Source organism: Giraffa tippelskirchi, chromosome 1 (assembly GCF_054371585.1).
Source record: "Giraffa tippelskirchi isolate mGirTip1 chromosome 1, T2T-mGirTip1v1.2.pri, whole genome shotgun sequence".
NCBI lineage: Eukaryota > Metazoa > Chordata > Mammalia > Artiodactyla > Giraffidae > Giraffa > Giraffa tippelskirchi.
Window position 1 is genome coordinate 45,323,561 of NC_137275.1, and position 125,392 is coordinate 45,448,952.

The window sequence follows — 125,392 nt, forward strand, 5'->3', positions numbered from 1 at the left end:
TGTTCAGTCTCTAAGTTGTGTCCCACTCTTTGCAACCCCATGGGCTGCAGCACACCAGACCCCTCTATCATTCACTATGATAGAGTGAATGATAAAGTTTGTTCAAATTCATACCCATTGAACCAGTGATGCTATCTAACCATCTCATACTCTGCCGCCCCCTTCTCCTTTTGCCTTCAATCTTTCCCAGTATCAGGATCTTTTTCAAGGAGTTGGCTCTTTGCATCAGGTGGCCAAAGTGTTGGAGCTTCAGATTCAGCAACAACCTTCTAATGAATATTCAGTGTTGATTTGATCTCCTTGCTGTACAAGCAAAGGCAGAGCACCCACTAAAGCAGCAGGGGGCGCTCCAGATCCCTGCCCCAACACTCAGCCAGCATCCATTCCACTGATTAATGCTTGTCCTTAAAATAGTTGACTGTTACCCCATGGTAAGGGGAATAAATAAGATTACACATTTCCAGAGTTAGATTCCTCATCTGAAGTTGAGTGGCCAGAGACCGGCAGGCTCCCACTGCCTAGAGGACATAGCCAAGCTTCTCCTAGAACCCTGCCCTCTCCCAGGTAAACTCCCTGTTGGTTGAGGCCAAGAACATTTCACTGTTCCTTCTGTTTCTCGCCTAGAACCTGGGCTGCCTCCTAGAAGCATGAGGCCTCCTGGCCCAGTGATCCCCAAACAGCCACTGAGGATCAGTGTCCAACTGTGATTAGGTTTTACCAGCCTGCTGAGACGTGAGTGAAGCAAGAGACACACCCATATACAGTAGGGTTTGTTTTGTTTTGGTCTATTTTTTCACTTTTAACAGTTATGAAATACATAACATATCAAATTTTCCATCTTTAACATTTTTAAGTCTACAGCTCAGTAGTGTTAAGTATATTCACATTATTAGGCAGAACTTTTTCAATGTGCAAAATTGCCACTCTGTACCTATCAAACATTAACTCCCATATCCCCCTCTGCTTCATCCCTGGCAACCACCACCATTCTATTTTCCCTAAAAGTTTGATTACTCTAGATCCCTAACGTAAGTGGAATACAGTATTTGTCTTTTTGTGACTGGCTTATTTCACTTAGCATAATGTCCTCAAGTTTCATTTATGTTGTTGCATATGTCAGAATTTCATTCTTTCTTGATTTGTACATTATTTGGCATCTATATACCACTTTTTGTTCATCCATTGATCTGTCAGTGAACAATTTGGTTGCCTCCACCTTTTGGCTATTGTGAATAGTGCTGCTATGAATATGGGTGTACAAACATCTCTTCAAGACCTTGCTTTCAATTCTTACCAGTATATATATCCAAAAGTAGAAGAGTTGGAGCGTATGAAAATTTTAATTTTTTAAATTGTTTTCTAGAGCACCACTTTACATTCCCATCAACAGGGAACATGGATTACAGTATCTCCACATTCTTACCTACACTTGTTATTTTCATTTCAAGAATGGGTGTGATCATATATGGTGTGAAGAGAAATTTTTATTTCATCATCTTTTATTCTAGGATTGTCTTTTTTTTTTCACATTTTTAAAGATTAAAATCACCTTTCATCAAATGGCAGCAATCACAGATGGTATTTTTTTAAAACAAACAGACAAATGTGTTCTCATTTGAAATATTTATACAATAAATATTCCTGTTTTGGTCCAGAATAACCAATAAAGTTTAGTATAAAAGGCAAACTATGCTACTCTCTGCCACTATAATTATACATAATTCCCATTCTAGGGAATATAGAGCACATACTAATTTGCATGGCTTGTCCTGTTTTGAAGTACCCTGGCATTGTTTCAGTATCAGGTACATCTATACTCTACATATTTGAACACATTTTAGTAGGCTTTTTCATATTAAAAAAAATTCTTTTACATTATGGTTTATTATAGGCCATTGTTCCCTGTGCTATACATTAGTAGCCTGTTGTTTATTCATTCTAAAAGAAGGTATTCTTTTTAATATCCTTACATGGAAAATTTTAAAATTGACATTGCTATGTTAATTCCAGCCATTAAAAGAAAAACTTCAGATCAAAACATCCAAGTCTAGAAACTACTGGGCAGAAAGAACAGTAAATGCACTAATACTTGCTTAGGGTAAGAAGATGATAGGTTTAAAATACAAAAAAAAAGAAAGAAAATAAGTGGATTGTAAAATATATGCAATAGAGACAGAATAATGTTGCTTAGCTGGAAGCCAGTCCTATTCCTGCTAATCTAGGAGGGGGAGCAGATGGTTTTGGGGTAGTGCCCAGCCTCCCCACCCTATTTCGGGAAGACTGTGAGTTGAGAATGGATGCAACAGAAACAGGATGATCTGTCCAACTGGCCACCATTGATATTCTTAATTCATATTCCTCTTTAGTTTTTTTCCCCATTTAAATTACTTGTGGAAAACTGCACTCTTTATGTGGCTGGTAACTACATTGGAATTTATTTCACTTCCCAGGGACTAAAGGAAAACTGCAGGTGTGTTTAGAAAGGCTATGCTACACAGAGCCACCTTCATACACAGCAAAAAGTCTAGAAAAAGTAATCTAGTGCACACTGATCAGCTTTACAAGACCTCAGGTATTATCCTATTGTAGACTTAAACTATCTAAATTTCTGTACCTTGTCATAATTTTTAGCACCAAAGAGAGAGAGAAAGAAAGAGATGATTGATTTTGTATGGCAGAATTTATAAGGGATAATACCACATCATTGCCCAGAATATCAACCCAGCTAATATAAATGAGATGAAGCCTGATATCAGAGGCTGGGTTTTTTTTTAACCAATAAGAACATGAAGAGATGAATTGGTGTGTCTGTTTAAAGGTCGTTACCTTGAAGACTATAAAGGTATTTTAATGATTTCTGAAATACATTCTTTTGAATGATTCCCCAGGCAGTAAATTGCCATGCACTCAGAATGGATGTGATTTCTGGAAATAACTAGAAGTGATTCAAAGCCACATCTGGTGAAGATGATTGGAATCATGCAGGGAAATGCTAGTTTCATCTAAAAAGGAGATATGGTTACAAAATAATATAGCTGGTTTGTAAACCTTTGTGAAGGCAATTTCAAAAGAAGAATTCTGGAAATGTGTGGAGCAATGAAAAACATTATTGGTAAAAGTGTAGGTGCCCAGCTTGACTGCTCTGTAGAAAAACCAAGTTTAAACTCCGCCATGAATATCTGGGGAAAAAAACACAAAAACTTTGCTTTCCAAGGATACTGCCTAACTTCTGCTCATGGAACGCAGACACAGGCTGGCAACCCACAGGCCATGTCTTGGCCTACACTTCCGTTTTCTTTGGCTTGGAGAGTATTTTTAAACTCTGAATATTTAAATTAGGATATTTAAATTTTTTTATTAATTAAAAAATTTTATTTTATGTTGTAGTTGATTTACAATGTTGTATGATTTTCAAGTGTACAGCAAAGTGATTCAGTTATATACATGTCTATTCTTTTTCAGATTCTTTTCCAATTTAGGTTATTACAGAATATTTAAGTAGAGTTCCCTGTGCTGTACAGTAGGACCTTGTTGATTATCTGTTTTATATATGATAGTGTGTACATGTTAATCCGAAACTCCTAATTTATCCCTCTCCCTCTCTAAACCTTTCTCCTTTGGTAACCATAAGTTTGTTTTCTAAGTCTGTGAGTCTGTTTCTATTATGTAAATAAGTTCATTTGATCATTTTCTGAAAGTTTTAAAATCTCAGTTTCTGGCTAATCATGGGAAATCAGCAGAATTGTGCTATCATTACCAGGCATGTTCTGGCACCAGACTGCTTGTGTTTGAAGCTCAGCTCAGCCACTTTCCTACTTGTTTGGCCTTCAAATTGCTTAACCTCTCTGTGCCTCAGGACTTGAAGCAACTCAAGTTATCATCTTCATCTGAAATATAGGGGTAGTAACAGTAGCTCCATGCAGGGTTACTGTGAGCTTAAAATGAGATCATCTATTTGCCTCCATAAATGTAAGTTATTCCCTGGGAACACCACACCCTCTTTTCTGCAGAGGCTGCCTGTTCATATGGAGCAAACATTCTCCAGTTTACACAGTTCCCGTAAGGAACTTCACCCACTCCAGTAACTCCCTGGCCCTTGTGGGCACCTGCAGTTTGCAACCTCTGCCTTAGAAACATGGATCTGGCCAAGCAGCTGGATTTCAAGATAAAGAAAGAACTACCTCCCAATCACAAAGTTAGCTAACGGCTGTGCTGGCCAGCTATCTGCCAGTCCATGGCCACTTCTGGTGCTCCTCAGTCCTGTAATCTTGGTTCTCACCGAGTCCTCCAGTGAGTTATAGGTGGCCCACAAAACTGCTCAAAAGCCACGTAGACTTGCAGAATAAATGGGATTTTTTTCTTTCATGTGTAACTGATATTCTTCCTAGGCTAGGAGAAACCACTTAGACTTGCCAATAAAAAATATTTATATCTTTCCCAAATCAAAATTGTCTCCTTCCTGAATAAAATTTTAATCTGTTGAAAAGTAATGGAACTCTGTCTGGACTGGTTTGAGCAGCCTCACTAGAACAACTTCATCTTTGATTTTTATCTCCTTTCTTTTCCTCTGGTCAGTGTCTGGGTACATGAGGAACACACTCCGTTTTGGGGGCTTTGGGGAGAAAATGTTCTCAAATTAGGCTTTGCAAGGGGACGTCCCTGGTGGTCCAGTGGCTAAGACTCTGCACTCCCAATGGTGGGGACCCAGGTTCGATTCCTGGTCGGGGAAATAGATCCCACATGCTGCAACTAAGACTTGGTGCAGTCAAATAATTAAATGCTAAAATAAATAAATAAATAAAAGACTAGGCTTTGCAGAAGGTGTCACTGGACAGCCCAAGGGCTGCACATCTTATTGTCATTCTCTGGCTGTCCCTCACCGGCCAGACCCTGCCCAGGCTCTCACAAAAACTGAGGTTAGCCTGATTTCCCTGCACTTCTAGCCCTAAAGCCCTTCATCAAGGGCCACCCGGCCACATAGTCTGCTTTGGGGCAAGATCCCCAGAAGAAAACCTTAACCACCCTCCACACTTGCTGCCTGATCCTGGAGTCCCTAGAAAAAAGATCCTGTAGTAAAACTTAAAAGCCAGTGTATTATTAGCAAGGAGACCTGTGTGTGCGTGCTAAGTCACTTCAGGCATGTCTGACTCTTTGCGACCTTATGGACCATAGCCTGCCAAGCTCCTCTGTCCATGGGATTCTCCAGGCATGAATACTGGAGTGGGTTGCCATGCCCTCCTCCAGGGGATCTTCCCAACCCAGAAATTGAACCTGCATCTCTTGTCTCCTGCATTGACAGGCAGGTTCTTTACCACTAGCCACCTGGGAAGCCTAGGGGGACCTGGGGATGGGGAACAATCCCTGGGAAGCCAGAGTGAGAGGAAAAGGTCACTGAACAAGGACAAGGGGATGCAAATACAAGACGATGCTCAAGGAAACATAGCTGGCTGCCCAGGGTCGTGGATGTCTCTAGAATGACTGCATGGATCTTGGAGTCATTAAATAGTCAAGAATAGGGGAGGAAGAGGAGAGGAGGAAGGGCAAGGAATGCATTTGTGGGCTCCTTCCACTTCCTGTCTCCCTGTTCCAACTTGACCCCACAAACCAAAACTTTCCTGCACGTCTGGGTTGTATTCCCCAGACCCCCTGTGCAACACTCAGAGAAGCCAAACCCCTGTGAAAGCGTGCTGTGCCTGAACTTGAAAATGGTGGTGCTCTGGCTTCAGCTGCAATGGCTCCCATGGGACCCACATTTCACCGTTACATGGTGAGGTCCACAGTAGGCCCAGGGCAGTTGCTCGCTCGGGCCGGGCATTGCTGGCCCAGGCTGGCTACCATGAGAGAAGAGCTGCAGAGGGTGGACAGGGTCCAGCACGGCTGGCCGCAGCCCCATGACCAGGCCCAGGAGTGCGTGGCCAAGGCAGTCCAAGGAGGCACGTAGGTTAGGTCCAGTGCGCCCCCTTCTGGGCTTTTGTGGTACTGCCCGGTCTGAGCCACACCACAGCCTACAGACAGCCGCTAACTTCCAGCCCCTATCTCCTGGCCTTGCTGCATGGCTGAGGTGCCTGGGCTCTGGCAGCCCCAGGTGTGTGGGAGGGGGTAGGATCTGAGGGACCCCCCTCCCTGAGTCCTCACTGATGCCCTCAGCATCCGCTCATCTCATCCCCAACTCCCTTCCTCTTTATCTCACGCTTCCCCTCCTGTTTCCTCTCTTATCACCGCCTACAATCCCTCAGGGCCAGAGGGGCAGTTCTGACCTTTCACTTCCACTACTTCACATCCTCCTGCTCACAGCAGGCCCGTGGCCTAGGCCTGGTTCCGTGGAAGAACCCTCTGGGCGGGGCCCTCAGGACTGGTTCCTAACCTTGTTGGGAGAGGTGATCCACCACGCGGGTGCCGGCACATTCCCACTGGGAGTGCCAGGAGCCCCAGCTCTCAGCCCCTTTCCCAGGCCATGTCTCAGGAGCAGCCCAAGGGACAAGGCAGCCTCTCCCTGAAGATAAAGAGCAGGTGATCCCGAAGCTCAGTGTTCCTTGCTCATGACCCCAATCATTGTCACCATCCCGCCCCCAGCCTTTCTGTGAGCACCTGGTAAGCTCCAGTGAAGAACTTGTGGGCATGTTAAGTTGCATCAGCCATGTCCGACTCTTTGCGATTATATGAACCATAGCCTGCCAGGCTCTTCTGTCCTTGGGATTCTCCAGGCCAGAATATAAGAGTGGGTTGCCATGCCCTCCTCCAGAGGATCTTCCCAACCCAAGAATTGAACCCCTGTCTCCTATGTCTCCTGAATTGTCATGTGGGTTCTTTATCACTAGCGCCACCTGGAAAGCCCCAAAGAACCTGCTGCTGCTAAGTCGCTTCAGTCGTGTCCGACTCTGGGCGACTCCATGGACAGCAGCCCACCAGGTTCCTCTGTCCATGGGATTCTCCAGCCAAGAATACTGGAGTGGGTTGCCATTTCCTTCTCCAAAAGAACCTGCAAATTGGTACAAATTCTGTAGCTCCAAGGAGTTTTGTATTTTTATTCTAGTCACATTCAGCCCTTAGCAACTCATTAAAAACCTTAGTTGAATTCTTACCAACTTGTATCTAGAAGCATCTGCCCTGGTCAAGCAAGTGCTCACAGCCCATTCCTTCTCGGAGATGTCTGTTTTCCCTTAGATTCTCTCTCTCTCTCTCTTTTTTTTAAGCCAAGCAGCTTGGCTTCAATCCCCAACCAAGGATTGAACCCAGGCCACGGCAGTGAAGCGTGAAGCCCTAATCACTGGACCACCAGGGAATTCCTTAGATTTCAAGTTAGTTGGTTGACACAACCTCAATTCTCTGACAGATTCAAGAGAAACGAATTTGCAGATTTTCTGCCCGATCATCATATATTTGATTAAGGTCTAAAACACTAGAGAAAAAGATATGATAAACCAATTGAATAACATGACTCAGTAGTAAATGGAGAAACTGGAGAACAAATCATCAAACAGCAAGAGAAAACCCTCGTTTTTGTTTTCTTAAAACCCATATTAACTCTTGTATGTTAAGCTGTTAAGAAAATTCTATCATCTGCAAAATTTCACAGTTCAGCTTGAATTCAGCTGGGAATGAGTGAGTGATGTGGATGATGTTTGAATCCTCTCTGAATTATATAACTTATAACCATGCTCATTTATCATTTAAAAATATTTTAAAATTAGAGAAGGAACACATTTTATCACTAAATCATGAGCAATAAGCAAAGCATCCCAGCCACGTGTTGTTGATTGCTGCTACGATCTGGGGACACAACATGAAAACAACGGAACTGAAATCTGTCTCATTGAGAACACTGGAGTCATTTCTTCTCCAAGAAACAGAAATTAGAAGTCTGGGAAGGGCTGGCTCCTTGTAAACTTGGAATTTCTATGCCTCTTTTTAACCTACTTGATGACTAAAAATATTTGAATTGTTTGTGGCACCAAGTAGGCATTTAAAGGAATCCATAAAATTAGTATTCATATAATTAAGCTGTATGAGATGAGACAGGCTAGCAGGTCTCACACATTGAGATCGCTGCCCAGACAAGCAGAAACACCACAACGGTTACCATTCACACTGGCTTCAGTCAGACTTCATTCCAGCAAACACTTTGCCATCTGCTGACACCCAACAGTTACCTGGGCTGGAATCAGAGTTCCCAGACAGTGTGGCACCCCTCAACAATCCGAGCCGTGTCAGGGTTGACTTATCTTCTCTGAAGTCACCTTCTTTAATCAGCCATTTCCAGAAACACATTTACAGAATGAAATGAGACATAAGTACATATGTGTAATATCTTAGCTGGTAGTATATTCCTTGGACATGTAGTTGCTTAGAACTTAATCTGAAGAAGGAACTAGCTTTCAGTCACTACAAAATTAAGTCAGATTAAGCCAAAATGTGAAACTTTGGAAATGCAGAATGTTCTTAACAGCTTAAAGGAGGTGGTAGAGTGTCAAAAGCTGGATTTCTGGTTCACACACTGGCCCAGGTTGCTCATCAGTTCAGTTCAGTTCAGTCGTTCAGTCGTGTCCGACTCTTTGAGACCCCATGAACCGCAGCACACCAGGCCTCCTTGTCCATCACCAACTCCCGGAGTCCACCCAAACCCATGTCCATTGTGTCAGTGATGCCATCCAACCATCTCATCCTCTGTCATCCCTTCTCCTCCTGCCCTCAATCTTTCCCAGCATCAAGGTCTTCTCAAATGAATCGGCTCTTTGCACAAGGTGACCAAAGTATTGGAGTTTCAGCTTCAACATCAGTCCTTCCAGTGAACACCCAGGACTGATCTCCTTTAGGATGGACTGGTTGGATCTCCTTGCAGTCCAAGGGACTCTCAAGAGTCTTCTCCAACACCACAGTTGCTCATCAGAGAGACAAAAAACAAATTCATGGAATTTCATGTATTTTCAAATAAAGAGATAAATAAAAACCAAGAAGCCCTGACCAAAAAACAAACAAAAAACTGAATGGTGTCCCACTGAGGAAAGTCTGATGCTACAAAATGATGTGTGCTGTGCTTAGTCGTTCAGTCATGCCCAACTCATTGCGATCCCATGGACTAGAGCCCGCCAGGCTCCTCTGTCCATGGGGATTCTCCAGGTTAAGAATATTGGGGTGAGTTGCCATGCTCTCCTCCAGGGGAATCTTCCCAACCCAGAGATCAAACCCAGTTCTCCCTCTTGGCAGGTGGATTCTTCACAGTCTCTAATCTCCCCTTTTCCTGAATAATTAGGATTGGAAACAGATGGTGTCCTGAACAGAACAGGATTTGTAAAGGGAGAGCTTCTATTGCTTCTAGAAACAGGTAGTTACTTGCTGTCACAGCCAAGCTCTCCTAAGGTCAGAACTTTCTAGCTGCCTCCCCTAATTCTAAGCCTCCCCCTCGACTAGGCAGGAGGAAGAATTTTCTATTGTAAAGCTGCCAAAGGAAGGGCTTTTCACACAGATGAGTTTCTAACCACAGCCAATGGAGAAAACAAAAATATTTCCTTTGGGCGGGAAAAACATTCTACCAGAGCAAAAAAAAAAAAATTGTATTCCTTCCGTCACATTACTGAGATGTGTGCAAGACCAGTTTGTAAAGTTGCTAATTAGCCTGGAGCAGCTGTGTGGACAGACGTTAGGAGTTTGGGCCCTGCAGCCAGATTGCATGGGTTCACATCTTGCCTCTTTACTCCCACACTGTGGGAAATTGCTACAGCAGTCTGTGCCTCTGATATTTTCGTCTGTATAATGAGAAAAAGGTTATCGTGAGGACAAAATAAGTGATTGCTTACAAAGTGGGCCTGGGTCATAAAAAGAGCTCAGTAGGTATTATATACAATTATTTTTTTAAAAAAGATTTATTTATTTACTTATTTTATTTTTTTGGCTGCTCTGGGTCTTCGTTGCTGCACGTGGGCTTTCCCTAGTCATGGCGAGCAGGGGCTACTCTTCGCTGGGGTTCATGGACTTCTCGTTGTGGTGATTTCTCTTGTTGCAGATCATGGGCTCTAGGGCTCTCAGGCTTCAGTAGGTGCAGTGCATGGGCTCAGTAGTTGCAGCTTGCAGGCTCCAGAGCATTAGTTGTGGCGCACTGGCTTAGTTGCTCTGCAGCATGTGGGATCCTCCAGACCAGGGATCAAACCTGTGTCCCTTGCATTGCAAGGTGGATTCTTAACCACTGGACCACCAGGGAAGCCCCACATACAATTACTTTGGTGGCAAACTTTATATGCCTCGATTGCTTGTGATCCATGACTACCAGTTAGCAAAGGAGGAGAGTTCCCATTGGATATTTGTTAACCACAGGCTTCTTCAAAGCCCTTGCCCCATAAAGGATTTTCTTTAATTGTCTTCTCGTCCTTGAGACTCCTGGCAGCCCCATGGCTCAGCTGTGACAGCCTAGGGATCTATCTGGATGCTCCACATACCACATATATTGCACCCACTTGCCTGATTCTTGAGTTGTGTTGGGGTTTATACATTCATAGGATGAACTGCTGCTGCCTTTCAGAAAAAGAAACCAGAGCGGTATTTGTATGGCAATGCAAAAATTTTACAACTTCAGTAAAATGGACAATTTCCTATGCTATCATGTTAATATAAATTCTTTTACTGAAGTAGAATATATATAACTAAAAAGGGCGCAAATATTGGAGAGCTCCAGGAGCAATTCCAAAGTGAAAAAACCTGTACAACCATCATCCTAAGACAAACAAGTCACTACCAGAACCTTGGAACTTCATCCCTGCCCCCACCTACTCTGGCTCCAAATGATGACTCTTCTCTTCCTCAGAGGAAACCTCCTCATTAGTGTTCCTGGTTTTGAACCTTATGTAAAGGGAATTACAGAGAATGAACTGCTTCTTGTCTCTTTCATTTGGTAGTAGAACTGTAATAATCACATAGCACGTAGGGGTGGTTTGCTTCCATTTCAGTATCATTTGGCACACAGACTCAAGCATTTCTGATGAGTTATACCTAGGGGGGAATGTGATGAATCACAGGGATTATGTATGTTCAAATTTAGTTTGTATGTTCAGGTGACAAACGATTTTCCATAGTATGGGTAGCTAAGTGTACTCACACCAACCATGGATAAGAGTTTCAGTCATTCAATCTCCTCACTAAACTGGGGGTAGTCAGGCATTTTATTTTTCATTGTAGCCCCTCTAGAGGTTCTAATTTATATTTCCCAGATGATTAACTGTATGGACCATCAGATACTTAATTAATTAATATCAGATGCTTTTGTGAAATCTTTTTTCAACTATTGAGATTATGTGATTTTCCCCTTCATGTTGTAAATACAGTAGATTGCATTGAATGGTTTTCAAAAGTTTAACTTTTCACTCTTGGAATAAATACAGTTTGATCATCTTTATCAACTTCAATTTAATATTTTGTTTAAGATTTTGCATATATGACACAAAAGAAACTGATCTAAAGGATTCTTTCTTGTGAAGTCCTTATGTTGCACTGACATTATAAAACAAGATTCAAAATGTTAATGTTATCTCGTCCTCAAATGTTGGGATGAATTCATTGATGGGGTTCTCCAGGCTTGAAGTTTTGCTTCATTTTGTTTTGTAGGAAGGTTTTTCTGTTGAGAAACAGATGAATCAGCATCCCAAACGCCCATTTCTTTTCCTCTTTCTGTTATTATCCCCCTTCTCAAGAGTAATCCCCATCCTGACTTCTAAGATCGTTATTTAGTTTTGCTGTTGGTACTGTATTGGAATCTGTTAAGCAAATCTGAGACTTGTTTTTTGAACCAGTACATGATTACTTTTGGTATTGTTTACATACACCTGAAAAAATGCCTATTCTGAAGCTGTTGAAAGCTGTGTGCTACGTAAGTCAATGAAGTTTGACCATTTTGCTCTTCAAATGTTGAATATCCTTAATGTCTATTTATCTGCTTATTCTATCAGTGAGAGATGTGATAAAACCTCCAACTATGTGGATCTAATTTTCCTTTTGGTTCTGTCCCTTTTTGTTATTTTTTCTTGATATAATAAATTGAATATATCAATAGATTGATACAGCAAGCTGAATAGATTGAATATACCAATAGATAAATATAACAAATTGATAGACTGAATATTTTACTGTTTTGAAATCTCTCTCCTTACTTCAGTAACATCAAAGTAGATTTCAAAGCAACGGCTATTACTAAAGATAAGGAGGGATATTTCATAATAGTAAAATATCCAGTCTATCAATCTAGCATGAACTGCTTAAAGTACTGCAAAACCGCTGGGAACATATTCTTTATCTGAAATTGTCTTTATTTTGCCTTTATTCTTAGAGGATATTTTCAATGGAGTAAATATTCTGGGTTAACAAATTTATTTTTCACTTTAGCACATTGAAAGTGTGGTCGTCTTCTCAGCTTCATTATGTTTGATGAGAAGAGGTGGTTCTCCAAATGGCTGCAGCCATTGTTATTGCCATTGAAGCTGTTGGTGCCAAACAAATGCATTCCTTTTTATCCTTACTGCCTTTGCAAATTTTTCCTCATCTTTTTTTTAAATAGCAGTATAGTTGATTTACAATGTGTGTTAGTTTCTGGTGTATAGCAAAATGATTCAGTCATATATATACATATATGTTTGTTTTTAATTTGTTGATAATATTTTACTGTTGTTACCTATAGGTCTGGCCATTTTTAAAGACTTTCTTTTTTTTTTTCCGGAAGTTCTACTTATATGTACTTAAGTCTTGTTCCTTTATATTTGTCCTGCTTGGGTGTTTGTAGGACTCTAACTGGGGCTTGTCTTCTTTCATTACTTTTTGGAAATTATTGAACATTACAGTCCATGGGGGTCACAAAAGAGTTGGACATGATTTAATGACTAAACAAAAACATTTCTTTAAATACTGCTTCTTCTACTTTCTCTCTCCTCTTTTCCCAGGACTCAAGTTATGTGTATTTTACAGCTTTTCACTGTGCCATACATCTCTTGACTTTTCTTCATATTTTCTACATTTTAAAAGTTTCTCTGTGCTTTCATCTGGATTTTCTCTGACATATCTTCTCAACACTAATTCTGTCTACATAGCGTTTAATCTTCTGTTAAATCCAATCCACTGAGTTAATTTCATCTAATTGGGTTTTCCAGTTCCAGAATTTCCATTTTAATTCTTTTTTATAGTTTTCAGTTCTCTGCTGAATTTCCTGTCTTACAAATATTCATTTAATTTAAATTCCGTGTCAGATAATCCTAATATCTGAATCTCTTACGGGTCTTTTTTCTACTGATGTTTCCCCTTAAAAAAATCTTGTTCTTTTTATAGGCCTGTTTTTTTTTAAATGATTGCTAACACTGCGAACAAGAAATTATAGACATCACATGAGGTTCTGTATGATATTTTTTAATAAAGGAAAGCTTATGTCAAGGCTTCAATAGTCTTACAGATATGTAAAAATAGACATCAAAAAGCTGAGCAAAGACCTGGGGGAATGGGTTATGGACCTGAAACTGGGGACCAAGCTGTCCCATTCATCTCTCAGGGAACTGCATGTCCCATATCTGCTTCTTGCTCCTGCTCTTTGCTAATCAGCTTTTATTTCTGACTTATTAGCATATTGTTGTTGTTGTTCAGTTGCTCAGTCATGTCCGACTCTTTGTGACCCCACGGACTGCAGCACGCCAGGCTTCCCTGTCCTTCACCATCTCTTGGAGTTTGCTCAAACTCATGTCCATTAAGTCAATGATGCCATCCAATATAAACAATGTAAAATGTCAACCTACCCCAAATCTTCATGACATTATAGATCTCATACGCACCTATATCTTCCTGACTGACTCCGTATATCTTAGTTCAAATTTCTGAGGGAGAGAATATAAAAGACTTAGCCAAGTCTGTGGCTGATTGGCACCTGTTGGAACAGGTGTGTACCTCAGGTCCAGTCATCATAGGTGGAAGTGTGAACTCACATGCTGCAAAAAGGCAACAAGATCAAGCTTAGAAGTAAGTCTCAGCAGGGGCTTGCTTAGATGGTCCAGTGGTTAAGAATGTGCCTTCCAATGCAGGGGACGTGGGTTCAATCTCTGGTCAGGGAACTAAGATGCCACATGCCATGAAGCAACTAATCCCATGTGCCCACGCACCACAACAAAAGATCCCACATGCCACAAACAAGACCTCAGGCAGCCAAATTAATAAATAAATTTAAAAAGAAGTCTCAGTAGAAACCAAAGATATTCATATCTAGTATGAAAACATTAATGTCAGCATCACTAGATTTTGTGTTGTCTTCTTCATTTGGGCTTCCCAGGTGGTTCTAGTGGTAAAGACCCCACCTGCCAATGCAGGAGATATTAGAGATGTAGGTTCAATCCCTGAGTCAGGAAGGTCCCCTAGAGGAGGGCATGGCAAATCCACTCCAGTAGTCTTGCCTGGAGAATCCTACGGACAAAGCAGCTTGACAGCTACAGTCCACAGGGTGGCAAAGAGTTGGACACAACTGAAGCAACTTAGCACGCATGCACACACTTCATCTGTTAGCTTTTCTGAAGATTAATTACATCTCTGCTTGTAATTTGACTTCTCTTTTCACAAGTGAGTAGAATATGACTGCATGTATGTATCCCTTGTAGATGACCTATTTTTCCAGAGAGAATTTACTCCTTGTTCTGTCAGGCTGTTAGAGGCTATTACCTTAATTCCATGAGGGACTGAACTGATGTGGAACTGAGTTTTAGTCCTGTGAGTACTGGTCTATTTCTAGCTCATCCTTATTCATAGACAGCCTTGACTCTCACAGCTTCTCAGGGTCCTAACCTTATATCTGGTGACCAGAGCCCATCCTCCTTGGCACACTCTGAACTCTGGGAATTTTGTCATCCCCCTCCCCATGAGACCTTCAGAAGGTCTGAGCCCCTCAGCCTCTGCTTTCACTTTCATACTTGAAAACTGCCTGGAGGGAAAAAGATGAGCCTTGAATACCAGGCTCATTTCTCTTGGTTTCTTTCTTCTTCTAGATCTTTGCCTAACAAATGTTCACTTCCTTAGTAGCTTTTCAACTCCTTCAAATAGACCTTTAATATTTTGCCTAACTTCTCTAGTTATTCTTAGGTTGCAGGAGGTTGTCCAAGACAACTTAGCCACTGCGGGAAGCCAAACTTCGTATGTCATCCATGTACTTCCCAAGAATGTTATCATTTTAGAATAAGAATTGGTCTTATTCCCGGGATCTTTGGTCACTCCATTATGGAAGATCTTATAGCTAACTTTTATATTAATTGTCTCACCTGATGCTTTTTCTCAACAGCTTTCTAAAAATATAAGCCCATATGGCACATTTTCTGCTCTTGCCCCTTGCCTCAGAGATCCCAAGCTCAGTGTGAGCCACCTGTGAATATGGAACAGTGTTATCTAAGCCTCATCCAGCTTGGGTGTGGCATGGGATAATGACAATGCTTCTTTCTCTGCTTCTTAAATGTTTTGTCGTGCCTATCACAACGTCATAGTCCTGGGGTCAGGCCACAGATCCATTCTTCCATTTTCTTCCACTCACCATCAGTTCTATTTCTAGATTTCTCCCCACTGGAGGGACTGTCTCCTACCGAAAGTCTTAGTCTTCTACACTTCCTTCCTCCAGGACACCCTTCAACATCTCCTGTATGCCAGGCAGGAATCTAGCCCTGGGTTGGACCACTGGAGCACCCCTGGGTAAGTCCTCTTTACATAAGTGGTCATTAATTGCCCTTCTACCTTCAGTTCAGTTCAGTCGCTCAGTCGTGTCTGACTCTTTGCGACCCCGTGAATTGCAGCATGCCGGGCCTCTCTGTCCATCACCAACTCCCGGAGTCTACCCAAACCCATGTCCATAGAGTCAGTGATGCCACCCAACCATCTCATCCTCTGTCGTCCCTTTCTCCTCCTGCCCCCAATCCTACCCAGCATTAGGGTCTTTTCCAATGAGTCAACTCTTCGCATGAGGTGGACAAAGTATTGGAGTTTCAGCTTCAACATCAGTCCTTCCAATGAACACCCAGGACTGATCTCCTTTAGGATGGATTGATTGGATCTCCTTGCAGTCCAAGGGACTCTCAAGAGTCTTCTCCAACACCACAGTTCAAAAGCATCAATTCTTCGGCACTCAGCTTTCTTCACCGTCCAACTCTCACATCTATACATGACCACTGGAAAAACCATAGCCTTGACTAGACGAACTTTTGTTGGCAAAGTAATGTCTCTGCTTTTCAGTATGCTATCTAGGTTGGCCATAACCTTCCTTCCAAGGAGTAAGCGTCTTTTAATTTCATGGCTGCAATCACCATCAACAGTGATTTTGGAGCCCAAAAAAATAGTCTGATACTGTTTCCACTGTTTCCCCATCTATTTCCCATGAAGTGATGGGACCAGATGCCATGATCTTAGTTTTCTGAACGTTGAGCTTTAAGCCAACTTTTTCACTCTCTTTCACTTTCATCAAGAGGCTCTTTAGTTCTTCTTCACTTTCTGCCATAAGGGTGCTGTCATCCGCATATCTGAGGTTATTGATATTTCTCCCGGCAATCTTGATTCCAGCTTGTGTTGCTTCCAGCCCAGCGTTTCTCATGATGTACTCTGCATATAAGTTAAATAAGCAGGGTGACAATATACAGCCTTGACGTACTCCTTTTCCTATTTGGAACCAGTCTGTTGTTCCATGTCCAGTTCTAACTGTTGCTCTGCCTTGAAAAATTTGACCTCTTCTGATGCTTGTTCCAAACTAGTAAGAAGTCATCTAGTATTCCTAGTGTTCTGATTCTGAGGCACAGCTGCCCCCTTGTCCCACTTTTCCTTTTTATTCCACCAGCTGATCCCTTCCAGTGCCCCCAAATAATCTTACAGATGCCATCCTCTATGGTGCCTACAGCTCAAAAGCCATAGAAAGCCCTGGCTGATTACATCACTCCAGGAACTTATGAAGTTTCTCATGCCTGCTTCAGTCTTCCCCTGCTACCTTATCAGTCAGTTCAGTTGCTCAGTCATGTCTGACTCTTTGCCACCCCCATGGACTGCAGCACACCAGGCCTCCCTGTCCACCACCAACTCCCAGAGCTTACTCAAACTCATGTCCATTGAGTTGGTGATGCCATCCAATCACCTTATCGTCTGTAATCCCCTTCTCTTCCTGCCTTCAATCTTTCCCAGCATCAGGGTCTTTTCAAAGGAATCAGTTTTTCACATCAGGTGGCCAAAGTATTAGAGCTTCAGCTTCAGCATCAGTCCTTCCAATGAATATTCAGGACTGATTTCCTTTAGGATTGGCTGCTTGGATCTCCTTGCAGTCCAAGAGACTCTCAAGAGTCTTCTCCAACACCATAGTTCAAAAGCATCAGTTCTTCTGTGCTCAGCTTTCTTTATGGTCCAGCTCTCACATCCATACGTGACTACTGGAAAAACCATAGCTTGACTAGACGGACCTTTGCTGGCAAAGGAATGTCTCTGCTTTTTAATACGCTGTCTAGGTTTGTCATAGTTTTTCTTCCAAGGAGCAAGCGTCTTTTAGTTTCATGGCTGCAGTCACCATCTGCAGTGATTTTGGAGCCCAAGAAAATAAAGTCTGTCATTGTTTCCATTGTTTCTCCATCTATTTGCCATGAAGTGATAGGACTGGATGTCACGATCTTAGCTTTTGAATGTTTGAGTTTTAAATCAGCTTTTTCATTCTCTTCTTTCACTTTTATCAAGAGGCTCTTTAGTTCCTCTTTGCTTTTTGCCCTAAGGGTGGTGCCATCTGCATATCTGAGGTTACTGATATTTCTCCCAGCAATCTTGATTGTGGCTTGTACTTCATCCAGCCTGGCATTTCACATGATGTACTCTGCATGTAAGTTAAATAAGCTGGGCGACAATATACAGCCTTGATGTACTCTTTTCCCAATTTGTAACCAGTTTTGTATCTCAAGTATAACCTTCTTATACTGGAGGTCATTTCGCCCCAGCCTGGTGACTGTTACACAGGGACGGGGCTGACTGCAGGACTGGTCTGGATTTGAAGGCTGGTAGGAATGGCAACTCAGCTCAGCTACAGAAACTTCCCACTTTGTTTTTTTATCATCTCTTCACCTGGAAAACAATGCAAAGTATGTGCAAGCCTTTGGGGATGTACAATAGTTCAAGCTTGGGGAACTGGGTTCACTGGGTCTCCCTTATTTTTCAGAAGGCATGTCCAGAGATGGGTGGTCTCAGCCGTCTGCAAAGAGAGTGGAGTTTCCCAGGTCAGAGGAAGGTGACTTCCAAATCTTACTGCTTTTCATATGAGTCGGGGGCTGGAGCCTGCCAGCCATGTCACCTAAACTGAATGTCCTAGACCCATCACTTCTTGCTGTGCCAGTTACACAGCCTAGTCTCATTTTTACTTTTCATTTCTCTCAGGGCAGTGAGACCTATTCCTTAATCATCTGTTCTCATTCTGTCCAGGGGCTCTTCCAAACTTTCATCTCTCTACCTCTTCTCTCCCTCTCATTAGAAATCTTTGAATCAGTCCCCAAGAAAATAAAAACCACAAGGCGAGAACCCTTCACGACCTCCTACCCATTTACAAGCATCTTTTGTCTTCTGCTCGTTTGGGGAAAATTGGTCCAATTTGTCCCTCTTACTAAATCTCCACCATGCTTTGGAATCCTTTCCCCTTATTCCTTCAGTCCTTCACTCCAACATCATCTCTTGTCTCTCCTTTATCTTGTTGACTTAAAAAAGTCACAACCTAGAAATTGAGAGTTATGTTTTATTTGGTGGGAATTTTTAGGATTTCAAGCCCGGAAGACAGAATCTCAAGTAACTCTGAAAGAACTGTTCCAAGCAGGCAGGGGAAGGATTCAGGTTATATAGAAGTGTGCAACAAACCTCAAAGATCATTGTGAATTAAGGAAAAGCAGGTATCTCAAATTAAGGACTTGAGCGCTCTTCTATGTAGGGGAAGATGCAAATGTCTGGGCACACTGAAATCATTCCTTTCATATGCATCTCAGCTATTTGGGGCCAGCATCCTGCTTTTGGTTTTTTACATCCTTAGTTCCTCATTCACCAGTCACTGTAGAGTGGCAACAGTCAACAGCTGCTGGATCCCAAGCATTGTTCTCCCTTTTTGAGCACACTGGGGCTCAGAAATTCACATTTGGAGGCCCCAAATTACCAATGGCTGTGACATCCTTGTTTACTGATATGGCAGGAAATACTCCATTTCACATCTTGAGAGTATTCCAAATTCAAAAAATGGATTGGTTCATTGATCTTAGGAACATGTAACTGCTAGAACTCATTTTTAAACTTGCCTCTATTGATCAATGACAGTTTTGTATCGGGACCCACATGTGGTATTTCGACTTATAAGAAATGTATGTTTGGTCTTTGTCCCAGTTTCTGACACAAAGCTCCTAAAATCCTTGGGACTTCTCTACGTGAATAGAAATTATGGTGTCTTTTGTTATGTCAATGAGATGCCTTTTAGAAAGCCCCTAGTAACCTAAGGATAGGGCTGCTTGCCAGGGGAACCAGCCCTGTGATTAGAGGGTTGGAATTTCCAGTCCAAACCCCTCATCTCCAGAGAAGAGCTGGAGGTTGCGTTCAATCAACAACAGCCAATGATTTAACCAATCAGGGCTGTTATGAAGCCTATTTAAAAACTCAAAAGGACAGACTTCAGAGAGCTTTCATGAACACGTGAAGATCTGGGGACAGTGGTGCACTTAGGAAGCACGGGAGCTCCATGCTCCGCATACCTTGCCCTTTGCGTCTCTTCCATTTGGCTGTTTCTGACTTACATTCTTTCATAATAAACTGGTAATGGAAGAAAGGGGCTTCCCAGGTGATGCAGTGGTAAAGAATCCCCCTGCCAATGCCAAAGAATCCCAGGTGATGCAGGTTCAATTCCTGGGTCAGAATATCCCCTAGAGAAGAAAATGGCAACCCACTCCAGTATTCTTGCCTGGGAAAATCCATGGACAGAGGAGCCTGTGGGGGCTACAGCCCATGGGGTCCCAAAAGAGTCCGACACAACTTAGTGACTAAACGACGACATTGGAAGCGACTATTTATCTGAGTTCTATGAATCACTATAGCAAATTAATTGAACCTAGTGAAGAGTTGTGGGAGATTTAGCAAATTATAGCCCGTTGGTTAGAAACATAGGTGACGACCTGGACTAGGAATTGGTATCTGAAGCGGGGTAGGGGTGCAGTCTTGCAGGACTGAGCCCTTAACCTGTGGGATCTAACATTCTCTCTGGATAGATCACGTCAGAACTGAATTGCTTGGTACTGTTGGAAAACCCACACACCAGACCATGCCTTTGGAAGCCAGCCCCAAACTTCTGAAATTGGCTAATTAGCAATAAATAGCCTTACTCCAGTGACCTCAATTCCTTGACTGATGCTCAACAAATCCCTAAAATGCTCACTTCTGGAAAACTGGCCAATCCTGAACTCCAGTTTCCTCCAAACTCTTAATAAAACTAGCAAGAGAGGGGCAGTAAGTCCATCAGAGAACCCAGCAGTGCACAGAGGGTTTACACGCCTCCATCCTCCTCCAGGCCAACTCTCTCCACACTGTGTGGGCCCCCCAGCAAATTCTGGGTAGAGACATCCACCTGAGTTTACACCTTGGCTCCCCCACCTTCCAGCTATATGACTTAGGATGAGTTACTCAAAAGCTCTGAACTTCAGTTTCCTCTACGTATTTCCAGGAGATCAGGATACAGCACGTGGTCTGACCGGCCACCTTCTCTTCCAAAAGGAGCTACATGTCGTTAAGTCAACAACTGGCCTTCTCGACTGCATCCCTCGAATCCATTACAGCCTGCTGGTAACCAGATCTCAAAACAAAAATCCACGCATAAACACTTGACAATGGTGTGCTAAAGTAATGACAATCATCGCAATGGACTAGAAAGATTCTGCCACCTCCACTGGTATCTTTGTGTACACTGCTGCACCTCCTTAGGGACAGTCCTTGGATGAGTCCCCATCCATGAGAGCCCAACTCTCCAAAAGGAACTCTCAGCTCCAACTGAGTCAGTGTCTTTCTGGCCTACCATGTATAATTGGTAAGGTGCCACTTATACCCAATCGGCATAAGACCTTCCATCCAGAAGTCCTCCCTAATTCTTCAGTCTGTTGATTTTCTATTTATCGCAGTACCCTCTCTGCACACTTATAAAATTTAATTCTTATGTTCTCAATTTCACATAGGAATTCTGCCTCAACATACAATTCAAGTTAATAAAGACAATGATTAAACTGAGAATCTGAAAATCAACCTTGATGGGGGAGTAATAAGGTTTGGAAGGATTTATGAGCACTTTAAGACATGCAAAATAGGTTATTCAAAGGCATCTATTATTTTATGGAGTGATTCTGGGAACTTATGCGATGAAGTATTAGTTGCTCAGTCATGCCCAACTCTTTGTGACCCCACGAACTGTAGCCCACCAGGCTCCTCTATCAATGGAATTCTCCAGGCAAGAATACTGGAGTGGATTGCCATTCCCTTTTCCAGAGGATCTTCCCGACCCAGGGATCAAACCTGGGTCTCCTGCATTGCAGGCAGATTTTTTTTACCATTTTGAGCTACAGGGAAGTACTATAGGATAACCGTTGTCCAAATCCTACTCTTGAGGAGCCAACAAGTAATGAAGCCAAAATAAGTAAGAGGCCATCAAGAGGAAAAAAAAACAGTGGCTTTCAATATATTAGAAGTTAGACCAAAACTCTTTGGTGAGTTAGTTCACTGGTAACAAGTACAGCTGCAGCTCTCTTTAATCATCATACATTTATCCTAAGACTTCTAAAGAACACTAGTTTGAATTTCAGATATTCAAATTAGGCAGTTTTGAGATGTCTCTGCTGGAAAGTGTCAGAGAGAAAACCAAACCTCTTCAGCATACTTTCTCAAGGCCAGAGTTCTTCATAATCCACTCTCCAGGGAGTGACTGCAAAAGAATTTCCTTCAGAGGACTGAATACATTTCTTTGGAAGAAGAGATTTACATTTTAAATGATGTTTTAAAGAAATTTCCATTTAATTACTACAATTTTTTTCAGTTTCCAATTATTACTCTCAGCACAGGCTACTTACCATAATTTCTCAGCAAGTACACTTCTATACATGGCATGAGTTCATTTTTTGTTAAGGCAATTGAAGATAAATGTTAGGAACCGATTGGGGGGAGGGGCGGGGAGGGAAACCCAAAGTATTTTCTGTTGAATGTGCCAGAAGTGGTGAACATGCCTTATTTTGGAATACCTTCTGCACCACAAGCTTAGCTTAGGTATACAGGGCCAGAAAGCTTGATGTATTGTTTGCTCACATGATAGGTTTCTTTTTTCTTTCCTTTCTAGCTATAACAATGTTCCAAGGGCAATTCTTTTCTAAAGAAATCACAAAAGCTTTTCTCTAAGCTTCTGCCTAAAAGTTATTCTTCCTACCAGAATTTGGGGAGAACATTCAAATGAGTCATTTCAGTATAATATAACCAAGTCACAGCATCATGGGAACTAGGTCCTGCCTTCCTATAGGTTCAAACAAATGAAGAAAGTTCAGAAGGAGCTGTTTCTCGCCTCACTTTTGTAGCCTTGGGGCTGACTCAATGATACATGAAATACTTTAAAACTACCTTGTGTGCTGTGCTTAGTCGCTCAGTTGTGTCTGTCTCTTTGTGACCCCATGGACTGTAGCCCATCAGGCTCCTCTGTCCATAGGGATTCTCCAGGCAAGGATACTGAAGTGGGTTGCCATGCCCTTCTCCAGGGGATCTTCCCAACCCAGGGAGAGAACCCAGGTCTCCCACACTGCAAGCGGATTCTTTACCATCTGAGCCACCCAGGGAAGCTTAAAACTACCTTAAGGGGTTTTTTAAGAGAAAGTCAGAAAAGAGAAAAATAAATCAGTTCTGAAACCAAACACAAATAACTTTTTTATTTATGGGGTATCATTTTACATCAATTCCATTAAAACCTAAAACCAGTTTGCTGTACTCAAGTTAGGTGGCATAACAATATTTCAGTTAAGCTGGGAGTCACAGGACTTGCACACATTTATGAAGGTGATGCAAATACTGACGACACGAAGCATTCACAGTTACAGGTTAGCTGCAGTTCACTGACAGTAACCCCAGAGAGAAATGACTTCATGAAAAGAAGCAACCCACATTTTGGTCTCATTTACAGACACCCAACAATTTAGTTGGTCAATGGATTCTATACATTTATTATACAACATGTGAAAGAATAAAAGATAAGGCTTACAGAGGTATTTTAGCAGTTGTAAGAATAAAAACCAAGGGCACAAACTAACTTTTAAAGCTTTCTGTATAAACTTCAAAAGCACTGTTAAGATGGAGACTGAGAGGCAACAGAAGTCTGTTGTTAATCCAGATCCTAGAAGTCTGTCTAATCAGCTTTATAAAAACTTAGTTCAGAGGTCATGCTCCAAATAAGTTGCACGTAACGTTATAGAGGGTGATTACGGCAAATCAAATAATGCAATTTCCGACCTACCGCAATAGTAAACATCTAAAAGTTGGATTCCATTATCACAGAGTATTGCAACGTGGAGGCCAAAACACGACAGAAAGAGAGAAAGGGTGGAGATGTAGGTGATAAGGAAAAACCAGAAAAAGGCACCCTCATTTACTTAGCATTTGCCCATAAATAAGTGCTTGCTGACTGCTCAACTTATGTAACTTAGGGAGATTTTTATGAAAAAATATCTTATTACTTCTGGCTCTTCTTCCCCATAAAAATAACTGCATAAAATCACAGAAACCAAGGGCAAGCACGCTGCAGTCACAAAGATTTATTTTTCAAGGGAATTCAGAGATTATTTGGCCTTTTCTAAATAGGCAAGATCATCCTTTTGGAATACTTACTTCCATGTTACACATCATGAAATACTTTTTGCTTGGGTTTTCCAAAACCTCTGTCATCAAAATGTTCATTGTGTGTTAAAATGTAACATTTTCCCTGTAGCTATCCTCTTATTTGGGGATTAACTGTGCTTACTGTTAAAAAATTCTCCAGTTTCTTACAAGTACCTTTGAAAATAATTTCACTGATGATTTCTATTTGCTTTAAACAAAACTAGAGTTGATCAAATTTAAGAACTGCTGCCTTTCAAGTGTGATTTGTTAACTTCATGGGATCCTTTTGAAAATGAATCAAGTTCTCCACAGACTGGAATCTGCCTATAGCCAATCACCAATGGAGTGAACAGGCACCCGTCGGAACGGAAGCCCTTTCAACATGCTGGTCTCTGGAGCTGTGCTTGCTGTCAACGTCTTCTGTTCTTTTCAGGGATAAATTTGTGCAAACTGGTGTGAATGTGTAAGGTAGAAGGGGAGTCTACAGCTTCTAAACAAGGAATGATTAAGTATGCTTAATCACTACAGAGTTTTTCAAACTTCTGGTTTATTTCACAGCAAACCAAACCTTTCTATTTGGTAGAAAAAGGAAGTGAATTTCATTCTACCAGATCATGATTTTGTATATGCACACACACTGTATATACATACAAAATTCCTGTCTTTGGTGGTTCAGTTAGGGAAAAAAAAATATGAAAATCTGAACACTGTCTGCAAAGAAACTGTGAAATCATGGTCAAACAGTAGCACTGTCTGTGTGCTTTACTCATATAATGCCATTTAAAGGTTCACATTTGACCCAAAAGGTTTTGGGGCCAGGTTTTGAAATAATCTGAACCTCTTCCAACCGTCACATGTTTAGTCATGGATTCTGCTCACAACTATGCATTCACTTGCCCAAATGCACCAGTAGCTTTCACTTGGTTTAAGTCATTTGACTATTGTGTTCTTACAAAACTTTAGGGACTAAATTAAGTCATTCAATAGCACCAGAGAGTTGAGGGAGAAGCATGTTTTTTATACATTTCCTTGAGAAGGATTAAGACAAGAAAAGAAGAAAAAAAAACACCATAAAATACAAATCTAAAAATACCGTCCCATTTACTCCTATTTCCTCACCCACATAAATAAAGGCTATCACCTCTCTGTACATATTACTCAGGTAATGACGAGCGGCCCCTCCAGGAAAGGTCCTACCATGTAATAGAGTTTTTAGCTCAATGCTGGTGGTGTCGTGTCCACTGCCTGCAATGGACATTCTGCCAGGAAAAGCCTAGCATGAAAGAAACAAAAAAAGGAAAACAAAACAAAACACCTCTCACTTACAATATAGTTCTTCCCCCCGACCCCCGCAAAACTAGAAAATCAGACGCCATGAAAGCTTAACTAAAAATTCAAGCCACAACTAAAAGTGCCCTGCAGTTATAAATTGCCAGCAAACCATTAGGTTTTCATGGGGGCGGCAAAATAAATTTTACTTAGAATGGCATAGAAAGCATCAGCAGATCAAACACTGACTAGAAGAATGCAAAAGGGGGGGAAAAAGCACTAAAAAAGTGTACAAGGGTTTAAAACCAATGGGAAAAAAAGGTGCAATTGTAATTTGTTCATCTGTACCTATGTTCAAACTATGACAGCTTTAACATTAGAAAATCAAAACCTATATCCTGCATGGTGGAAATGATTTGTGGCATGGTATGGGTCTGTATGTTCAATTATTCTAACTTTCATCATTTCAAAATGCTAATATTTAAGTAAACCACATCAGATTTGGCATAACGCCTCTGAAAAGTTACAACTCCCACCTCCTTCCAAAGTTGGCCTCTTAAATAATAAGGTTAATTCTGGCAACATTTGCATATGGTAACAGCTGTTCTGTCTTGTGTTCTGAAATGCTACATTTTGAGACCAAAGAAAAGTGTAATTGGGTCATTTGAAAAAAGGGACTAGAAATATGCCACAAAAATTATTTTACAATACATTTTTGCAGAAATAATCTCTAGGTGAAGCTTTGTTTTTTTATACACATATACAAAATTTAAACAGCAATATACACATAGTCACAGTGAGGACGTTGGCAAATTCACCAATCTGTAGTGTAAATACAAACTGCAAAGCAGCCTTCCAAGAGAACAATGCTACACAGCAAGCAGAGCTGGCCCATTCAATAGCAAACACCAACACGTCCCTGCCAAAGGGAGACAGTGCAAGAAAAGCAGCATGCGCTTGGATACAAACAGCAATTTATGGCTAATGGTTGACATAACTGTGGTAACAGTGACTCTCTCGCTGCTATGCATAAAGTCCTAGGACATCTGTTTGTCTTTATACCACTCCACAAACTCGTCCAACAAAACTGGCCCTGAAGAGAGAGAGAGAAGAGAGGGAGGGAACAACACAGCTATGAGACTTCTCATGACGAGCTGAGGAGCAAATGTGTGGGCGGCGGAGGGAAAACGACACCCACCCAGTACTTACATGCTCCATCTTCATCGTAGTTGCTGAGGTCAAGGTTAATTGTTCTGCTAAACTCTAGCACATTGCACCACTGGTCTTTATTAATAACTTTATATTTTGATTGCTGGTGGAGGAAAAATAATATGAATTACTGACACAACAAATCAGACCGTTTCAACTGCTGTGACAATCAACTTGATAAAAGCTCACGAAGGTTAACACTGTCCATTTGGGGTGTGTCAGGCACCATTCTAGGAGAAAGGTGAGAGATAGCGAGAGGGGAACTTTGGATGATAATTTTCATTACAAAAATATTATGGGGGCTCAACATAAAACAACAAATGCATCAAAGAAACACAACTTTACATACCTAGAAGTGAAATTTCTAGACGGCAAAAGCCCTTTTATGTAAAAGAGGGATAATGTCCATTTCACAGAGATTTGGTAAGGATTAAGACAGACAAGTTCTATAATTTGTGAAAAGCACTTTATTGAGTGTGTGGCACACAGTAAGTGCTAAATAAAGAGTTGCTCCCATTAACAGGCCCTGACGTGAACATCATGCTTCCTGTCAAGCTGTCAGCTAACAGCACACGCCGCTGTGGGTTTACTCAACGAGACCTTGCTAACTGCTGCAAGCAGTCTCAGGACTAGGAGGTCCAGCCACTGAAGAGTTACTGTTCTAATAATCAAACACTTGAGTCTCATCATAAAAGGTCTAAGAACAGCCATGAAATAGTTTTTCTCTTCCTCCCAGACCAGAAAAAGGCCACATGCATATTTCAAAATACAATATTTCTGTATCAAGATCTAAAAATAAAAACCAGTCCAATAATTCTTAAATCTTTGCCACTAAAATCGGGAACACTGGAAAACAAGTACATAAAAAGCAAAGAGAGTTGAGCCAATGGTTTGGAGGATGCAGACACAAGAAAAGCTCAAATGAAAGGATTACTGGGTCCTTTTAATAGAAAAATGCAAACTGGTGTGAGAGAGAACAAAGCACAGACTACAAGTGCAACTTTCTAAGCAACTAAAAGCAAAACCCAGTCAGTGAAACAGCTGATGGTGCTCCTGGAACTGTGTGAAGTCAAATCTGCTGGCAGCAAGGTCTTTCAGCTACAGAAGGACCTTCACACCGGGCCTTAAATTCTGCCCAGCCTCCTGAGATCAGGAGCCCATTGCTACTCACTTTCCAAATAAAGCTAACATTTCTGAGGGTTGTCAGAGAAACTGGAAGAGATCACTGGTAAATATGGGCTGTCATGTAAACAAGTGCTTCTTATGTTAAAACTAGTTTTCATACCTTTCTTCAGGAATCCCAGTTAGTAATGTTAAAAGCAAATTTTGATAACAGTTCTCAAAGAATCCTGTCAGTTGGAAGTTTTTCTGGACCATTACACCAACAAGTTGCAAGGAAGATTATTTCAAGAGTGAAGGTGGAGTCATGGTAAAGTCCAGGATTTTCTCCAAGATCCAACACCCTCATCCTTTCAAGCAAAAAGCAATTTTTAAAGGGGTTTGGGGACTGGAAGGCAAGAAGGAGGCTATATATGACAACCCAAGTAACTCAGACTTCCATCTCAGGTTCGTCCAGGCCTTAACAGTATTATTACATTGCCATCAGAGCAAGTTCCTAATAACCAGCAGCTCAGAATTTCTCTCATTAATACTTAGAGCAAACAAACGATAACAATGGAGGGAAGTGCTGGGTTATTTCGAACACAAACATGAAGAAAATTTAAACTGCAGGAGATACCAACCGAAGGAATTGGCCACTGAGATTGATCTAGGTCCCCAAGTTGCTTGGAGGTAAGAGTAGGTAAGGACATATTACAGGCTGAATTTAGTGAGAGAGTGGATGGCTGTTCTCTAACCTTCACTTCATAAAAGTGGAACTTCATCTAAAGCCACAAAATAACGTAAATCTTGTTTTACTCTTGTTATAAAAAGTAGGATATCTAAACACAAACAAAACTTTTAAAAGGTGGACGAGAGAGGAAAGGCCAGAGCTGCGCTGTCTGGAGCATTTGCAGGGGGGCCAGGGGGCGTGTGCAGTGTACACAGGGGGACGCTCAGGACTCGGGAATGTGCTCAGTGGCAGTAAGTATGTCGCCACAGTTCCCACAGGCAGAGAAGTGTGACAAGCAGAAAAGTACAGAAAAGGATCAAGTGAAGTATACTTGGTAGTTCTAAGCAAGCAAACACACATTCCACAAAATAACAATTTAGTACCTCTAAGAATTGGTGAAAAACTGGAAAAAGGGGCCAGATTTTTCCTAGTAACAGTCCCAACATGCACTTGGCAGTGTTTATGTCTAGGCTTCGCTGGTCCTTTTCCTGTTTAACAAACAAAAACAAGGATGAGCCAGGTGCCCCCAAATCATCAGTTTCAACAATCCAAATTCCTATTTCACTTCAGCGAGGAATTAGTAAACAGCTCCTGTATCATACACCATAAAAACCCTGAATCAAGACTAAAGTAGTGGGAGGGGAGGTGGTCAGACATAATGGAAGGATTAAACAGTTTTGTACTATAGAATTTTACTGTGAGAAAGATTCATATCAATTGAATGATCATCCTAATCTATGACTATTTCATGGGATATGATTGTTATCTATGATTATTTCTTGGGATAAATAAAAATCCATAATTCAATCACTAGCTGTTTAACATTTATGATTATTATCAACATCATAATTACTGATCCCCAAAACCTATAACTTAACTAAATAAGAGTTTAAAGGTTTCAAATTTCATGCTTAGGAATCAGGCTTCCTTGAAAAAAAATCTTTCTTCCACCAATTTTATTTCACTGGTAAATTTTTTTTTGTACCTAAAAATGATGGAATTCAATGGTGCTCATAATGAACACTGGGGCTCTGGGGAATCTCCCATCCCCCACCCTGGGGGCAAGCAGTATGTCCACCTGCCTACCTGCTACAGTGCTTCTTACCTTAAATTTGCTGCATGTGACATCTCTCAGCAGAACACCCCTAACTAACAGCCAAGTGAAAGACAACATTGCATGGGGAATCCAGAAAAGACATTTACATAAACCTGAATGTAGGCAGATTAAGCTCCTTCTACTTATATTTACAATTAAGAATGTTAATTTCTCACTGATCTTTCTTACAAGATTCCATTTGGGAACTAAAAAGTGGGCAGTTTCTATGTAAAAGGACAGAGGACCTGGGACCTTGAATGGTAACCTTAGACATCAAATGCTAGCTAGCCTCCGCGTGCTATCTTAGTTTTAAAGAAAGTTTGCAAAAGTATCTTTCTACAAAGGGAGAAAGTGCCTGGTTGTTTCATGTGGAGTGCAATCTAAATGTTTACCAGATTAAGGGGGATGCATGACCCCGTGCCGGCCACATATGCAGCCACACATACCTCCTGATAAAACTGCTACCTCAAGGATTCTAACAGTGAAGTGCTCTTGAGAACAAGGAGAATTTCTCGCCCTGACACTGATTTTCAAGGAAAGGACTTAAAGAATACAGCAAACGTAAGCGCCTCACTCAATAGCCAACAATGGAGATGTGCGACGGGTCTGCCTTTCGGCGCCAGTTGTGTGGCACAACGACCATGCCACCACAGGCTGAGTCAGATGGCTCTCAGTTACCCGGTCCTGTCCTGGCCACACAGCTTAAGTCTGAGGAGGGCTCCACAGTTCAGTGCAAGGAGGGGCCTGCCCTCCACAGCCTGTCCTGCCCTCCCCTGGCCACATACATCGCCCTGCTCAGGGGTGCAGGGCTCACTCCGAGGGGAGGACGACAGTGGGAAGGGCGCCCCCGTGGGAGCCCCCGTTCTGCCCCTGAGCCTCATGGTGTGTTGCACTGCATGGCTCATGCTTCTGCAATGCACTATGCAAGGAAACAGAAAACTTCCTCTTGTCCTGTCACGTGGGTGCAGCAGCAGCAGCATACTCCGCTATGGAGCACCCTCCATAGTCTCATGGAGGAAAAGCAGGGACCTGTTGAAAACGCACGCGGCACCATGGGACCAGGCCCCAGCTGAACAACAGCTCAGGCAACGCTGGGCTGAGGGCATGGACACTCTGGAAATGCTCTCCCTTGGAGGAGCCTGTAGTCATTCACTAGACCTAAAGTCGCCAGTCTTGCCCTGATATACACTGTGCCTTCTTCCAACACCATCCACGTCCCCATCACAATGGACATACACTAAGGTGACAGAAAAGAAGATACAGACGACCTGGACAGACTCTTGGTAACAGTGCAACCATCTGACAAACTGGTGATCATGAAGGATTGCAATGCATGTGTTTGGCAGCGATGCCAAAACATGGAGGGAAGGCATCAGACTCACAGGGCCGGAAAGCTGAACAGCACTCACTCACTCCTGCTCTGCCAGGGTGCCAGCCAGCAGCTCGCAATCACTAACACCATCTTCTGCCTAGCAAACAAGAGAGAGATATTATGGAGGCACTCGCGATCTGAACAGTGGCATCTCGCTGATCACCAGTGTTGCCTGTGGGGGGATGTGAGGCTACATTCAAATGACCATGACTGCAAACACTGCGGATTCCTGGGGACAGCACAACTGAGAGATCCCAGAGCAAACGTCTACAAAACAGCAAAGTGGAGACACGCCCAGGGAGTTCTCTGACAGTGATCCTAATGGCATTCTCAAAGGTGTTCCCAACTAAGTGAACTGAATCTCCCAGGATGCTATGAAGCAGCCATCAACACTGAGTGTTTTCTTTTTTTTTTTTAAATCACCTTAACAAATCCAAGGAATATAGCTAAAAACATCTAGAAGCCCTTCGAAGGAAATCCAAATAGTACGCTGTCAACACTGACCCTGTGACTCTGCTTGTGGAGCATCAGGGTGCAAGAGGCAGACTTCGGCATCTCAGGGTCAGAATCTAAGCAGCAAGTCCCTTGAGACAGACTGTCCAGAGCCAACCAGCACCCCCCAAAGGCCCATCAAAGCTCAGGGAAAAGCAGCAGAACTGCTTTCCCTGTCTACCTCTTGACACAAAACGTGCAGGTATGTATTTCACGAACTTTCATTTTTCTAAGACAACAAAACAAACAACTTTCATTGTAAGGAAGGAACCAAGCAGGTTCCACATACACACACCAAAGATCTATTAAACCCCTAAAATACACAACTAGATTCTGCTTTGTGGTTTTCCTTAAACACATATTTTTAGAAGCAGTTACACATGTTATTTGCAGCTGTAAAACCAAAGGATCCTACTCTGAATATTCTAAAAGGCTATGTTTCATATATGGAATGAATGCACTCCTCAAGCTAAAGACTACTAACCACTAATGTAGTGAACAATGAAGTTTTATCAAGCTCTGATTTGACGTTCAAATATGAAAACAAATAGTGCTTTTGTTTATGTAAGACTGTTCAAATACAGGTCTTCCTGTAAGATGTGAAAGTTAAGCGTTTTTTTCTCTTAAATGGCACAAGTGACACGAACTAAAACAAAATAATTAATCAATTGTAAATATGTAAATATAAATATAATATTACAAAAATGATTCTCCAAACATCTAGATGTTCAGATACGCTGTATCACAGACCTCTGTCAGATGACCAGTTTCCAATTTTCACAGTTTTAATAGCTTAAAGACTTGCACTTGAAAAAAGGGGAACGCTGAATTACTAAAATTATAGAGAAGAAAATCTTCAACATTAAAAAAGACATCTATAAGATTTTTCAAGAGAGGCTAGAATATATAAGAAACAATATATAAGTGCCCATGATCACAAACATGTTACATGGTGACAATCAAGAAATTGGTGACAATCTATGTGAAATCAAAAGACTGTCACTGAAGACCTGTAATACAGGTCACAGAATTTTTATTTGAAACCATGGGGATTACATAATAAAAAGAGACAATGCAGTCTTCTTCCTCATCACAGTTCAACAAACATAAGGCAAAACAGAATGCTAAAGAACTTGAATCAATGTGGTTGTTTACAAAGCTGAAAACACAGCAAATCAGTTTTCTGAATGGGAGTTGTTTGTTTTTTTTTTAATTACACATTAGAAACAAGCAAAAAGGTCTTAAAACTCATGAGTGCCCTCTCACTGGGAAAAGTGAAACTAAAACAAGATGCTTAGAGAATTTACCCAGCATAGTTCTCAAATAACAATGTTTGTGAGGCAATTACTTAATTAAGCTCAACTACTGACACTTCCTTTAAAACATAAAGAAAAACAAAAAAGATCTGTCAACTGGCACAGCTTTTCCACAGTCATTTTATTTGGTATAGATTCTATTACTGTACTCTTGGAAGATAAGGTATTATTTGAAACCTAAGGTTTGTTTGTGTTAGTCGCTTAGTCACACCCAACTCTTTGCGACCCCATGGACTGTCTGCCAGGGCCCTCTGTCCATGGAATTCTCCAGGCAAGAATACTAGAGTGGGCTGCCATTTCCTTCTCCAGGGGATCTTCCCGACCCAGGGATTGAACCTGTGTCTCCTGTGTTGCAGGCAGATTCTTTACTGTCTGAGCCACCAGGGGGTTACAAGCACCTAAGTAATGCCAATGAAGAAAAATTCAACCACTATTCCTAATTTTATGGCTAACTTTTATTGAGAACTGAACCAGAAACTGTTTTAAGTGCCTTATACTCAATACTCGTGTAATACGAGAGACTATTATATGCCTATTACGAGAGGCATTATTATAATCTCCAATTTATAAATAAGGAAACTGAGGCACAAGAGTTAAATGACTGTCGATAAGAGCTGGGTCTGAACCAGGAGTCTGATTCCAAACCTGAGCATTTCATCATGTACCCATTTGCCTTCCTCTCAGCTCTTCAGAGTTCAATTCACTTTACAAACAATTGCTGAGCAAATTCAGGCAATAACCAAAGGGTAACCTTAAAGGTAAAGCCAACAAGATGGCCACAGTAACGAACCTGGAATTAAATGACCATATATTCTTCCTACTTTTGTCCTCACCCATGCCCACCTTCTGTTTTCCTCATAATTTACAATAAAAGTATAAGGAAGAAGTAGCGAGGAGTGTGTGTCCGTGTGTGTCTGGTGTGTTGCGGGTTGTGTGGAGAGGGAAATCAGACAAACACATCGGTTAAGAAATAAGAACTGACTCAAGTTGGAAGAGGAAATGAATCAAATGGTCACAGCAGATCTCAGGTTAAAGTTGGACAGAGTTCTCTAGTAACAGGGTGTTGAACCTAAGAGCCAACAAAATTTTCCTCAGCAAATCCTATGAGAAACATCCACAACCATTCCACTAAACGGAAGTGACTTAGACATTAGCTCTAACATGTGACCTCTTAGCACCTTCCTGAAACACCTCAAAAACTAAATAAAACCACTGGCAGTTGGAAAAGTTGGGTGCATCACGGGACAGGCTGTGAGGACTAACTTCTAACAACAGACTAACCATCTCAGGATCCCCTCTCAAGAAGGGGGGGATTCCTACTAGTACCTTCTGCCTCCACAAAACCCTGTGATACAACTTCTTAAAGTTTCACTGCAAGGGCTGAAAATCCAGGACTTGCCCCTAAAGAAACCTCCCCTTTTCTTGCTCACTGCCCTTCTTCTCTCTCACCCTCCAAAACTCCCCTTCTACCCATCCAGAAGCCTCTCTGCCTGAGTCACTCAGAAGGGCTCCACTCAGCTCCCGTCTCCCCACCGAGCCTAGAAACTTCCCTAGTCCTCCCCGTCATTCTCGCCTTCCTGCACCTAGGCTGTGGGATGCACTGCTGGAAGACCTCCTAGAGTGGGTCATCAATTCATGGTGTCAACTCTCAGCCAGGCTGAGATGATGTTGTTCTCAGCGCCTCACTCAGCTCAACATTCACCCTTTCTCAGAACCCCAAGAGGCAACTCCCTCTGTGGCTTTCAGCATAGTACCTTGTCTTCGCCCCAGAGAATATAGAAAAAGCAAATTTAACTGATATTTAATAACCAGCATCAGAACAACCAAAAATACCACTCTATTTAGTCTTTTATCTCATTCTCTTTGCCCCATCTTATTCTCACTAGGTCCTTTTAAAGGAATCAAGCCAAAACTGACTGTTTTACTTATAGGAATCCATACATTTGTTTATATAATAATATGTATATTAGGGGAAAAACACGAAGCATAAAAATATTCAAGACAAAATTCCACTTGCAGAAGGAACTGGCCATTTCAGCCCAAGTCTCTATCCCAGCACCTTCCCGGAACAGGACACCACAGGATGGTGACAGTTTGAGTCAGGAAGGTGGTGTGGCTCAGGGACAGAGCTCAGGCCCTCGTGTTGTCCCCTCCCCTCTGGCCCTCAGTCTCATCATCTGCACAGTGACAAGACTGAACCCAGTGTCCTCAACAGTGTCTTTCAATTCTAAAGTGTCGCGATTCTCTGACATCTGTACGAGTATACATAAGTTCAAATCAAAGTAAACTTAGGAGAAAAATAATAAAACTTTACAATCAAGGGTTATTTTTAATTGGCCACAAGGTTCTAAGGTGAGGGGGAAAACAAGCATAACCTTAGGACTTTAATTTTGGTGGAGAGATGTTAAAAATGGGCATTTTATCTTTTCCTGGTATTGTACTATAGTTTCTTTGCAGGTATATTAAAGGGTGAAGTCAAAGTGTTAAGTTGCTCAGCTGTGTCTGAGTCTTTGTGACCCCATGGATTGTAGCCCACCAGGCTCCTTTGTCCATGGGGATTCTCCAAGCAAGAATACTGGAGTGGGTTGCCATAGCCTCCCCTCCAGGGGATCTTCCCAACCCAAGGATTGTACCAGGGTCTCCTGCACTGCAGGCCGATTCTTTACCATCTGAGCCACCAGGGAAGCCTCAAGAATACTGCAATGCGTTAAAGGATAATTCAGAAAATTTAACAAATGCTACTGTGTGGTCTTTGAGAAAAAGAAATGAGCCCCCAGTGACACTAGCATACTGTGTGGAGTGGTTTCCAGGCTACAGCACAAGAAGGGGGAACCCAAACCCAGCCCAGTGGAACTCCAACTCACTAAACTGGAAAAGACAGTCTGTGGATTTCAAGGAGGCATATAATTTGTGGGGCAAAACACCAGTGAGGTAGAACTGCACAGAGACACCCGGGGACCCACACTGTCTCCCCAGTTGCTGGCTGAGGACTTGTCTGTGCACATGTGAGAGGAAACCGCCTGAGTCTAGGGAAAGAAACACTGCAGAAGAACATGCAGAAATTCCCAGAGCTCACACAGGGCTGGGAACAGTCTGGATTCCCACCAGCCACAGTCAAAAATTCTCAAAATACACAGGGCCTTGGGTGGAATCCTCAGGAGGGTGTTGTCTTCCTGGTGGGGCTATGTCATCCCTAGACTGAGGCTGCTCTGGACCAATCCTTTCAAAGGAACAACATGATTCCAAGTAACTTAAATACACACCAGGAAAAAAATTTAAATCCAACATTAGTTAAAGGAATACAACAAACCCAAGCAACCAACAACCTAAAACACAATACTCAACATCCAATTAAAAACAAAAAAAAACCTATCAGGAATGCAAAGAAGCGGTAAAATATGACCCATAACTAAAATAAAAATTTTAACCAGAGAAAGAGATAAAGACATGACAGATATGACAGAACCACAACATAATGCTGTTAAAACACCTGTCATAAACACATCTGAGAAGTTTAAGATGGCAGAAGAAAATATTATCATGATGAGAGAAATGGATATAAAAAGTCACAAACAGAATTTCTGGAGATGAAAAATATAGCATCTGAAATGAAAATATACCAGCTGGGGTAAGCAGAAGAAAATATTAGTACTAGAAGATACAGTAATAAATATTACCCAGAGGGAAACAGAAAGAAAAAACAAAAACAAAAACAAAACTGAACATAGCACCCGGAGAAGGCAATGGCACCCCACTCCAGTACTCTTGCTTGGAAAATCCCATGGATGGAGGAGCCTGGTAGGCTACAGTCCATAGGGTCGCTAAGAGTCGGACACGACTGAGCGACTTCCCTTTTACTTTTCACTTTCATGCATTGGAGAAGGAAATGGCAACCCACTCCAGTATTCTTGCCTGGAGAATCCCAGGGAAGGCGGAGCCTGGTGGGCTGCCATCTATGGGGTCGCACAGAGTCGGACACGACTGAAGCAACTTAACGGCAGCAGCAGTAGCAGCAGCAGCAGCATCAGTAACTTGTGTGACAGTACCAAGCATCTAACACAAGTATAACTGTAGTCACACAAGGAAGAGAGAGGGAGAACAGGAGAACTATTTGAAGAAATAACAGGTGAGAAATTTCCCAATTTAATACAAACTGTTTAAGTCCAAAGACCTAAAAACTCAGCAAATCCTAATCAGAATAAACATAAGGGAATTATGTTGAGGCACACCATAGTCAACTTGCCGAAAATCAGTGAAAAGAGAATAAAAGAAACCAGAGAACAAAACAAGACACTATGTTCAAAGGAATTGTGAATGACATCAGACTTATCATCAGAAACTGCACAAGACAGAAGACAATGAGAGCTAGCATTAAAGCGCTAAAAGAAAAAACGGTCAATCTAGAAATCTTTTATCTAGATAAGTACCTTCTAAACTGAAGGCAAAGTAAAAGCTTAGCAACTCATCACCAGAAAATCTGTACTATGAGCAATGCTGAAGGAAATTCTTTAGGCAGAAAATAAATGATACCAGATAGAAATCTGGATCCACACAAAGGGAAGGAAGCACAGACAAGTGGTAGATATCTGGGTAAATATAAAAGACATCTTTGGGACTTCCCTGGTGGTCCAGTGGCTAAGACTCTGTACTCCCCAATGCAGGGGCTCAGGTCCAACCCCTGATCAGGGAACTAGATCCCATATGCTACAGCTAAAAGCCCGTATGCTGCAACTAAAGATCCTGCATGCTGCAACTAACACCCAGTGCCATCAAATAATTTTTTTAAGTTGCTTTTTTAAAAAAGACATTTTTGCTTATTTAAAGCAAAAACAATATCAATATATGCTATGAACTGAATGTTTGTGTTCCCCTCTTCCAAGTGATGGTAATAAGAGGTGGGGCCCTCATGACTGTGGAGGAACTCCCCTAAAACAAAGACTGCAGGGAGCTCCCTCCTCCCTTCCACCATGTGAGGTTACAGCAGAGACACACCTACCCTACCAGCACTATGAGCTTGGACTTTGCAGCCTCCTAAACTGTGAGAAATAAATTTCTGTTATTTATAAGCTTCTGAGTCTCTGGGATTTTGTTAAGCAGCCTGAAGAGACTAAAACAATATATTGTGAGATGTGTAACACACGTATAAGTAAAATGTGTGACACAGCAGCCAAAAGTATAGAAGGGCAAAATGAAAGTGTACTGCTATAAAGGCTCTTACATTATACACGAAGTGGTATAATATTATTGGAAGATAGACTGAGAATTTAAAGATGTGTGCTGTAAAGCCTGATTAATCACAAAAAATAACACAGAGATACAGATAATAAGACAATAGTGGAATGGAATGATAAAAATGGAGTCTAAAAAAATCCAAAAGAAGTCATGAAAAGAGGAAAAAAGAAATAAACATGGATGGGACAAAAAGGGAAATGAATAGCAATACAGGAGATGTAAACTTAACCATATCAATAAATACATTAAATGTAAATGGTTTAAGCATCTCAAGACATATACTGGCAGCCCCAACTATGCATATGCTATCTAAAAGAAACCCACTTTAAATATAAAGACACAAATAGGTTTAAAGAGGATGAAAAAAGACATATCACATAGACTTTACTTAAAAGCAGAAATGGCTATATGTCTATCAGACAAAGTAGACGTCAGAACAAAGAATATTATCAGAAATAAAGAGAGACATTTCATAATGCTAAAAGGTCAATTCTTCAAGAGGACATAACAATACTACATATATCTACATCTAGTCTGAAGCCTCAAAATATGGTGAAACGAGAAATGACAAAAACAACAGAAGTAATTACAGTCCAATATTTGTCTCTCAGCAAATAACAGAACGGTAGGCAGGAATCAATTAGGATACAGAAGACCTGCCAATACTACCAATCAACTTGACCTAATTGACATTTATACAACATTCCACTGAACAGCAACAGAACAGTCATTCTTTGCAGGTATACATAAAACATTCATCACAGCAGATCGCATTTCAGACCATAAATCAAGCCTCCATACCTGTTAGTGGACTGAGACTATACACAGCATGTTCTCTGACCATGGCAGAATTAATGATAGATTATTTGGAAAAATCCTAGTAGTTGGCAAATAACACAACACACTTCTACATCATCACAAGGGGAACAGGAAAATATTTTGAACTGAATGCAAATGAATATTTAACACCTCAAAACTTGTGGGATACAGCTAAATAAAACAAATTCAGTAACAAACTCATCTTAGGGTATATTTTAGCTGAACTGAATCTATTTGGTAATGATTAAATATGGGTGGCTGTTATTCAGCATTATATAACATGGCTTTACATAATGGGGCTTAATTCACTGATATTTATTGATACTCTCTTTAAAAGGCAAAGATTTCTGCAGGCTGCTACCAGAGATAGGAAGAAAGAAAACATGCAGTCCCTTAAACTGTCAGAAAAAATGCAGGCCTGGACCCAAACTCCCAGGCCAAGCTAGAGGGGACATGAGGGCCATGTAAGTGATGATCCTGTGTGACGGTGGAGCCAGGCGGCTTGGCCCAGAAGCTGGTGCTGGAGCGAGCAGCGGGGATACAGACGAGGCTCAGACAGTGCTTGGCATGGCAAAAGGCAGGGGCAGGAGACAGGTTCAGCAAACAGCTAGTTCACCGTCAGCAGAGCACAGGCATCTTGTGGAAGGGGATGCCTGGATGGGACTGGACTGCAATGGCCTGGAGGAACCCAGAGATGGGACCTGGAGCCAGAACCTGAGTGTGGTCCTGGACCTACTGCTGAGCAACCAGAGGGCCCCAGTTCACCCCACTCCTTGGTGAAAGAGAACGAAACCATCCCATTTATCACTCAGCTGCTAGGGAAGCAACTGTGACGTCCACATGGTGATTGAAGTGCTATATTCACATGAAGGTGATGGTGCTCATGGCTGAAGGTGGACAAGTGGCCCAAGGCTGCGGGAAGATGGACCAAGCCCTGCTGGTGTGAGTACCTGGTGAGAAGGGAGAGGGCGTGGACAAGAGGCCACGGGAGCAGTGCAGGCAACGAGCACGGCCTCAACCCCAAGGATGTAGCAGAAGCACAAGAGAGAGGAAGCAGCCTCTGTGACCGACTGAGAAGGGGACAGACAGCCAGGATGAAGGAAAACTGAACCCAGTTCTAAAGCAGTGGATATGTGGGGAAATTTCACTCCCAAACAAGGAAGTTAGAAAATACAGTTGTTCTGGTGAAAAGGCATGATGCTTCTAAACAAAACTTCACCCATGTGATAGGACAATGCTGACTCAGGGAGGAAAAAAATCTTGAGAAGGAAAATATTTAATCCTGGAAACTACGCATCTACTCTAAAAGCATCTGACCAACAACTTTTAGATACAATTATACAAATGCCATTGAGTGAAACACTGCATCTGAGTTTGACCGTATCACTTCTAACATCTATACATTTTCATGCGTGTCCTAATTTTATTTGAGGCTGCAAAAATTCACACGTGAGGACACCACAGTGAACTTACTGCTGTGCTGTAGGTGCACCAGATCTCAACAGCAAATAAATTTTTGGCTAAACTAACAGAGCCAAAGCGAAGAAAAGTGAAAAGATCCACATGGTGGTTAGAAAAAAAAAGAACTGTTACTGAGTTCTCTGCTTAAAAAAAAGAAATCATTAAAAAAAATCATCAGTCAGGAAAGCCTAATCACCTGAACCCACCTAACACAAAAACAGAACAGAAAACTACCATCCTGCAATACAGTATAAGCGTTATGTACGGGCTGTGGACAGTGAATGAACACAATGCCAACTGGTGCCTCAGGATTCACTCACTACCTGTGGTGACCAGGCTGAAAAATACAGCTTTATTTCACTCTGGTAGAACCACCATCACAAACTTGGCCTGGCTCACTGTGTGACAAACAAGATGATCATTTTTCAAAATGATGACCAGAAACTACATTTGAATCCTGTCCATTGAAATTAGCTTACATTTGCAATTCAAATGATTTCCAGGTATGATCCAGCACCCAAAGTGAAACTGGCTTCGACCTGACTACCTTATTCCAGGCAATTCAATGGGTGAAGGTTTGCTGTTTCGTGAGAAGGAAAAGCTTTTCCAAGCTTACCTAAGAGCTGCTTAGAACAATGTCTATGATGTGTCCATTTATAATTACTTCTAAGCCAATCACACGAGCTATTAAAGGCCTGTCACTAGAGCTTTTTGTTGACATACTACATTCTTGCCCAGACTCAGCACATGTAGAAAGTGTATGTGTAGAGAGAAATTCTAACTAGCATCCTGGGAGTAGTTTACTCAACTTCCTTGCTGTAGTATATAAAACAAACCTCAAAAGGCAGTGAAAAAGGGGAGGGGAGAGAGAGAGAGAAACATCTGGATAGGATCCAGAGGACTCACCCGTGCAAAGTCAAACGCATATCTGTAAATAAGTTTAAAGTTTGTAGAATCATTTAATAATGATCTTAAGTAATCCAAAGTATTTCTGAGTTTTTCTGTTGTATCACATCTAGAAAAACAGAATAAAGGCAAATTATAACCTGAGTTTTTTCTGATGTGGGGCAGTAATATAAAACACAATCCCAAAAGACAATAAAAACCCTGGAGTTGGAACACGTCCTCAATGAGCTTTTTTTCCTATGCTTTTTAAGAAATTTCCAATGTACGGAAAAGCTGAAGGTCCTGTAAATAAGTACCCACGTGCCCATTCCCTGGGTCCACCATGAACACTGTCACATCTGTGCTCTCACATACAAGCGCTTTTTTCTGTGCTTTTTCAAAGTAAGTTGCCAACATAATGCTTTACTCCTAAATGCCTCAATGCCATCATCACTCTTAGTATCCTAGAAATGATAACTTTCTTAACTAATATATGACTCACGTGCAGATTTCCCAATTTTCCCCCAGCTCCTGTTTTCCATGTGAGATCCAATCAAGGCTTATGCACAGCTCTCAGGTGTCTACTCCTTAGTCTCTAGAAGGTACAATCTCATTTTTGAAGGGACCAGACTAGTTGTTTTGGAGAATCTCAGATAATTTTCCTATGATTACACTTAGATTAAGCACTCATGATAAGAACACTCCACGCTATGTGCTTCTCCTCCCATGAGGACAGTCCATTCCACTACTGGTGATACTAAGATGACTCATGTGGTGAAGGTAGTACCTGCCCATCTCCACTTAAAAAGGTACTCTTGGCCCCTCTAAATGGTGTGTAACCTCGAGGATGATACCTTGAGACTGACAATCCTGTTCCTCAACAACCTATCACCAGGTGGGTTCAGCATCTGTTATGATCCCTGCCTAAATCAGTTTTACATTTGAGGATGCAAAATGGTGATTTTTCTAATTCTATCATGCTTTTACACTTATAGGTTGGAATTTTTCTATAAAGAGAGTTCCACTCACCACCTTTCTAAGTTTTGGACTAAAGGACTTTTGCCTTTTACTCAGGGTTATTATCTGTTACTGTCCTCGTTCTTTATGGTGGACAGCTGTCCCTCCAGTGTCCTTCTGACACGTCCCCACCATCCGTCTCTGAGCGTATCCTCACTTTCTGACACAAGATATTCTAGTTCACTTTGTACTACTCTCTCTACCCTAGATTTGAAATCAGTTATTTCTCCAGGAAGCCCTGGTGATGACAACCTGTTTTCACAGGTAAGTGACACACTGTTTATTTTTCTCGTTCAGTCACTCTGTCGTGTTCGACTCTTTGCAACCCCATGGACTGAAGCACGCCAGGCTTCCCTATCCTTTACCATCTCCCGGAGCTTGCTCAAACTCATGTCCATTGAGTCGGTGATGCCATCCAACCACCTCGGCCTCTGTCATCCCCTTCTCCTTCTACATTCAATCTTTCCTAGCATCAGGGTCTTTTTCTTAAGTAGCATCACAGTCTTTTTCTTAGTAGACTATTTGGCTATTTTTACAAGCTAACTTTCTTTTTTTTTTTTTTTTTTTTTAATTTATAAATTTATTTATTTTAGTTGGGGGCCAATCACTTCACAACATTGCAATAGTTTTTGCCATACATTGACATGAATCAGCCATGGGTTTACATGTGTTCCCCCTCCTGGACCCCCCACCCACCTAAGCTAACTTTCTGTTCCTAATAGTTAGTCCTTAAAATTGAGAACCAAGAGTCATCATTTTCACTGGCAATATTAAAGATTTTCAATGCTGGATGTGTTTCTTTAGGTTTCCCTATAGAGCTTTTACCTCCTACCAAGTATAGATAATACATATTACAAGTATTAACAATATAAATACTTTACATACTTTATTAAACCACAACCTAGTTCATTACAGAACACACTGATTTATTTTCACCACTAAAATTGTGAAATTTTTGCAATTTTTTTGTAGCTATCTACAAAAAGCTTCCCATGATCTATTGAGATGATAAAATATCTAAAAGTCAAACGTTACAGTAAATGTTTCACGTCTATGAGTTTACAAGAATTTAGACTATCCTTCTTGATTTCTTTGAAAACTTAAAAAGATTAAAATTAGGCTAACTTTAGAAGTCAGAAAAGGCTTCTTTAACGGACTGACTTGTAAGTTGAGAGCTGAAAGATAAGTGGAAACTAGATGTTTTTGGAGAGGAGGTCTTTCTAGATTAAAGGAATAGTATGCATAACGGTCTAGCAGCATGCCAAGCCTAAAGACTAGAAGAAAATCATGTGACTAGACTGGGTACAGTAAAAGGGAACGTGGTCCAAAAAGAAGCTGCAAGAGAAGTACAGCCAGACCATAAAGTTTTTGTGGTCCACAGTGGGGTTTTTTGTTTGTTTGGGTTTTTTTTTTAATACCTAGAAACAATGGAAGCCACCTCCTATCATGAGAGTTACCATGATCAGGCTTCCATCTTGAAAAGCCCACTCTGGATCTCTGTGGGAAAAGGTTAGGAATGGGGGGGGAAAGACACTGATTGATAGCCTGGTTAGACAGTTAGTGCCAGAACCCATAGGGTTCATGGAGGCTAGAAGGATGCATGAGAAAGCAGTACGTGGGAACCTGCGAGGCAGGAGTAGGAGCAGAGCTTACTGTGTATTGGGCTCTCTACTCTACGGTTTGATTTTCTTATCACAGATATATGAGTAATATCTTATTAGGAGTAATATGGGGGAGGAGTAAAGAGAAGAAAAACAGCTAACCCCAAAACACCTAAGGCTGGAATTCCCCTCTTCATTTGGAAAAAAGGTTAAGGACCAAAACCACAGGAAAATGACCAGATTTGGGCCAGCTGGTTTAGTTTAGTTCTGCCCAATGAAAGGAAGAAGAGTAGTTGCTTGTTTCAACAGATTCTAGAGCAGGAACCACTGCATAGCTGAAAGAAAATAATGCAGCTGCAAGGTGAATGTGAAGTTCTACAGCAAGCTGGGGAGTAACTCCAACCAACACCGGCAAAGATGTCCTGACACTGCAAGACACACAGAGCTGGTCTGGAGAGTCACACATAAAATGCCCAAAGTAAACTTTCACTTCATGTGTCTATTAAAGAGAGATTAGAGATGATGCTGTCAATAAAGAGTTTAGTGTTAGTGTTAGTTGTTCAGTTGTGTCCAACTCGTTGCGACCCCACGGACTGTAGCTCACCAAGATCCTTTGTCCATGGGATTCTCCAGGCAAGAATACCTGAGTGGGTTGCCATTTCCTTCTCCAAATAAAGAGTTTAATTTGCTTTAAAAGAGACCTGGTCCCGTAGAGCCCATGGACTAACCCCCACCAGGGATCCAGGCCGCTGAGTCACCCTGTCCGAGCCGTACATTGCCATCTAGTGGCCACTCAACAAGGTCATCTGCAGACGGCTCCGTTCCAACAAAGATGGAAGAAACAGGCTTGGCCCGAGACTTCGGAAAGCAGCCATATCATTCAGCCCATTTCCCCCAGCTTTCCTGTGTACCACATACAAGAATGAGGTAGTCACAGAGTGACAGTGCCATGCTGCTAAGGGGCATCATTTGCCACAAGAAAACATGCACATATTGTGGAATCACTGCTTATTTGAACTATGCTGCTGAAACACAGTCAGAAGTAACAAGAATGAGGATAATCTTCAAAGGTTATAAACTCAAAGGTAGTTCTCTTCTATCACCCAGGGAGAGCCTTCACCCCTTCACTCAGTCAGCCCAAAGGTATTTTTCCAGCCCATCATCAGTTCTATGCAAAGTTAGCTACAAGGCTAACATACTTTTTTGGTTTTGTTTTGTTTAGCTTAAATGCTCTATAAGCTTAATTCATCAGAGGTCTTAAACCCACATGCTGGAACAAGACAAAAAATAAAATAGTCAATTAAAACAAGAGCTGGGAATTTCCTGGCAGTCCAGTGGTTAGTACTCTGTACTTTCACTGCCCAGGGTATGGGTTCAATCCCTGGTCAGGGAACTAAGACCCCACAAGTCACATGGCAGGGCCAAAATAAATAAGAGCTGTGCCTTCTCTAAGAACCATCGCAGGAGCCTGGAGATCAATGTTCCCTTCCCTACCAGCTGCTGTCGCTTCTTCCAAGAATCACGAAACACAGCCCTAGAGAGGCCAAGCACAGAGCTCCTCCAGACAGCATCCAGGAAACTGATTTCTGGGTGCCCCACATTCCATCACTTCAACCTTCTTGGTTTTAGGGACACTACCAGAGACATCCAGGAAGTGGCAGATTCAAAACTCCCTGGTTCTAAAACCCCTGGGCTTCCTACTTCAAGCATGCACCCACAGTACAGTAACTTAAAAAAAAAAAAAAATGTCTTTTTTTACACTTTAATTTCCACTTGAGTCCAAAAAAGTTCACTTGACAGGTTTAATAAACCCAAAAATGAGAAAAAAGGAAAAACTTCCAAATAGAAGACAAAATAGATCATTCAAAAGATGGACTATTTTCCATCTTTAGAAGCAATAAAAGACTGGCCTCTGAGTTTTCTTATTTATTGGGTGCAAATACCTTATAAATACAAGTAGCATAAACAGAAGTGACCTTATTACTTTTGGATGTTTTGGCTGAACATTGCTTCCAAGCTCCTGCCTCAAATGGACTTTGTCTTGTTCCTGGCTTTTGTTTCCCCAGGACCTAGAATTCCGTGCTTGGCACATCACTGCCACTCAAATATTTGCTGAACAAATGACGGATCTAGGGAGGCAGGAGGCAGAGGGGGGTGGAAATTCATAAAATTTGAAATTGCACTATTTTCGAACTACAAAGAACCTTAGAGGTTATTGTGAGTAATCATCTTCACCTCATTTTTTTTTTTGCAGTGGATCAGGTTTGTTACTACACAGTGAAACACGAGGACCGAGCGGCAGCATTCTCTGGGAATCCACCTGCCACCACTTGTGTCACACAAAGTGTCAAGCAGAGTTCCCGACAAAGAGCTTGTGGCACCCCCTACCCCGAGAGCATACGTGCAAGGCCTCTTTCAGGAAACTGCACAGTTCAGTTCCCAGACAGTGTGATCCTCAAAACATGAGCAAGGCCTTGCACTGGGTAATATTCTTCTGTAAAGGCAAATGTAAAAACACATCTATAACTATACAAAAATGGGATATTATACCCTCTTAAGACAAATGAAAATGTGCCTGAAAAAATGTTGATGGTACCTCCTCTAAAGCCTTGAATAAAATCTTGATTTAACCTTGCATTCATCATTACAAGGATACTTAAAAACGAGCAGCCATCCTGTGTTCTATCCGGAAAGCAACAGAGAGAGGCAGCGAAGAAAATGATGCAAGAGTTAGTAGGCTTAACATCATGAGGGGATGTTTCCCAACAGGACGAACACAATCCTATAAGATCCCAGAGACTTAACCCCAAAATTCTAGAGCGTGCTGAGGAAAGTGTATTTGCAAAAGGGTGATTTGGCTTTTACCTAAAATGCATGTGTCATCAGATAATAGTTGTTAGAGGAAGAATGTGACTGAAGAATCAGAAGCCTTAGGTTTTCTTCCTATCCCTAATCCCATCACAAATCACATACCCCTTGGAAGCCTCTGTCTCCTCACTTGTAAAATGGGCAGGATAAAGTCTGATCTGTCAAGGTAGGTGTGAGGATCAAATAAGAGAACAGTGAAAAGGCCTCATAAAAGTGTACTAAAGCACAGTGAAAATAAAGCATTGTTACCAACGACCAAGGGACAATGATATTAAAAGTTGACAAATTTCTAAATTATTTAAATAAAACCATTAAGCCATCTCAATTCCAATTTTAATACAAGTCTATTATTCCTACTTAAAGTAAAGAGAAAAAGCCATTCCAAGTACTTTAGATCAGTTATTCAATACTATCCTAAGAATTAGCACTTCCTCTTTTAATATCATTTGAAATGTTTCATCATTCACCTCATTTGTACCTTTCAGTGGATAAAAGAATGACAATTTATGTTTTCCTGAGTGAAACTCTTAGCAAACACACACACGTAAACACACACAGAGACACACATGCATGTAAGCACAAAGTGAATACATAAAACCACTGATTTTTTCCTCAACTCTGTACCAAGTAACATGAACAGAATCTTTATTATTATTAATTTTTAATCACTAGAGTAATGAAATTTTAAATTTTCACAAAGCTAATGTGAGAATATATCGAATAAAAGAAAAATATCTTCACTTCTAAGTTATACTTTACTCAACTGTTCTCAGTAACTACAAACCAGATGCTAACACTATGATTTTAAACCTATGCTGTCGATAGTAGCCACTAAACATACACAGCAACTGGGCACCTGAAAGGCAGCTAATGAAGACTGAGATGTATCATACATGTAAAATATACACCAGATTTCGAAGATTCAATACGAAAAAAAAAAGTAAAATAGCTCATTGATTTTTTTTTTTTTAAATATTGATTAATGTTAGAATGATAGGATTTTGGATATTCTGGGTTAAGTAAAATACATTAAAACAAATTTTACCTGTTTCTTTTTTCTTTTTTTAATGTGGCTATTAGAAAATTTTAAATTATATATGTGGCTCACATATATGAGAAAAGGATGACCCATTTCTATTGAGATGCTCTAGAAGAATACTAAAATAAACAGTGTACATTATATAAAAACCTCAATTGCTAAAATTTATCCATAATAGCCCTCCTCCTCATATGAAAACGGGGCTTGGTCTTCACACCTGTGACCACAGGTGAAGCCTGCCCAGACCCCCAGGCTTTCCTCCAGTCACCCAACCCAGATGAGGTCCCAGAGGGAGGCAGTCAGCCAGGGGAGAGCAAGGACCCCCACTCCCACCCCCACCTCAGGGCAGCCTCGGGACTTACTGTAGAGAAGTCATTCCTTTTAACCATTCCTGTAGAGTAAAATAACCCATATTTTGTGCATCCAATTTCCAAGCTAGGACAAGCATAACTACCTGTTTAAAACAAAACAAGCAGGAAGACCAATCAAATCAGGAGAATAGATCTCAGCAATTAAATACATTAATATCACACCAAATGTTCACAGTAGTTTAGTCACTGAACTATGAACAGGGTAACTCCAAAATGAGTTTTAGTTTGGCAAACATCTAGAAGTTTGATAATTCAGTCCGCTGACAAGGGTTTGGGCAAACGTGACTTCTGTTGATGCCTGATGGTGAAAGTATAAAGGGATTAACCTCTCCAAAGGGTGGCTCTGCAGTATCAAGACTGGAACCAGCAGTTCCACCTATGGAAGTTATCTCATAGATACACCTACACATGTACACAAAGCTGAACAGGCATCAAGACTTACTACAGGACCATTTGTAGTAGTAAAAGACTGAGAACAACCAAATACCTACTAATAAGGGACAACTTAACACACCTTTGCTAAACACATTCTATACAAAGGAAAACGATGTTACTATTGAGACAAATGAAGTGGAGCCATCAACACAAATATGGAACAGGTTCCAAGATTTAAGTGAAAATGAAGAGAGACGTGCAGAACAGAGTGTTAAAACCCAAAAGGTAGGTGGTGGGACAGACAGTGGATATCATATTTGTAAATTCAACTCTAAAAGGGGGGAGGTGATTTTAATGTAGCCCAACATTACACGTCTATGGCACTGTGCCTGCAGCGAGCACAGGCTGAATAGACTGCCACTCAGTCACTTCTCAGTGGGCACCATCCTTGCTTTTAGTGGATCTTCTGAAATTCTGCTGATATGAACAACTGTGACAACTGGTTTGTGGCACTACTCATCACTTTTTCACTTAGATGTTTTAGAGAAAAGAGTGGCACCAAGATAGTTATGGTGAGTTTAATAAATACCTGAAGGTATAAAAGACAAAACTGCATTTCGAAGACGCCTCCAGCTGCAAGCTCTCCGGGGTTCTTACACAAGGACAGAGCTGAGGCCGTCTGGACTGGGGAGAGAGGAGGAAGCCCTCCCACCTCATCTACCTCAAGACCCAAGACAAGATGGGGAGTAACTTAAAAACAAAGCATGCCATTCCTAGAGAGGTGAAGAAGTGGGACAGGGCCTTCCTAGGACCAGCCTGCCACTCTGCAAGGCTGGCAATCTCTGGACAGTCACTCATACAGAAGGGAACTCGAGTTCTCAACTGGAGATCACACATACCCGGAACGGCTATATGTCTACTTGTTGTAATAAAAAAAGGGCAATGGGAAGAAAATACATGTTTCTATAATACAGTTGGCTGGGGACAAGCAAACATGGCATTTGGCAGGTAATCTCATTTCTTTACACCAGAAGAACTGCCCCACACTGTTAAAACTACAATCTGGGTCAGATGGTGCCCAACTGAGTCAGATGATGGTGACAGTGAGAAGAAATCAGGGTGATATAAAAAAATGAGGCAAGCCAAGACCTGGAAGCAACCTAAATGTCCACAAACAAGGGAATGGACAAAGAAGATATGGTACATACGCTGCTGCTACTGCTGCTAAGTCGCTTCAGTCGTGTCCGACTCTGTGTGACCCCAGAGACGGCAGCCCACCAGGCTCCGCCATCCCTGGGATTCTCCAGGCAAGAATACTGGAGTGGGTTGCCATTTCCTTCTCCAGTGCATGAACAGGAAAAGTGAAAGTGAAGTCGCTCAGTCATGTCTGACTCTTAGCGACCCCATGGACTACAGCCTACCAGGCTCCTCCGTCCATGGGATTTTCCAGGCAAGAGTACTGGAGTGGGGTGCCATTGCCTTCTCCGATGGTACATATACACTTTCTAATTCAAATTTGATATGTTCTAAAACAGTATCTATACTCAATCCTCTATTAGAAAGATTAAATATTCCACATAAACACTTGTTAAGTTAAAAAAAAAAACAAACAAAAAGTTATGGCAAAGGAACACACACATACAGTATGCATGTAATGTGGCCAAACAGCCAAAGCAGGTATCACAATGGGAATTTCTTTACACAAAACAGACCTTTCCCTAGGACAGCCAATAAGAAGCTAACTAAAGAACTTCATTGTTACCTTAGTAAATGAAAGCTGACCTGAATTTTACAAGCCTGCTTAAATTTCATAAGCTATAAATATCAGGCAAGGCAAGGGTTTTAAATACTTTAAAGTGCTCACTTATCAATACAGATAAGCCTTTAAAAAACTACTTCAGTGTTTGTTTTTCAAACAATTTCTAAAACTGGGATGTACCCATAGCTGATGGCTTATCAGATTTACTTAACATTTTTCCCTTTAAGTGATGAATAAAATAATAAAATTTCTATTAGTGGCATCTTAAATTGAAATACAATAATAAATACTTTGGAATAATAGTCTGAATTGGGTCTTTTAGACTTCTATGTGATTCAACATTTCAAGATTATTTCTATTCCTACAGAAATGGAAAACCAAAGACTCATAATTACCAAAAAAGATAACAATAGCAACTATTTTTTATTGAGTACTGGTATTTGGGGGCTTCCCTGGTGGCACTAGTGGTAAAAGAATCCACCTGCTAACGCAGGAGATGAGGGTTTGACACCTGGGTTGGGAAGATCCTCTAGAGTAGGAAAAGGCAACCCACTCCAGTATTCTTGCCTGGAAAATTCTATGGACACAGGAGCCTGGCGGGCTACAGTCTAATGGGGCCACAAAGAGTCAGACATGACTGAGCAACTGACACACACACACTGGTATTTGGGGGTGAGGAACTTTAACGAGCTGGGCCTTGCTAGTTTTTTTGCTTAGAAACAGCTGCAGCACTCCTCCCACCCAACAGGCCTTTCTCCCCTGAGAGCAGAGGCCCACTTACTCCCTCTGACACCTGCAGCCTGACACTTCCCAATCTCCCCACCATCAGGCCCTGCTGCCCACCCCCTGATTACATGCTGACTGCTGTTCCCTGGGTAGAAACTTGGCACTCCTCTCAGAGCCAGCTCACTCTTGCCCCTCTTATACTACTCTCCAGAAAACACTTGTCAACCTTAGCCCATTCCCTGTCAGAAAACTTCCTTCTTAAAGTCAGTGAAATGTTCTTTTCTGGCTATGGACGAGATTAAGCAAAACACTACTGACCCAGCTGTCCCCAAACCTTTGCACCAATCTGGATAATGTATCAAGACATCTGAACTAGAAAGATGGCTTAAAACTCAACATTCAAAAAATTAAGATCATGGTATCCATCCCATCACTCTATGGCAAACAGATGAGGGAAAAGTGAAAGCAATGACAGATTTTACTTCCTTAGACTCCAAAATCACTGTGGATGGTGACTGTAGCCATGAAATTAAGACACTTACTCACAGGATGGAAAGCTAGGACAAACCTAGACAGCACATTAAAAAGCAAAGACATCACTTTGCTAACACAGTTCTGAATAGACAAAGCTATGGTTTTTCCAGTAGTCATGTATGGATATGAGTTGGACCATAAAGGTTGAGCACCAAAGAATTGATACCTTCGAATTGTGGTGTTGGAGAAGACTCTTGAGAGTCCCTTGGACTACAAGATCAAACCAGTCAATCCTAGAGGAAATCAACCCTGAATATTCATTGGAAGGACTGAAGTTCCAAAACTGGCCACCTGATGCAAAGAGCTGACTCACTGGAAAAGACCCTGATGCCAGGAAGACTGACAGCAAAAGGAGAAGAGGGCAGCAGAGGATGTGATGGTTAGATAGCATCACCGACCCGACAGACATAAATCTGAGCAAACTCCAGGCGATAGTGAAGGACAGGGAAGCCTGGCATGCTGCAGTCCATGGTGTCGCAAAGAGTTAGACATGACGTAGCAACTGAACCACAACAAACTGAACTCGATCACATTAAAATTAAAAATACAAGGCAAAAATCAGTCCAAAGGCTCTTTAGAAAATTTAAAGTGTTACTGGGAGGAAGTGGGGAAGATGTAGGCATAGAAATGGTAACAAAAGAATTCTAATAAAATTTCTTTGTGAAATCTCCAGGAGCATGACATATCGGCATGGGCACCATGTTATCTCACCAATACTCTGATGAAAGGGATGATCCCTTGGGAGCTCTACCAGAGTATAAATTCATTGAGGATGTAAGAAGTATTTGTTAAACTGGGGGCTGTAATATTAAACTGTATAGCTAACGAGCCAGGGTATCTGTATAATTTTTCATTTTACACTAAGACAGATGTGGGAATAGGAAAAATATTCAATAATAACATGATGATAAGAATTAGGCAAAAATAATTAAGTATGTAAAAAACTTCTAATTGAATTTTTTAAGGGAAATACTTAGGGCTTTTACACTAAAAACAATCACTTTCCAAGCTAAATTCAACTGGAAGTGAAGGAGCTGTGAAAAATCCTTGATAATTACAGTCTATTTAAAACTCTTATAAATAATTAATTATTCAAAGTCCTGGACAAACTCTACATTAGGCTGGAACAACTACAGAGGACAAAGATACACAATGCCATCAGTCCCCTAGTTATCTGTCATCGAAGGTACACACGCATACACCACTTTTTAAATGTCTAGTTTAGTTACTTGATTAGTGAAATTAAAGAAATTAAGAAATTAAATGAGAAAAAAAAATTACTAACTGTAGTTACACCACATCAACTGCAAAAAAAAGTTCTGCTTTACAAACCAATTCAGAATGGAACTTATTTCTTAGATTGCCTCATAAAAACTAACATATCCTTACTTCTTTACTGTTGCTTTATTTGTTGAGAGACAAAATCAGATCAACTGATTTGTCCAAATTAGTAAGTTAGACTTACATTTTCTGGCTCGACACCAATGTCTTCACAGAATTTCTCCATGCCTTCAGGACCTACAACATCATCAGTACCTGTGATGAAATGCAATTTATATAAAGTAAATCTAACCATGTACAGATACTATTACTACTACTGTAGCATTATACTGTTAAAATACGTATTATTAAGATCAAATAACACCTAAAGACCATAAACCCTTTCTGAAGGAAGAAATTACCAAGTATAAGTTGAAAAATATTCTGGAATTTAAGTTCTATCTTTAAAGGATTCTGCTTTGCACAATCATTTACATCAATTTATGGCCAAGTCCTTCAACCTACAAATAGATGTACATATAATTGATATCTAAAGATAAGGTTACAGGTATTCAATTTCTATTCTTTAAAGTAGCTTAAAAATCTCTATTCTTATTTTGATAATAATTTCAACACATAAAAAAAATTTTGGAAACACAGTAAAAAACCACATAATATTCTTTATAAACTTAACTGGGAAGTAATATAATTGTTTCTTTTATACAGAAAAAAAAAAATCAAGCAGTCTTCTTGTTCTACACAAGGCGATAATAGCCCTTTCTTCACATTCCATGTTAGCTCTCTCTCTTCCCGAAGGAAATGTCCACACATCCCAGCTCTATTGCATTCCCACTCATTCTTCAACCATGGCAACTGTTTTCTGTTCCGCTCCCTCCATGGAAACTCCCCTTACCAAGGCCACTAATCAGCTCTAATCACCACATCCAATAGACACAGTCCGTCTCTTGTTTTATGTGGCTTCCCTGGAGTAGCTGAGATTATCCTTCTGTAGTGTCTTGGGTTACCACCTGAAATGGAAGGCCTCATCCCTCAGTTCCCCCTTCTCCTACATTCTCAAGAGCCAATCAATGATCCAGTATGCTGCCAATTTTATTTTCCAAATATTTCTTAATTGCTGACTTATTATTCAGACATCATTCTCTCACTTAGATGACCACAGCAGTACCCTCAGGGTCTCCCTATTTCCAGAGCCTCGTCCTGCTCTGACTCACCCTGCACAAGCCACCTGGAAGGTCCACCTCAAACATAAACTCCATCCTGGCTTAAAATCCTTTGATTTTAAGCTCCCTACTATCTCTGGATGAAGTCCAAAGTCTCTGGGATATCAAATAAGGTTCTTTATGATCTACTGCCACCCTGCTTCTTCAGCCTCATAACTTTCCACCTTCAAATCAAGTTTCCTGGAAATAAAAGAATCAAATAAATATTGCTGAATGAATAAAAATTAGGATCCAGAAATACCTGCCCATGGTTTGCTCCGCACACACACCCTAACATGTGGTACTACTACATGGTACTTGTGGTACTACTCTTGTGGCCTCAGTCCATCTCCCTCTCCCCTCTTCTCGTGTGAGCTCCTTCCATCTTGAAGATGGGAACCATACAGGCAGTCCTCCCAATTCCCCACCCCCACCAATGGAGGCAGGTCAGGTAGTCCCCATGCAATGCTAGGAATACTTTTCCCACATTTGCATCAAGTCCCAGTTCATCTACCTCTCCTTCTAAATTCCAATAGAGTAAGAGCTATTTATTCTTCTTATAACCTCAACCTACTACCTTGGCATGAAGTAGTTGCTCAATAAATTTTACTGAATGAATGGATGGATATCAGAATACAAAAATCACTCTACAATCTTTCACAGCCTTCAGGTGTACCAAGCTGCCAAGACAGCAGAATCCATCTAAATGCCTGTTTTATTCAAATATTATCAACTGGGCACATCCTAGAGCTATTCACTGTAGAAGTAGCTGACAAGGAAGAATACATGGTCCCTGCCCACCAAGATTGGAAATAAAGCACAAAGTAATAACTAGATCACAAAGTATAATAAGGTGGTTGTTCTCAACAAAGGGTGACAATTAAAACCACCTTGCACACTTACTGGTCAGTCCCGTGTCACTTCTCTCTTCTAGTCCTTGGCTTCTCTTAAGATCCACACTCAGGCTCTTCCACATAATCTAGCCAGAGCAAATACTTTTCCTGCCTGCTTTATTTGCCTTTTAATCACAAATGTGCTATTTCATCACAAATAATTTCGTTTCACATAATTCAAATCTGTTACCTTTTTTGGGACTTTCTTTTTTTTTCTCCTTTTATTTTACATGTTTTTCAATGTATCCTTAATTTTGTCTAATTACAGGAAAATCAAATAAAACTTTACTTAATTTTTAACTTAGTTTTTTGGGCAACATTAATCCATACAATGATATGAAATTTCAATTAAAATTAAAACTGAAAATAAAAGTGCTAAAAAGCAAAAGTTTTCCTTCTAACCTTCTAACCTTTCCCTACACCCCAGAAGAATTTCTCTAAAAATCCTTCCTCAAATAAGTTATTTTATAGAATTTTAGCTACAGTACATATATACATATTTATTTCTATAAGCTTTTCAGGCAATTCTCTTTGGCTTCTGGTACACAACAATCATTTCATCTTCAATGAATGATTGTTTTTGCCTCCTCCTTTCCTGTGTTTATGCCCCTTCTTTCTTTCTCTTATCTAACAGGATTAGCTAATAACCTCCCAAAACAATGGCAAATAAGAAAGAGTGAGAATGGGCACCCTTATCTCATTCTTAACGCAAACGGGAATACAGTTAGCATTTTATCATTTGGGTCTGTGTGTGCTTCCCAGGTGTCTCTGTGGTAAAGAATCTGCCTGCCAAAGCAGAAGACCCGGGTTCAATCCCTGGGTCAGGAAAGGAAGATCCCCTGGAGGAGGAAATGGCAACCCACTCCAGTATCTTTGCCTGGAAAATTCCATGGACAGAGGAGCCTGGGGGGCAACAGTCCATGGGATCACAAAGAGTCAGACACAACTGAGTGACTAAGCACACACATGTGTGCAGATACCTACTTGTGCACACTCGTGTATATTACACAAATGATATATGAATACATTCATATGGTGAAACGTTCAAATAGAGAAGTCCAAGTGAAGTAAAGAGAAAGCTTGCCTTCCTCTTTTCCTTACCAGGCAGGCATGTATTCTCTTGAACCATTTTGCTATGTATTTATGTATGTGCAAATATATAGTGAGATGCAGTTCTGAACTTGTTTATCTACACACATGGTTCAGACCGTATCCTGCTTTATTTTACCATCTGGTAATCTTCTTGTGAAAACACCCAGCTGATATTCTGTACACTACTCCACTGTAGGTCACTGTGTGTGTGAATTCCATGTTTCGCAGTCCTTATCCTCATTCCACTACCATAAAGTATTTGGGGTACGAGATTAAAGAGCAATGATATCCGATGGAAGTATCCATCTATTTCTAGCCTAAGAGGTTCCGTTTGTAGGAACAGATGAGTTTTTATATCTACTGAAAGGACTCATTGGGAGGTGGTTACACAAAGCTGAGGGAAAAAAAGGCACTTTACAATCTTGAAAAATTTTTGTCTTTGGTTTCTATACTTCGTGATCTAAAAAAAAACCCCTCTGTCTCTGCTACCTACTCCTGAGCCTAGCAAGCCACCTGCCCTTCCCCGGCCTGGGCACAGGGCCTGGGGGTCTCCCAGCTGGCTGTCCCACTCACACCCCCTCCAACCCCACCTCCCCTCCCTGTCAATGCTCATCACAGCAATGGCACGTCTCCATTTGTCTGTTTACCACACAACAAAATGAGCTCCAAGCACAGCACTTCGGCTGTCCACATGCACCCCGCAGCCTGGCATGCATCAAGCCCACAGAGGTTTGCTGAGGTACACTGGGCAGCGGTAACATTAAGTTTCCCATGCTTTTTTCTTTTTTTTTCACATTTTATGCAATGCCATTGTCATATTACTTATATACACTTGCATCTGTGTATTTTATAAAAAGCAAAGTTTTAGCAGCATGTTTGCAATGGCATGGCTCATATTACTTTAATATTTTATCCTAAAAAAAATTAAAATAGAGCTTATCAGTTAACAGTACTTAAAAGCTACTCATAATCCTGTTATCTACAATAACTTTTCCTTTTTTCTCATTATCATTCCCATGCACACATTTAGATCTATTTGTAATCACATTGTTCATTGGGCTTATGGGTGTACTGACACTAGACTTATCATTTATCTGTAGAATTGAGCAACCTTAATCTAACAAAAGGGCTTCCCAGGTGGCTCAGCGGTAAAGAATCCTCCTGCAATGCAGCAGACACAGGTTCAGTCCCTGGGTCGTGAAGATCCCCTGGAGAAGGATATGGCAACACACTCCAGTATTCTTGCCTGGGAGATCCCATGGACAGAGGAGCCTAGCGGGGTACAGTTCGTGGGATCACAAAAGAATCAGACATGACTTAGCGACTAAACAACAATCTAACAAACAGGCCACTGGCCGACACAAAGTGGATTAAAAGTAGGTTTGAGGGAGATGGTTTAAAAGCTATGGAATGCCCTAGTGATATGATACTAGAGGTACATTTAGAAGGTAGATATACTGACGATAATCTAGAAAATAGCGGTCCTCCCACTTTCACTGCTATTTTAAGCAGGGGCTCCTAACTAAATATATTTAACTTTTTCATGAGGGCCCAAGACCATCATGGTACAGTTTCCATGCTGCATCACTGGGGCAAAAGGGGCCACACCGTCTCCTTCACCGACAGCCCACTGCTCCTGATCCCTAACCTCACTTTGGTAAACCAAAACACAGCTCTGCTAAAGGACCTAATTCAAAGCAGAGATGAAGAGCCTACAATCAGGACTTGCAGAACTTCTACAACTCACATGTGTGAGCGTCAGTGTGACTTAAATGTTGGCACTTGGGTACTTGCTCTCACCTCTTATTCTCAGATATATTTCAGAAGGTGAAAGCTATTATATAAATTATTTATGTATAGCTGGTTATTTTAATGAAAAAGAAATGAGATTCCAGCTTCAGACAGAGGTCTAAACAAAACACTCCCCCAATCTTGCCCTCAGCTGCTGCTGCTAAGTCACTTCAGTCATGTCTGACTCTGTGCGATCCCACAGACGGCAGTCCACCGGCTCCCCTGTCCCTGGGATTCTCCAGGCAAGAACACTGGAGTGGGTTGCCATTTCCTTCTCCACTTGCCCTCAGCAACCCTTTTTAAAGTCAGAGGACTAGAGTACCACAGCACCAAAGTGAGTCAACCTATAACCACAGAAAACAGGACAAGAGCCCCAGTCGAGGGAGTTTCATTTATCAAATCTCTGAGAATCAGAAACTGAGTTGACAGGGATTTTAAAAGGCAAGAGGCTGTATCCTAAGAGGTGCAAAGGAGGGCTAGTCTCAGGCTAAGGGAGGGCAGAGGGCGGAGGGCAGGGCAGGAGATGGAACTGAGAGCTCTGGGAAGAACAAAGGTCCATCCGTGTCCTGGGACCGCACCGCCACGGCCCCCTCCCGCCCTGCACTCCACTCTGCTCCGTGTAGGGAGTCGACCCAAGGCAGGTGGCCCTCTCCCAGGGAACACAACCACCCACAGGGGAGGGCCCGCATCCGGGCACCAGGGCCTGCAGCCTCGCTCTCTGCTCCCAGACCAGCCCAAAGCACAGCCTGTCAACCTTCCCGGGGCCCCTCCCTATGTTTTTCCCGAATAATACTGATCTACAGTTTTTATTCATGTGGTTGGGATATTAAAAAATGAAAGAAGGTGCCAAGTGGGGCTTTTAGTTACTCCCAATTTCAAGCCAGCAATCAAGGAGGAAAAACTGTACTGTGTTTCCTTTTAAAGGAAAACAGAAGTGTGGCTTCTACTATGGAAAAATTTATATTTGCTTATAAAGGAAGACACAACAGTATCAAAATGGCTGTGCGATGGTGGTGGGATTAAGTGTACTTTTTCTGTTTAAACTTTCCTTCTTATAATACATGTCATAACAATAAATGTGAACCAATATAAGAAAGCAAGAAATTTTCATAATCAAAGTGACAGGAACACGAGAAAATGCTCCATCACTCAGATCCAAGTACTGAACACCTGGAAATGTGCCAACTACTTTCACTAGGAACAAAGTGTCTTCAAGAGAGTCATGTTTCAAGATGTAAACATGAAAAACAGATAAATTCTAATACTATGTAAGTGTTTACACTATGTGTCCGTCCCTGCAAATAAAACCCAGCTCAAATTAGTTCAAGTGATGAAAGAGAATTCACTAGAAAGATACTGGGGTAGCTCACAAAAATCAAAAAGGCTACAGGAAATCAGGATCACATCCTTTCAAGTCTACCACCAGAAGAGAAAGAGCCTCTTCTTCCAGTTTCAATCTGAAAACCCCAGGACATTTTATCTGATGGTCCTGACCTGGGTTACCTGCCAGCCCCAGGAACAATCTCTGTGGCTAAAGGGGGCATAACTTTTATCAGAAAAGGGTGGGGTAGGAGGAAAACACTGGCCTCAGGAAGAATTCTCATTCTGATACCCAAGAAAAGGGCATCAAAACCAGTTATGAGCAATGTCCTTCCTGTAAGGGTACAAAGAAGGCTATTAAGCTAATTAAGCTAAGAGATGTACCATTTGCTTATCAAATGGAAAAATGGAGAAAAACACTCCAGGCAAAGGGACCACTGTGAGTTAGCTGTCTTTTCTCCCGCAGGTAGTAGGGGTTTTTAAGTGGGGGTAAGGGTGTAGTGGATTGTTAGGGAATGACATGTGTGATCTGCTCTTTTTTTTTCAAATTAGACAATAGGCAACACATAGACCCTGATTAGGAGTAGAGACTGATATTGAGAAAATCGGTTTGAAGGTCACTGGAACTGTTAAGTGGATATGTTATGATAGAAATTTGGTGGGGAAGAGGAAAGGTAAAATAGCCTTCAGTTCAAACTATTCTGACAGTTTTTCTTTTCCCCTTTTTTTACACCATACACAGCCACAAAAACAAACAAACCTTTTATTTTAATATTATTCAACCAGTTATAATAAACTGCAAAAATGGGATTGGTTTTAAGATATTTTAAATGACAAAACCAACACTGTCTGCCAAATGATCTTTCAAAATAGAGACACAATATAAGAAATTCCACTGCACTACATAAAGGTTCAAAGCAACAAAGCTTATTTTAACTTGGACGCATGAACCAAGCAGCCACCCATTACCAGCATTCTCAACAGGTTTCCTAGCAATCCAGAGTATTTCTCCCAAGTACGTTTCATCTTTTCAGTTCCCTTCTAGTGTTCTGAATTCTTTGGCTTAGCTGCTGGCTATAAATAGAATCTTTGGTGATTTGTTTCAACTGTGCTCCCTCTCGAAAACAGGAAGACACACATACACACAGACACACACACACCAAATTCGAAAAGAATTCTTTTAATTCTTTAGTTTCCTCTAAAGTACTCTGTATTTTTATGAGGCTCAGCCTTAGGTGATATGATTACCTACCTGCATATTCATAGAACCATTCTAAGCACCTCTTACTTGAAAAGGCTTCTTCTTCAGTCTTTATTCTAGTTGAATCATATTTTCTATACATGCTAGAAATTGAGAAAGGAGTTTTAGAAGTTATTTGAAGATACTGAGTGTTTTTAAGTAACAAATAGTTTCTATTATTTTACCCGATCAGATACCTAGTTAATAGGTATTTCACATACATTTAGAATATTCCAATTCTTGCATCTGGAAGCGTCACCTTTAATAACTATAGTTTTAAACACAGTAATACCTAGTATAGAATTAAATGGGCTCTTAATACAGGTTCTTCTCTGATGAACAAATAGCTAGTAAAAGCTGAACAGAACAAGTATCTGACATACACTTTTCAATAGTGAGATGCAGCAAGAAATGTCGCTCGTGTTTTCTTCAACTGAAGACCCTAGAATTCAATCATGTTCCTGAATTAAGTTCTCCTGATGCCCATGTCATCTGAGTCAAGCTGGGCACAGAGCACAGTATAAGGAAGAACCTGGCAATAGTAGAGACCTCCAAGGAACTTGTTAAGCAAATGAAAAGAAACATCAAATTATGAACAAGCCTCCAGAGGTAAAAACCTCAGGAAAAAGAAATAGAGAGAAATCCTGGCTCCTGCCCTTCTCCTGGCATGTCCCAGCCTGTGGAACCAGTGCTTAAGCTAGAGAACTGAGTCAGCAAGCACAGGGCCTCCTCCTGCACTACTGTGACCCTCGTCAGGAATTCCTTATCTCATGATGTCATGGGGCTGAGGAGCAAGACATTCCCTACTTGGGGAGGGGAAAAGAAGCAGTATTATTACAAATAGTGATTTCAATAGAAAAGTTGTAAGTTTTATCCCTTATTTATATATGAACATTTATGAATACAGCTTTTATTTACATAACGTATAATATCATACATAATTCTTTTGAAGGGAGCATTTATTCACGATCAAGACTTTCACCAGGATATCTGTATATACTGCTAATTAGAGATTCTGGGTTTTCGTACCCAAAAATCCCCAAAATATGTTATAGGGTATTAAGATACTGAAACCACAAACCACTAGTTTTGTATTTCCTCTATAAAAAGCAGCCATACCACCTGGAAACAAAGGTGGATACCGGCCAGGGGTTCAAACAGATTTGCTCTAGTCCTGAGTTTGGACATTTCTATCTCAGCTCAAAGTCTGTAACTGGTCAATTAACTAGACATCTATGTAAGACACTGTAATGTCTGAATTACTTGACAATATTCTACCTAAAAAAATGGACACTGGAATAACACTCAGAAAAAAATAAATAATGCATGCTACTACATGGAAGAATCTCAAACTATGCTAAATTAAAAAAAAAAGGCATTTCACATAAAGGTTCACTTAATGTGAAATGTTCAGAAAAGGCAAATATGAAGACACAGAAAGTAAATTTGTGGTTCCCTGGGGCTGGGAATAAGGACAGAAGTGGGCATCAAGGATCTAACTGGGGTGAGAGAAATCTTTTAAAACTGGTTTGTAGTGATGGTTGCAAAACTCTAACTTAGTAAAAATGACTGAGTTGTACACTTAAAACTGTACACATTGTGGTATGTAAATAAAGTTTTTCCAAAAAAGACCAAGAATGAAACTCAACCAATCATCCAGCTATAGAATTAGCTCCCCATGCCCTGGGTGACCAATGAAATGCTATCAATGAGAGTACCTCACACCTTTCTGCAACTCAACTACCAGTTTTTTTGTGTGTCTTAAAACACGGTATTTTTATGAAAAATAATTCTAGTTTTAAAAATAGTAAGTGAGAAGAGGGGCATTATTTTACATTTTTGCAAATGCTTTAAAAATATGGCTTTATATTAAGACTGTTCCGTTCTCATTATCTGTTTCTACATTCAGACTGTTGAGATATACTGTTCTGGTTGAATCAGTGAAGAAAATTCAGCCTTGTACAGACTGTAAACTGGCTTTATCACGCTAAAAAGAATTTAGACTCCACTGAAAAAATACTAAGTGCTACATACAGTCATGCTATGTGATAACTAGAATTTAACAATTCCTTGATAATCATATCTGTACCACCAAATGGTCAAGGAGCTTGGTTTCATAAAGCTGAATCACTGATCTAAACTGTGTTGGTGATTATCTTCTAAATCACAGCTACAGTTTTTTCAGATAATACTTTCCACTCATTTGAGATAGGAATAGTGACACGATTTTCATGTTCTCAGTTCATCTCTCTAACCCTCTAAGAGTTGTAGTATATGAAACATCACAACGAGAAAGTAGCAGAAAGATCTCATCTGATCCCTCTGATTATCAATATGGCAATTCAGGCCACATCAGTGAAGTGAAATAACCTACAGAGCTAGAATGGAGGAAGATAGAAACAGGCAGAAAAACATAAAACTACGATGTTTGTTCATTGTTTAAAAATGAGAGAGAGAACAAAAGTGGCCATTGAAATCTGGCTGAAACAGTAAAAATGTCTAAAATAAGCAAACCTAATGGACCTTGGGAGTTACCAAAATTAGCAGGTCACTTGTCTGAAAGAGAAGTGGTTTCAACAGTCTTGTTTTTCATGGTTCCTAACAAAATCCTCACTCTTCAGAGAAGGAACGTCAGCTCAGCTAATACTCCAGGCAGGCTCAGAGCACTGGGGACACGCAGCTCCCTTCAGCCACGTGGCCCAGGTCCTTGCAAGAGCAGCTACCGGAATCCTGCTCCTGTTGCAGGTAGTGAAACCTTCTTAAAGAACAGATACATACCAATCCTGAGGTCCTCAACGGGCACAGACAGCAAGCCCTTAAAAGGAAAGAAAGAAACTCTACACCAGTTTTGGTGGATCAATGGACTAAGATAAAACCTGAAATATCTAAGAACCCAGATTACCTGATTCGTTTTTATTCATGAACCCACACATTAAGTATCACAAAATAATTACACTTTGAAAGTTTGCCTGGCAGAACCAAAACAACATTCCAGTTGGTATTCATGTGCTTGGAAGGCCCACACTGGGCTCATGGACCAATGTGCCTCTTTGGCACGTATGCCATCAACGTGGATCCGCTGTCTCTGCAACGTACCTATCGTGTCTACTTTTCTTGGCAGATAGATCATCTCCAGAAGCAGGTCTTCTCTTTTTCCTCGGCGGCATCACTTTACTAAAGCAGTCTGAAGAACTGCAAGACCGCAGACTTCCTACAAGACACAGTGAAGAGCACAAAAGTAAGGACTGCCACATCGAAACCCTTCTGAAGAACACCACCACCGAACGAAGAGCTTTCATGGTTTATGCTACAAAGGTTTTATATGTTACCTGTAAATGCTATAAGGTGAAAATATGGTTTTTAGTTCCTCTTTGAGAAAATGTTACACACACAATTTGGATTTGGGGCAAAAGCCTGACATGATCTTCAGCAAAAACTTCCGTAGAACTTTTTAGCTTGTTTCGCCACTTAAAGAAGATTCTGGTCTTTTGGTCAGGGTTTTCTGAGACATAACTTCAATTTGGTAAAAGATATTAAAAATGTAACACCATCACAGAACACCTGTTGAGACCTTACCGTGCGCCAGGCCCTACTCTTAACACTTACATGTATGAACTCACTTAACCTCATGACAAGTTTATGAAAACAGAATAATAAGGCCTACATAGATAAGAAAATGGAAGCAGAAAGAGTTCAGGTAAGTGGCAAAACTGGAATTCAAACCCAGACAGTCTCACTTCCGACTGTTTTAAGCCTTTGTAAATTAAAAGACAATCACAACCCCATCCTGGCACAAGTACTAGCAGAGATATTATGTCATTGGTTCCCACAATAACCCTGAATGACACGCAGGGCAGAGATAATGATCTCTACTGACAGATGGGAAAAGCTAAGGATCAGGCGTTCAAGAGACGTCCCAAGGTCTTGGAAATGCTAAGCGGTGAACTCTGGACGGCATCCTGCTCATCCGCCAGGGCCTTGGTGAAAGGCCTGGCCCTCAGAGAGCCGGGCACTAAGGCCGAGTGCTCTGCACTCTGGGCATGAGCTCCAGCTCCTCAGCTGGTCATGGGCTTGGGCAGCCAATGACCTATCCTGGGTCTCTGGTTCACCATCTGAAAATGAGACTTTCTCAGGAGTGTTCTGAGGGAAAAACATCCATTCAGCAAGGGCTCAGGTGCCAAGACAGATATTGGGAACTGAGTTTCACAAGAGAGGTGTGTGCTCAGGCCACAGCTCCACGTTTATTTGATCCTTACAACCACCCTACGATGAAGGGCATCCTTAGCATCCCCATTCTTACAAATAAGGAAACTCAGACAGAGAGATGAAGCAGTGGCTGGAAAACAGCAGGGGGGATCAAGGATGGAGCCCAGGCAGCCCAGGAGCAAGGCCCTGGCTCCCGGCCATCACTCACTGTCACTCCCACACGGCCACAGCAGCAGAGGCTGAGAAGCAGGGGACTGAGGCCAGAGTCTGGGAAAAGTGAAAGTAGCTCAGTCATGTCCAACTCTCTGCAACCCCGTGGACTGTAGTCTGCCAGGCTCCTCTGTCCATGGAATTCCCCAGGCCAGAACACTGGAGTGGGTACCTGTTCCCTTCTCCAAGGGATCTTCCCAACCCAGGGATCAAACCCAGGTCTCCTGCATTACAGGCAGATTCTTTACCATCTGAGACACCAAGGAAGCCCAAGAATACTGGAGGGGGTAGTCTATCCCTTCTCCAGGAGACCTTTCTGACCCAGGAATCGAACTGGGGTCACCTGCATTGCAGGCAGAGTCTTCACCAGCTGAGCTACCAGGGAAGCCCTTAGAGCCTGGGGGAGTGTGGATGTTGGGGCCTGGGAAAAGAAGATGAGGACCCGGGTGGGGAGAAAACCTGGGTGAGGGTACTGTCCTCCCGGAGGCTTACGGAGGAGGAGTGCGCTAGGCAGTGGGTGGGGGCGGGGGAGGCAGCAGTAAAGTGCAGCAGCAAGGGGTGGAGGCGGAGGGGCTAAGGCTGGGGAAGGAACCCAGTCATCTACAAAGCATGGACAGCTCTTTGCAGAAAGCTGTTCGGAAGGCAGGGAGAGAGATGTCAGTAGCTAACGGTTCCAACCTGAAAAGAACAAGGGCAGGGACTGGAACCTAAATCCTGGACACCCTCAGGCTTCCACCTCCAGGCGATGTACTTTAGGATGAGGCCAGCCGAAAGCACCTCTCCTGAAACAAACCAGGACAATGGTGCCAGCGAGGCGGGGGTCCAGCACTGGCTATTGGACCAGGCTGGCTCCTCAGCGCACAGGTAGAGCCCACCAGGCTGGAAAGATGACCCTCGGCCACCCTCCCCAGAGCTCAACCAGGGTGGGGGTAGAAGGTTCTTCAGAGACACCAGACACCCTCACATCTCTCTCACAACAGCAGCAAGAATAGGAAGCGGAAGAGCCAGAGCAAGTGCTGCCACCATACATACCCGTCCGTCCTCCCTGCGAAACCCAGTCCTGTTTACACTGATGCACAAAGAGGAGGTCTGAGAGGGGCAGAGATCCGAGCTTTTGCAGACTGCCAACAGGCAAGATTTATTCTTGTCCAGTAATGCCTGGGGGTGGGGCTCGCAGAACAAAAAAGTGTGACCCAACTTGCCAGAAAGCCTGCCACGCTTCTTGGAAAGGAGTAACCTTGAGGCTTGCTTCTCCCTTTTGGATGTGCACGTGTGAAGGAGAGACACTGTCTCCCAGCACTGGTCACAGTTAGGTTCTGAGCATCTAGTCTGGTAGTGACCTCTCCCTCCCACCAGTTTGCAGAACACAGAGGAAATGTACACCTCTCCCCAGCCCTCCCCAGCCCGTGGGAAGATGAACATCATTTAAAACAATGTTTCCACCAATATTCACTAGTAAGATCTGATCCACCACCAGCTCCTCTACTGTTGCCTCTTCGTGGAAACACTGCCGTCATAAGTTAATTAACTTTTTCAACTTTCTTTTTTTTTTTCTTACTAATGAATGCTTTCTGTTAAAGTTTCACAGATCACTTTTCCTGGCATAAAACATATTCATATTTTAGCCCCAAAGCATCTCAAATTTGGCATTTTGTTCTTTTACTTATTCACTTGGCCCCCGTTCAGATGTCTCTGCTCTAATCACTGGCATAAGTAAGTGACTGTCGGGGGCGTCCTTCACGATGAAACAGTGTCTGTTCATTCCCGACACCTGCTACAGTTCAGGCACCCACTGGCTCCTCGACCCTCTCACCCCCACCTCGCAGGAAGAATGTGTCCAACTCACATCCCAGAGAAATCACAGAGGAGGACTCAGCACAGCTCCACAGGCAGAATCCTGGAACTCATGATGCCTCTTAAGTTTCAGGCTAACTCAAAAGCAAGTGTTTAATGCTGAAGAAAACAAGTTGACCTAAAATAATTTGGTGACGTGAACCAAGTCAACAAAAACTTATAGAGAGCATACAACTCAAGGTGTGATAGCCTCAAATCCCCAGTAAGGCTTCAGGGATCCTACCTGAGCAAAAGCAACAACTCAAGATTTTTAAGTCCATGCACAAAAGTACACCTTGGTTTGCAGGGTTTTGTCTGGTTCACCTGTGCAGACACAGCAGCTAATACAGTATCATTATACAGTAATAAGGTATATATATATCTTATAGTAGACTCTCAAGAAACATGTTGAATAAATGTGTTCCTAAAACATTTGTAAATCAAATTCTGCTAAGAAGTCAGTACATTTCCAGAGATGTGAAACACCTATGAATAAGTAATACACCACCATTTCAGATTTTTTTCCCGTCATTTAACAGTTAAGACAAGCACTTGACTCAAGTATCCTGGCAGGTAGGATTTTTTTTTTTAACACAAATATTTGAGAATGTTTGCTTCTTAAAATAACTCTGTGGTGTCTTTTTATAATCAAGACACTTAAATCCAAATGAATGTTTCACAAATTTGTATTTATCTGTTATCATCAAATTTAGACTTTACTGCCTCAGAACTTGAATCACTTAATCTACCTGAATTACACTTATTTTTACACGGAAAATTTAGTAAACAAATAATATAAACAAGAATCTTATGGAATGTTTATCTATTTCAAAGAAGCTTTAGCTATTTTAACCTGCTACATGTATCCACTTAGGTACAAATAATCTGCCATTATAGGTAAACAGGAAAAATATTAAGCCTGATGTTTTCAATTAATAACTACAAAGTACTTTCAAAGTTATCGTCACAAATCTGAGAGGTATTATTACCACCCCAATTCAACCTATAAGAAAACTGGCAGGTAAGTTGAGCTCCTAAAAGTTCCTATTCAATAAATAATTAACAAATAAAAGCTAACTAACCCACAAATTTATTTGAAATGATCAGAGTTAATACTCTGGTTTCTCTTCCAATCATATTATAGCCTTTCTGGGGGGAAATTATCCGAGTTACAAGTTTCCAATGTTTGCTATCACGCATCATTGACTCAATGGACATGAATTTGAGCAAACTCCAGAGCATGAAGGACAGGGAAGCCTGGCATGCTGCAGTCCATGGAATAACAACGAGTCGGACACGACTGAGCAACTGAACAACAACAACAACAAAGAAAAAACAGGACAGAAAAAGATTTTAGGAATCCATCTTAAAACTCATCAGAAACATTTGACAGGTACTTATGAAAAAGGAAAGGCCTTTTTATTACAATAATAAAGAAGTAGGAAGACGAAGGGATGAATAATCTCAAGTAGTAATCCCAAACTATGATTTAGGCTCCTTCACATTACACTGATAGACATTCTGGTGTTCAGTCTGCAATATCTCTCCATTAGATAGACAGTGACTCTGAAACCCTCCCCTCATTAGAAACACTTTTGATGCTGAAGTATTTGTATGATCCTTAGGAAGGCAACAGAAACTGTTTCTATTTTTTAACCAAAGGTTATGATTGAGTTCAGGTTCATTTCTTTCTGGTTCAGTGTTTAAGGAGAACAAATAAATTAGTCCATTAACTGACCATATTTTCAAATAAATCAGTCAATGAATGTAGCTCTTCTTCTTACATTAAACAATTAGAAATACTGCAACATTTTAAACATATCTAATAGTTGGCCCCAGAAAAATCAATTTTAAACAGCAAATTGAGTTTACCTGGATCAAACCACAAAGCCTTTAAATGCCTATGCAGCTGGCTGTTTTCATAATAATTTAACTAAGTATGTTATTCCTAATAAATGTTATCTAAGTAGCTGCTCCGCAACTTTTTTTAATTTAATAATTTTGCTTGTGGGCCTCAAGTAAAAAAAACTCCTGTTCTGGAATTAATTCTCCTATGACATATTAATTTGTGTGCCCAGTTTCACCCTCAAATAAGAGCGCTATACAATTAGAGATCTTTTTCTGACTTTTCCAAACTTAGTATAAATGCATGTTCCAATACAAAAATCTCACTATCGAATTTTCATTATGAGTTTGCTGTATCATATAGCCTTGACTCACTTAATAACATTTTATATGATCATTCTGCCACTTCAATAATTTTTATATAGCTTTTTCACAGAACAATTTCAGTTCAGTCACTCAGTCGTGTCTGACTCTTTGCGACCCCATGAATCGCAGCACACCGGGCTTCCCTGTCCATCACCAACTCCTGGAGTCCACCCAAACCCATGTCCATCGAGTCAGTGATGCCATCCAGCCATCTCATCCTCTGTCGTCCCCTTCTCCTCCTGCCCTCAATCTTTCCCAGCATCAGGGTCTTTTCCAATGAGTCAGCTCTTCACATCAGGTGGCCAAAGTATTGGAGTTTCAGCTTCAACATCAGTCCTTCCAATGAACACCCAGGACTGATCTCCTTTAGGATGGACATGTTCGATCTCCTTGCAGTCCAAGGGACTCTCAAGAGTCTTCTCCAACACCACAGTTCAAAAGCATCAATTCTTCGGCACTCAGCTTTCTTTATAGTCCAACTTTCACATCCATACATGTCCACTGGAAAAACCATAGCCTTGACTAGATGGACCTTTTCTGGCAAAGTAATGTCTCTATTTTTCAATATGCTATCGAGGTTGGTCATAACTTTCCTTCCAAGGAGTAAGCGTCTTTTAATTTCATGGCTGCAATCACCATCAGCAGTGATTTTGGAGCCCAAAAAAATAAAGTCTGACACTGTTTCCACTGTTTCCCCATCTATTTCCCATGGAGTGATGGGACCAGATGCCATGATCTTAGTTTTCTGAATGTTGAGCTTTAAGCCAACTTTTTCACTCTCCTCTTTCACCTTCATCAAGAGGCTCTTTAGTTCTTCTTCACTTTCTGCCATAAGGGTGCTGTCATCCGCATATCTGAGGTTATTGATATTTCTCCCGGCAATCTTGATTCCAGCTTGTGTTTCTTCCAGCCCAGCGTTTCTCATGATGTACTCTGCATAGTAGTTAAATAAGCAGGGTGACAATATACAGCCTTGTCGTACTCCTTTTCCTATTTGGAAGCAGTCTGTTGTTCCATGTCCAGTTCTAACTGTTGCTTCCTGACCTGCATACAGGTTTCTCAAGAGGCAGGTCAGGTGGTCTGGTATTCCCATCTCTTTCAGAATTTTCCACAGTTTATTGTGATCCACACAGTCAAAGGCTTTGGCATAGTCAATAAAGCAGAAATAGATGTTTTTCTGGAACTCTCTTGCTTTTTCGATGATCCAGCGGATATTGGCAATTTGATCTCTGGTTCCTCTGCCTTTTCTAAAACCAGCTTGAACATCTGGAATTTCATAGTTCACGTATTGCTGAAGCCTGGCTTGGAGAATTTTGAGCATTACTTTACTAGCATGTGAGATGAGTGCAATTGTACGGTAGTTTGAGCATTCTTTGGCATTGCCTTTCTTTGGGATTGGAACAAAAGCTGACCTTTTCCAGTCCTGTGGCCACTGTTGAGTTTTCCAAATTTGCTGGCATATCGAGTGCAGCACTTTAACAGAATCACCTTTCAGGATTTGAAATAGCTCACTATTAGTGTCCAAATGTGCAATTTTTATCCTACTATTAGAGACCAAAAAATTTCCTTTCCTTTCTCTCTAAACAATACGACTTACAACATCTATCATCCTCCTTCACTATTATTATTACTATTAGTGCTCTCTGGCTTTTTAAATTCACACCCACTATTTTGGGCTATTTCTCCAATATTAATGTACACGCTCTCTCCCCTTTTTCTTTTTAGGATGGTAGGAAGACTGAAAGAACCAAATAAAAGTATTAAAAGAAAGAGAGGAGAAAGAGACTGGCCTCTTGCACTTGGTTTCACTACTCCATATACAGTAGATATAGAAATTGCTCAGTCTACTGTTGAACGAAGAGATTCAAAGAAGCACTACAGTGATTAACTTTCTCAGATTTCCAAACATTACAGATTTTATGTTGTTTAATTTTTCAAGTAGGCTCTGTCAGATATGATAACCACAAGTGATGCTATAACCAGATGGGGAAATGTTAATGAAATGGACTACTCTAAGGAATTACTAATGCTAATTGACGTTGACTGGCACTGCACCAGCAAGTCATATACCAAACATCAGACAAATCCACTGTCCCCAAGGGCAAAAGAGGAGGTATGAGGCCAAACACACTCTCCACTTTAGTATTCCTGAATTATAGCTCCCAGTTATTAAACTGACACATTCAGGTTGAATATTTAAATGTGACATTACTATAGTAACAATACTCACTTAAATCCAAAGTTCAACATTAACTAAATAATGTACAAGATGCAAAATTTAGATGTTTCATTACCGTAGCCAAGGGAAAGACAGCCGAAAGACTCTACAAACAAAAAATTCAGTTTTAAAAAAATCAAACGACTAACTAGCAAGTTTAAAAAATCTCCAGTGCCTACCAATGTATTTTTCCAGAATAAGAAGACAGAAATGTGCTTTTTCTTAACTATTAGAACTGGCCCTGAAAATTATATTCAGCCTTATTAGTAGTAGCTAAAAGTTACAACACACTTAAGTGTGCATCAGCAGAAACACATTATGATATATTCTCAAGATAGAAAATCATGCAGTCATTAAAAATAAAGCTTCATAAATGTGCTATGAAAAGATCTCCAAGATATAGTGAGTGACAAAAACAAGAGGCATATATAAATGTATACTTGTATTTGGGGGAAAATATATCATCGTCATCATTTGGGAAACAAATAGAAGAATATAAGAGTTGTCTCTGCAGAGTCAAGGGTGTAGTACTAGCGGGGGATGGGAGCTGGGGCTCATAAAACTGGACGGCAACCTTTGCTTTTTTACACCTTTTGACACTTCTTTTAAAATCATGTGCATACACTGCTTTTAAAATTATTAAAGGAAACTGTTTTTGACTGTCCTGACCTATGTTTACTAAAACAGAAAGATCAGGTGTAGGGACTCTCTGTGGCCTGGCCTTCTAAAACACACCTCCCCTTCTCTCACTCCTTTCCCTGAAAGGAGGAATGTCTGATCTAATTGGTGATGGGGGGTGGAGGGAACTGAGCAGAGGGGCCCAGCCCCTTCTGAACTCCCTTTCAGCTCAGCCTGCCAGCAGCAGCTGCTACCCTTCCACTGCCATAAGTGGGGGGCTAGAGGTGGGCCAGGTGTGCTCTACTGGCTATGGCAGTGATTGGGTGTCAGGCTGTCTAATTAAGGTGAAATACTAAAAAGCTTCTGCATTTCTGCTGTTCATCTAAGCTGTGTTTTCCAACACAACTGTTAGTTCAATATCCATCTTATTATGCCTAATTTTCAATTGATCCTGAACCAATCTGGTGGGGAAGGGTAGGGAGTTCTAAATCCCAATAACCTCCAAGGTAATTTTTTTAACAAAAAAATTAAATGAAAAAAAGACTGATGCTATATAGTATATACAGTATGAGTTCACCAATGCTAAAAAACAACAACAACAACAACACACTACTCTACTACTATAAAGATATATGCAGGTACAAAAATATCTGAAAGAATAAGTATTAAAACAGCATACTAAAGGAGGGCTATGGCTTTTTCTTTCATTTGTTTTTGTGCTATTCTCTAACAAGCTAACAATTCTCTAACAATTCTCTAACAAGCACGTGTTTATATATTGCTGTGGTAACTTTCAAAAACTTTAAAATATAGTTTAGTAACTTTCACTGGAAGTTATAACTATAGATCAAGTGCAAGTCTCTGAACTTTGTGATCATCATGGTTTAGAGAAGTGGTTCTCAAAGTGTGATCTCCAGACCAGCTCCATCAGGATCACCTGGGAGCTGGTTAGAAATGCACCTCCAAAGCTCTGGAGGTAGAGCCGAGCAACCTGTGGAAACTGGCCCCTCCCTCCACCAGGATTATAATGCCAGCTAGAGTTTGAGAACCAGAGGGCTAGAGAACTGTTTACAATAATCCACTTTCAATGTTCCCAGTCATAAATCCTCAAAGTGAAAGAAAGTGTTAGTTGCTCAGCTGTGTCCGACTCTTTTGCAACCCCATGGACTGTACCCCACCAGGCTCCTCTATCCATGGGATTTTCCAGGCAAGAATACTGGAGTGGGTAGCCATTCCCTTCTCCAGGAGATCCTCCCGACCCAGGGATCGAAACCAGGTCCCCCACACTGCAGGAGGATTCTTTACTGTCTGAGCTACCAGGGAAGCCCATAAATCCTCAGGACCAATACAAAACACACAGATATACTCCTATCTCCCTATTAACTCATTTTATATCTCAAGTCAACAAGCATTTATGGAAAACCTTTCAAACTGCACTACTTTTTAGTATAAGCTAAAATACTTTAGTAAAGGAATGATTATCTTCAAACCACTGGGGAGAACCCCCAACCCCGTTAAAGGAACTGAAGTACTCCGTTATAAACCAGAGCCCTAGAACAGATTTCCTCCCGGCAAAGAGCTGTGGCATGGATGCCTCTATACACCCTGAGAAAGATCCTCAACCAAGAACAGCTTGCTAATAGGATGTATTATAATAACATGGAGCGTTCTCAGCTCGTATTTCTCCTTTATAACTATTAGGAAGTTTATTGAAAATTAAGTAGTGATAGCATTTATAGATACCTGTTTGGTGATCGTCTTGGCCAACGTCTTCTGTTAGATTCTGCAAGAAATATGTTCATTATTACCAAGAAATCACATGCCATACAGCAAGTTTTAAAATTCAGTATTTTCATAAACAGTTGATATCTTAATACCTGTAATCTAAATTCTTATCAAATACACTTAAAACAACTGAACAGCTGGTAGTTTTGTCTTTAAAAAATTGACTTACTAGCTTATTAAGGGTGTGGTAGATCTTATGAATATTTGCCAGTGTTGAGAGATGAGAGTTCAGCTGAAAGTCTTTAAAAGAAAAAGGGGAAAATTTAGTGTCATTTATTTCCCATACTGCAAAAAGACTATTAAAAAATAAAGCTCAAAAGTGGAAACAAATGTTTTGATACAATTGAATACTATCGCCATTAAATTCGATACTTATTAAATAAGATACAACATGCAACTACCAACCTATCTGCTAGAAACAGTCTGACAACAAAGTTAAATTCCCAACCAAATGTTAAAATACAGTTCATGAAATTTTCATGTGAACTGTAAGGCAAAACAAAAATACTTCAGTAGTTATAACATCCTATCAGCAATGAACTTAAGCTCAATAGAAAAATATCACTGATGCTGGCAAATTAAGTAACACTAATAGAAGACAGATCTCAAATGAACCATATTCACTTTCTCTTTCTCCTCCCCAGAATCACTAGTACAATACAAGCTCCTGGCAAGAAAGTAAACAGGAAAGCATCTCAATCACTTGACATTTCTTACAATATACGTATTTTGTTGACTCTTACACAACATAGAACAGAAATGGAATCTAAGCCCCTCCCCCTCCTGTTTAACAAATACAGATAAATCAAAGGGCTGGCCTGAAAGTGGCCTGTCTGAGAGGCCAGGGCCCTGGGATGGAGTCTATAGTTCCTGGCACTGCAACAGTAAAATGTGCCACAGAGCCAGTAACACAGAGGCAGAACTTGCACTCACAGAGAAACGGCCAAATCAAAGACTGTCTCCACCCGCCATCTCGAACAACTTCAGGACTGCACACTAAATCATACACAAAAGACAAAGTCAAGCTGCTCTACCACACGATACCGCCCAACATAAAACTTTATGTTCGGCTTTTGAATTTCCAATTTCAAATGTTTTTCGTAAAAAGTATGCTTGCCTACATAAGGTTATATGAATATGAGTTAAAAGTCGATGGCTATTTTCATATTTGAATAAGCACCAATAAAAGCAGTTTCATAAAATATCAAGATTTATATTAGTTCCTCTTCTTTACTATCATAACGATTAGTAAACGTTAGTCTGAAAGGAACCTTGAAAAGATACTGTAACTTTCCAAGTTACGCCATTCTGATAAAAAAGAGGAAAAAAAATCACCCTTTCCTGGAATATTTATTTAGGATGCATGTCAGATGCAAGGAGCCAACACTACAACACAAATTGTCTCTGCTGAGCTGGACTCTTGGGGTTGGAAAGCAAGCTGACCTGCCTGCCAGTATTTAGAAAGCTTCACTTTTCTTTTCTAAATCGTGCCAGGAATCCAGGTCTGGGCTGGCCTGGAGGGCAGAGGGGCCAGCAGGCAGCAGAGTCCCTGACATACACACACCACTGTCAGGAGCAGCAGGCTACAAGTGTACATGTACACGTGCAGAGCGCTGGCCCAACCGATGGCAGCCCCCGGCCTGACACCACAGGCACAGCCGTTGAGAGTGGTCCAAAGAATCAGAGTGCTTGGCTGAGAGACAACCAGAGAAGGACCTCAAATACAGACAAGTGTTAATTATTTAGCATCTGAGTGGTTGAGCCATATTTAAGGTAAATGATGACATAAATATGCACAGACCTTGATTTTCCATCTTAATTAGGGAACTGCACAGAAAAGGATTTTAAAACATTTGAGGTGTTTGAATATATATATATATATAAGTGTGTGTATTTATGTACTTACACTTCTATTTCATAAACCTAGGTAGGGGGCTCTAAAGCTAGGAGCAGTAGCAAAGGCTTTGGGGAACTTAATCTTACCCCAACCCTCTCCCCTGGCATCTACGACCAAGCCATAAACTCCCTTTTTGTACTCTCTCAATTTAAAATTTGGAAGATAAATGACAGACTACAGTAATATCTTGATATATAAATTAAACTTCTGGACTCGCAAAAAAAAAAAAAACAGAAAACTTAAGGATCTAGATTCTCTCTTCACTGAGGATACACAGGAATCTGCCAAAGATCATCAAAGCAATGAGGTCTCCAGACCTGCTGATTCAACTGCCAAAATTCACACAGGAGAATCTAAACAAATTAAAATAGCTAAATCGGTCTTTACATACACACACACAGTTTCTGCCAAAATAACACTCTTGAGCTTTACAACCTGACTCTGGAATCTAACAATTAGTTTGAATCTCAGATCCACCAGTTACTTAACCTAAATTTCAATGTCCTCATTTGTGAATGAGACTACAATGCCTGGATGTGGCAGAGTCAGAGTAATGTGTGGATCACACTGAGTGCCCAATAAAAGATATTATCACTGTTAGATTATACCATTTTCCACACCAACCACCTACAATGGTTTCTACTTCTGTAGATCCCAGTCAAGCCTCACATCAAAGATCTCAAAGCTGCAGCTGCCTCTGTGACAGAGGCATTCAGCCTGATACATCTCTACGGCCTATGATGGTATGTCTACATTCATATACCACCAACTGATTTCATAATGTTGGTGGAAGAATATCTCAGCAGTAGAAAAAAATATACAAGAGCATTTAAGGTTCTATACATGAAGTTTCACTTTACAGACAATGCAAGTAACTAGGTTCATTTCACAAGTCACATAATATATGTCAGCAAGTCTCTATTTCCATATCCAGTGTCTACTATCATAACCACCTCATCATCACCTCATCGAAAAAGAAAAGGAACCAGCAGCATGAATAGAACACTTTTTCTTTAGTTTCATCAAGGTAAAAAGCTAAGGAGTAGACACAAATTCAGGAAAAAAAAAAAAAAAAAGACCAAAATGGCATTAAAAGATAAATCCACAAAGGTTAACACATATTGAATTCATGGTTCATCTGTTCACTGCTCAGGGCAAGTAATAGACCTTGAAATCTAAAATAGATTTCAGATCCATAAGGAATAGATGTTAAGGGTAAAGATCACATGCTTTACAGAAACACATTTAGGAAAGTACTAACTGATTCATAAAATCTCCTTTGGCTCCTACTTCAATTCTAAAGGCTAAATGCTCAGTTAAGTCAACTTTAGTCCATGATTAAAAGGCTCTCCACCATAGTCACTGGGTTAGAATCTCATGTGTGACATGCAAACCTAACATTCTGTATTAAAAGTGACAAATGGCTCTGCAGAAAGACACAGCATGCTTGATAAATGGCTTGCCTAAATTATCTTCTGAGTATTCTTTAAAATGATCAACAAATGCTGATGTGGCATAAAGTTTTCTGGGAGTTTTTGGGGTTTGTTTTGGGTTTTTTTATAATTATCATTTGTTGTGACCTATATAACAGAAAAAAGTGAATGCCATTGAGAGGGTCAAAATTCACTTCCTCCAAACTACCCTTTGTATATAGAATCCCACAATACAGAGAGACGTAAGTATTAGGAATAAAACAAAAACTGGTAAGTTCAGACAATGACCGTCAACCAGAAGAATCAACTTTGAGAATTAACAGTCCTAACAGGAGTTTACTTCCATAAGAGGGTCAGAAACAACTGAAATACATAAAAATTCAAACCCTTCTTTTATGCCATAAATAATCACTTGTTAAATATACCTGGGAGGTGATCTCAATTATAATAGCAATGAAAAGCAATAGTACACATAGGAATAAACTTAAATGTGCAACATTCAAGTGAAGAAAACAATAAAAGTTTACAGATGCAGAGATATATTCCTGGAATGGAAAGACCCAGTATCGTAAGATGATCACTTCACCCTGTACTGAACTACAAAATTAAATGCAATCAAATTCCTATTCTCCCTGCTTCCCACTTCCCCACCCCAAAAAAGAGGTGAGGGAAAGGGAAGGGAGTCAGGCAAGCTTAGCAGATTGATTCTAAAGTTCACCTGAAAAGAACAAACACACTTGACTTGCCAAGAAATTGTTGAAAATGAAGAAAGAAGAACAGGCCCTATCAGACCATACATAATATAAAGCAGAGGTTGGTAAACTCTCTCCAAGAGTGCCAGATCTTAAATATTTTAGGCTTTGTGGACCATCCGATCTCTGCTGCAACTACTTTGCCACTGCAGCCCAAAAGCAGCCATAAACAACACACAAGCAAATGACTGTGGCAGTGCTCCAGTAAAACTTTATTTCTGGAAACTAGGTGGTGGGCCTGATTTGGACCATGAGCTGTAGTTTGCCAAGGCCTGGTATAGAGGCACAGTACTATAAAATACGGTACACGTGCAGTAAGACAAATCATTGAAAGAGAGCTAATAAACATGTCTGCGCATGTCTGTATGGTTGCGTGTATGTGTAAGCACATAGAATTAATATGATTAAATGGTATTTCAAATCAACAGGGAAGAGAAAGCAGAGGGCAACTAGCTACCATGTGGAACAGATTAAAATTAATTCCAACTTCAGAAGTTACAGACGGAAGGGAAAGGCACTCAAGGCTAAAGAGAAGTTATGGCCTCAGGGCCCCGCACGATGTCTGCCTCTTCTACCCCATCTCATCTCTTACCTATCTTCCCCTCACTCACTCTTCTCGGTCACAGAGAGCTTCCTGCTATCTTGTGAATACTCCAACCAAGCTCTTACCTCAGGGCCTTTGAACACCCTGTTCTCTCTGCACTGAGCCCTCTTTCCTCTAATAATAACATGGCTTGCTCTCACACTTCATCAGGTTGCCACTGAAATATCACCTTCTTATAGAACCTTGCCAAACGCAACAAACAGGACCCATTCTTCACTATCTCATTACCATGCTTTATGTCTCTTTATGGCATTAGTGCCACCAGACTTTATGTCATATTTGGGTGCCATCTTCCTCTAGCATTAGAATATAAGCTTCACGAAGGCCAGAACCTGCTCTTGTCCACTGCTGTATCCCTAGTACCAAAAGCAATACCTGGCACACATCAGGTGCTCAATAATTACTCAAGGAATAAATGAATGTAGGGACAAAGGCATCAAGACTTAAATTTAGTATCTTTGGTATTTCAGGGCATTCACATCACTAGCTCTTCACATGTGAGAAGCAGCATGGTAACAGAAGAGACTCAAAGACAGGGTAGGACAGAAAAAGGGCAGCTCTGAACCCTGTTTAAGAGGTTAATCTAAGGACAAGTATTTCCACTGCACCATCGGAGGGTATGCAAATGTAACAGATAGACATGGCACACTCCAGCATTCGTACTCAAAGGTAACTAACTCATGTACAGCTGTTTCACGTGAAAATGACAAAATGACTATGGCACGAGATCTGAACGAAATTTCACCAGATCAAGTTACACTCCCAGAATCCAGAGAGAGTACTTAATTCTGCAGAGCAGAATGCTGGAAGCACTGCTGTGAGCCTGGGGGCCATAGGAGTGTTTAAATCAGCCTTTTTTAGAAAGACTGACCAATGGCAAGTGTGGCCTGGATTTCAGAATAGTGTTTCATGAAGGGTACTTGTAGTGACCAAGGTGGGAAATGATTAGGGCCTTCAGGTGGTCTGTGGCAGCACAAGCGGAGAGTACAACGGGACCGCAGGACATCCACATTTAACTCACATCAATTCATGGCACCCGCCTGGCAAAAACAAGAGGGAGAAAGAAAAGTCAATTGTCCCACTAACTGCCCTGAGGCCTCTACTTAATGAGAGGGAGACGGGCAACAGGAATCTGACAGTCGCTGGGTCCGCTCAGTCTCCACACGCATCTCACAACACTGTATGAGCCAAGTATTTAGAAGATGTATTTTTCATAAAACACAGTCCCTAAACATAAGCCAGCTGCTTCAACTGGTGCTCAGCTGAAGAAGAGTTGGTGACCTGTCCTAACACTGGAGGAAACAACTGCTATGCTAAGAGACAATCTGCAATGAGGGGGTACCTTCTGAAAGTATTTCCAGTGATTTTTTTTTATTTTTATTTATTTATTTGACTGCTCAAGGTCTTAGTTGTGGCATGCAGGATCTAGTTTCCTGACCAGGGATCGAACCCAGGCCTCCTGTATTGGGAGTGTTGAGTCCCAGCCGCTGGACCACCAGGGAAATCCCTCCAGTGATATTTTTAATACTGGTGATTTTCACCTTAGATATGGACTTTAGAACTCACCTCTATATAAAACGTGATTGCACTAGGAGGAAAACCAACAAGACTGCTTTCAGAAGCTGTGAGGGAAGCTCATGTCCTTTTGTTCAAGTCCCCAAAATTCTCCTTGAGCTATGAAAATTAGCACAAGCAGAGTCAGGTAACTAGTTGTGGCCAAGCTGGGGAGAATTCACATTCCAAAGCCCCCTCCTCTGTTCTAACTCATTTCTGATGGGAGCATCAGGGAGTAAAAAGCAGCAGTATGTCCCACCAAGGTTGTCAATTAGTAAACACACAAAGTTAGAGAAACTTAATATTAAATAAAAAGATAATAAAACTGGTGAAATCAAAACAATCTACTAGCTTAAAAAAAAAAAAAGATGGTGCAGAAAAGACATAATACCCATGTTATTTCTATTTCAAATACACGTCTTTCTTCTTGTCACTAAGAATTCACAAAAGTATTTTATTATTAGCTAAACTCCAGCTGGTCAATCAGTAAGCAATGCTCTCAGGTACAAAATTTTTAATATAGCATTATATGCAGATATGTATGATACATGCATTCTGAGGACAATGAAAATGACGAACTAAACCACTATTGGCTTTTGGGGTGGAGGTAGAGGACAGAACATGGGGTTGTTACCATGTCATTGCCAAAAAAGTGAAACAAAATTAAAAGTTATCAAAATCAGCATTTATCCTACATGTTTCTGGAACAGAACAAGAGCAAGATGCAGCGGTGCAGGGCTGGGCCTCTCTAAAGGCGATTCCACATGGAAGGCTGAGGGGTGCTCCATGCCACTGGTTACATGGCCCACCCTCCTGAAACTTTAGTTCTACTCAGTGATATGGAAAAAGTATATAATAGTGTATGTAATTAAGATTCACTGTTTAGGTCTGCCCTTTCTTCTAGAAGAGGTTCCCTGGTAGCTCAGCTGGTAAAGAATCCACCAGCAATGTGGAAGATCTGGGTTCAATTCCTAGGTCGAGAAGATCCCCTGGAGAAGGGAATGGCTACCCACTCCAGTATCCTGGCCTGGAGAATTCCACGGACAGAGGAGCCTGGTCGGCTACAGTCCATGGGGTCACAAAGTGTCAGACATGACTGAGTGACTTTCACTTTCTTTCTTTTTCCTTCTAGAAACAGGAGCCCATTTTCCTACAGGTTTCAGGTACACTGAGGATATGAATGTCAGTGACAGGAAAAGAGACCCCTGCCAACCTGCAAAGGACAAGTAACAATGTAAGGTTGTAATCACGAGATTTTGGATTTGAGACTGCTGCATAAAAGGAAAAACTCCAACAAGTCTGTGCAAGGCCCTACATGATCTGATCTAAGTCATCCCATTTCATTATCCTGCTCACTCCATTCCAGCCACACTCTTCTTGACTACTCAAGTGAACTCCTAGCTCAGGATCTATTTTATTTAATATACCCTCCTCCTCTTTCCCACCTCTGTTGTTGTTGGCCTGACGTTGACGTCACTGAAATACCTGTTCAGACGTCACCTCATCCAGAGGACAGACATCCCTCCCCTGACTTCCCTATCCAAACTAGCACCTCCATCCCCACCAGAGTTAGGTTTTTACACAGCACTCTTCACTTTTTGACCTTTTTTAAAAAGCTTTATTGAAATAGAAATCATACACCATACAATTGATCCATCTAAAGTGCACAAGTGAAGTGAAGTCGCTCAGTCGTGTCTGACTCTTTGCGACCCCACGGACTGTAGCCCACCAGGCTCCTCCGTCCATGGGATTTTTCCAGGCAAGAATACTGGAGTGGCTTGCCATTTCCTTCTCCAGAAGATCTTCCCGACCCAGGGATTGAACCCAGGTCTCCCGCATTGTAGGCAGATGCTTTTACTGTCTGAGCCACCAGGGAAGTCTAAAGTGCACAAGTCAATGCTTTTTAGTGTATTCACAGCTGCGCAACAATCACAATGTTATTTAACAACATTTTTATCACCCCATCAGCAATCACTCATTTTTCCCCTCACCCCTACATCATCAGGCAACCACTAACCCTACAGTTTGCCTCTACAAATTTGCCTATTCTATACATTTTCTATCAATAGAATCATACAATATGAGGTCCTTTGTGACCCAGACATAATATTTTATATATATTTATATCTTTATCCTTTGTCACACTCCCTGGAGCCCAAGCTCCACGATGACAGGCACTTTCTTTTGCTTTGTTCACCACTTTATCCCAATACGTAGAAAAGCACAAGCCTAGCACATAACAGGTACCAATAAACAGGGGGAAAAAATGCTTTTAAAGTACCCACTGGGGACTTCCCTGATGGTCAAGACTCTGAGCTCCCAATGCAGAGGAGCTGGATTGGATCCCGGGGCAGGGAACTAAATCCTCAATGCTGCAACTAAGACCTGGTGCAGCCAAATAAATAAATAGACTTAAAAAAAAAAAAGTAGCCACTGGATTGAGCAAGTTATTCTATAACTGTGGCGAAGAATGAAACGAGGCATGGTTGGAGCAAGAGGTGAGGCATCAGTCTATTATCAGGCATAAACAACTTGTTGCAGAAGTTTTACCATGAAGGGGAAATGAGAAATGCACAAAGGATAGACTGGGTATTGAGTTTGGGCTTAAAAATGTTGAGACTGGAACACATTTAAAACACTGAGATTCAACTTGCTTCGTACCCTAGAAGGTTACAGAAGCCACAGCACATAGAGTGGGTCAGATTACAAGTCAGGGTGGATCTATAACATGAGCACAAATATACGTAGCATATGTGATTTTAAAAGAAAATTACAAAATGCAGTTTTAAGTTTAAAAATTCATTAAAAATGAGTTTTACTTCAAAATGACTTAAAATACAATGTCTGCCACAAAATGAAGTCTACTTTTGACCCCATAAATAGTAGTGTTTTCAACTGGTATTCTAGAACCAACTTATGCTTCTGCACACCAACTGATAAGTCATTGAGCTATGTGAGATGGCACAAGTACGTGTCTCACTTGTAAAACCTAATAGTTTCATATTTGAGGCCAAATTACTAAAACACACAGATCTGAAACAAGTTTTCCACACCGCAAAACCAGGAAAAACCAAAAGCCAGGTTTGTGGGCCAGCTTCATACCGCACACTTGTCTAACTTGTTAGAAATAGGAATCTCTTGGTCTAACAGCTCCTGCCTCATGAGAACACTGTGAGGATCAAACGAGCTCCTGCTGCAGTGTGCCCAGCAGAGTGCCCGACGCAGAGCGGGGCCCCTGAGCGGGGCTCTGTGTCACTCGGTGTCACTTGCATGCTGAGCAGGGTGGCCTGCACGGGGGAGGGTGGCCGCAGCCTTGGCACCCTCCCCACCATAGCCCAAACCAAACCCCGTGTATACACTGAGCTACTGAACACTGATCCAGAGGCTGCACATCAGAATCACCTGGGGAGTCTGAATAACTCCCACTGTTGGGGCCCCATCCAGGCCAATCAAACAAAAATAGGAGTGGACTTGTCAGAGCTTCTCAAGCAGCCCAGGTGACTCTACCAGAGAGGAGCGTGCGTCCCCACCCTCTATTCAATCCCCAATCCACATCCAGTTCACAATCTCAGCCAGGCCAGAGGGGAGTGCAACCCATTCATGGCAACCCCCCGCAGTGTGAAGACAAGATCAAGATCCAAGCTGTTCAAGGTCAAAAACCTAGGTGCAAACTGAAAGGAATCAAGGGGCAGTGAGGAGGAAGGCATGAACATCACTCTCCTCATCAATAAATACTTGCTATTTACAAGACACAAAATCAGGAAAGTGAGCGTGGAAAGGAGGAAACTGAGGAGGAATGGGACTGGGTCATCGTGGGTGACTCAGCGCTTTCACTGAACACAAGATCTGAAGCTAAGGCCATCCAAGCACACCACCGCTTCTGGCTTTTTCCTCCTAACTCTCACAGGACCTGAAAAAGTGGCTGGGAGGAGAAGCCCCCATCCAGGACAGGTGGCATGCCACCCAGTACCTGTCACCGACCGCACAGCCTGTGCCTGCTGGTGCCACCATCTTAAAGGAGCCGGCCACTTCAGGACGGCCAGACTGGCTGCTCTCCCAAGACACAAAGGGCCCTAGACTCACTGGCTTCACCCCACCCTACCCACTGAAGAACACAGATCCATTTCATCTCACTAACGTGAGAAGAGGCCAGATTTGGGGTAAAGAGTACAGCTCTGGCCTCGGAAAGCCCCGGGTTAGAGTCCCTGCTCCGCAGTGTCCTAGCTGAAGGACCTTCCTGTTACCCAGCCTCACTAAATCAAACAGCAGGCCCCTCCTCACCAGGCTCTTAGGGTGTGTGCCAAGCACTCAGCACAGCACTGGCCCATACTGTGAACCAACAAAGGTTCATTATTTTAATCCCTATTATTATTATTCAACATGGAAGAGACTAAGGCAGACAGAATCCAGAAGATCAAAAAGACAGGGCAGAAGAATGACAAGGGGACAGGTCTTTAAAACTCTCACGTCAATAGCCAGCTGTCTGGACTTGAATGTTCAACACTCCTTCTCAAGCTTCCTGTTTAATTAAGAACAAATAATCTGTGGTCTAATTTTGGGAATGGAATCTGTAGAAAGAGATCTTAAAGGGGAAAAAGACTTAAACTCACCCTCAACTACAGAAAAAGATAAGAAATCAGTTCAAAGATGTTACACAAAAATGACACTAGCAGCTCTATAAGTTTTCTGGCTTTTCGGCAATGATGTTAGGTATCTCCTATATTCAAAAAGTATATGCTTAAAAGGTACTTAATACAAATATCTGTTTAAAATAAAGTCTAAGACTAAAAATGACTATTTCATCAGTGACAAGAAAAAGTATGGAAATACTCTTCTCTGCCATAATCAGTTGCCCAGCTAGAATGCATTTTTAAATAAATGACTAGTTTCATTGTGAAATGGCAGAAATGAAAGAGGAGTGGGAAAGAAAGAATTCATCCTAGACCCTGTTGGGATCCATTCCAAGAAGAAAAGAACCAAATGCAAAACAAAGATAATCATAACAACAGGCTCTGCCATCAGCATTCATAGGCCAGTGACAAAACACAGAATTCCAATATACCTGCCAGGTTACCAAAGGATTAAATGAAATGCACAAATAAAACAGTATTATTTCAGAGTATTCTTGCCTGGAAAATTCCATGGACAGAGGAGCCTGGCAGGCTACAGTCCACTGGGTCCCAAAGAGTCAGACACAACTAAGCACACACGTTATTTCATAGGCAGTCGTGGGCACCTAAACACCAGTGTCAGAATGCCTGAGTTAGCATCTCAACTCACCACTTACCAGCTGTGTGACCTTGAGAAGGTTAGTTAACCATTCTGTACCTCAGCTTCCTCACCTGTAAAATGGAGATGATAACAGTACATTCATAGTCCTACTTTCAAGGGCTGGTGCGAGGATTAAATGAATGAATGCAGGCACAGCAACTCGAACAGCCCACGATTAATCACTGTGTATAAACATGTTGTCAGTCCCTCTCCTCCCCACTCCCAGCACACACCCCCCCACTTTGTTCTTCCTTTCTCCCTGCATCCCACATCTTCTGATTTCTCTCTTACCCCTCACCTCCTTTCCACTCCCTGGAGCCTCTTTCTAGCCCTCTCCATGTGGCTCCTGCCCACCCCTCCACCTGATTCCCCTTAGCTCTGGCTTACCCAACTCCTTTGCTACTGCCAGGCTGCTCCCTCTACCTGGAAAGCACCCTCCCACCTCACCCCCGCAGGCACACACCCATCTTTTCCTTCACAAAATAGAACTTCAAAAGCTAAGCTTGCACGACAACAGCTAACCCTTCGCTGAAGGGCTTCCCTGGTGACTCAGATGGTAAAAGAATCTGCCTGCAATGTAAGTGACCAGAGTTCAGTTCCTGGGTCTGGAAGATCCCCTGGAGAAGGGAATGGCAACCCACTCCAGTATTCTTGCCTGGAGAACTCTATGGACAGAGGACCCTGGCAGGCTACACAGTCCATGGGGTCACAAAGATTCAGACACGACTGAGCGACTAACACTTCACTTCACTTCCCTGAAGTCTAATTTTAATGACTACCTGTTTCCAAGCCTGCTGGGCATCCATCTAACCTTCTCTGTTCCATATTTCAACTGTCCAGGACTTCTCTGCCTCTACCACTAAGTACTGGAAGGAAGCTCCTTAAACACAAGGGCTAGGCTCAGCTGTCTTTGTCACAGCAGCACCCGGCTACAGGAAAAACCTCAAAGGTTTGGTGAGTGACTAAGTGAGGCAATGCCTCACTGGCCTGTTTTCTTTCTTATGACCCCTTCTCCTCTCCATGGTCTCCTTTCATTTATTTATTTGGCTGCTTTGGGTCTTAGCTGAGTCACATGGGATCTTGAATTGTGGCATGTCAGCTCTTGTTCCCTGACCAGGGATAGAACCTGGGCCCCCTGGACTGGGAGAGCAGAGTCTTAGCCACTGGACCACCAGGGAAGTCCCTCAAGGGGCTCTTTTTAAAGCCTAATAAGAAAACTATCATTACACAGTAATCATTAGTAACAAAAACAGAAAAGTGCCAAGCATTTCTCTAAACATTTTGTGTTCTATCTAATTTAATCCTCAGGATCACTCCTGATCTTGCCTCCTACTCTTCCTCTCTGCCCAACCCCCAACTCCAATCCAAGCACACTTTGCCTGTTCGCCATTCCTCAAACACAGGTCTGCTCCCCTCCTCAGAGTCTCTGAATTTTATTCCCTCTCCCTAGAATGCCCCCTTCACCTCCTTCAGGCCTTCCCTGACCAAGCCATGTAAACTACAACATCCTCTGCTCTTGTTCCCCTCCCCTGCACATCTGGGGCACAGGTGTGCTCCCCTTTCCTGCTTGGTTCTTCTCGAATGAACTGATCACCATGGAACACACTCTTATTATCTACCTTTTTCCCCATGCTGGAATGAAAACTTCATGACAGATGAAGAATGGGGCTTAGTACACAGTTCAGTTCAGTTCCGTCGCTCAGTCGTGTCCGACTCTTTGTGACCCCATGAACCGCAACATGCCAGGCCTCCCTGTCCATCACCAACTACCAGAGTCCACCCAAACCCATGTCCATCGAGTCGGTGATGCCATCCAACCATCTCATCCTCTGTCGTCCCCTTCTCCTCCTGCCCCCAATCCTCCCCAGCATTAGGGTCTTTTCAAATGAGTCAGCTCTTCGCATCAGGTGGCCAAAGTATTGGAGTTTCAGCTTCAACGTCAGTCCTTCCAATGAGCACCCAGGACTGATATCCTTTAGGATGGACTGGTTCGATCTCCTTGCGGTCCAAGGGACTCTCAAGAGTCTTCTCCAACACCACAGTTCAAAAGCATCAATTCTTTGGTGCTCAGCTTTCTTTATAGTCCAGCTCTCACATCCATACATGACCACTGGAAAAACCATAGCCTTGACTAGACGGACCTTTGTTGGCAAAGTAATGTCTCTGCTTTTTAATATGCTGTCTAGGTTGGTCATAACTTTCCTTCCAAGGACTAAGCATCTTTTAATTTCATTGCTGCAATCACCATCTGCAGTGATTCTGGAGCCCAGAAAAATAAAGTCAGCCAGACAGTAAGTGTTCAATAAACACCACTGACTAAACAACTCCATACCCTACAGTAGGTGGCTTTATGCATGAGGAACCTGAAGCTTACACAGAGTAGTTGAGTAATTTATCCACGCTCACACAGCTAACAGGGGCAGAACCCAGATATTCTGACTCTAGGGCCCACACTTACCTACTATGCTTCCCTGCCTCCCGACCTGACCCAGAAAACAAATCATCTCATCCAAGGAACTAATCCTAGAAGTGTATGCCTTTGGTCCACAGAAAAGCCATCCACCAGAAAAATCTTTCAAGGGAACAAGTCAACTAATTCAACCCAATTCTATGTGTAAAGTATTAATTGTCAGATTTATAATTTATGCAGCACTGTTAGTTTTTCTTTGGATTTAATAGTTCAGTAAGAAGCGATTATTATATCTTTTTATACTGTAATATCCTCACAAACAGCAAAATGACAAATCATCAAATAACATGGAGGAGGCCTAAGCTGATATTGTGGTGGAAAGTAGAGAAGTATAGACTGCAAGGGAATACAAGGGTATTTTGAGGGGTAATGAAAATGTTCTATAGCTTAATTATTGTGGTGGTTACACACACATACACATACACACACGTATTTATCAAATGGGTACAATTTTATAGAATTAATTACACTCAATAAAGTCAACTAAAAAGCAATTAGGACTATTAGATATGATTTTTGGCTAAACAAAATAAATATTCTACCAGTATTATTTCCACAATGGTACCCTACTCCAGTACTCTTGCCTGGAAAATCCCATGGACGGAGGAGCCTGGTAGGCTACAGTCCATGGGGTAGCTAAGAGTCAGACACAACTGAGCGATTTCACTTTCACTTTTCACTTTCATGCATTGGAGAAGGAAATGGCAACCCACTCCAGTGTTCTTGCCTGGAGAATCCCAGGGACAGGGGAGCCTGGTGGGCTGCCGTCTATGGGGTCGCACAGAGTCGGTCACGACTGAAGCGACTTAGCAGCGGCAATACTCTCAACAATTTGGGGTCCGGGGAGAGGACACAGACGTGATTAAGAGAAGACAGCAGTAAAGAGCTCTACACAGTGAGATCAGTGGGGTGACTGCATGCCTCAGAGTCCTGCGTGACCACTGACAAACGCAGCTCCTACCACCGACATTGCCTCAGTCCCCCCTTCAGTCTTTTGCGTCACATTGAGCCAGGGCTCTTGGACTCTGAACAGAGTCCAGGCAGGGTGGAAAGGCAGATCACTGCTCTTCTCCACAACGGCCTCTGCCAAATATCGACCAGTAATAGGTTTGGATGTTGAATTTGTCAGAATTCTTAGTTGCAAGCATCAGAAACCAACTAGATAACTTAAACACAACAGCAATTTTTCTTTTTTAAGGTTATTGGATAGTTCCCACCATCTCCAGGAAAACCAAAGGACCCATCATACCAGCTGTACAACCAAAACATCTAAGGGCAGAGGGCACCATTGACATAACCTGGACCTGCTTTCAGCTTCAGAATCACACTCTGGTGTGGGTGTGTCTGGGCAGCTCTGCTTTGACAGTTACAATTCCCCAATCAGAGGAAGAACCAGGGCCCCAAAGACTGGCAAAAGCCATCACAGATATAAAGGGATGACACACCATCTTTGCAAATACTACTGACACAGACAGCAAGTAATGAAAGGTTTTCAAAAAATATTCACAAGGAAAACAATCCTCAAAGATGGAATTAAAAAGAATCATACTCAGAGGTAATGTGATTTGGGGAGAGTGGGGGTCTTTTGACATATTATTTAATGCTTTACGGTGGCTCAGTTGATAAAGAATTCGCCTGCAATGCAGGAGACACAAATTCAATTCCCGGGTTGGGAAGATATCCTGGAGAAGGAAATGGCAACCCACACCAGTATTCTTGTCCTATGGACAGAGCAACCTGGTGGGCTACAGTCCATGGGGGTCGCAAAGAGTCAGACATGACTTAGCGACTAAACCACCACCACCACCAGTATATTAATTAGTAGTTTCAAAAACTACAAAGCCTACCTTCCTAGATTGAAAATAACTCATTAACAGCATCTTCAGATTAAAAGAAAAACAATTCAAATCTAAAGCAGCAAATACTTTGTCTACCATAATACTGGACATGATAGAGAAAAGATCCTTAGATCTGAACAGTCATGCAACGATTGCTAAAATACATGATTCTATTTAAAATGCATTTCAGTATTTTTTTCTATTTGAAACATAAGCCAAAAATTGTAGCCTCTTTTATAGCCACCAATATAATAGCCTCTCTTATAGCCACCAAGGGTCCATCTAGTCCAAGCTATGGTTTTTCCAATAGTCATGTACGGATGTGAGAGTTGGACTATAAAGAAAGCTGAGTGCTGAAGAAATGATGCTTTTGAACTCTGGTGTTGGAGAAGACTCTTGAGAGTCCCTTGGACTGCAAGGAGATCCAACCAGTCAATCCTAAAGGAAATCAGTCCTGAATATTCACTGGAAAGACTGATGCTGAAGCTGAAACTCCAATACTTTGGCCACCCGATGAGAAGAACTGACTCACTGGAAAAGACCCTGATGCTGGAAAAGACTGAAGGCAGGAGAAGACGGGGATGACAGAGGATGAGATGTTTGGATGGCATCACTGACTCCATGGACAGGAGTTTGAGTATGCTCCGGGAGCTGGTGATGGACAGGGAAGCCTGGTGTGCTGCAGTCCATGGGTTCACAAAGAGTCAGACACGACTGAGCGACTGAACTGAATGATAGCCACCAATATTTTATTTATTTTTTTAGTACTTTTTTTGGTTTGTTTTTGTTTTTATTTTTTGTGGCTGCACAGCATTCAGGATCTTAGTTTCCCAATCAGGGATCAACTTGTGCTCCCTGCAGTGAAAGTGTGGTGTTTTAACCGTTGAATCACCAGGGAAGTCCCAGCCACAAATATCTTTAAATGCATGTTCTGCTTAAAAGAATAAAGTACCTCAAAAGGTACTTCTGCTAACCTGAATCTCAGAATTAAAAAAAAAAGAATATGCTATGAAAGGCTACTGACTGTAATTTAAGCTGGTCCCCTAAACAGAGGTGTCAGCATTAATGTCAGAGGCTCAGAAAACTCACCTCCAACTAACACAGTTTACTTCCTAAATAAAGACAGCCTTTGGTGAGCTTAATGTATTCTTAACATTAAAAAAAAAAAAAACAACAAGAAAACCCTTAGGACCAGACTCCGGTCATAAAACAAAAGAAGAAGGGAGACAGACACTTTCAGGCCCTCTGCCATCAGACCGGCCAAGCCCTGCCCAAACCTTCCCCACCACGGCCTATTACACACCAGGTCAGAAGTGGACACACATATTGTCACATGCACACTCTTGTCCCTCAGCACATCACCGGCACGCTACTCCCTTCTGGAGAACTTCTGCATGCCACAGACATTCTTCAAAACTGATATCTGCATGTATTTAAAAATACATATTATTTAAATTGGCTTGCATAGGACAACTTTGTCCAAAAAGAGGGCAGGGAATGAATAAGTGAAAATTTGTATTCCCGGAAGAAAAACCTAAAAGATAACAAAAGACATCTCAGAAGCAGAATTGCAGGAGCAAGCATTAAAATCTTTCAGATAATTCACTAATTGCTCAAGAGTTGACCATCTAAGTTCAGTTCATTACATATTTGAGGTCCTAAGCAATGCAATGCACTGGACCACAGCATGGATACTAACATCGAGTCCCAGATCTCAAGAGAGAGTTACCGTCTAACTGGAAAAGGGACAAGTAAGTAGACACACAGCTACTGTTAAATAAGATAAAACTGAGAATAAAAGTCAACAGTCCTTGGAGATTCAGTGGAGGGAAGGAGTCTGCTAGAGTGGGAAAAAAGAACAATTAAGAGAAGTGGCACTGAGGGCAGAGGGAGGGGAAGGGTTCAGGGGAAAGAAACTGAGCTTAAATTATAGAACCAGTTCAACCCCAGCTTCTGAGACACCTGTAAGCAACTGGGAGCCTTTGAGGTTTTAGGGTAGAGGGGTCATAAGGACAAAAACATTCAGCTGATGATGAAGAGGATAAATAGGAGGCTGAGCCTGGCAAAAAGATTACTGGTTATTATAAAAAAGGATGGCTCAGACCTAGGGCGATGGCAATTGATATGGAACAGAGAGGACAGGCATAGGAAGAGATGCAAGCTTGCACTCGCTATCAACCAAGAAAAGAGAGGATGAACAATGTCTAAGCTTCCAGCCTGGGTTACTAAATGAACTGCAGTTTCATTAACCAAATGAAAAAAATGAATTGGTCTTGTTTTCATCTTTATTTTGGCCACTAGGAAGCTCAGTGCCAAATACATGGCCCATTTCTAACATACAGCAAGCATTTATGTGTAGCTTGTAAATCTGTATTTTCTTTCTCTTGACAGAATTTTATTTGTATTTATTAAGTCTCCTCTAATTATTTTAGAACATGGCAGAAAATAAATCAACAGATAAAAATGATTGAGACCAAGTCAAAGACAGTTGGACAAAGTAGCTGATTCAGGGATATAACTACAGGTGGCCAACTCATAGCATTCTCCTCACCCTTCTTCTGACCTAGGGAAGTCTGGATCCCACAACAGAAGCTAAAAATGCCAGACTTTCACCTTCTCCACCTCCCTTACAACTAGTAGTGGCACGACGTCAACTCTATCCAATGAGACTAAAGGGAAAGTCTCCAAGGTGACCTTCCAGAAAAGATCCCTCTCTGTAAGGGAGGGAACTGTAAGGAAATATGCTGCTTTCATCCTTTTCTTACATAGACATGATGTCTGGTGCTACAGCAACCACATTGCAAACATGAGGCAATGAGCCTAAGGCTCCTGATAAACCAAAATACTAACAATAAAGGAAAAAAATATACAAAGAGCCTAGATTCTTAAAAGACATACTGAGACTCTATACCAGCCTTAGAACCATCCATCTCAAAACTTCTTGCTACTGAACAAAAATAAGCTCTATTACTTAAGCCACTTTTGATTATTCATTTGCCAAAGGCATCCTAAATCATACAACAAAAGTTATCATGAGGTCAGTTTCTGAAACCATGATTTTTTTACACTGCTGACTACACAAGACTATTATTATTGAGATGAGAGCAATGCAAACATATATGACTGTCAGGAAAAAAGCAATAAATAAGAGCTTCTGGGAGCAGTTAAAGAGAAATGGATATAATGATAAATAACATTTGAAAAAATGTGATCAAGTGTTAATAGGGGGTACTTGGGAGCAAGAAGAGAGGAAGAAAAAACAAAAGTACAGAAATTCTCAGAAGTGGAAAATGTGAGCTCAGTCATGTCCTACTCTTTGCAACTCCATGGACTGTGACCCACCAGGCTCCTCTGTCCATGGAATTTTTCAAACAAGAATACTGGAGCGGGTTCCATTTTCCCTTCCAAGGGAGAAAATGAGGGGCTCTTTCTTTTCTGGCAATGTTACTGGTAAAACAACCTGAAAATTTTCCCACTATAGATTTTCCTCTACTTACAATTGGGTTATGCCCTGAGTAAATCCACTATTTAACTGAGGATATCCTATGTCAAAAATACATTTAATAAACCTAACCTACAGATAACAGCTTAGCCTACCCCATCCTAAACATGCTCAGAACTCTTATGTTAACACATAGCTGGGCAAAATTCTCTCACTTCAAGCCTATTTTATAACAAAATATTGACTATCTCAGGTAATTTTTTTTTTTTTTTTGGCCATGCTATGTGGCACGCGGGATCTTAGTTCCCCCACCAGGGATGGAATCAGTGCTCTCAGCATTGGGAGTGCAGAGTCTTAACTGCTGGACCACCAGGGAAGTCCCCTCAGGTAATTTACTGAAAACTATATTGAAAGTGAAAAACAGGATGGTTGTCTGGGTACAAAATGGTTGTAACTGTACTGGTTGTTCACCCTCCTGATTATGTGTCTGACTGGGAGCTGCCGAGGCCACCGCTCAAGTGTCAGAAGAATTTAATACCATACATCACTAACCTGAGAAAAGATCAAAATCCAAAATTCAAGGTACAGTTTTCATCAAATGCATATCAATTGAGCACCACTGTAAAGTCAAACTATCCTTAAGTTGGAACCATCTGCTTCAAACAGTCGCAAAAGTTCTGGGTAAAGTTTAAGAAACATCTGTTTAAATGCATAACTAAGCTCATAAGAAAATAAAACAACCTCCCCAAAGACCAAAAATCAAAGAGGAACCTAAAAACCATAGCAGAAAATGCTACAATAATAATGTAAAGGAACCCCGGGTTTGAGGACTGGGGAAGAGAGTCATGTGTATGTATAGGGCACCTGCCCTTTGGGATGAAATTGAAAAAAGAGAAAAGGGAACAAAATGACTGGCCTAATATTTTCTTTAAAAACACCACCTTAAAGACAGTTACAGCTCTTGTTTTCAACCTCATACACTTCACCCTTTTCAAGAGCAAATTTCATGACACATGCACATTAAAAAAAAAAGGAAAACACAACCAGGTTAAATATTTACATATCACAAAAGAGTTCCTGGATATTTCACCATAAGCTTAAGTAAAATATAAAACAGATATAAATCTTTTCCTGATAAAATCACACATTGCCCAGTTTTTCAGCCATTATGAAATGAACCATATGAGTTCATTGAGTCAAGCACTCAAGTTCAGTTTATTTGTAACCATACTAGACAGTTCCCAAATCTTTGGACTTCTTGGTAAAATTTTTATCATAAGGGTCATCACAATACTCTTCTAGTGACCATGCTACCAATGGTTTCATAATACCTTATACATCACATTAAAAAACTCTTGTCATTTCTGAGCTAACCTGATAGCCCTCCACATTACATGTTTTGGAGTCGTCAATGCATATAAATGGTAAAGGGAACTGGCAAAGGATGTGATGTCTGCAGAGTCTACAGGCTGAAAGGATGGTTTCTAATACTAAAAAAACCACATGAAAACCTAAGGTTCTCTCCACTGAGTTTACCTTCCTCTAGTCTCATTTGCTTTCCATGCTTCTTTGAAAACCGAAGACATCATATATTCCCTTTGCCCATCTTCACATTTTCATGCTGGCTTAAATAAATGAGATCATTTTCATCGCAATGCCATTAAGCCACCTCCAGCTCTCAATTGGCGGCACAGTGGTAAAGAATACGCCTGCCATTGCAGGAGACGCACGAGACCCGAGTTTGATCCCTGGGTCAGAAAGATCCTCTGGAGTAGAAGTGGCAACCCACTCCAGTATTCTTGCCTGGGAAATCCCATGGACAGTGGAGCCTGGCGGGTTATAGTCTACGGGATCACAAATGAGTCAGACAGGACTGAAGAGACTGAGCACGCACACGTACATGCACACACACTAAATTCATGACCATCTTTTTCCCCAAAGTCCCCTTAAACTTTGGCAATCCAAACGGCCCAAGAACTGCAAACCCAATTTATACTATCTTCACAAGGTTTTTACGTGTCTCCACTGTATTCCCAGATTTAACTAAGACGGAACCTTTTAACCTGGTGTTTATATACACAGGAAGCCACAAAGATCCACTATTCTAAACGCTGCTTTAAATTGCGTCGCATCTTCAATGTTTTTCCATAACCTATGTATTAAATGGTTCAAGACGAAGCATTTATTCTACAAGTAAGGGCACCAAATGCAAGTGGGGTATATTCAACTTGGAGATAAAGAACCCAAGTGGGAAAGGACTGCGCTTGGCTTGGTTCTCGCCCACCCGCTGACACCGGGAGAAGGTCCCAGGGGACAGGAGCGCCTCCCTGGAGCGCGCTAGGGTCCGCGGGGAATACAGCACGAGTTAGCGGAGCTGGGAGGCTCCGAGAGGCGCGCTGCATTCTGGGACTCGTTTCCACAGTTACCCACGTGCACCCAACCCAACCGCGGTCCGGACTACAAGTCCCAGAATTCCGCGGGACCGCCTTTCCCCTTCACACCCGGCGACTGGTGCCAGACCCTAAAGGAAACCCCTAAAGCGCCCTCTCCGCACGGCTGGAAGAGGTCGCGCCCCGCGGGCGCTGCACTGGGTTTGTGGTCCGGCCCTCCCGGCAGGGAAGCGGATCCCGAAGCACCAGCCTCCACACCTGACGATCAGAAATTAGACAACTGCGTCACAGACTGCCAAATCCTCGGACCGTCAGGGACCACCCCCCCCCGCCGCCCCGCCCCTGGCCTCCAGGGCCCGACCCCTCCGACACCCACAGCGGAAAACCCGCAGCCTGCTCCCCTGCCCCGCCTCCCAGTCCCGCAGCCATAGCCCGCGCCAGCATTGACCTCGCTTCCCGCCGCTCAGGGGGAACCGCGGCAAGCGCCAACCTCAGGGCACCTCCCCCGCCCCCTCCACCCCAGCCCCGCCCCCCTTATACCCCGAAGCTCAAGGCTCCCCTTCAAGGGACCCAGCCGTAATCCAGGGAAGGATACACCTCCCCCAGACACACAGTCCGACACCTTCCCCCCCCAGAGCCCCGCGCGGACAGAATCTGGACAAGACAGTGTTCCCCTTGCCCCGGCCCCTCCCAACCTCTCTTCCCTCCCAACTAGCTCTTCACCCCCACAGCACCTCCTCTACCCCTGCCCCCATCCTGTCACCCCAAACCACCTTCTGCCTCTCCTCTCACTCCCAATTTCCTTATCTTCCCAACACCTGCTCCATCCTATTACCCCAACGTCGGCCCCCTCTCACCACTCCCAGTTCTACCCCTCCACGCTTCCTATGGCCCTCCAGCTCGCCGGACTCCCCAACTATCCCATCACACCCCAATCCCTCCCACCATCTCGCTTTCCCATTACATCAGCCCTCATCTCCTTGCCTGCCCTCCTGCCCCGCACGGCCGCTGCCCCCAATCCTCCACCCCATTGTTCCCCCCCACCCCCGCCATCCAGCCCTTCTTCCCATTGTCCCCGCCCCCGCGCTCCCCTAGCACTCACCCGCCTTTCTCACGGAGCCGCCCGCACCGTTCAGCCCCTAGGAAATCCTCACCCCTGCGCCCCGCTCGCTCGCTCGCTCCCTCTCTCTCTCCCCCCGTCGGTGCCAACCCCCAACCCTGCTCGCTAGCGCCCGCCGCCGCCTCCACCTCCATTCACCCGGGACACTCTGGTCCCGGCCCTTCATCGCACGTCCCGCCCCCCCTTCCCCCAACACTGAAATGGAGCCAGTCCCCACCCCCCTCACCTCCGCCCTCCCCCGGCAGGCCGGCCCCTTCCCCCCACGCCCGCCCCCGCCCCGCGCCGCCCGCAGCGTCACCGCCCGCCCCGGCCCCGGGAGGGGAAGGGGTGGCTCCCGGGCAGGGGATCCCGGCGCGTTTCGGGACAGGAGGCGCGAGGCGGGGACTGCAGGAGATGAGCGGAGAGTGTTGGCAGCCGCCCGCTCCCAGCTGGCTGGTTCTCTGTTACTCACTGACAGCGGCGGCATCCGAGTGCATTTTCGGGCAGCTCACACCGCTCTCGCCGCCCAAGCTCCCGCGCTCGCCTCGCGGTCCCCCCACCGGTTCGCTGCACCTCGGCTGGGAGCTGAGGACCCGCCGCCGGGCACTCTCGGCCCGCCCACCTCGCCTCCTCCATTGGCTGAACTTCGGCTGAGGGGCCTCCCACCCGCGTCTCTCATTTGACAAAAAGAGTGCGGAGAGAGCTGGTCCGGAGCTGGCAAAGAGGCCCCGCCCCCTGAAGTCCAATACGATTGGCCCCGGCGCCTCGTCCCCGTACCGCCCCTGGCGGGGGCCATGCTCCCGGATAGCAGGTTGGACCTGGCCGCTGTCACTCAGCCCCGGGGTCCAAAAGCGCGTGTAGGGGCGAGGCTGGGGAATTGGTCCACCTTGACCCTGGAGCCCCGCCCCCTGGTGGGCGGGACTGGTGGAGCTGTAGACCAACCGAGAAAGATGGGTCGGCGTCTGAAACAAAGCGAACGAAGTGTTTCCCAAAGAACGGAGAAGGGAAGAGCTGTTGGTGCGGCTTGTTCCCGCTGCACAGAGTAGGGGAACCAGCTCTTCCCCCGTGTCTCGACGCGTCGGAGTCTCCTGCTTGTCTCGCACGCCTCCGAGCGGCTCTCTACGGGAGCCCAGTCCGCGACGAAGTTGGACTGGGACTTCTCTTGCTGGCTGTTTCCTGCAGCTAGAGACTGGTAAAGAATCGCCGCGTCTTTATTTCCAGCAAACCCTCTGGTGAGGAACAAATTCTTTCTTGTACAACAGGTCACAACAGTCCGTTCTGTCCTCATTTTCGAAATGCGCTTCTTTTCCAGCAACAACACATTTCCTCCTCCTTCGTCACAAATGAGCTGTCCTAAAGGCTTCGACTGCTGCATGGTCAGTGATACACATTTTTGCGCCCGCAGATCACACGCAGGAAACCAAGGGCCACTCTCTGAGCTTCGGGCTCAGTCTGGCACCTGAGCAAGTTCAGGGCTCAAGTCACCAGCCCTCGAAGGACAGTAAGCGTCACCTAAGTGAACCTAAGTCAATGACGACAAGAAGCGGTCCGGAAAACTGTTATTTGGCAGAGGAAGGCGTTAGTTTAGATGACTTCTGACCCTTGAGTTTCCTCAGTCAAGAATTCTCACCATTTTCCAGAGTTCCGACGAGTTTTTCGCAAGGCTTTCAAACCAACTCATCACACTCACCATATTATTGTAGCGGAATAATATTTTGAGAGATTAGTGGAGGACCGCCTCTCCTATCCCAACCGCAACACACAAACACCAGTTCTCTGTGTGCAGAAGCCTTGCCCCATTCTGCAGCTAGGCCATTCCACCCTCCCGCCTTAGAAAATGGATGACACTAAAAACAGCTGGTAACAAGGCCTGGCGTGCTGTGATTCATGGGGTCGCAAAGAGTCGGACGCGACTGTGCGACTGAACTGAACAAATGAGTCGTTTTGGTTTTAGACTTATACAGCCAAAGCTTTTGAGTTTCAGGGTTCTGAAATTTATGTTTCAAATCAGGGCATAAATATTAAGGCCCAAAACAGCATATTTGAAAGAGCAAGATGAAACCAGTTCCTTTGTCCCACACCACTCCCCTTGTAATATACTCCATCTTTCTTAATCCCTAATGTCTCATTTTGTATCTATCATGCTTCTATCATTCAAATACTTATGAATCACTCCATCTAATCATAGATTCTCAGAATTGAACCTGAATTTATCCACTTCAGGTTCAATTCAGACAAGACAAGAATCTCATCGCATCATTGGTGACCTTTAACCTAACAGAGCATCAACTGGGCCCTGCAGAGATGTGTAGGTACCTCTGGACTCTGAAATAGGCATCCTTTGGGGGCAGATCTAATTGTAAGAACGTCTGTCCTTAGCCTGAGCAGAGAAATTGCTCCTGCATTCTTTATCCCATTTGTGTTTTCAACTTACTCTACACATCTAAGAAATACTTATAGTTCATCCAAGTTTATAATATTTTGAATATGTGATATTTGTATGGCTTTTTACTGCTTATCATGGTACTTAAAGGGCTGAGACACATGTTTTTTTGCACAAAAATGGACTTATTACTTGACACCTCTAAATTAAAATAAGACCAAAATTAATTTGTTGTAGGTAGTCATTTGCTATATTGATTTATTTGCAGCCAACTATTTAATAATGTATTGATATATTAATATTAATCTACACGAGGCACCTGCCAGCTGCTTTGCCCCAGCACCCAACGTTGTCCTCTGGCACGTGCTGTCCATAAAAATGTACAGAATATACAGCCTTTGTTGTATTCCAGCATCACTTTCAGTCGGGTCCGTATGATTATTTTCAAAGAAAAAAACAGATCTAGAGAGTAATTTACACAGATGTTTATAATGAGTCAGCTGTAGCCTGAGGATTGGGAGGCAAAGCTCACAGTCTACTAAGCCTCTCTGGCCCACAAGTCTTATGAATAATAAAACAGATATAATGAATTGACTGCACAGTGAAAGTGTTAGTTGCTTAGTCGTGTCCGAATCTTTGCAACCCCAGGGACTGTAGCCCGCTAGACTCCTCTGTCTGTGGGATTCTCCAGGCAAAAATACTGGAGTAGGTAGCCATTCCCTTCTCCAGGGGATCTTCCCGGCCCAGGGATCAAACTCAGGTCTCGAACGTTGCAAGCCGACTCTTTACTATCTGAGCCACCAGGGAAGCCCAAGTGACTACATAATATTCTGCATATATTACCCTGTCATTTTAACAGTCCCCAAGATTATAAACCTTTGAGGGTAGAAAGTTTGTTTTTAATCTTTATATCCCCAGCACCAACTACAGTGCATTCAGAGTAGGCACTAATTAACTCTTCCTCAGAGTGAACTGCATGTTGACTGTAAGGTGTAATTTTAGATGTGGAAGGAACCCTGCAGATGAGCAAATCCAACTTCCTCATTTAAGAATATGAGGCTTGATGTCCAAAAGAATTAAACGTGTACTCCAAGTCATTCAGCTAGTTAATAGCATTAGTTAAACTCAAGTATCCCAATTCCTAAACCAGGTCTTTTCCTAAACCACACTGTCGAATAGCAAATCTTCAAATTCCAAAGATGGATAAACCAGTCTCCTTTTCCATTAGAAAGTTATCAGTCTACTTCAAATTCTATACTTCAAAGTTAGAATATTGCCTTCATTTTTATGAAGTTCTGTAAGGAATTTTTTAAATATATATAATACATTGCCACTTTTTCTCATTGGTAGCGTTCCCAAATCACTCAATTCCTGTGGGGATGTTTACTGAGATAATAATGTTATTCTGTGCATTTATATTCATGTCCTTGGAGAACCACAGTCTTGGGATTGTGGTGGGTAGAGATATTTGGGAATGTAGTCTCGGCCATTTTGCTTCACCCAATTACTGCTTTAAGGTAATATTAAAGCAAGTTACTTTGTTTCAAATGATAATTTAATTGGAATTTTTCTATTTTGTTTGTTGTACAACATTAATTTTAATCAGCTTCTTTACCGTCTGAGCCACCAGGGAAGCCTCTTTAATTTTAATCATTTTTTTTTTAATACCTTAAGCCTAGATTGAAATTTGGGATGGAAAAGTCTAGTGAGAAAGAACAACAATGCTCTTTAATAAAATTTTAAAACTTCTCCCCAAATTCCACTATAGCATGCTTTTCTTGCATTTAGGGTTGGGGTTACAGAATGGAAAATAGCATAGTCCTCAAGACTGAAATAAAGTTGGGCCTGCTCAGACAAATAACAGCCATAGTAACTTGCCACTCATAAGTAATAGTGCCCGTAAGAATTAGTCAAACTCCCTATGTTGTAGTGTTCCCATGCTGCGCTTCAGTTCTTCCTCTTCTTAATCAGGTTAATATATGCCCTGCATACCTGAGAGATTTATTTATAAGGATATAATAATATGGATATGAATGTGGTTTTCAAAAATAGTGTGTGAAACCTGGCCTCTTTCTAGAGTATCTAGCCACTCCAGCTGCCTTTGTAGATACATATTATGAAAAATATTAGTCAGAAAGATTATTTCCAGGTTACTACATCTTTTTTATCTATTTGATCCTTTTGATCTTATTTCAAAAGCATCTATCTACTTCATGCTATGTCGTTAATGAGGTTATTTATCCCGAATAGCTAATGAGGTTCTGCTGAATGTAATAAATACTCTGAGCACACATTCACGATATATCAGTAAGAGAGGAAAGCCTCTTCAGCCTACTGGAATTAACCTTCTAACCACTGAGGCCTGTGTTACTGGGAACCAGTTTCAGCTCTTAATTTAATTACGTATGTCAGAGTAAGATACATTGCTTTTCACATATATACATGGAACAGTTTTGCAAATAGCAATTTGCCAGATGCTACTAGGATAATAAAAATGTTGGTTTCATTTTTCAAGCCTGCATCATAGTCAGGTCCCAACAATCAGCTTGTTAAAGGAAAAAGCATAGAAGTAGACATTTTCCTCATTGGCACCAGAAAGGATGGCCTCTCTTCAAAACTGGAAGTAATTGACAAGCCAAAAGTATAGCATCATTTGCCTTCTGTCTTACTTTACTACACTTTTCTCTTCATCAGCTTCCTTTTCCCCTGCCTCTCTTACACTGGAGGTCAGAACACTGGATATTAAACACAAGCAAGTGACAGTGACCACAGATTACTTCATAAAATTGATATGCTCTGGTCATGTGGGCTTATAATGCACATTCAAGAACCTTCCATTTTTTCATCAGCCTCCACTGGGGCTATATCATGTCTCCCAATATACAAAAACACTTAGCAGATGGAACTTTCTGGAACCACCTTTACATTGGACATTATTTAGCCTCCGGAGCACTTATGCCATCTTTTTTTGAAGCAGAATTTAGGCTTTCTGCAGCCAGATTGCCTGGACTAAAATTCTGTTGGTTGCTTACCTGCAAAATAGTGAAAATAGCAGAACCTACCTCATAGGAATGTTGTAAGGATTAAATGAATGAGTAAATACAAGTAAGCACTTAAATGTACCTGGCATAGAGTAATGCTCAATAAACGTTAGCTGCTGTGATCAGTGTGACACTCACCAGGTCTCAACACATTCTAGAATAAACTTTTCCCCCTTCATGTCCAGCTTTTCATCCCAAGCTCATTTTTCATCTAATCTAGTCCCTAACTCCACAGTCACTATGTTCTATTAGCTGGGCTGCCTGCTTCCCTTCTAGAGTTCACGGCAAACATTCAATTAGTATACAAGAACATCCTTCACTAGGACCTAGGACATGCCACCAGTGTGAAATTAGTTTGAACTGACATGTGAGACTTTATACAGTAGAGATAAAGAGTGAGTACTCAACATCAATGTCCATTGTTCAAATTCTTTAAAAACTTGCGTAATGAAAATTGATTGATACTGGAAGTTCAAATGGATGTAGGAAATTCCTGTGGCTATAGAAAGATGGTATACCCCAAAGGAGTAAACAGATCATCATCAGTTACAGGGGATTCTGCCTGAATAGAGACACGTTATGTTCCCATAATGAATAATTTCTCTTACTTGTACTTTGACGTACTACTGCCTTTTCCTGAGAGCCACAGAACTGGTATAAAAGAGTTTAAATCTTCTGTACTAGAGGCAGGGCTTCCCTGGTGGCTCAGACATTAAAGAATCTGCCTGCAATGCAGGAGAACCCGGTTCGATCCCTAGGTCAGGAAGATCCCCTGGAGAAGGGAATGGCAACCCAGTCCAGTATTCTTGCCTGGAGAATTCCATGGGCAGAGGAGCCTGCCAGGCTACTGTCCATGGGGTCGCAAAGAGTCAGGCACGACTGAGCGGCATGCTAGAGGCAAAGGCAAAATGTCTTTAAGTATTGCCCTTGGGCCAGCCTGAATTAAGACTTAAACCCTACCTACCACTTAAACTCTTGAACAAGCATTAAACATGTCTGGGCCTCAGTTCCTTCAACTATAAAAATGGGACTAATACCTTCAAGGGAGAAGCAAAGACTAATATATAAAAAGCATTTTATAAAAGTCAGAGGGAAACACAAATGAATGCTTGAGCACCAATTATGTGATTGGATCACGTATTTCCGTGTGAACCTGATGCAGTCTTATGAGATGCAGTTGGCTAATTTTTATGCTTGGGACTATTTCAAGTAAAAATGAGTGTATTTTTGAATTCTAGAAGAGCCTGGTTTCTTTATGAAGCAGCCATCTTAGGCTTCTCTCAGAAAAGCTAAGAATTTTTCAATTACACTGAGATTTGACATCAGTGTTTCAGTTTTTAGTTTCATTTAGCACTAAATTTTTTGCCTGTCCTCAATGTAGAGAAAATTTCGTTTATTTTTAAAAACTATTTCTAACCTGCAAGATTTCTTGACATGTGACAATTAGGGTAGCATTAATAAGCCTTTTTTTTAAACTAATCTTTTCTCCAGCCCAACTGTAAGATGCTTAAAACGACTCCTTTCTTTTTTATCCAGAGCCTTTTATTTTATGGAAATCATACCTGTCTGGGGATTTAACAGAATATTTGAATAAAAATGTATTCATTCATTACCACAAGTTCTTCTCTGAATTGGGTGTTTTCACCTTAATCTCATTGAGCTAATCAAGTCCTAATAAGGTGGCATTAAGTTCAATCTCAGAAGGTATAATTTTCCAATAGAATCTAAACAATGGATGACCTTTAGGGTGACTTTCAGAAATATAGCATTGCTTTAGTTACTCCAGTAAGCAGGGGATAAGACAGAAGGAAAAACCATTTTACTTGGACAACGGCTGCTGTGTGTTGTTGAAATGAGGCTCTTCATTTCTCCATTTCTCCTTGCCTTTTCTAGCCCGCTTCCATGAATACAATGTCTTTTTAACATCCCTCTCAGGGCAGTACAGGAGGCCCCATCCATCTCCAGACGTCATGGCTGCACAGCAGCCGAGCATCTCATTATGGCAAAGTGAAGCATGCCGGGAGAGTGGATGGAGCTGCAGACAGCAGCAGGAAATGGGGGAGGGAAGAGGAGGAGGGACGCTGTGGAAAAGACATGCCCACTTCCTTGGTTCCATGTTCTGGAAGTATGAACTTGCTGTTTTAGAAAGAAAAGACTATGGAGGATGTCAAAAACCTGTGACTAAGCAGATTCCAGCCCCTACAACCTGGGTGCACCTGTCTCAGATACCCAACACCTCCCGACAGTCACACCTGAACCCCAGTCAGAGCTACCACGGGAGCCATGTCGGTAGGAAGAAAGCATGAATCCAAGCATTTAAGAAAAAAAAAAACAAAACTATGGTTCCAAAAAAGAAACAGGAAAGAATTTTGACACACAGACAAACCACTAACGGAATTGAAAACTATGTTCTTCCAACTAATCTGAATGCTTCCATTTTAGTTTGTTCCACTGCCTTAACCAAAGTAGGTTAAAGCAAATGCCCTTAACATTTTGGGAATCACAGACTCCCTTTAAGAATCACTGAGAGTGATGACTCTCTGTCAAAGGCCTGAAACCTACCTACACCCACCCCATCACCCTCTAAATTAAGGATTCCTAGATGAGAAATTCATTTTAGTTTACAAGTCTTTCCTTTTTAAAATCCAGGCACCTTAGGGACAGTCCGTGGCTAGCAGTAATTTAGTTACTGAGAGATGAGTTCCTCTCTGTGAGCTTTCCTTCAGGCAGGCTGGCTTCTGAGCCTGCATTCAGATAAGGGGAGTGTAGGGTGTGAGGTGAGCAATTTCAGGTAGGGAGGGACAGCATTTGCAGGGCGATGTGCATGTAGCAGACACAGAGTAATAGGAGCGGGGCTCTCTGGAGAGGAGGTGCCAAAAATAAATTTCATCTTTACAAATTTTGCTCACCTCCAGTTCCAAACCGGGTTACAGTCAAAACTGCTCTTTCTGCATCACCCACATTCAGGTGGGCCCTGCAGTGTCCACCGTCGCCTCATGCCTTCTCTGTCCTTTAATTGTTTCTTCCCTGCATCCCCAACCCCAGGTCCTCATCAGCTCCAGCTGGGCTCTAGGCCTCCCGGCAGCCCAGCACCTCCTCCATCCCCCCACCCCACGATCTGGTGGGTTTATCCTGTAAATCCTGCCTTGCACCTCTATAACCGCTTCCATTTTATTCTCCATTTTTCCATCCTCACGGTCACTTTTTCTGGCTGCCAAACTCTATCACCACAACTTCAGCCTGTTCTAAGCCTCTATTCAAATCCTATAACTTCAACTTTGGGAAACATTTCAAGTTTCAGACGGTAGATCGAAGGATATAAATATTGGCAAACACTTAAGTTTTGCAGTACCACTCACTTGGCACCAAGTACTATTCTAGTGCTCTTGTGGATTCGTTTAACCTTCCCAACAATCCCACTTGGTCGCTTGCTCATGTTTGCTCAGCCATGTCTGACTCTGCGACCCCATGGACTGTAGTTAACCAGGCTCCTCTGTCCATGGGATTTTCCAGGTACGAATACTGGAGTGGGTTGCCATGCCTTTCTCCAGGGGATCTTCCCAACCCAGGAATTGAACACATAGCTCCTGCAGCTCTTACGTTGACAGCCAGATTCTTTATCACTAGCGCCACCTGGAAAGCCCAACAATCTCACTAGGTAGAAACTTCTGTTCAACTCATTTACAGGTGAGGAAACCGAGGCATAAGTAGGTAAAGTAACTTGCCCAGAGTCATACAGCTAGTGAGTGACAGAACCAAGAGAATTACACCGACACAGACTGGCTTCAGATCTATACTTTAAGTCACTATGCTATATTGCATCTTTGTAAAGCATTTTACAGGGGGTCGCTCACCCACCCAATTCCCCCTCCACCAGCACACACTTCAGGACCTCTAATGTGGAAGCTGTAAGCAGTCACACCTTGTATAGTTCTAGGAGTCCAGGCAATGTCCTGTGTTCTCACCGTTCATCATTACTGGTAACATGGGACACAGTTTCCCCAGTTCTAGGGTATGGAATTTTATTCTCTTGTTAAATAGAGCCCTGAGTGCAGCAATAGGACTGTGTGTTGGGGTGTGTGAGAGGGCCCAGAGTAGCAGCGCTGTTACAGGATTGCCACCGAACCCAGCTCCAGACTCTGCCACTCATTCCCCTCTTGCCACATCCCCTTGGAAGCATTCTCTCACTCTTCCAGCCTCCCTCCCGGGTGCCAGAAGCTTGTATCGTAGTGACTGGTAGATGGCCCTCCTGGACAGACTAATCCCGCTTTCAGAACAAGACCCATCCTTAGGGAGTGAAGGCATACCTCACTGTTCCCCAATAGGAACAAGATTGACAAAGACTGAGCTTAGCTTAAACAACATCCTTAAGGAGTTGCTTGAAAAACTGGAAGGGGAACAGACAGACACCAACAGGTTATTGTACTTAATGGACATGGGAAGGGTTTAGGGCCAATTCTGTACCTAAGAGCCTCAAGCATTTTAGCATCATGAAAGGGAGACATTTCTTTGCTCCCAGCCTCCCTGAGTCACTCTCTCATCCCTGGAGCAAAGCTATCCCTGACCCCCAACCAGCACACATACAAAGAACAGTTGTCCCTTGAACTATTGCGGGGGTGGGTTGGGAGCACCAAAAGTTTGCATATAACTTTTGACTCCCCCAAAACTTAATTACTAATAGCCTACTGTTGACCAGAAGCCTTACTGATAAACCGTTGACTAACATATCTGTACATTATATGTAATATATACTGTATTCTTACAATAAAGTAAGCTCGAGAAAACAAATGTTATTAAGGAAATATAAGGATGAGAAAATACATTTACAATACTGTATCAATACTGTAACCTAATGCTTTATGAGTCATCTGTTAGTATCGACATCAATATTGTCTAATATGATACAAAGCGCTATAAATGTTATGTATTACCTACACTAGTCATCAAAAAAGGAAGAGATAATGTGAAAAATAAGTTCATATATTGGTAATGAAGAAGCAACAGTATGATTGGTTTCATGTAGCTTGTTGCTATTGTTCAGTCGCTAAGTCGTGTCCAACTCTTTGCGACCCCATGAACTGCAACACACCAGGCATCCATGTTGCTCACTGTCTCCCAGAGTTTGCCCAAGTTCATGTCCATGTAGCTTGTGTAATCCATTTGATTGCTTCCCAGTAGCCTAACATATACACTGCGAATGAATCATTATAAAATTTTTATGGCATATAGTGTCATATTCATAATACAGTGTTGGAAACATTGCAACATATTTTTTAAAAACCACTTACCTGTGATGATAGGCAATATGCAGTGTCTCCAATTATGAGAGAGAGAAGCATACTTTACATAATGTAATTCTTTGAAAGCAAAGTTATAAAACAGTAAGACAACTAACACTTTATTAATTTTATATTAACTATTACTCACCTTATGCCTAGCTACATAAAGAAAGGCTGTCCACTTCAATACAAGTCTTGCACACGGTGTTCTACAGGTGTATTTTTGTATATTTATTGAAAACCACATAAAAGTGGACCCGTGCAGTTCAAACCATGCTGTTCGAGGGTCAGCTGTATACATCGATATCACGATGATCAGCCTAATTCATACATGCAAGAGATGCTTGTACTCAGGATCTAGTTTGATTATCAAAACTTACCTGTCCATTGTCTCATTTCCTCAGATCCTTGTGGCTGAGTGGCTTGCTGTTCTTGGATAAGCTAATTCAGGAGAAAATATAGGTGAGTTAATATGGTATCCCTTACAAAGATATTTACTCTTAAAAAAAAAAAAAAGACTTCTGGCAAACAAATGGCTCAACACCAATCCCTAACATACTGCCCTAGCCAGCCCCTCCCCCTGAGATGCCATCCCTCCTTCCCCTGCCTGTCCCCCTAAGTGTAAAGCTCACCTCCATTAAGCCTTCCTTGACTGAGGCTGCCCGCAGTCATGTCTTTTTCCACTTAACACCTGTAGCACTGGAACAGAATTTGGCAGGAGGAAACAGAACCAGAACAAAAGGGAATAGAACATTGGGCTGGATGATCTCAGAGGTGAGCTCAGCTCATTCCCTCATTTCACAGGTGAGGAAACAAAGACGCAAGTGACCAGCCCAGGGCAAGTCAACAGCGGTGTGGGGGTCATCAGAGTTGTTTCTGTCCAGCCTTCCCCTCTTTCACTAACAAGGGCCTCCTCTTCTTTTGGGGAACTGCTCACCCCACCATTCACCAAACAGCTTGGAGAGGAATTGCTTGTCAGGGTGCTCCCACTTCCAGTGGACATGTGATCTCAAGTGGGCCAGCTAGCATCCTTCCCTGGAATTCTAAAAATCAGAAGTAAGAAGCAGCAGCCTTTTCTGTCTGTGGGCTTATAAGCTGCCTGCTGCTCGTTAAAAAAAACCAGTCCCAGAGAAATAAAGAAACACACACTCATTTGTTTGCTCATCCATTTATTCATGAAACAAACATTATTTATTAAGGACTTTCCATGTGCCAGACACTGCTGGGCCCTTGGAATCACATGTTGGGCAAAAGCAGACCCAACTGGTGTCCTTGTGGGGCTTACAAGTTTGCAGGGGAGACATTCCTTAAGTGATCATGCAACCAAAGTAAAACTGCTATTTTGACAAGTAGTAAGGAGAAAAGGAACAGTCTTCTGAGAACATACAGTAGAATACAGGGTTTTGGTTTTGGTTTTGTATTTTATGTGTGTGAGCAGCACATCACTTTACTTCTTTGGTTTTCCAACTTCCCTCTCAGACAGTGTCAATTCAGTCCCTCACTTGACTGGTCAATGGTGTCATCCCTCACTGAGGATGGCCACGGTCTCTGAGGAGAGGCTCAACAGAAAGTCTGGGGTCTCCAAGTGCCAGCCAAACTAGCTGAGGACTGTGGGGTCCACAGCAGATGGGCTGGTTTGTTCACGGCATGAAGTTGCACTGCCAAGGAGGGAAGGGGGCTGAAACCCCACCTGGAGTCACCTAACCAAGCCATGGGGCCTGGTGTCAAGCTGTATATGCCCAGAGGCAGGAGACCCTATTCTTCAGACACTGGCATTGTCCCCTCAAAAGGGTCACCTTTTTCTAATTGGCCCCCAAAGACTTGAATAAATCCAGCCGGCTTTCTGGGTGTGATTCAGTCAGGCTGCTGAGCAGGGGGAGTGGAGGCTTTCCTGAGGAAGTGACTGGACACATGAATAATGAAGGCAAAGGTGAAAATGAAAGTCATTCAGTCATGTCAACTCTTTGGGATCCCATGGGCTGTAGCCCGCCAGCCATGTCCATGGAATTCTCCAGGCAAGAATACTACAGTGGGTTGCCATTCCCTTCTCCAGGGGATCTTCCTGACCCAGGGATTGAACCTGGGTCTCCAATGAGCAGTAGATAAACTAAATTGGGGGGAAGGATTTTTTCAGACACAAGCCTGTGCACTGACCTTGTCTTGATGGCTATCTAGTCCCTGACTCCAATCGCTTCTGAAGCCTGAGAGATCCCCTACCCTTCCAAGGGATTGCTGTCCTGACCATACATTCCCTCTTTGCAATTCAGGTTAGGTTTCTGTCACTTGCAATCAGAAGAGTTCTGACTCAGATCCAAGCTGGACCATCTCTCCTTCCTCCCAAGTCCAGCAGGCCTCCTCACTCTGCCAGGCCCCATCCTCCCATCTGGGAAACCTCTACTCTGTGTGGCCGCCTCACCTTCAGAACAGGAGCTCTGTCTTTGATGATCTAGAGCTGTCTCCAGCATGTAACTAGAAACTCAATAAATATTTCATCCATCAAGGGTTGTTTAATCTGCCGGTGATCTTTGTTTCCACTAGGACTAGAAGACGTGGTAAAGAATTAGAGGACACAGTGGCTTTTCTGTACCTTTGTCATCACCCACCAAGTTCATCCATGGTTTCTACTGCCTCTGAGCATACAGCCTCCAGTTTATACTTATATTGATAGAGAGCTCTGATTTGTCTATTAGAGTTTGGCTGTGGGGAGCCAGTGGGATTCATTTCATAAGGAAGAATCAGCGATTTTTATTGTGTCTCTGCATGCTTCATGTCAGTGGGCCACCTTTAAGATGAAGCACATTCCAGATATGAGAGTTTATGCATGTGTGCATGCTAAGTTGCTTCAGTCATGTCCGACTCTTTGCGGCCCTGTGGACTGTAGCCCACCAGGCTCCTCTGTCCGTGGGATTTCCCAGACAAGAATACTGGAGTGGGTCACCATGCCCTCCTCCAGAGGATCTTCCCAGCCCAGGGATCGAACCCACATGTCTTACATCTCCTGCATTGGCAGGTGGATTCTTTACCACTGAGTCACCAGGGAGGCCCCTGAGAGTCTATAGTCGAATGTTAAAGATGGTTTTTACTCTGTGCTTAATATCTGCTGGAGCCCTGTCTAGAAGTATCAGGAAACTTGAATTCCTCTGTGGTTTTATGAGCCAGGAACAGCCTGCTTTCCCATTGGTCTTTGTTTTATTCTCAAATTAAGGGCAGTCATTCTTCCTTCCCTTCCAACTCCAGGGCCTGAACCATTTCAGCTTCATGGTACAGCTCATGCCACCACTGCTGCTATTAGTTTTGTTGTTTTGTTTTTTTTTAATCTGGTATTTGAGGCTTTTTGAGATTCATGTCTCCTTTTAATAAGCCAAACTCTAATGCTTGAATGCACGCTGTTCTACAGAGACTGCTGAATGAGCCAACATTGGGAATAAGAATCAGAGAATTAGATTGCTTTTCTTCACTGTCTCAAGACTCAAGGGTTGAGGAACAGCGAGCTTAGCATGGCTGAGGAGGCTTCCTACATGTCATGTCAGTTGGTCTCCGTCCTGCTGTTGTTTCATATCTCAGAACCAGGTTTTGGTACATAGAAATCAGTATACATAATCCTGTTCTTTAATCTGGACCTTTGATCTAGAAAAGCAATTTTCAGTCTTTTTTTTTTGCCATGATACACCTGAAAAATATGTTCCCACCAGCAACTTGTTCCCACAAACTTATTAACATCAGGAGTAAGGCAATATTATACCATAGATTTGTATATATGCAGGTGGCCCTGTTTTCCACTCAAGAAAGCACATCAGAACACAAGGGAGTGAAGTTTATGTTATTATAAACTTTTAATCAAATTAATTAATTTAAAAAAAAATATGGCCTACAGATTGGGGAGATATTTTTGATTCACATATCTAACAAGAGTTGGTATACAGAATATATATTTTTAAATGCTTAAAATTCAAAAACATAGTCACCCAAATTTTAAAATGGGCAAAAACTTAAATAGGCATTTTTCCAAATAAGATACACAAATGACCAACAAGCAAATGAAAAGATGCTCCACATCATTAGTCATTGCTGCTGCTGCTAAGTCGCTTCAGTCGTGTCCAACTCTGTGTGACCCCATAGACGGCAGCCCACCAGGCTACCCCGTCGCTGGGATTCCCCAGGCAAGAACACTGGAGTGGGTTGCCATTTCCTTCTCCAATGCATGAAAATGAAAAGGGAAAGTGAAGTCGCTCAGTCATGTCTGACTCTCAGCAACCCCATGGACTGCAGCCTACCAGGCTCCTCCGTCCATGGGATTTTCCAGGCAAGAGTACTGGAGTGGGGTGCCATTGCCTTCTCCGACATTAGGGAAATGCAAATCAAAGCCACAATGAGATACCACTTTGTATCCACTAGGATAGTATAATAAAAAAAAAAAAGAAATAAGTAAAAAGTGTGGAAGAAGATGTGGGGAAACTGGAGCTCTCATCTTTTTCTGGTGAAGATATAAAATGGTTCAGCCATTGCAGGAAATAGTTTGGCAGTTCCTCAAAAATCTAAACATAGACTTATCATAAAAAAATAATAAAGTTAGTTGTTCAGTTGTGTCCGACTCTTTGTGACTCCATGAACTGTAGCCCGCCAGGCTCTTCTGTCCATGGGGATTCTCCAGGCAAGAATACTGGAGTAGGTAGCCATTCCCTTCTCCAGGGGATCTTTCCAACCCAGTGATCGAACCCCGGTCTCCTGCACTGCAGGCAGATACTTTACCAGGGAAGCCCCAAGAATTGTCATATGACCCAGCAATTCTACTCCTAGGTATATACCTAAAACAAACAAGGGTTCAGGAGTAACTGCTTAATGGGTACAGGATTTTACTGTTGAGTGATAAAAATGTTTTAGAACTAGATAGAGGTGGTGGTTGTACAACATTGTGAATGAACTAAATGCCACTGAATTGTTCACTCTAAAATGTTTAATTTGATATTACGATAATTTTACCTCAATAGAAAACATAATGAAGCATTCAAATTTAGGCATTTTATTATTACTAATAAGAACCTAGTGACACAGCTAAAGCTGTGAAGACACTGTACTCTGAAGTGCTCTACCATGACAATATCACTTCTATTTCTCTTTCCTTTAATTCTCAGCTGAGTGCTCATCACTGTGTACATAAAGATGCATGGATTTTTTAATAGGTGTGTTGTATTTGTAGGCATACAAGTCATTGTGCTTCCTTTTCTATCAGTCAGCTTAGTTTGAAGGGAACATAACTCTTGATTTCTTTAGTTCAATTGTGTGTGTATGTGTGCATGCTCAGTCATACTGAATATGACCCAGGGATGGAACCCAGGTCTCCTACTTGGCTCCCACTGAGCCATCTGGGAAGTCCTTAGTTCAATTATCAATCCTGTTTAACCAAGTCTTAAAGATACCTATAAGGTTGTGTTTCCTTCCCCTTGTTAACATCTTAAGCCCACTTTATCACCATGCCACTATGCTAGTGTTTCTCATAAGTGAAAACTGTGGACCACTAGCATCAGAATCACCTGGCCCCAAATCCAGACCTACTTAATCACACTATCTAGGGGGTGACCTCAGGAATGTGCATTTTTATTTTAAGTACCACTGCCATATGCTTTTGTGTGTAGATACGGGGACCACTGAGCTTCCCAGGTGGCTCAGTGGGTAAAGAAGTTGGCTGCCAATGCAGGAACCGCAGGAGATGTAGCCCCCCTTGTGGGGGCTACAGTCCACAGAGTCAAAAAGAGCTGGACACAACTGAGTGACTAAGGATGCGTGTACTTGGACTATTAGTCTTGATTTACTTTTAATAATTAATTTACTAATTCATTCAACTGAACATATTGAGTGCCCATTAAGGCACTATGTGAGATACTGTAGTGAGAAATGGAAACTACAGTTTGCAAAAAACCAAAACAAAACCCCACAAACAAACAAAAATCCTGTATTGTGATTCACAAAATAGATTAACTGCCAGACTGTAATGTGCAACATAAAGTATCTAAACTCAAGTTATTTTAACACCTGCTCATTTAGAACTGTGTATCCCAAGACCAGACCTATGATGGAATTAGTGTCCTTATAGCCATATGAGGATACGGTGAGAAGTCAGCCATCTGCAAGCCCAGCAGAGGGCCCTCACCAAGAACCAAACCTACTAGCATCTTGATCTTGGATATCCCAGCCTCCAAAAGGGTGAGAAATAAGTGTCTGCTGCTTAAGCCAGACATTTTGCTATGGCAGCCTGAGAAGACTAAAGACAGGAAGTGGAGACCTCACTGCATTCCTCCCTGAATCCACCTCAACACCTCATTGCAGCCACAGTCATTTTTACCTACACCTGGGCTCTCCTTCAATGTCATGCTCTAAGGCAGCTCTGAAGGCTAGTGCCTGGATTTCTTAGCACTGCAGATCTCCAGCTCCTTCTCCTCACTTTTTTCCTCTGCCACCCTCCACACATACTTTCCCCATCATAGTCCAAAGTGGCTCTTTAGCTCTCACCTCCCATTCCTGGCCACAGAAGGGAGAAGAGGCATGCCCTCCCTTTAAGGACACTGCCTGGAAGTCTCACACACCCTTTCCTCTTAGATCCTGTTGTCAAGAACTCAGACCCATGGTTGTTCCTCACTGCAAGAGAAGTTGGGAAATATAGCCATTTTTTCCCTCCCTGTCCATGTGCCCAGCTAAAATGTGGAGGTTCTTACAGAGGATGGAGGAGAAGAAATATCAGAAGACAACTAGCAGGCTCTGCCACAGTGGTGTGTCTCCATTGTGGTTTGTATCACCAGGAAATCTGTTACTAACGAAGTACTCAAGATTATGAATGAATTATTAGTATTTCTAAAACAGGAGTAGATGCAGGGTCACCTCTTTGTTAACACTTACTCTCTCTCCCTCCTATTTTGGTAAGTTTTCTTGAGAGGTAGTGTTAAATTCCACAGTAGGGAATTGAGTAAAACACAGTCTTATCGATGCCTCGGTCTGCTGTGAATCACTGCTGCTAATAGTTATGGCATGTTTTAGTTGTTCCAGACCTTTGTGGTTTTGTCAGATGTGAATATATTAATGAGGAAGTGTCATGCATTTATCTTAATGGCAATCGTCTTGGCTCTCATGAAGGGAAAAAGGTTAAGAAATCTTACACCAAATGAGCTCTGAAGTGCTAATCAGTTCTAAAACATCTGCGATTCAGAGCATATAAATTCTCTTGTGCGTAGACCACTTGAAATAGAATCACGTAGGAAGCTTGTTAACAATACAGATTTTTAGGCTCATCACATACTGATAGAATAAAAGTCGAGGGGATTGAGGCCCAGAAATGTGCCAATTGCACAAGTTCTCCAGGTGATTCTTAGGAGCACAAAAGTTTCAGTGCATTTCCTGAGTCGCTTTGAGAAAAACTTTGGCTAATACTTTTTATCATCTTTCATGAATTAACTCGGCTGCATCTAGCTGCCAGGCTGAAACACACACAACTTGAGTCAGAAGCTACTTGCTTCTAGAGCAGGGGTCCCCAACTTCCAGGATCTAATGCTTGATGATCTGAGGTAGAGCTGATGTGACAATAATAAAGGGCATAATAAGTGAAATGCACTTAAATCATCCCAAAATCATCCCCAGCATGGTCTGTGAAAAAACTTGTCTTCCACAAAACTGGTCCCTAGTGCCAAAAAGGTTGGGGATATCTGCTCCAGAGGATGTTCAGTGATGGGTTTTCCTAGCTGTTCCTCACAACAGCATGATGTTGAACTGCTGCGGTCTATAGCATCACTGACACTGCTGTTCTTTGCAGCTTAGAGTTTCGATGGAAAATTACATACATCTCTTGAAAAGGGTAAACATGTTCAGTACACTCACTTGCTACCCTCCCCTCTGTCTGTATTGGCATGGTATCACAAAATGTAATATACAAGCTTATAGTCTGTAGGCTGTAGGAGATTTTTTCTTTTTTGGCTTTTGTACATATACTGATGTATTTGGGGGCTAATAGATCTATGCTAGCAGACAGAAGAACTTACACTACTGATGCTGTGGCATCCACAGCTATATGGGAAAAGAGGAACCGAGGGTCTGTTTTGTGCTCAAGGTTCATTACATGCTTCTGATACACACAAGCTTACTTAACTCTCCCTAACAGTCCTGTGAGATAAAGCATCTCACTTTATTTTCATTTTCCAGATTGACTAAGTAACTTGTTTAAGTTCACCCAGAAAGTGAAAGAGGCTAAATTTTTATACCCTTCCCAACCAAAGTTTAATTAGCAAAATGGGGAGAAAAAAGGGTGGGGAGGAGGGTATATGGCTCTTGAGTCAGCAGATTTCCATCACAGCGTCACCTTCCAACATTTTTGTTTGAGCATCCCATCAGTAAATATGTCTGAGTGCCTCTCCCATCTCTGTGTATTTTTTAAATAAATATCCACATTAGAAACCAGTTTGCTTTTCAAACTCTCATGGGTATCAGAATCACCTAGAGAACTTGTTCAAGCACAGCTCATGGAATCTCACCCCCAGAGGGGCAGAGATTCAGTAGGTTTGAGATGAGACCCAAGGATCTGAATTTCTAGCAGGTTCCCAGGGGACTGGAAAAGACCCTGATGCTGGGAAAGATTGAGGGCAGGAGGAGAAGGGGGCGACAGAGGATGGGATGATTGGACGGCATCACCGACTCAATGGACATGAGTTTGAGCAAACTCCGGAAGATGGTAAAGGACAGGGAAGCCTGGTGTGCTGCAGTCCATGGGGTCACAAAGAGTCAGACACAACTGAGCAACTGAACAGCAACAACCCAGGGGACAGCGATGCTGCCTGTGATGAATCTCGTTTTCAATAGCATTGCTATAAACATAACCCCCAAATCGAGATTCTAAAACACTAAAATACAATGGAATAAAATAGTAATTCTAGGGACTTCCCTGGTGGTCCAGTGATTAAGAATCTTCCTTGCAATGCAAGGGACTCGGTTTTGATCCCTGGTCAGAGAACTAAGATCCCACATGCAACTAAGAGCAACTAAGGCTGAGCACCGCAAGGACAACCCACACGCCACAACTGGAGTCCGTGCGCCTAAGCGAGAGGTTCTGCATGATGCAAATAAGATCCTGCATGCTTCAACTAAGATACAACACACTCAAACACATAAATATTTTTTAAAAATAGTAATTCTAATTAATATTTTTCCTGCACCCCAGGAGTGAAAGAACTCATTTTGGAAACCACTACACTAAACTGAGCCACAGTAGCTTTCCCTGGCAGAGAGGTAAGCTTGGTGGCACTTTCATAAATCACAGAAATTTCCCAAGCCTCAGACACTGTGGATAAAGGAGATGATAAAGGGACACATCAGTTGGGCACAGTTCAGGGTCTCACTAATACTCCCCAGCAGCACTCAAGCTCTCTGCCTTTCTTTTCCAGCTAACTACTCCTATCATCTTTCCTCTGCTTTAATTTGTTTCCCTTTGTGATAACAGCCACCGTTGCTTTTAGGTGATGCAATCTAGCACTCCTGTTGTTCCTTTTATGGAAATTCTAGCCACTGCAAGTACATGTGGTACTTGATATCCACAAAGCAAAAATGTTCCGAGTGAAGGATGCTTTGATTGAACTTTAATTTTGCTGTTACTTTGAAGTCCTGAGCTACTGGTATGCAATACGCTGTTCAGCACGGTTACATTCAGAAACACTTGGAAGGGAATTTTCCCCTGCTTACATCTGATGTAGATTTCCAAAGTGCTTTTGTAGATTTCATTAGTGATTTTGCTGCTTGGTAAAAAATAGGACAGTAAAGAAAACAAATTTCAGTACTTTGGAAGAGGAGCGATGAGGTATTTGCAAAGACTTGGTGCATAAATTTAAATCTAAAGGCTACTACAGCAATAAGCTATAGAAGTCATAGAAGCCATAACAACAGGCTATTATAGCAGTATAATTATACTATAAATTAGATAATATGTTACATAATTAATAATATAAAATAATACTGGATAATATAGCAATAGGCTATGCTGTAGTAAGAAAAAAGAGGGTTAGTATAGCCATTGCTTCACTGGAAAAGGCAAAGAAGCATCTTTGACATTTTGAGACAAAGAAAAGTGAAACAGAGCTTATTAGTAAAGACAAAGTGCCTTCGACCAGAGAAAACCCCAGAATTTCCCATGACCAAATCTGAGCAATAGAGCAAATGTCATATACTGGGCGGTGCTTTTCAAAAAATCATTTGTACTGTACAGGAAAAGTACTGTGAAGTGTGCTCTGACTTTTGTTAACTAATGTCTCAATTTAAAGCCAGATTCCAAAGGACTGATTTTTATTGGTCAGTGAAATGACTCCTCCTTATTTCCTCGCCCTACAGCTGTTTATTTCCTGACTAGCTTTTCACCCCCATTCATCTCAACTAAATGGCACTTCTTTCATGGGTGGAGCCCCTTGCTTCCTCAGAACTCAACGTAATGGGACCGGCAGCCTAGGCAAATAGCAGCATCTGACACCACAACAATTATCCTGACCCCCAGTTCTTACAGAAAGTATTCCCCCTTTTCCCTCAGCCCTCATCTCATTCCTGCCTCAGGAAGAAAATAGGTCACGTGGGAAAAGAGAGCTTGTGTACCATCAGAAATGCAGGCTCTTAAGGTAACATGCCTGGGTCCTCAAATGTCCTGAATTCCCCCAATATACTTGAAAAGCTCAGAAGCCAAAAAGAGGAAAAAGAAGGGTTGCATATTATGTTCATCAGAAAATATGTATTTGAGCCCAGCAAGGTCTCCAGCAGTACAGGTATACTGGCTTTGGAATCAGCAGTCGTGGGCAGTGTTGCACCTTCCCCATCTCCTAGACATGCCCTTCTGGTCAAATCAACTCAATTAGCTTGAGGATTAGTTTCTTCATCTAGAAAATGCAAAGAAAAGCTCCTGAAATCTAGCTGTGGCAGATTAAAGATGCTCACATAACTTTTTCATACCTTTCCTATTCAAAGTGGGGTCCTGGTCCCCTATCCTTGAATTTAGCAACTACTTTGGTGAATAGGATATGGCAGAAGTGACTGTTCTATCCAAGCCTACATCTTAGTCTTCTGGAAGCTTCCATTTTCTATCCCCTGGATACTCGCTTAGGAGCCCTGAGCCACCATATATAAAGTCCACCTACTCAACATAGAGAGGACAGCTAAGAGACTCAGATGAGTCCTCCCCTCCAGCCTTCCTCATCAAGATATAGTCACATGGGTAAAGCCAGCCAGGAGCCTCTGGTCCAGCCCAGTCACCATCCATATGCCAGCAAGTGACTCAGACAGTGCCACAGGGGACAGAAGGATTGCCCAGCCAAGTTCTGGCTAAGTTTCTAACCCACTATAAAAAATTAATAAACCTCAGTTAAAGTGGGGCTGCCCTGCTGGCTCAGACCATAAAGAATCTGCCTGCAATGCAGAAGATGCAAGTTCGGTCCCTGGATTGGGAAGATCCCCTGGAGAAGGGAATGGCAAGCCACTCCAGTATTCTTGCCTGGGAAATCCCATGGACAGAGAAGCTTTGCAGGCTACAGTCCATGGGGTGGCAAAGAGTCAGACAGAACTGAGCAACTAAGGCACACACACAATTAAAGTGAGGAGACCAGAAAGGGGTGCTCTCATGCCCTGTGATAATAGCAGAGACCCACAGGAAGAAGAGACTCCTCTTCTTTCCTGGAAAGACTCAGCCTTGGAGTGTTTACTATAGCACTCCCAACTTCCTTTTCTCCTCTCAACTGGTCTCCTTCCCTTGCCACGTGGGGACTTCCATGTGGCTTGTCATGGTCACAGACCCCAAATTGCAATTGTCTGCTGATCCAGAATAAACCTATCTTTGCCAGAGAAATATCTGGCAGTCTATTTGTTTTAGGTCAATACCACACAATCATGAGACATAGTTTATTATACAATAATATATTATTAGGACATCAGCTAAAAAAGGTGACTGCTGTAATCAAAAAGAAATTGCATATGCAAAAGGATTTGCATACTACAAAGCAACATGTTTTGTCAATGTTATATAAAAGAACACAGTCTCTGAACACAGGTGTTTACAATGATTAATTTTGTGACATTTGCCATTCCTGTTGAGGGATACAAAGTCAACTGCCACCAGGTATCTGTGGTAGAAATGAAGAGAAATACATTCAGCTTCTAGTTCTTTATTTTGATGGGAGCCAGAGCTTTGTGAGTAAGGGATATTAATGTTATTTCCAGCTGGGAAAAGAATATGCCATCAGGCTTTTATTTATTTCATTAAGGAATTTGGGGGAATGATTTCTTTTCCTATGACTATATTCACCTTAGAGTATTTTGAAGCAATGATCTCAATTAACCAGAGTATTCAAAGAAGATGGTATTCTAATTATCTGAAAATTTCATCAATGCTTCTCGTTGATCTTTCTAAAATGCTATAATAACTTTGTCTTAGTATGTTGTTTGGAAAGTCTAAATTCCTGAAAAAATTGTGAAAAGTTAATTTATTAAAAAGCATATAAGTTGAGTGTTTGAAACTTAGAGTACATTTTCCCATTGAAATAAAGCTATAAATGATAAGATTCTAAGACTCAGAGGCAACAGAGTTCCAAATGTGCTATAATACTGCATAACTGTACATTTTAAAGTTTTTTAAAATTTCTACAACCAATTCTGTGCTGTGAACTTTTTTTAATGCCTCATAACATACACTCAGCCTGATCAAACCCTTTTCAGTAAGATCTAGGGAGCCCCCAGGATGTCAGACCCCAAGTAGGATGGCAGTTTCACAAGGGCAGAGGCTGTGTCCCGGCTCCCTGTGCTCAGCGCAGAGCACAGACCTCAAAAGCTTGTTGTCACCCCTGAAGCAGCACAGCAGAGTCCCTAAGGTGTGCCTCAAGCCAGAGAGACCTGGCTTTGATCCTGCCCTGCCTCTTGCTAGTGTCAACGCTGGGCAAAGCTCAGCATCTCTAAGTCTCAGTTCTTCAACATTAATCTGAGAATCGAGTGTGCCTACCACATGGAGCTCCTGCAAAATTTCAATGGGGAACTTCCATGGCAGTCCAGTGGCTTTAGACTCTGCCCTTCCACTGCAGGGGGCTTGGGTTCGACCCCTGGTCAGGGAACTAAGATCCCACATACCACATGGTACGGGGAAAAAAAAAAATTCAATGGGACACTTTATGTAAAGACTTGTTGTCATGTCTGGCACATAGTCAGGGCTCAAAATGTGGCAGTGATCATTATTACTATTACTGAACACAGATTCATCCCAGGTGTGGCTCCCAGAGGATCCACTGCCCATTTCAGCAGTTCTGGGGAGTAGTGGGAGGAAGGAGGATCTGTAAAGAGTATTTGTGACAATTTCTATTTATATTTTTCACCCAAATATTGGTGATCAACTAAGCTTTATTTATATTTAACATATGGGTTAATAGTAGTACATGTATGGAAGTTATAAGTAAATATATTGAGAGTGTATGCTCATTTTTTTTTTTTACTGATAGGGCTGCATACATCAAAATATTCATAGAGCGTTGGCCTAATTCTTCAAAAAAGTCACTGTATCTGAAGCCAGGCAGAGGTGGACACTTGCCTCAAAGAAGGAGCCCAGCTGTGAACAGAGGGAGCTGAATGTTCTTGGCCACAAGAGAGATCTTGAGTCTCTATCCTCCAGCCTCCAACAAAGACAAGGTCCTGCCTTCTTAAGGGAATGACCTTGGAGGAGTAGAAGAGTAAAGGATAGTAAGAGCGGAAGGGAAGAATTCTAACAGACAACCAGCCAGCCAGGCAAAGCATCAGTGATGAAGTTAGCCAGCAAATGGGTTGGGACAACCTTTGCTCAGAGCATCTCAACAAGATGGTGGGGTGGCGGGGGGGGGGGGGGGAGGGTCGTGTCAAGCAGAGTTTCCATGGTGTTGCTGAGAGCAGGCTGAATCGAGTGAAAGGAAGAAATAAGGTCCAAAAAGTGGTTGAGAAAGGAATCTCCACCAGTGATACAGGCCCTATACTGGTGCCTGGGGGGAGGGGGAAAGGAAGGAGAAACAGAGATGCAGGTGGAAGGTCAGGAATGTCCCTGTAGGGTGGTGAGTCCAGGACTGGGTCACCATCTGTGATTAGGGATGTGTGGCAGACAGAGATCATTTAAAAAGTGTAGTAGAATTAAAAATAAAATGAGAAATGAGAAAATCGGTTGGAGAGAAAGCAGGAAAAAAAGGAGAGCCTGGTCTCCAGAGTGGAGGAGACATTGGCTGTTAAGAATATGTCCACTGTAAAATAGGGGAGAGATTTGGGTGTTTCCACTGACTGAGCGACTTCACTTTCACTTTTCACTTTCATGAATTGGAGAAGGAAATGGCAACCCACTCCAGTGTTCTTGCCTGGAGAATCCCAGGGATGGGAGAGCCTGGTGGTATAGTCACTGTGTTATCAGACCTGTTCTCTTGTTCAGTTAATGATGCTACAACAAATTACAATGGACTGAGTGACTTAAAACATGTTTCTCACAGTTCTGCAGACTGGGAAGTACAAAATCAAGGTGCCAGCAGATCCAGTGTATGGTGACAACCTCTTTCTGGTTTTGCAGGTGGTTTTCTTCTCCTTGTATCCTCACATGGTAGAGGCAAGAAAGAGAAAACACTCCTTTGTCTCTTCTAAGGGCACTAATTCCTTTCATATAGGCTCCACCTTCATGACCTTATGACCTCTTAAAGACTTCATCTTCTAATACCATGACATTGGGGGTTATGATTTCAACATATGAATTTGGGGAAGACAAAAACACTCAATCCATTGTACCTGTTCCCTTAAGGGCTTATGCAAGAAACAAATATATTCTCACCTTAAATTTAAAAGGAATCTGGGGAAAAAAAAACATTTGTTGTCTTGCTTGCAAGCTCAGTTTTTAAAAGGAAAAAAAAATCTAGGTGGAAAATTGCCAGAAATGTTAGAAAATATTTACAGAGATACCCTTAGAGATTTTTCTGTTATTGCAACAAAAAACAAATAAGGAAAAAAACCCAGAAAACTTTATGTAGTGTTTTACTCTGCTAGGAAACAGTGCAAACATAAAGAATCTGTATACCTTCTCTACCCAGTAAGCTGGATGTAAAGAGGAAATAGGTCTATAGATTTCCCCAGAAACCCTAAAAGTAAGGAGAACTAAAAATATATTGTGTTTTGCTAGATTGACAAATTATACCCATTTACCAATCATTTCAAGTGCATTCACATTACCAAAGTCGCCAAAGCAGTCTCCTGAGTCCCAGGATGGCAACCTTCCCCCTCCATCCCCACCCCAGTTTATAACCAGCATCAGCCTCCTACTCCGAGGCAAGTCTTCTCAGAAGGGCTCAGTCATCAGAGAAAATGTGGTTAGCCACATCCTCACCCCACTCAAAACATTAGGGCCTTTATTTTACCCCAGGATTCAGCAACAGCAAGCATCTGTAAGGCTGAGCTAGTTAGAGGTGCTCTGAATTCCTGGTCTTGCATTGGAATAATCATCATCAGGTTAAGGGGGATTACATACTATCAGGGCTCCATGAACTTTTTTTTTTTTTTTTTTTCCATGAACTTTTTGTTACAACTAGTGAAAGATGTATGCTTGCACAAAGCACACTACGGTATGAAGGTATAAAGAGATTATTAAATATGTGTCTATTTAAATGAAGAACAAAAATAGTGTCTTTGTAAATATTAAGCAGATGCGCTGGAATTTTCCCCTTATCCTTATTCCCTGGGAGCCTTCCACTGGTGAACCTGAGTGCCTTCAGACCTATCTCCCAGCTCTTCAGATATTTGTCTATTCTGATGTTAAAGCAGTTCACTGAATTCTTCATTTCAGTGTGTTTTTGTGGAGTATTTTTACAGTATTTTTGTGAGTCCTAGAACTTTTCTTTTTCAAATGGGCTGTGTCACTCTGTGTAGTTTTACAAACGTATAATTTTCCTGCTGGAATGTTCAAGCTTAGCTTTTAGGTCCTTGAACACAGGAAGCATAGCTGCTTTATGGTCTATATCTGATAAATCCCATACCTCAGTTCAGTTTAGTCACTCTGTCATATCTGATTCCTTGCAACCCTAAGGACTGCAGCACGCCAGGCTTTCCTGTCCATCACCAACTCCCGGAGTTTGCACAACCTCGTGTCCACTGAGTCAGAGATGCCATCTAACCTTCTCATCCTCTGCTGTCCCCTTCTCCTCCTGCCTTCAATCTTTCCCAGCATCAGAGTCTTTTCCAATGAGTCGGTTCTTCACATCAGGTGGCCAAAGTATTCAAGCTTCAGCTTCAGCATCAGTCCTTCCAGTGAATATTTGGGACTGATTTCCTTTAGAATTGACTCATTTGATCTCCTTGCAATCCAAGGGACTCTCAAGAGTCTTCTCCAACACCACAGTTCAAAAGTATCAGTTCTTCGGTGCTCAGCTTTCTTTATGGTCCAACTCTCACATCCATACATGACTACTGGAAAAACCATAGCTTTGACTATATGAGCCTTTGTTGGCAAAGTAATGTCTCTGCTTTTTAATATGCTGTCTAGGTTGGTCATAGCTTTTCTTTGAAGGAGCAAGCATCTTTTAATTTCATGGCTGCAATCACCATCTGCAGTGATTTTGGAGCCCAGAAAAATAAAGTCTCTCACTGTTTCCATTGTTTCCCCATCTATTTGCCACGAAGTGATGGGACCAGATGCCATGATCTTAGTTTTTTGAATGTGGAGTTTTAAGCCAGCTTTTTCACTCTTCTCTTTCACTTTCATCAAGAGGCTCTTTAGTTTCTCTTCACTTCCCGCCATAAGGGTGGTGTCATCTGCATATCTAAGGTTATTGATATTTCTCCTGGCAATCTTGATTGCAGCTTGTGCTTCATCCACAAGCTGGAATCCACATCAGTAAGTCTGTTTCCCTTTGTCTGTTTTTTCTGCTGATCATAGATTATGATGTCTTATCTTCTGTGTGCTCTGTCATCTTTGATTATGTACTAGACATTGTATATGAAAAAATTATAGAAATCATTCGAGATCTGTTATCTTCTTCATAAGAGGATTATTCATTGTATTTTACTTTACTTTATTTACTTTTTTTGCCAGGTGTCAAGGGGCATGAGCCATAAAGAATCACCTTCATCTCAGTTCAGAGTTTGAGATTTTGCGGGGCTACCAAAATCAGGGACTTTCAATCTTTAATGTGAACACGTATCACCTATGGATCTTGTTAAAGTGAAAAGTCTTACTTAGTAGAATTGGGACAAGCCTCAGGAAGCAACAGTTGAAAAAAAAACAACCCAGGTCATGTCAGTGGGACAGTTAATTTTACATGTCAACTGGCCACAGGGTACCCAAATTAAATATAATTTCTGCGTATGTCTTTGAGCATTTTCTGAATGAGATTAGCATTTGAATCCATGGGCACAGTAAATTGCCCTCTCCAGTGTACGTGGGCATCATCCTATCAGTTGAGGGCCTAAATAGAACAAAAGGTGGAGGCAGGAGGGATTCACCCTTTTTTCTCCCTTCCTGATTACTTGAGCTGGGACACTGACCTTTTCAAGCCCTCAGCACTCCTGGTTTTCAGGCATTCAGACTCAGTCTGGAATCTACACCGTTGTTCGAGTTTTGCACAACTCTAGGCTAACTCTAGGCTAAAACTCTGAGTACTTTTAAAATAGACTAGGTTGAGCTGTGATGTTTGGTAGGTTAGATTATTAAATGCAGTTTTGATTTACATGGGTTTTTTGGGACATAACCCTATCATAAGTTGAAGAAGACCTAAGCACAGATGGCTTTAAAACAACAGTTATTATCTGTCAGGGATTTAGGAGCAGCTAAGCCAAGTGGTTGGACTTGGGTTGCTCGTGAGTTACAGTCAAGATGTGAACGGGGGTTGAAACACAATTTGAAGGTTTAGCGGGGGCTGGAGGTGAAAGGTGACTCATTCCCATTGCTGTTGGCAAGAGACCTTGGTCCCTCCCCACCTTTCTGCAGGGCTGCTTATAACGTGGCACCTGGCTTCTCTCAGAGCCAAGAGGATGAGACTAAGGTAGAAGAAGCCACGGTCTTTTGTAACGGAAGCTTGGAAGTCACATGCGCTCTGTTTCACTTTCTTCTCTTCGTCAGAAGTGAGTCATAGCCTGTTATACAGAGTGAAGTAAGTCAGAAAGCTAAAACAAGTATCGTATACTAACACATATATATGGAATCTAGAAAAATGGTACTGATAAACCTATTTGCAGGGCAGGAATAGAGTCTTAGACATAGAGAATAGACTTATGGACATAGCAGTGGTAGGAGAGGGTGGGACGAATTGAGAGAGTAGCAGTGAAATATATTACCGTGCATAAAAAAGATAGCTAATGGAAAGTTGCTGTGTAGTGCAGGGAGCTCAGCCTGGTGCTTTGTGACAACCTAGACGGGTGGGAGGGGGTGGGAGGTGGGAGGGAGGTTAAAGAGGGAGTGGACATGTGTATACCTATGGCTGATTCTGTTGATGTATGGCAGAAACCAATACAACATTGTAAAGTAGTTATCCTCCAATTAAAAAAAATTTTTTTAAAGAAAAGAAGTGAGTCACTAAGTTTACCCCACCCTCACAAAAGAGGCCAATTAGGTCCCACCTTTTGAAGGACGTACCAAATCACTTGTGGACATATTTTTAAAACCATCACAGCAACATCACATTTTGCATATGGCCATGTGCTCAGTATGTTTTTATTAAATAGATCCTCCATAGGTTGTAACATAGAACTTTTGGAAATTCTCTTATAATCTTTATCTCTGCTCCCAAAGATCAAACAACATGCAGGGCCCTCTCCAGTTCTAAGATGTATGTGTGCCTTCCTAGGCAACACTCAAATCACTATACCCTGTGGAGATGATGCTGTTGGGCTGAATGCTCCCCATCACCCACCTGGAAAGAAAATTCTCTGTGGGA

The 125,392-nt window shown here is 42.0% G+C and overlaps 1 protein-coding gene across 26 annotated transcripts; it reads right to left on the minus strand.

Moving 5' to 3' along the window:
• Positions 1 to 22,891: 22,891 nt before the first annotated feature.
• DCUN1D4 (defective in cullin neddylation 1 domain containing 4) lies at positions 22,892 to 107,182 on the minus strand. Of its 26 annotated transcripts, XM_081590360.1 has the most exons (14): positions 107,114 to 107,182; positions 106,862 to 106,922; positions 79,281 to 79,388; positions 73,198 to 73,268; positions 72,987 to 73,026; positions 70,702 to 70,731; positions 63,044 to 63,158; positions 59,960 to 60,051; positions 52,597 to 52,667; positions 47,729 to 47,820; positions 40,863 to 40,971; positions 28,552 to 28,656; positions 26,338 to 26,440; positions 22,892 to 26,221 (listed from the first exon to the last, which is right to left on the minus strand). In XM_081590360.1, exons 7-14 carry the CDS (start codon positions 63,112 to 63,114, stop codon positions 26,166 to 26,168), a joined length of 699 nt encoding a protein of 232 aa, XP_081446486.1. In that variant the 5' UTR covers positions 63,115 to 63,158; positions 70,702 to 70,731; positions 72,987 to 73,026; positions 73,198 to 73,268; positions 79,281 to 79,388; positions 106,862 to 106,922; positions 107,114 to 107,182; the 3' UTR covers positions 22,892 to 26,165. The 26 variants fall into 26 exon arrangements, with proteins under 26 accessions (XP_081446486.1, XP_081446292.1, XP_081446437.1 ...); XM_081590166.1 differs by lacking the exon at positions 79,281 to 79,388; XM_081590311.1 differs by lacking the exon at positions 70,702 to 70,731.
• Positions 107,183 to 125,392: the final 18,210 nt, after the last annotated feature.

Bases quoted from the DNA above. Each gene is read 5' to 3' on its own strand.
- DCUN1D4 (XM_081590166.1), bottom strand. The intron at 70,732-72,986 runs GTATCTATAAAT...TTTTGTTTGTAG, and splicing joins CCAAGACGATCACCAAACAG to AGTCTTTCGGCTGTCTTTCC. The intron at 47,821-52,596 runs GTAAGTCTAACT...TGTTTTAAACAG, and splicing joins TTGGTGTCGAGCCAGAAAAT to GTAGTTATGCTTGTCCTAGC.